The 144,179-nt window shown below is 40.5% G+C and overlaps 3 protein-coding genes across 6 annotated transcripts; 2 read left to right on the top strand and 1 right to left on the bottom strand.

Moving 5' to 3' along the window:
- The first annotated feature begins 341 nt into the window (after nucleotides 1-341).
- CUNH9orf57 (chromosome unknown C9orf57 homolog) lies at nucleotides 342-9,437 on the top strand. The gene is made up of 4 exons (XM_035441571.1): nucleotides 342-410; nucleotides 3,031-3,139; nucleotides 5,742-5,864; nucleotides 9,313-9,437. The coding sequence occupies exons 1-4, from the start codon at nucleotides 342-344 to the stop codon at nucleotides 9,435-9,437; spliced, it is 426 nt and encodes a 141-aa protein (XP_035297462.1).
- A 36,371-nt stretch (nucleotides 9,438-45,808) lies between these two features.
- Nucleotides 45,809-104,499, bottom strand: C3H9orf85 (chromosome 3 C9orf85 homolog). 4 transcript variants are annotated; one of them, XM_027406536.2, is made up of 4 exons: nucleotides 104,283-104,491; nucleotides 70,452-70,558; nucleotides 48,149-48,262; nucleotides 45,809-47,202 (listed from the first exon to the last, which is right to left on the bottom strand). In XM_027406536.2, the coding sequence occupies exons 1-4, from the start codon at nucleotides 104,382-104,384 to the stop codon at nucleotides 47,064-47,066; spliced, it is 462 nt and encodes a 153-aa protein (XP_027262337.1). In that variant the 5' UTR covers nucleotides 104,385-104,491; the 3' UTR covers nucleotides 45,809-47,063. The 4 variants fall into 4 exon arrangements, 3 of the variants coding, with proteins under 3 accessions (XP_027262337.1, XP_027262335.1, XP_027262338.1); XM_027406534.2 differs by lacking the exon at nucleotides 104,283-104,491 and adding an exon at nucleotides 103,902-104,102; XR_004769020.1 differs by lacking the exon at nucleotides 45,809-47,202 and adding an exon at nucleotides 55,599-55,703 and having other exon boundaries at nucleotides 104,283-104,499.
- A 682-nt stretch (nucleotides 104,500-105,181) lies between these two features.
- Abhd17b (abhydrolase domain containing 17B, depalmitoylase) lies at nucleotides 105,182-134,950 on the top strand. The gene is made up of 4 exons (XM_027406533.2): nucleotides 105,182-105,307; nucleotides 127,388-127,857; nucleotides 130,843-131,022; nucleotides 133,424-134,950. The coding sequence occupies exons 2-4, from the start codon at nucleotides 127,391-127,393 to the stop codon at nucleotides 133,641-133,643; spliced, it is 867 nt and encodes a 288-aa protein (XP_027262334.1). The 5' UTR covers nucleotides 105,182-105,307; nucleotides 127,388-127,390; the 3' UTR covers nucleotides 133,644-134,950.
- The last annotated feature ends 9,229 nt before the right edge of the window (nucleotides 134,951-144,179 follow it).

The raw sequence follows: 144,179 nt of genomic DNA, 5'->3' as shown, positions 1-144,179 counted from the left end.
TCCACAGACCGCCAGAGTGAAGATAGGGAGCCCTCCGTCCTTGGGGAGGCTTTGGTTCTCTCAGTTGTTGCCTCTTTGCCATCCTTTCTGCTTCTTCCCTCTTCGAGCCTTCATCAGTTCTTGACTGACCTACTGCAAAATTTTCAACCAACTGTGGGAACTCGCTATCAGTCACTTGAAGTTTATTTGGGCTGTTGTACTGTGAGAGGCCAGACTGACCCAAGACTTTCTCGGAGGCTCTGACCAAAAGAACAAAGGGAACTTTAGTTCTGCGTCCTTGTCCAGGAATGGACTTGGCAAGGCCAGGCTGAGGCTGGAGCCAGTGCCTCACAAGCGTCAAGATGGCGGCTTCTGAGGACCCAATTCTTCCTCCTGAGCTTTGTGTCAGTCCTAGGGCAGCTGTGTCTGAGGTATCCCATGTTCTCTTTGCCAACACTATCTAATTTAGTTCTCTGGCAACCTCTCACTGCTGCCTCTGACCACTGAAAATAGTAAATATGATGCTGTACTTTTTAATAAACTTGATGGCATCAGTCATCAGTTTATGCAAGACTTCCTTGTCCCAGATACTCCTTTAGTCTTCTTTATTTATTTTATTCTTTACTTTATTTTCTTTATTTCTCCCCAGGCCTTCCATCCAATACCTCACCCAGCGGGCACTGTGTGGAGAGAGCTCTTTGCCCCAGGTCATTCTTTTTTTATCTTCACAAGATCTGCATGAGGTTCATTTTACTGTTATCCCTAATTCTGACTCAAGATCCTTATTAATATATATTGCACACACACACACACACACACACACACACGCACACACACACACACACAGTTTTTAGTGGAAGCAAGAAAAACATTATAGAGTATTAGACCTCTAAAAGTGACCACTGTGTGTCTTGGAATTTAGGAATGGGCATTGTTATCAGATGAATTAGGAATGACAGCTAGATACAAAATAGTGATGCACAAGTCGATAGCAGTGTCTACTGTATGAACCTATAAATTTCAGGATCAGGTACCATTAACCAATAATATTTAAAAAAAAGGGGGGGGAAGTTATTTTTCTGGGGAAGAAGGGACAACTAGAAACGGAGTGTGAGCAGACCTCTGAGACAGAAGACAACATGGCATGTTTGATCTGGGTGGTGACCATCCTCATCCATGCAAAGGTGACTCATATTCATTCAGCCATACCCCTAATATTTGTGTGTTTATGAACTCTTCAGTATCATATATCTTTTCATTCCCTGGATTCTGTGATTCAAATCAGTGGGAAATTTGAAGTAGATTTTAAAATTTACATAAGAAGATTGTCATTATATTTTTGAATGAAATACAAAGGAAAAGTAAGTAGAAGGTATTATTTTTGCCAAGATAACACAAGAAGCAACATGGCACATAGTTCCATGCCACAAGTAAACAATGCAGATGTGCAGAAAAGGAGTCCATCTGGATAAACCATGGGATATAATTTGTTAAGAAACACCCAGCATCCTAATAATGGGGTTACTTACATATGAGGATAGCATGGGGCTTGATGACAGTGTTCTCAAAGAGACTCTGGTGTTCTTAAATTTTTCATTTGTTTCAAGAAGAAATCTACTGATTCAGACCTGTTAAGAATAAACATTATTTTTAAAACTCAAAAATGCTTCTATAATTTGATCTAAGTTTTGGATCTAAGGATTCCCTGGTATTTTTTCAGAGACATCAAAATCAGGAATTCTCAGTGTAGCTGAGGTGGGTGGGTACATGATAAGTGTGTGTGTGTTCAAATGATAAGTCCTGGGTTCAAACCCCAGCAAGCAAACCAAAAAAAGGAAAGTGCTTTGTCCACTGAGCTGAGTACTTTGTATACTAAATGGTGAGTCCATGTAGCTGTGTGTCCAAGCTGTACAACCTATAGAAAATGTGAGGCCGCTTTACAATGAGTAGGCTGACTTAGCCAACACGGTTCCTGAGTAAGGAGAACTCACTCGGTACAGATGCGGATGCTCACATGGGCAGTTCTCTGTATTCTTGAGTGGGCATCTGTTACTGTTTCAACTGTTCAGAATCTAGACGATCAGGCTGTTGGTTGCAGTTACAGCACACCTCACTCACCAGAAACTACCTGTGATCAGTCTTTTTAAGAAGCTTAGCCAAGGAAAATTGCCACAAGAGAGGTAGGTGGATGACTACTGATATTTTAGCAATTCTGATGACTTAATGAGCATGGCTGCTAACTATCAGCGGCATTCTTCTCATGCCTGTGACCAGTTGCCATGAGCTTCAGTCTGTGATGCTGAAATGAACTTTTCCCTTTGAGCAACAGAAGGATTTTTGAAGACATTAACCTAAAAGCATCGATTACCTCACTTCATATTTGAGCTGAAGCAACTGTAGTTAAAAGGGAAGTGAAAAGAGACTGAGACATTGATTAAAACAACAACAAAAAAGATATCTAAACTCTAGAACTAGGAATGGTTTTACGGTTATTTTTATAAAAAAGGATGCTTTGAATTATTGCTCCTTCACAAAACAAATGTATGTATACTTTCTTAATGAAAAGAAAATGGAGCTAAACCAGTATCTCCCCTTTAAATGGCTACCATGTGCTCATTTGTCTTCCTCAGGAAGAGGAGAGATGGCTCAACCTGCCTGTCCTTCTCCCTTTCTTTGGCCTGCAAATCTAAGAATGAGAACTGCCATTGCTGGGGTTTTTATCTTATCCTGCCTCTTAAGTGGTAAGTTAAAAGAAGAATCAAATAGAGGACAGTTGGTTAAGAAAATGAAGAGTTACAATATGCTTGAGTGGAGTGGACTTAAACGAGGTGACTGGGGAAGTGTGCTTGTAGAAGCTGCCGGTCTCTTGCTTCCTCTAAACCTTCTCTTGGGTTAATTATCTTCTCTCTATGAGACACTGTGAGGCTCTGGATACTGAGAACAAGACCTAATCTCTGAACATTTAGTGGTCAGATTCCATCCTAAAGGTTCATGTGTATTGATTCATTTAGTCCTCCATACACGTGAGGTGTTTTTTCTCATTTTGTACAGGAAGAAACTGCATCAGTAAACAGCGCGTGGAAGAGATGTGTCAGTAGAAAACGCAGCACAGACCTTCTGGTTCCTACACTTCTCTCATTAGATGCAGGAGGCAGCTCAGGTCTGTGCCGCATTCTCTACTTATACATCATCTCTTCCATAAAGGGGAGGAGCACGTGAAAGGTGAAATAGCACAAGAAAATATCTTCAGTGACTTGGATATCTGGAAAAAGTAATTCAGTAAAGGACAACGGTGCTAGAGATTTTCATGTAAAAAAATAAATAAATAAATAAGCCAGACCCACAACAAACAGCTTATTTTTTTCCTCATATTTGTGTTCTAGATTTTTACACCCTGTGTGTGTGAGAGAGAGACAGAGAGAGAGAGAGAGAGAGAGAGAGAGAGAGAGAGAGAGAGACAGAGCGGGAGGGAGACAGACAGAGACAGAGACAGAGAGAGATAGGAAGACCATTTGTGAAGAGGACCAATTAGGAGGGGTGGGGAGAGGGGAGGGGAGGGGAAGAGGGAGGAAATGCAGAGGTGACTATGAACAGGGTACATGGATATACATAGATGAAAATGTCATAGTGAAACCTATATCTTTGTGTGCTAATTAAGTATTAATAACAGAAATCTCATTTTAAATAATTCAGAGGACTGCATTACTTTTTCTGCTCACAAAGGGAGATGTGAATAAAAGCTGGCGTGAATCAAAGGAAGTGTTCTTGGTGGTCACAGAGCCCCTGCCTCAGTCCTCCTATGCTTTAAAAGAAGGTCTGAGTAAGCAGCTGGAGCTCTAAGAGCTGCCTGGAAGACTGGCTCAGGATAAACCCGAGAGGAAAACTCCATCATGGAGTCGCTGAAAAACAGTTGGCCCAATAATCCAGCCAGATCTTTAGCAGGAGGAGGGGAGGAGAGGCCTGGGATACATGAAAGGCTGGCAGCTATGGGGAGGCAGAATTACTGCCAAGAACAAGGGCTCAGGTAGCATCTCTTCCACTTATGAAAGCTATTAAGACTTGTTTTGGGGAGATATTGGCAAATACAATCCCTGGCTGAAACATACTTTTTTAAATAATTGGGCTAATGCATGTAAATTACTTAGCAGATTCCTAGGCATAAAATCCATTTTTTGCTACTGTTTATTTTTGAGACTGTATTTTAATTACAACATTTTTCATTTCCCTTTTTTCCCTCCAAACCCTCCTATATACCCATCCCCATTTCTTCCTGAAATTCATGGCTTCAGTCATTATTGCATGCATATCCACACAAAAATATATTTGTTAATTGATCTGACTAAAGGGTCTATTCCCCAGACTGTCTTCTATTGAAAGTCACCTTGGTTGTAGCAAAGGAAGATTTGAAAAAAAAAAAAATACATTGTACCATATGTCTAGTAAGTTCTTATATGAGTTATTAGTAAATAAAAGTAACATGACAGTGGTAATTATGTATTGAAAGGGGAAATGCCAGGTATGGTGGTGCACACCTAAAAATCCCAGCACTCAAGGGGCAGAGGCAACAAGGTTTCTGTGAGTTCAAGGCCACCCTGATCTACAGAGAACACATTCCAGACCAGCCAAAGCTACAGGCTACATAGTAAGACCCTAGCCAAAAAAAAAAAAAAAAAAAAAAAAAAAAAAAAAAAAAGGAAGGAAGGAGGGAGGGAGGGAGGGAGGGAGGGAGGGAAGGAAAAAAGGAAGGAGGGAAGGAAGGGAGGGAGAAGTATGAACACTAGGCCAAACTTTGGCCCAGTTACCAAAGTCTTTGAACCATCTAGGTTACTCATTTTTTTGTTTGTTTGTTTTTGGTTTTTTTGTTTGTTTGTTTTTCGAGACAGGGTTTCTCTGTGTAGCTTTGGAGCCTATCGTGGCACTTGCTCTGGAGACCAGGCTGGCCTTGAACTCACAGAGATCCACCTGCCTCTGCCTCTACCTCCCCAGTGCTGGGATTAAACGCCTGCACCACCAATGCCCGGCCTGGGTTACTCTTAACAGTAACAAGCTTTCTCTCATTGGCCAGGGTCCCTGTAGAAACTGAGCTGAGAGACCTTATTCTCCAGCACCAGTCCAGACATCTGTGTCCCCGCTCTATCCAAGCTAGCACTGCACATCTGAAAGGCAGATTCATGGACTCATCTTCCCATGCATTCTAATTCAAGTCTTCCGGGCACACAGAAATCTATTTCAGTCACTCATCTATATCTGATGCACTCATAAACTGGGAACTAATATTCTAGACACTGCCTAAATCCAAAAATCTGTGAGCTAGTTGTACATAATCAAATAAGCAACATTATTGAACAAATGAATTTGAGTACGAAGGATAACCAATAAGTAAGTGTTAATGAATGAATATTCAGGTCTATAGTATACTGCCCTAGGCTTGGAAATGAAGACCTAGCTGTGGGTTTGTGCCTGGTGAAATTGATGTTTTAATTAGGCACCCAGAAAGTGTCCTCGTTTTTGATTCCTGTCAATTCAGGGTGCTTCTGATCCATTAATGTAGCAATGCTTTGAAATTTCCCTCATTAAATTCTCAAAATGAAATAATCTTAATTTATGTGGATTTTTATAATAAATTTTTTAAGCATTGCTTACTGTTTATAGCTGAAAATCACTGATATTCTTGAATCCCTCTCTCCTTCTTGCTCTCCCTTGGCTCTGCTCACTCTCTCTGGTCTCCATCACAATTGCCTCTTTCTTTGCTGTACTTGGAGGTGTCGGAGGTGTGATTTGCAGGTCATGCAATCTCTCCATCCCATTCCATGGATGTCTGTTAGACCTTGGAACCTGCAGAACAAAGCCTGGTCAGTTTTGTATAAGAGAGACCTTCACTAAAGGTAAGTCTTGATGCTTAGAAGTGCAGAGATAATCCTTTTTATCATTTGCTAACACCTGCCACATGCCCAGTGTTATAATGAGGGCTTGACCAGGACCACATTACTCCAGTCATACAACCATATGACCTGGATGGATCCCATCACTAATCCCCCTATCCAAAACATCTCACTTTTCTTCTTATTTTTCGATTGCTGGAAATTGAAACCAAGGCTATACACATGACAAGTGCTCGACGTCTAAGCTATGTCCATAGCTCTTTATCCCCATTTTGAAGATGTATCTATACATTATTCATACATATATATGTGTGTGCATGTATAGGTTTATATACATTACATGCTTACAGGAGCTTCTGAAAGCCAGAAGAGGGCATTGAATCCTCTAGAACTGAAGTTACAGGCTGTGGGCTACTATGTGAACACTAGGGATGCAACCTGGGTCTTCTGCAAGACCTCTGGGTCATCTCTCTACTGTCTCCATTCTCCATTTTTTTAAATGAAAAATTGGAGGCACATAAAGATTAAATAATTTTTAAAGCTATTGATAAATGAGTGTGGTAGCCAAAATTCAAATACAAGCACTTTGACCCCCAAAATATTAATAAAGCTACATGTAGCCTCATTTACAACATTCACATCTCAGAAAATAATTAGTAGATTATTTGCAGAGTTTCCTAAATGCAGACTCCTGGAACTGCCCAGATTTCATGTTCAACACAAAAACCAATTGCTGACAAAATTAGAAGTAAAGGCTGGTGAACACATTTCAAGTTTGAAAGAGAGGAGACACCTTAGCATTCAAAACCCAAAAGTCATAAAGAACACAATTGATTTGAATGTGTCCATATTATAATCTGTAAAATAAATGATAATGTTAAATAATAAGTCAATGTAAAAGACAAAGAACTAAGATAATAAAAAGAAATAAATTATAGAAAAACATACTATTACCTATCCAGGAAAATAATTTCAAAATTTTTCTTTTTAAAAGATGAGCTAGGGAGTGGGTAGACTGTTCAGTCAAGTGCATGGAGAGACAAATTCAGATCCCAGGAAACCAAGTAAAAAAGATAGACTTGGTAGTGTGTGCATGTATTCCACTGGGGCCAAAGCCAAGCAGACAAATTGGCCAGCCTGGCTGAATCAACGAACATCAAGCCCAGAAAGAGACCCAGCATCCCAAACTAAGACAGTAATGGAGGAAAGATACCTGCTAATAACCTCTGACCTTTACACTGCATGTACATGCACAGACACAAACACACACACCAGCAAGAACACATACCATACACTAACAGATACACAAAACCAACTATCAGGAAAAAATAAAACATGAAGGCAATCCTTGGCACAGTGAATAGCAATATGAAAACAAACCAAAAAGCAATTTAACCTTGCTAGTAAAAATTAAGGCAATGTGAGGTATAGAAAAAAAATATGACATGTTTAGTCCATAAGATCAATAACAAATATGTCTTACTATATGAAGGATAATTGCACACACACACTAAATAAATAGAGGCAAAATACTCTTTTAATAAATGGCCTCAATGCTCACATATAGGAAGCAGTTGGACTATGTTGTATCCAAACCTTGCAATGCTGTCTGCTATGTAGCATGTACTAGATCTACTTGTTAATACAGGTAAATATCTTAACTATTGTCAAGTGGGATGAAGTCAATTACAAATTAATACACATAGTGGTCTACATAGAAACAGAAATCAGCAAAGCCAAACGTCGTGGAATTGGGAGGAAAGAACAAAAATCAGAGGGCATCAAAGTTATGCAAGAGAGAGGAAGAGCCACAATTCCCACCTCAACGGGATTGGTATTAAGAAGCAACAGGGCTCTGTCAATCTTCATAGCCTACCTGCCCTGTAACTTTGAACTTTGCTATTCAAAGTCTTTCTTACACTGATGGAGAAACATCCCAAAGCCCCTCAGAGCCAAGGACATTGGTTCTCTGACACCGCTCTTCCACTCTTGATTGTGGGCATTCATACTTAATCCTCATAAGAATTAAGGGATTCTGTGCATAGATTAGAGCCTGAAAGCTTGCCTGGAAAACTGCTAACAACTGCCTGTGATGGATCAATGACCTGGAATGGCTCTGCTATGTGAGAAGAGTTCAGTATCTTGGAAATTTTGCCATTTCTCACTGATAGGGGTTAAACAGAATTGAAGTTACATTTTAATGTGGCTTTACCAGTAGCTTTTCAGCATTGCCAACAGGGGCAGTTGTGGAAGATTAATGCTTTGGTGGTATGGATCTCCAATGTCCCCCAAAGGCTCGTGTCTTTTAGGCCTGGTCTCCAGCCTTTAGCACGTTAGGAGGCAGGGCCTAGAGGAAGGAAGTTACACCCCAGGGCACATGCTATTGAAGGGAATAGTAAGTTCCCCACCTTCTCTTTCTGTTTCCTGGACACCATGAGGTGTATGGCTTCCTTAGCCATGCTCTCCCACTATGGTTATATTTCTGACCATAGGCCAAAAAAGCAACATGGCCAAGAAACCACGGACTGAGCCAAAACAAACCATTGTGGTTTTTGTTTGTTTGTTTGTTTGTTTGGGGGGGTTTTTTTGGTGTTTTGTTTTGTTTTCCAACTCACCTCAGGTGTTTTGTCACAGGTCAGGATGATGAGCAACACAGGAGTGACTTTCATTATGGCGCTTACAGCAACATCCCTAGTCTTTTGTTCCTAAATGCCCAGAAAGATGTCCCCTGATGCCCTACCCAACTGTGATAGCAGAAGTCTCTGAGTGGCAGCTTACATCCTGGGGTTGGGGAAGCAAAAGCATCTCTGGCTGAGGAAGCACTTTTTGTGTTTGTTGCTCTAGGGTGCTCGTCAGTCCTCCCAGCATATCTGAAGCTGGGGGCACTGCTGGAGCTTGTTTTTCACTTTGTCCATTTACACAGGTTCTACAGTGATTGAACCCATGGGGTAAAGGCCAGGAATGGTGGCACACACTGGCAACCCCAGAACCCAAAAGGTTGAAACAGGAGGCTTGAGAACTGAAGGGCAGCCTACATTACATAGCGAGGCCTTGTTTCAAAGCAAAACAAATAAACAGAAAACTAGTGGAGTTGCATAGAAGACTCCATCTCTAGGAAGCACTTACTGGAATACCATTGTGCAGATTCGGCCTTTTGGTTAAGTTACAAACCTGAGTGATGCAGGGTTAGTTCTGAGCAAGCTCCCCCACAGCTAACGCAGCCAAAATGTCTCGTAGAAAGCTGTGGTTGTTTTGCAATTCTGAAGCATGTGTACCACAAAGTCCTCAGCTCAGATAGTTTACCTGGGAGTTCTAAGGGGATAGGGAGCCACTCCTCACAGGAGGAAGTCTAGATTCCTATCTCTGGAGATTTCACTTGGGCTTTTATTTCCACCTGGAGGGTGGCACCATCTTACACACCCACCCATCTCAGCATCTTTTCTTTCTCCAGGCGGAATCCAGTGGTTTTCAGTTAAAGGCTGCACGGAGGACAAATCAGAGTGCTTCAAGAGAATCATGAAGAATTACGAAATCCGCTCTAGTCACTGCTGCCACCGGCCCCTGTGCAACTTCTGAGGAAGCAAGTGGCCCATATCCTTGTCACTAGACTAGCCAGGCAGATCTGAAGCCTGGCCTGGCCTTCACATGATGGCAGCTTCTGTCATGTAGGTGCTCAGGGCCTTTTCATAAGTTGACTTTGGCATTCACTATATCCATATCCCCCTCCACCCCCATCCCACAGTCTCCAATGTACCTTACAAGAGCTCTGTGTTACACGAGCTTTGTTTCTGTTGCTATGATAAAATATTCTGATAAGGAGTATCTCGGGGAGGAAGGGGTTTACTCGGCTTATACTTCCAAGTCACCGTCCATCACTGAGGAAAATCCAGGCGGGAACTCAAGGCCAGAACCTGGAGGCAGGAATTGAAGCAGAGGCCACAGAGGAACAATGCTTACTGGTTTGTTCCTCATAGCTGGCTCCTTTTGTGTGTGTATATATATATATCCCAGATGCCCCCAGGGACAGCACCACTAATCTTCAATCGAGAAAATGCCCCCACACATCTGCCCTCATCCAATGGAGACATTACCTGCGGCTCCCTCTTGCCAAGTGACTCCAGCTTGGGTCACATTGACCCCAGCTCCCCAAAATAATCCTTTCAGCATCATATCTCCCCTGCTCCTGCTTCTTTCCCCACTTGGGGTGTTAGCAAGGCAACAGAGAAGCAAAATGACCACGGTTCTCCAAGCCAAACCAGACACATAATCTCTAATTAGTTTGACTCCCTAAACATTTCCACACTAAAAGGTATACTGACAAGTAAATTACATCACCCGACCCAAAGCAATGCATACCCTGATGTGGTTTATGGGAGGAACTAGCAGATCCCATTTAAAAAAAAAAAAAAATGTTAAGCCACAAATCAGCAAACCAGGCCTTCGGGAGTGGGGAACCCCAACAGCAAAGGCCTGAGGCAGGCAGGGAGACCACCACCTTCTATGTCAGGACTGGCCCAGATGCTGGGTTTCCATAGATAACCCAGGCCCAAGTGTTTGTCTACTGTGGGTCAATGAAACAATCCCAGACGAGTGGGGCTGGGTGGTCACCCTCAGGGAAACCAAGGGACTTGTTTGACATTGGGTCTCTGTTCTGCCCATTCTGTGCCCTCCTTCTGCACCCTGAGCACACTCTTACTTTACAACCCACCTTGGATTTCTCTGCACTTTTAGGGGTTTGAAAAATAACAAAATCTTCTGGGCCTTTTCTAAGGACTTAGGATATCTAGTGTCCTGCAATCTATGCTTCTCTAAAAACTTTGAAGAAAAAAAGTTTTTAAATGCAATCCTAGGCAGGAATGATGGTAAATGCTTGTTCCTCCCAACACACAGGAAGCAGGGGCTGGGCAATCAGAAATCAGGCCATGCATCACAACCTTGTCTCAAAACAAAACAAAAATTAAACTAAAGCCTAGGACAGATTTTCCCCCACACTTCAGCTCTATTCCTTAGATCATGTTTCTGAGTCTAAGACAACAATGTCTTCATCTTTAATCACCCCATTCTGTCATTTTTAAAAACTCATCAGTAAACAGCTGTTGCCACAGATCAGCAAACTACAGAAACCTTTTTTTTTTTCCCCTTGTGCTTTTTGAAAATGTCCCATCATCAACCCAATGTCATGGTGGCAAATGCCAAACTTATACAGCCAGTGGCCCCTGACAGAGGCTTCCACAACACAGTCACAGTCCCTGGAATGCTGCAAGAAAAGAATTAGTAAATGAGTGCTCATCTGCTTGGCTGGCCATGTGAGCTTCTCCTCCACACAGAACTACTCCATGCAGAGGCCTCTCTGTCTTCTCTCCACACTGGCCCCTCAGAACCTCATTCTCTTCACACATAAAATGAAAAGATGACTCAATCTCTTAAGATACCCTCATGTCCAAAGAGTCCTGACACTCTATCTCTTTGTTTCCTTAGATACAAACACGACAGTGTGCTGACCACAATCCCTAGGGTAGACCCAGGTCTGACAATGTTCATCCAACTCTGCATAATCCAGGAACCTGGGCAGAGAAAGGCAAGCCCTGAGAAAAGCAAATGCCATTGATGTAGTTGACTGGTGCAACAATACCACCCCCAAAGTCACCATGGCAACAAAAATAAGCCATACAACACTGGTGTGTAAAGCAGAATGCAATCCCTTAAAGATGTCAATGTTCTAGTCCCTATGTGTTTCCTTGACAAAATGGGCTTTGTGCCAATGTGTTTAAACCAGGGACTGTAGGATCAGTTACTCAGTGGAATCACAAAAGTCTAAGAGGAGGGTCAGAGTGAGGGGACGTGTGATGAGGAATGCTTAGGTCACAGGGTGGTGGATGCTTCATTGCTGGTTTGAAGGGCGAAGGAAGGTCACAAGCCAAGGAATGAATTTTGGCAGCCTGTACAAGCTGAGAAAAGGACACATCTTCTCCACTAAGCTTCCATCAGAACGCAGCTTGAAGGACACAGGACATAGTCTTAAGTTTCCTCCCTCTGGGTCTGTGAGAGAGTAAATTTATTTGTGTGTGTGTGTGTGTGTGTGTGTGTGTGTGAGAGCCTTAGCATGTGTCTACAAGTCAGTTGTCAACATTGAAGTGGGTTCTCACTAGCTGATTGTTTCTGTCACCCTCTACTCCGGGACAGCTGGGCTGCAAGCTCGGCCTCCCATCTGAATTTGGGGGGCCCTGGGATTAGAGCGGTATGCCATGCGTCCAGTCTTGCACTTGGGTTCTGAGGACTGGCCTCAAGGTTGCCAGGCTTGTGTGTCAACAAGCCCTTTTCTCTGTAAGACATCTCCCCAGCCATGCCTTTTATTTTTAGTATGGCCATTCATTACAACCACGGGAAAAATAAGAACCCTTGAACATACGTACGGAGCATGATCTAGCATTTCCTCTCCCAAGGGAGACAGACCCGATGCTTAGGTGACAACATGGGGGTCTGATGCCTGGAGTAGCAGTGCATTGTTGTATCTTCCATCTTTCCATGTAGCTTCTCAGTCACAATTTCTCCAGAAACACACAGATGGACTGCAGACATGCAGTCACACCTTTTTAGCTGACACCTCCCACTCAAGTGTTCATCCATTCAGGAATTCTTCAGTTAATAAGCTGACTCACACTTAAAGGGAAAGCCATACCAAATTCGCCTGAATGTCACCTGTGAAACACCAGCCTGGGGGCTAATGGTGCAAAGATCTCCCTAGAGCCTCTGAACATCAGGTTGGGCTCCTTGTCTAATACTGTAACATGAAAAATAAATGACCCAGAGACTGATACTGGGGCTCAAACTTCAAGCTGAAGATCAGAAAAGCAAAGCAGCTGGCCACCAGCTTCTTACCTCTACCTCAGGCTGAATGGGCCGATCCTGCCTCCATGAGCTCTCAGCCTCAGACTGTAAACTCTCCTCTCTGAGACTTTGCTTCTGTCTTATATACTTTCATAATGATATTAAAGATGTGAGGTATAATTCTCTTTTAGAGTGATTCACTCTTGTGCATATCTGGGTGGCCTTGAACTCACAAAGACCCATCTATCTCTTAATACCAAATTTTAGGATTAAAGGTGTGTACCACCACCTCCTAGCTTCTGGCAGCTGGGATTAAAGGTGTGTGCCTGGCTTCTATGGCTTGTGGCTGACTTGGCTTTCTGAATCCTCAGACAAGCCTTAATAAAACATAAATAATATATCACTACATAATGCACCCCCTCTGATACTGAAATAGAAATCTCAGTGGCTAAAACTTCTCATTTCTTTAAAAGGAAAGTCTTGGGGCTGGGGATTAGACCCAGGGGGTGATGCTTGCCACCAAGCATGAGGAGCTGAGTTCAGATCCTCAGCATCCATGTAAACAGTTCGAAGCAATGGCACACACCTGTGGCCCTAGAATGTGGGAGGTAGAGAGAGACGGACCCCTGGGCCTCACTGGCTAGCCAATCCAGCTAAATCTGTATGCTAGATCAGTGAGAGAACCTACCTCAAAAAAATAAGGTAGAGACCCATTAAGGATGTCTTAAGACCCATTAAGGAGACCCATTAAGCATTTTACTCATAGCTTCCTGCTCAAGCACCTTTCATCTTCACATGCCCACACCTAGAGTTAATAGCTCTGCCACCATGAGTGCTATATATGGGGGCTGGAGAGTGGCTCAGCAGTTAAGAGTGCATCCCACCTTTGCAGAAAAGAGTTCAGTTCCCAGTGCCCACACAGCAGAGCTCACAAACACTGTTAAGTACTGTTCCAAGGACTGAATGCCCTCTTCTAGCCTCTACAGGCACCTGCACTCATGTGCAAATACCCTCCACACACACACACACACACACACACACACACACACACACAAGACAAATTTTTTTGCTAAAATTCTTTCCGAAGAGAGATGTAAACAACGTCCATCCCTCTTTCTAAGGCCCCAGTGACAAACTGGGGTGCAACTTTACCAAAGTTCACCCAGAAACCCAGATTGCTAGGCTTCCTTGCAGAGCAATGGGGGGGGGCGGCGGTTATGGGGAGGCACACAGATGACCATAAGGCAGCCACACTGGAAGGTCTGCACCCAGCAGGAATGATGGCTTCCGTCCATGGCTGGGTAACAAACTCGTTCCCTCAATACCTGCAACATAAATCCTTTGGCCCCTCTTGCAGGACCACGAGCAGTTAGGGAAGAATTACGTAGGACTGGTTGAGAGGAGTGGCTGGATACTCGGGTTAGGGTCCCATGACCGTCTCCTCCCGGTGTCTACAAAGGAAGGTCAACAGTCAAGAGTTCCTGCAGAACTCCTGAGGACCGTGGGAGTTTGGCTCGGAGGATAGCCCTTCCTGTACTACAAAAGGACTATCTATACTAGAATCCAAAACTAGCAACTCCGGTATCATTTTCTAATTATGCATCTGCCTGAACAATTGGTCCTCCCTGCTGAGAACCGCTGTCAACCAATCTTGTGCCTCTGTTCTCAGGCCTGTGATTTCAAACCTTATCTGTAAACAGGCCTTGTGCTCATGCTTTGACTCCTTGCTGCCTGAGCTGGTTGGCTCTGCCATCTGGCGGCCAATAGTGGTAAATGCATGCCCCATCAATCTAGGGGTACTCGATTAGATTTCCTTGTAGATCCCAAAGTTGTGCATACCGAGTTGTTTTTGTGGCATGATTCGTGTGAACATGAACCAGAGTCTGTAATAGCGACCATGGAAAAGCTTTTAAGTCCGACAAAAGAGGCAAAATTTAAACTTAATGATGCGGTGGAGGGAGAAAGCTTCTTGGGGCCCTAGTAAATTCACTTGGCAGAGTAGATTGTGTAGCCCTGAAGTTCATAAAACAGCTCTCACTGTTGCAGACCACAGCTGTATTCTGTCCTAAACACACAACTGGCCAGCTGGGGCAAGGAACCTAACTGGTCTTCTTGTCATCGTTGTAACATACAGTCTATGTTGTTGTTCTGAAAAATTAAAATATTTTATGAAGCACATTCATCCATCCTAATCTCCAAAGTAGTGCATGCCAATAGGCCCAGCACATGCAAGGCACAGGCAGAAGGATTGTGAGTTCCAGGACGGCCTGAGTTACACAGTAAGTCTGAGAATATCCTAGATTACATGTCTCAAACAATCAGAAAGAAAAGAAAAACACCCATCCTAGTGTCTCATAGGCCACAAGTGCTCAGGTATTGGTAGCTTCATTTGACACTATAGAATCAATGACTAGATGCCACACCATGTATCTAAGGTAATAATGTAGCAGGCCTAGAGATACATAAGGACCTGTGGGGCAGTTGGGTTCTATGACTTTTTATTCATGGAGAACCCATTTACATTTTGTAAGCCTGATAGCTTGTATCACAGAGAATGAAAACAGGTCACTCTCATATTCTGTCTCAGGGTTTCTGTTGCTATGATAAAACACCATAGCCAAAAGCAATTTGGGGAGAAAAGGGCTCATTTTTGCTTACAGTTCCACACCACAGTCTATCACTGAGGTGGGTCGGGGCAGGAACCAGGAATCAGGAGCTATGCAGAAGCTGTGGAGGAGTGCTGCTTATGGCTTGCTCCTCCTGGCATGCTCAGTTGGATTCTAGCTCACCTAGTAATAGTGGATAAAGTATATCTTTTTAGCTGCCATGTAAGAAAGTATTCCAGGGCTGCACCAGAAACACTCTGCACAGACCACCCATGTATGTTGTCTGCACAAATCACAGCAAAATATTATGAGGTTGGAAGTGTAGATGTTAGCCTTCTTAACACTTGCTAGTTTAGTGGTCTTTGGGGAAGTTTTGAACCTCCAAAAGTTTCTATTTCCTTGCCTGTAAACCTGACAGACAAAACTTAAGGGGTAATCATGATTACATGACAGACCACATGGCAAGCACTGATGGAAATGTCTGCAAAGCAGCTAACTGACAAGTAAAACTGTCCCTGAAAGAACCTGAAAAGCCTCAGAAAGGGCAATGTTTCTGAAATAGGAATAAGGCTGGGGTGTTTGATGTACTTTTGGAAAGAGGTCAATGTATTTAGAACAGGACAGTATCATCATCTGTCAGATTACAGACAAGGGGCAGACACTCAGGTGTACAGAATAGACACATACACATACGTGCACAGAAAAGCTGGGGTTAAGTGTGCTATTGAAACTCTGATAGAGCTGCACCAACTTTGGCAACAACCTGGAACCACAGAATGCTAATTATGCACAGCACACAGAGGAGGGTGTGGCTGGTCTCATGTGGTCTCTGTAGGCAGCAGTCTCCAACTATAAACACCCAGGAGGAGGAAGCCGCAGTTACTACTTTTTTTACACTAGTTAGTTGTTGGCACTGGCCTCTTTTTATTTATGAAACACACCAAATTAACTCAGGAACTCTGCCTTTGTGGCTCTATGCTTGTAATACTTTCACATTGGTGACTTTCTGGCCAGTGGGCTGGCTGGCTGCTTAGCCTGTTGTTTGGTTGATGGCTGGTTGGCTAAGTTTGATTGAATCGTTAGCTGTTTTGTTGGGTAGTCACTTGTCAGCTGGGCACTGAGGTCTCTGGTTAAGCATCCATCTTCAAAAAGGTTTCTGTCACATGCCTGAAGTGGTGTCATCTCCAGTTGCACTCTATCACACTACACTGTCTTATTTCCCTCACTACACTTATTACTATCTAAAATTATTTCTCCTATTTTTCTCTGGGTTTAGAGATAATGTCTGTTCAGTTCATTCCTCTCCTGCCCAAGTATGCTGTTGGTGCCTGGACTATGAGAATTATCCACTAAACATTGTATTAATGTGCTTTTTTTTTTCCTGCAGTAAATGTGCTTGAATAAAAAGGCAGGTGAAAGGGCCAGTATCAGCACAAGACCCTCCAAAAGCACGTTTTTTAGAACAAAGGAGATTTATCTGCCCCAGAGGGACAGAGGTCAGGAAATAAAAACAAAGACAGGAGGTAGAAGATGAGGGAAAAGAGGAATGGAACAAGGAAGAGGGGGAAGGAATATTTGCCCCCGAGGGACAAAGGACTGCTTCTGGATGGAGAGGAGACAGATACAGCACATATGCAAATGGCAATTTATAAAGGTACAAGGGGAAAAACCGTGTTAGGATGAGGTGTTTAATTTTGATTGGGAATGTTAATTAGGGTAGCCACAAGATGGATTTTGATTGTTGGACTTCAATACTTTGATAACTAGACAGACTTTGGCAGTCATCCTTAGTGAGGAGGAAGTGGCCAAATGATGAAATAGACCTTGCTGACTAGCTTTAGGAATGTAACCTAAAAAGTTTTTAGGAGAAGGGAAGGCCTGCCAGAGCCATGCTTGCCATGCTCAGGACTAGGAGAGCCCTTCAGCAGTACCCTGGACAACAAAAATAAGTGACTTGATGTGGCCAAGAGAGCTGAAGAGTTCTACAAATACAGAGACCTTCTTTCACAAGGATGTTCAAAAGGAAGTAGCAGTATAGGTGTCTTAGTTAGGGTTTTTATTGCTGTGAAGAAATACCTTTTAAGGCAACTCATAGAAGGAAAAACATTTAGGTTGGGGTGGCTTGCTTATAATTTCAGAGGTTTGGTCCATTATGATCACAGCAGGAAGCATGGCAGCCTTCAGGAAGACCTGGTGCTGGCTACATCTTGATTGGAAAGCAACAGGAAGTCAACTGAGACACTGGGTGGTATCCTGAGCATAGGAAACCTCAAAGCCCACCCCTACAAGGACACACTTCCTGCAACAAGGCCATATCTCACCTCCAACAAAGCCACACCCTCTTATAGTACCACTACCTATAAGACTATGGGACCCAATTACATTCAAACTACCACAGTAGATAAAGAAGGTGGGTGGGAGGCTGTGGGAAAGACTACCTGTAAAGGGAAGAGCTGTGAACCCCAAAATAAGAAAAGGGGTTCTTCACAGCATCCATTAAAAGTAGCAGCCCCTGGAGAGAGAAGCCAGGGAGACCATGTGGAATGTCATATTTTGAGCAAAGAAAAGGCAAAAAGGTGTCACAAACTGAATCCAAAATTGTGACAGTAACATGGCAACCTTGGAGGCAGCTATAGAAAAGGTCAGCCTCCAAAGGAAGGTGCATTTTGTCACTGACCTGGTTTCTAGTTATAAGTACATTGTGATAACAAAAAGCAGACTGACTTTTAATCAGCCTTGTTTGATTTCTACAGACAAGGTAACTCCTTCCTGCCTGCATCTAGGCAAGATCACAAGACTGGAAACAATGTTCTCTGGTGTGTGGTTACCAACAGACTTAGTCCCCCACTTAGGGCTCTGCTGATGCTCTGCATATCCACAAAGACCTGGGAACTGGATCCTGCCTCTGTGAGTGGAACACAGGATGTAGCTCTAACAAATTCAACTGTGAAAAGGCAGGAATATGAGAGACCCTGGTGTGTGGGCTCCTGACAATAATAATGTGTTCAGAAAGGAGGCCCTTAAGATTGCAGTCATGTATGCCCACCTTTAATCCCGTTCTCAAAAGGCAGAAGCAGGTGGATCTCTGAGTTCAAGGCTAATTTAGTCTACAGAGCAAGTTCCAGGACAGCCAGGGCTATACAGAGAAACCAGGTCTTGGGGGAAAAGAAAGAGAAGGAAGGAAGGAAGGGAGGAAGGGAGGAAGGGAGGGAGGGAGGAAGGGAGGAAGGGAGGAAGGAAGGAAGGAAGGAAGGAAGGAAGGAAGGAAGGAAGGAAGGAAGGAAAGAAGTCCTTCCTGGACTAACCTACCACTTTATTGACTGTGTGTGTACGTGTGTATGACTCTGTGTGTGTGTGAGACTCTGACTTTCTGTGTGTATGTATGTATGTGACTGTGTGTGACTCTGACTCTGTGTGTTTATGTGTGTGAGACTCTGTCTGATTCTGTGTGTGTGTGACTCTGTTTGACTCTGTGTGTGTGTGTGTGTGTGTGTGTGTGTGTGTGTGTGTGTGTGTGTGTGTAACACTGCTTGAGTTTGTCCCAACATCTGATTTATTTTCAGGCACTGGGGACAGTGTCGTGGCACAGGCAAAAGCAATCTGATTTCAACTAAGGTCTCCCTCCTAGATGTGGCTATGGTCTAACTGTTCTGTGACAGCCCGGACTGGGTTCCTTCTTTTACAGAACATGTTCCAAGACAACTTGACCAGGATCAGTCCTCCTTGGGTGGGAGGCATACTTCTGTTCTTTGGTTCCCTTTGATCTTAGCATCAGGGCCTCTGCTTCCCTTTTTGTGGCCAGACAAACTCTTCCATCAAATCTTCCCAAACAGAAAATAATTCTTAAAGATCAGGAACCTGACAATCTTATTTACACCCTGTATTTTCCTGCTCATAGAGCAATTCCTAACTGCCTGAACATCAAGGTATTTGTATTCACCAACTGGCATATCAATTACAATTTCCAGTGAATGGTAGTGGGTGTCTATAATCCCAGAAGGAAAACTGAGATACACATTAACTTGGGCTGTGGAGTGAGACCCCCCCAAAAAAAATAAAGGAAGAAAAGAAAAACATAACAAAATACAAGTTCAGACTTCTAGTGGTTTATATATATTCATAATTCTTGATTTTGAATAACTTGAATACCTTCACTTTTTCTATTACCTACCTAGACTTAACTTAAGGGCACTCATTCGCCTTAAGAGTAGATCAAAGCCGGGTTTCAATACTAGCTTTTACACTTTCCACAGTCTGCAGTTCACTTTGAAGGAGAACAACAGGTGGGATTTAGAAAACCTAGAGATGGACATGTCAGGGCATTTCACACTGAGAACTGCTTGATGGAACACAGAACGGATAATGCATGCTGACTACTGGCTGTCTTAATCGATGTATTCGTTTGAAAGTATCTTCACGTGGCCTCCCATCAAGGACACAGTGTCCTAGCAGGGATCAAAGGTATTCAACCGTGGCCCCTGCCCTCCAGGACCTCCTCCTTGCAAAGGGCACAGTTGCAGGAGGCATGTACCTGCTCCTGCTGTTGCCTGAACAGCGTAAACATAGAAAAAAACAAACAGCCTTTCTCCATGTGGGAGGCCAGCAAGAGCTGAGAATGCGACCAGGAGCCTGCTGCAGAGGTCTGAGACAAAGCTGAGAAACTGCTCAATGGAGAGCCAAGTACCAGAAATGAAAGAGAGAAACTGATCAGTAAATACTAGTTTTCTAATACTCCCATAGTCACCCATCTTCAAAATGGCAGCATCTCTTAGTTAAATCAAGCCGGAGCTCTGAAGTTGCTGGCAACAGTCTGTACAGAGAGGAGCAGTAGGACTTGCCAGGCCTCTCTGGGTATATGCAACTACTTCTGGTGGCTGTGGTCATAAAGCCTCCAGGGGGCGCTATTTCCTTTCGTTCTCCTGGTGGAACTGTGGTTCTCAAGCCAACATCAGAATTTCCCAGAAGGCTCGTTAACTTAGCGTCACTGGGTCCCATTCCCACAGTTCCTGGTACAGTAAGGTCGGGAGGGTGGACCAAAGAATGTGCATTCGTGATACGTCCCCAGGGTATGCTGGCTCTGCTGACCCAGAAGGACCTAAGACCCTTCTTAAAAACGGGTAAAATGGAAGAGTTTTGGAAGGGTACCTTTCTAAAGTGCACAATATTACATGAAATTTAAAAGTTAGGTTGGGGACTGAGGGTGCAGTTCCCTGGGATGGTGTGTGCTTCGCACGCTTGGCACGCCTGGGCTCAATTCCTATACCAAATCAAGCAAAAGCAACAGACCTAGAGCCAAGCTACAATGTAGCTCACACGTTGTGGCAGTGACTCCCGGGTGCTGGCTATCCTCGCCCCAGTTCTTCTTCAGCTGCCATGATGATAAGAAGGCTTTTACATCATGGCCATACCAAGAGCCGACAGAAACATAACACAGAATGTAAGAACGGCACTAACAAATAAGCAATGTAGTTGTAAAATAGAAGACCGTTTTTATTTCCCTAACAGGCTCTTGTTTATGTACCCAAGAGTGGGGCTTCACTTTGTGCCTTGCGAATGCCTAAGGAATGTCAAAAGTAAAACTGAATCTCAGCACTCAGGATCCCCTGGCTGGGAGCACAGCCCACGGTACCGACGTTACTCATTTGTTCCCGGCTAGCTATATTTATCCTGTGAACTTCAAATCACATGTTATTTTTAACATAGCTACAGCTTCCCCGATAGCACCCAGTCTAATAAATACAGATGTCTTCTTTCTTATCTCTGCACTGTGTCTTCCTTGGACATTGTATCTTGCCAAAGATGTTGAGATACCTCTTAGAAACTGGCGTTTAATGGCCAGACTGGTATTTGTATCAGTGCCAGGGCTTGCCATGACTGTTTATCATTCTTGAACGGAAAAATCTGCATAAAGTGTCTCCCTTGAAGAAAGATCATCTCTAGTTGTCTGCTCCCGAGGATAGAGGACCAGAAAAGCTCTTTCATATTCCCAAACACCCGAAGACAATGCAAGGACAGTAGAAGAGGAGGATAGTGGGGGGGGGGGGGATGGATGACGGCTGTGTCTAGGCCCATGGTCAAGCTCCTTTAACTTCCATTTAGATTCCCATACACAGAACATGGTGGATAGACAATGCCAAAGGAGCAAAAGGGATCCAGACAAGTTCCAGGGGTGTAGCTGAGGGTACACATTCCATCCTCTCCCCAGCCTGCCACACCTCACCTAATAAGGAGATGTGAGAAAGAAATTGGAACTAACAGTTCTAGAGAGCATATGGGGAGCAAATGGGATGGATGGAAGGGTGGGGTCCCCAGCCTACACACACACACACACACACACACACTCCCCCAAACACCTCCATAAGTTCCTCATGCTTGAACCACTCTGGATTGACTCTCACCACCTGAACCCCAAATAAACTGTTTGACCTAGTTCTGAAGTGGACTAATTACTATCGCCTTAGCCTCTCGTTTATAAGACCAGGGGCTATGAATTCTATCCTCCCCAGGTGGCTAAAGTAATTTTTATATTTTAAAACTTTTTTTTCATTTTTGAGAGTATAATATAATCGCATCATTTCTCCATTACCTTTCCCTCCTCCAAATCTTGCCATATATTCCTGCTTGTACTTTTTCAATTCCATGACCTCCTTTTCCCTTAATTTTTGTCATGCACATATGTGTATATGCATACACACATATATATTCTTAAATACATAAATACAACCTGCTCAGTCTGTACAATGTTACTTATCTGTATATTTTCAGGGCTGACCTTTGGTGAAAAAACAGTTGGTGTGCTCTTCCCTGTAAAAGATTATTCTTCCCCACAGTCTTTTTTCCCCATTATATTTCTCTCTCTCTCTCTCTCTCTCTCTCTCTCTCTCTCTCTCTCTCTCTCTCTGTGTGTGTGTGTGTGTGTGTGTGTGTGTGTGTATGTGTGTGTGTGTATACATGTGCCACAGTATGCATGAAGAGATCAATGGACAACTTGCCTGAGTAGGTTCTTTCCTTCCATCATATGGGATCCAGGAATTGAATTCAGGTCATCTGGGTTAGTAGCAGTCACCTTTACCCACTAAGCCATCTTACTGGCCATTTTTCTTGATTAAAAAGATATGCTAACAACCTCATGCAGCCACATTTGTGTTTAAAAGGCTACTCAGAGGCTGGATTTGATAGGATGTAGCCCTGGGATTCTTATCCAGAAACCAAACATTGCCAGTGATCGCTCACCTTGGACAGGGGTAGAGATGGAGACCAGCAAGTCAGGGATGACGATGCAGCATTATTGCAAGCACCAAAGCCATTCTTCCTATAGCTCTATATGCTAAAGGCTGGATAGATGGCTCAATTGCTAAAAGTACTGGCTGCTCCTTCAAGGGACCCAAGTTTGAGTTCCAGCACCCATAGGGCAGCTCACAACCACCTATAACTCCAATTGCAAAGGATCTGGTGACCTCTTCTAGCCTATGCTGGCACCAGGCACACATGTGGTACACAGATATCCATGCAGACAAGATACCCATACACACACAAAAAAATGAAAATTACTGTTAAAAATATGTTAAGGAGCTAGTATCTTGCTTGGCAGAAGTGAAATGAAGGACTTAAGAGCTATCAAACTGACAGTTTATGGGTGAAAAAACTCACTAGTTTTTCATGTCTAGAGAGGAGAACTGGTTTGATTGACATGGGAAGTCTGAAGATCAGAAAGGGAGGGTCAGGGTCAGATCTGTGATCACATGGTGAGAAGAGACTAGCCCTTAAAAGCCTCAGGAACAAAATGTTGGTCTTTGGAAAACTAAAGACAGAAATAGTTTCTATGGCTGGGTGTGCCAAATTTACATTCCCTTATGGAAAACAAACTGTTATTATAAAAAGATTAAGGGTGCTTAGATTTTCTTTTCTACAAAGACAGTATGTCTTAGTTTGGATTTTTTTCTGTTACTGCAATGAAACACCATGGCCAAAAGGCAAGTTGGGGAGGAAAGAGTATATTTGGTTTACACTTCAGCATTGTTGTTCATTACTGAAGGGAGTCAGGACAGGAACCCAAACAGGGCAGGATCCTGGGAGGCAGTAGCTCATGAAGAGGTCATGGAGGGAAGCTGCTTACTGGCTTTCTAACAGTTGCAGAGGTTCAGTCCCTTATCATCATGGTGGGGAGCATGGCAGCAGAAGTGATGCTGGAGCTGAGAGCCCTACATCTTGACTTAGAGGCAACAGGAAGTCCACTGACTCACTGGACAGTATCCTGGGCATAAGAAACCCCAATGTCTTCCCCCACAGTGACACACTTCCTCTCATAAGGCCATACCCAGGCCAACAAAGCCTCATCTCCTAATAGTGCCACTCCTTTTGGGAGCCATTTTCACTCAAATCACCACACAATAACATAAGAATCTGAAAGGAAAATGGCACTCATAAATTTCATGCTTAGCTCAAAAACATGTCCAATTTTTTTTTATATATATTCTCAATCCTGTTATTTTCCCTTCCTTGAAGGTTGTGTTTGTTAAAAATCAGTGACAGCCAGATATGCTGGAAGGCTTCAAGAAGAGCATGTGTGTGTGCATGCACACATGTACACACCCAGGAGCACAGAAGAAAGAGCTATAATGCAGAATAAACTATTCTTTTTTATCTTTTTGCATATATATATGTTGTGCACGCTAAAGTGTATAGTATTCATGTGTGTGCTCGTACATGTGCAAGCATGTAAGCTCATGCGTGTGAGTATACATGTACATATGTAAGCCCACAGTTGAAGCATTGCTCTCCATCTTATATATTGAGGCAGGATATGTTACTTGAACCTGGAGCCTGCTTCTTTGGCTAGTCTACTTATCCAGCTTGCTGTGAGGATACCTCTCACACTCTAAGGTTATAGGAAGCCCACCATGCCAGGATGGCATTTCCATGAGCGCTGGGGATCTGAACTCTGGTCTGCATGCTGGTCCAGCTAGAGCATCACCCACTGAACCATCTCTTCAGATACAGATGCAGGCAAAACACCCACACACATAAAATAAAAATAAATCTTAAAAAAAAAAAAAGTAAAACCTGGGGCTGGAGTAATGTCTCAGAGGCTAATGGCTGTTCTTCTAGAGGTCCTGAGTTCAATCCCCAGCAACAACCTGGTGGCTCACAACCATCTATATTAAGATCTTGTGCCCTCTTCTGGTGTGCAAGCATATATGCAGGCAGAACGCTGTATACATAATAAATAAATCTTTTTTTGTTTTGTTTTTTTGTTTGTTTGTTTTTTGTTTTTTGTTTTTCGAGACAGGGTTTCTCTGTGGCTTTGGAGACTGTCCTGGAACTAGCTCTTATAGACTAGACCAGGCTGGTCTCAAACTCACAGAGATCGCCTCCTGCCAGATCGCCTCCTGCCTACCGAGTGCTGGGATTAAAGGCGTGTGCCACCACAGCCCGGCTTAAATAAATCTTTTTTAAAAATCTTAAAACCTAATCACAAGCTCACAGCACTGATGGGATCAGTGGGCTCTGGTGTGCCTTCCAAAAAATCTCATTGAATATATCTATTGTACAAGGTACTGTGTTTCGTAAGGACAGTTTCACAGAAGGGTACATGTTGAACACATTCCTACCCATGTACCTATCTTCCCTTTTTCAACCCCCCTCCCAAATTCTCTTTGTCTGCCCAGACAGTTTTATTTTTACCATCATGTCATATATACAGACATGGTCTTATGTACCTAAATAAAATCTAGGAACCACAAACGAGAAAAAGCATATCTTATTTGTCTAAGTCTGAGTTAGTCTGGAATTGTAGTCTATTACAGAAGTGTGATGCTTGCAGGCCTCTGTAGAGCATCTCACAAATATTACTGTTCAGGTAGCAGTGAGCTGAAGTCATCTCTGTCATTAGAGATGAAATCATTTTAGATGCTGTTTATCCAACAGCTTTCCTGCAGTTGTTCATTTTTGTCAGCTTTACTTGTACTTATGAAACAAGTTTCAAAATTCAGTTGCCAGTTTGTTTTGAAAATGTGGATATTCCCAGGGGGGTAAGGGGGATGCCCCAGTGATGCTTGCTTTGCTGGTCCTGACCTCATCTCTGTACAGTGAGGACTCCAGTAAAACTGCATCCGCAAACAGGATGCCAGTAGGAATTCTGGGTGTGGTGCAATGATAGGAAGGAAGAAACAGATATATATCTCAAAATTTCCACAGCTGTGTCATTAATAATTAATATTTCTAATTTTTCATATTTTTATTCTGTGAAAATTATTAGACTTGCATCCAAGCTTTATTTCCAAGCCACTTCATCATCTGTCCTCATGATTAACAAACACACTTTTCTTTCATTACAATACTAAGTTTGATACATAAATTGCTTTGCTTTGCTTTGTTAAACAAGAGTGGATGTGCACATTCTCTCTGTTCAGTATATCGAACATCAGCACTAATAAATGGTAGACTTTCTTCAGCAGTGAAGGAAGAGAAGGAAAAGCAGCAGCTGCTGCTGGGTAAGCAAAGATCTGGGGACCAGCATTGCTGGGAGCATCCTAAAGCAGGGATGAAGTTAGTGTTTGAGAGGAAGGCTGGTGTATATACAACAAGTAAAAGAAGGGGCTCATCAGACAAGTTGGGAAGGTAGACCACAGATCACGTGGCCCAGAGGGCAGTGGTGTGGAGTCTGCATTCTATTCCAAGGACAATAAAAATTCAAAGAAGTGGGATGAGCAGGTAAGTCTTGCTTACAGTCCCTGTCAATCATCCACCTGCTAGACCAGGCTAAGGCCCGTCAGAGTAAGATGTTAGGACCCTTTAACAAGATTCATAGCTTGCAGCATCTTGGCTACAAAATCCCCAGGGAGATTGCAATCCTAGTAAGATGACAAATTCCAGAATTTGTTTCTCCTCTTGCTATGTGTTGCTCTGTTTACTCAAAAATACACAGCAATCTACCAAATAACTCATTACAACATTTGCAACGTAGATAAAGCAGTGTTATTAGCATGCAAACTTCAAGAAAAGATGAACAACAACAAAAAAATAGAAGAAGGACTTGAAGATAACAACCTAAAGAATGAGGGGATAGAGAGATGGGCCCAGCAGTTAAGAGCACTTATTGCTCTTATAGAGGACCCTGGCTCCATGCTCGAATAAGTCTTCTAATCTCCAGGAGCACCAGGCACACACATGGTGTGCTTATATCCATGCAAGTAAAAACACTCATACACATAAAATGAAACAATGTAAAGAAGGAGAATTCTGAGGTAATGTGGGACAAACTCCTGTAATTTGAGTACTCAGGAAGCATGAGGTATGAGAAGACAGCTTGAAACCACCCTGAGTTTAAGTAGGGAAACCCTGTTTCAAAAAACAGAGGCAAGCAAACAAAAAGAACTGTGCTCCCTTGTATTCCCAGGGAGGGGACTGTTAGGATGAGAGCCAGCTGTTTGGGGAACACACTGCTCCCCACTGACCAGTGGAAGGTGACAGTATGGAGAGGTCTTCTCACTTTTCTCTGATTGTGACAACTGGGAGACAGAGGGCAGGGGAATGTCAAGCATTTATTTCGCAGCCCTTCCCCTCTCTCCGTAGGTTGGCAATGGCCATGTTTCTCCTTATCGGCCAAATGTTCCTGCAACTTCTTAGCTTCCACAACTGCTTCTTCCTTTTGCACCTCCCCCAGCAACTGTGCATTTCCCACAGTGCTGCTCTTGCAGGCTCTAGCATGCTCAGCTGTCCCCACCCCACCCCCAGCCATTCACAACCCTTGTGACCAACAGTCCCCATTACACTCTGCCTAGACCCTCCTCCAGAACTTACCATCTACTTTCTGTGGGGTGGTCCCTGACCATGCACACATTAAGCTGACAGATTTTCTGGCTACAACTGAAATTATTTTCAAAGTATACTGCCTTATACATTTCAGCTTCTAAATCTTGTGAATCTATTGCATATCCAAAATATCTGACACATGTATCCATTATTATCCATTTAAAATGATCAGAATCACAGGAAGTCGGAAAACATAAATTTAAAATCATACAGACTGGGATCCTGTAGCCTTCAACCAGTCTTGTGTGATGAACACTTCTTAGGTAACTGCGTGTAGTGTAATATCAAGATAAGGAAATCGACACTCTGTCCTCTCTGTCTCTCTCTCTCTGTCTCTCTCTGTCTCTCTCTCTGTCTCTCTCTCTCTGTCTCTGTCTCTCTCTCTCTCTGTCTCTCTCTCTCTCTCTCTCTCTCTCTCTCTCCGTGTGTGTGTGTGTGTGTGTGTGTGTGTGTGTGTGTGTGTGTGTGTGTGTGTGGCCATTCGACAATAGCTCCAAATCACAATACAATGAGTATAAGACTTACCACAAAGACCTCCTTTGTGCTGTCCCTTTTGCAGTCACACCTATCCTTTCCTTCACCATGTAACCCTTGGCTAGGACCCATTGATTTCACTTGGAAATGTTAAATCAATGGAATAACGCAATATGTGGCCTTCTATGACTGCTTCCCCACTCCTTGACTCAGTGCAATGCCCTTATACTATCTAAGTTGCAGCATGTACCAACCATCTCCAGCCAAACCTTTTGGTTAGTGAGTGGTATTTTACATGTTACCATAGCCATGGGAATGTGGCTTGCTTTGTATATAGTAGATACTATTAACAAAATTTCTAAGTCTATTTATATACAGCTTTTTAGGTAGACATAAAATTTCATTTGATGGAGAAGAGCCCAGCAATAAGCCTGTAAGTCATGACAAGTGTGTTATTTCTTTACAAACACTGACCAAGTGTTCTCTCAGAGTGGCTGTTTTCGTTTGCAGTCTCGTGAGCAGTGACACACCAGAGATCCAGTTTTTCCTCATACTTGTCATCCACCTGTGACTGTAGGAAGAGCCCTCACCCTTCAGTCAGGTTTTCTGATTCTACTTACAGTCCCAACTAGAAACCAAGAGCTCACTCCTTTTCTCTCCATTAACTAAGACTATCTAAGGAACCAGGTAGTGTCATGAGCCGTACAACTGTCATGATCATCAGGCACAGTGTCACAATTTTGTCCTTTGATATCATGTGGGCTTCTATCTTCCATATCATGCACACAGAACATTTTAAGTCATGATGGTGCCATATTTCAAGCATTGTGTGTACCCAAATGACTTACCTCTAAGTTCTATGTTTTTCAAATACATGGCCATCCAAACCCAGAGTTCAATGCTGAATATCTTTCTCCTAAAGCCGTTTATGGAAGTGAGTTCTATGTCGGTGAAGATCCAGAAAGAAACAAATGTCACACTCCAACTGAACAGTCTAAAGAAAATAAAGGCATATTTAGAAGGATCTGAATAGAATGCTAGCAATCCACAAAGCATAGTACATAAGAGCAGTATGCAATAACAGCCTAATGCCATTCCTCCCACGAGACCCGAGGGAGCAATAGCAAAGCTTTCCCAGAGATGGAAGATAGAGAAGTCTCTGTAGTGAGGGCCATTAAACCACCTGTCTTAGTTAGGGATTCTATTGTTCTGACAAAACACCACAGCCAAAAAGCAAGTTGGGGAAGGAAGGGTTTATTTGACTTACAGTTCCACATTGGAGTCAATTGTGGAAGGAAGTCAGGACCCTGGAGGCAGGAGCTGATACGAACGAAGGCCATAGAGAGGCTTGTTCAGCCTACTTTCCTATAGAGACCAGAACTACCAGCCCAGGGATGGAACCACCCACTGTGGGCTGGGCCCTCCCACATTGATCACTGGTGGAGAAAATGTCTTTAAAGCAGTATCTCATGGGGGCATTTTCTCAACTAAGGCTCCTCTCTCTCTGATTACTCTATCTTACATCAAGCTACCACACAAAACCAGCCAGTACACCACCCAAGAACTTAGGGAGGGGATGCTGCTTGCAGGAATCCCATTGACTATAGCCAAATAAAAGCCAAAAGGGCAATGGCATCCATTGGTATAAGCATTTAGGACAGCTCCTGGGTGCACAGCAGGTAGTGCTAGTGCAGAGAAACAAATGGAAGATGTGTTTGTAGCTTTCGTCTAGGAGAAGATCTAGAAGAGTGATTTCACATCAGCATGCAGAGCTTTTGTTTTCCATTCTGAAGATTTAAACCTGAGGCTTGGCACATGACACATAACTAAGGTTCACATCCTAACCCTCAAAGAGCTTGCTGCTTTTATTTAAATTCTCTTTTATTTAATTCCATTCCATCTTGATGGAAAGGAATCACTCCCAATGTGTGACTGTTATGAGCACTGGGAATTGATGTTGGTACCTGTGCTGCTCCTGCAGCAGTAAAGCAAGGAGCAGGAAGAATGGAGGTGTCAGTGAGTCCTGAGGCAGAGATGACATGGACTCCAGAGAAAGCACAGCGGCTCAGGCTACAAGAGCAGAGGTTTCCTAGGTAACAAGTAACCGAACACCTCATGCACCCTTCCCAGCTAACTGTAAACTCTGAGGGAGGACAGACTGTTTTATTTTTCTATGGATCCTCCTAGAGCATCAGGGACAGACTTCTGTGACTGAGGGGATGAAGTTCCTTTTACGTTCAGCATTATTCTGCAACATGTCCATAGAGATAGCTACAAAATGTAATTAAAGAATATCTGAAATAAACCACCACTGTCCTATATATTCTATTCAGTTCCTACAGAATGACATCAAAGTTATTGGGACACAATGGCACAAAGGGACTGGATAGGGTAAAACTGACAGCATTTAATATACTTGCAGTTGATCAAAGACTTTGGCTGTCCTCAAAAGCTTTTCTAGGTCTGCCTCAGACATCTCCCCCTGCTTTTGATGTTCTTAAGATGCGTTCCCTAAAATCAACCCCCATCCCCACCCCAGTCTGTGGCTTGGAAGCCATAGCTGAGCCATCTCCTATCTCTTCTGATCAGGATTCTTTCCAAGAGCTTTCTGCATTCTGTTGTGCGATTCTGGTTTTCCTTTCCTTAACACTTCCTCTTCCTCCTCCTTCTCTCCTTCTCCTTCTCCTTCTTCTATGCCCTTCACATAAGCCTTTATTTTGACGGTCAGTAGCTTGGCACAATTTTCCGGATTCCTCTGCTATACACGGATTCCTCTTATCTCACTCACTGTGATGGGATGCATTTGACCTCCTGCCACTGACAGTAGAAGGACGAGGTCTTCCCCTGCAGATAAAATAGAGCAGACAGTTTCATTCCTTAGATTAATTACAAGATCGGAGGAGCAAGGAAGAGATAGCAGAGGGTTGCTATGTTAATTCGGTCTCTTGAATGAATTGCTGCAGCAATCGGGCCTTGTACACAGGCAAATATTCAAAATAAACCAAAGCTTTGATAGAGACCACAGTGCTGAGGGTATATGTGGCTTAGTGATGGGGTGCTTGCCTTGTGTTCAGGAGGACCCTGGGATGCTCCTCTATACTACCCAAAACAAAACACCTCATTATTCTCACTTTGGGACCAAAGGCATTAACACATATGCTTTAAATTAATATGAAATTAAAGTGCTGTGTTCATTTCTTAGTGACATAGGTGTTATACATAAGATAATCATCTACCAAGTAGGAGAGGGCCACTGAGACAATTATCCCCCCTGAGGGCTACATTTCTACTTCTATAGTTATTAAGGAAGAGAAACATAAATAGAGCAAAGTATTCAAAAATTTGGTCAGTTTCTTAAAGATTAATATTTTTATATGTGTATAATTGTTTGCCTGCATGTATGCCTGTGTATAAGTGTGTCTGATGCCCTCAGAGGCCAGAGAGAATATCAGATCCTTTATAACTGGAGTTCCAGAAGGTTGTGAGGCACGGTGTGGGTGCTGGGACTCATCCTGAGTCCTCTGAAAGAATAGCGTGTACTCTTGACCACTGAGCCATCTCTCCAGCCCCAAGGTATTCAAATGTGAGAGAATAAATTAGTGAGTATGTGCCTTGTATATATGCAGATGCATATTTTTATATCACCAGGAAAAATGGAACATTTTGAAGGGGTTCCCTGGTGTTATCTTCTAATCATTAGCTGTATATTGCCTTCATTACCATGGGTTAGCTTTACCCGTTTTTTTATTTTCTTTTGAAAGCAACTATATCATATATGTGCACCTTTTTTTTTTCATTTTTTTTTCTCCTGTGGGGCTAGGGATCAAAGTATGCTAAGCAAACATTCTACCACCGACACCAATAGCCTATGTTCAGACTTGCAGTTCCTCAGTCTATTGTGAGACTCAGCCATATTTTTGGTAGCAGTTTATTTGTTATAATGACTGGTTGTTTACTGTATTCATATGTCAACATTTATTCCTTTTATCATTTAAATTTATTTGAATAAAATGTAACAAACTAAAAGTGAACACTTTTCAAATTGCACTCAGATATAAATCACAGAATATCCTCTTATCAAAGATATTCCTCTTCTCTGTGTATCTCCTTGAAATGCCTTTTTGTCTCTATTATAGCAACACCTAGTGGTGTCTGCAGAATACAGGTCTGGAAGTGTGCTGTCACAGTCCAACACTGACTGAGCTTTGGGAGCCTTCGGCTACAGCAATGACTATACCCAACTTGAGGCCATTTCAATTAGTCTTTGGTCTAAGACTGATAGTTAGGTAAGTCATCCAAAGACATTCAGCAAAGGCTAAGAACTACTAACTAGGCTAGCATTCTTTGTTGTTGTTGTTGTTGTTTGAGACAGGGTTTCTTTGTGTAGCTCTGGAGTCTATCCTGGCACTCACTCTGTAGACCAGGCTGGCCTCAAACTCACAGAGATCCGCCTGCCTCTGCCTCCTGAGTTCGGGGATTAAAGTTGTGCACCACCAACGCCCAGCCCTAGGCTAGTATTCTTAACCTTTAGCTGTAACAGCAGGATCACCTACAAGGCTCCTTCAACTGCAGGCGGATTGTCCCCACTCCTAGAGTGGGCTTCAGTAGACTGGAGGCAGAATCCAAGAATCTGCATGTTTAACAAATTTTCCATCAGGCTGATGCTGCTACAGGAACCATAGCAGAAGAGGCATAGAGACAGCCATCTCTAGAAATTTTGTACAGGAAAGAACTTCAATTCTGACAGCATAGGGGATTTATTGGAGTCACAGAGGAAGTTACCAACAAAATTACCACTCTAACAGAAGCCTCACAATCTTTCCTCTCACCTGATAGTGTCACAGATATTGATGAAAGTCAGGCTATCTGGGACTATGATTAAGAGACTACATTTCTGAAACAAAATTCAAAGGTTTGAAGGGGTGGGTTGTCTGGGCTCTGTTCCATATTGACTTAAGGTCAGATTTCAAACCTATCCTTGCTCTTTCAAGGTTAAAGGCCTAAGACCTAAAGGTTCAAGGTGTAGCTACTGAAGGATGTTTAGTCTAATGTTTGGCCATTGGATGTCTTGCCTAGATAACAGAATATCCTATCTAAGATGTGGTCACTAAATGTCCTGACCCTCAAGACCAGATAACTGGAGGAGGTTTGATCTAAGGTGTGGTTACTACATGCTTTGAGAATTAAGGAAGCAATTATATCTGTTTGTTCCTTGTACCATTGGTAAGGAAGTCCTTTTGTCCCCCCCCCCTTTTGGTAGGGGTACATAAGAACTTTGAGCAACAAATTTAAGGTGGATCTCAGTATTGACTGGATGCCCTCCTGACCTGTCTCTATCCTGTTTTTTCTCAAACCTCACTCCCCTTCTCAGGTCTGAACCATTCTAGTCAGCTGGACTGAACAGTGGATAGAATAACTCTTCTCCATAAACCTACTTGCAAAAACATAAGCATCCAGAGGATGTAGAAGCTGATACCACACCTGAATTCTAATCCATGCTCGGGAAGGGGCACATAGGCCTTCTTGGACCCCTTTGTCTCCATTAACCGCCTTTTAAAGACTTAGTTTCTACAACCTGCAGACACACTCACTAGGAGAGGAAATACATTGGTTAATTGTTATGTTACTCCCAAGCTCTCTTATACCATCAGATTTACTCTGTTGTTTCCTTTGGACTTTCAATATCACTCTCATTTGCTCCTTAAGGTAGGATTTCACTAAAAGTAGATGCCCTATTGCCACCCTGATATTTAGACAGTGCTGTGCCTAAGAGTCTGCGGTGACACACTGTTGGGTTGGGTGTAAGCCAGCCACGGGACACAGTGCACTGGCAGCAGGGATGTCTTTCAGAGCCACTGAAACCTGCCGTCATGGCTCCTGGAACTTCATTGGCATGATTTCCGTGGTGGTGTAGTTTTGCTTAGGGGACTGGGGAAGCTGGTAATTTATACTCACACCATAGGTGAGTCTCCTGTAGATCCAGGTGTGAGGACCTCTGGCAATATTGGGTGTTTAATGAGTAATCTTTAACCTCATTAAGTTGTCACATGTTTTGTTTTGCTTTTTTCTTTTGGAGGGTCTTGTTTAATGACAGAATTTTTATAATGTCTATTCTTTTGAGTAGTATGGAAAACATTTTTAGCTTAAGATTAAAGCAGGAACTGATTCTATCACACAAAAATAGAGAAGAGAAATGAAACTGCATATCTAGAGCAGGTGTGAGCATTCACATGTATCTTAAAATCTATTTCTACAGAAACAAAATTAAAACCTGCAGTTTTGATTGACCCAAGGAAAGACTTATGGACTCCTGACTACTGAACAAAACGAAATCAAGTTCATTGATGACAACAGCAATGTAGGGGAACACACACAAAAAGGGGTCTAAAATGAACCCAAACAAGCCCTGGCACTATGCTGGCCACACAACCATTGTCTTAGGCTACTGTCAGAATTCAAATTTTGTCTTGATTGCTGTCTAGAGCTTCTATATTTGAAGTAGGTGCAATTACTGTCTTTGTCTCATTGTCTTTAGTTGGGTCACTCCTTCTAAGCATTTTCAGTTACCTACATCCACACAGATGTGTATACATAGCTTCAACAGGTGCCAGTCAAACTTAACTAACAGATCATTAAAGTCATCTCTTCACCTTACCACAGAGAGTCATTCCCTTTCTTTACTGGTCATGATGGACATACCCACAATATATAGATGACAGTAGAAAAAGAAAACGTAACCAGCATACAAATACATTTTTTTTGAGATAGTGTGCTCAATTACATGGTCTCTCTGTTTTCCAATTCTAAACACTTTAAACAATCAAAACTGGTTGCTCTAATATTTTCACAAGCCATAGTATGTTACAAAGATATGCAGTGGGTAGTCTGCAAGCTTTAGGACTCAAATTCTATCACTGACCACATGATTACTTCTCCTGTAAAGGATTTCTTAGCTATTAAATAATAAGTCACTGACTAGAGGAAACAATTTCCAAGTCACATCTGATAAGGACCTATCTAGGATATATGCAAACAATCCATATAAAATAATAATAATAAGCCGGGTGTTGGTGGCGCACGCCTTTAATCCCAGCACTCGGGAGGCAGAGGCAGGCGGATCTCTGTAAGTTCGAGGCCAGCCTGGTCTCCAAAGTGAATGCCAGGATAGGCTCCAAAGCTACACAGAGAAACCCTGTCTCAAAAAACCAATAATAATAATAATAATAATAATAATAATAATAATAATAGCAATAGTAATAAACCAAATTTTATAAGTGGACAACAAGTCTGAACACATATACCAAAGAAGATAGATACATGTCTGACTTAATCACTTGTAAATATGCTGAGTCAACAAGTCCTTAGAAATATACAAATTAAAACCACAGTGATATTTCACAAACCCACCAGAATGGCAATAATAAAAATGCACTGGCATTTACAACTGAAGATGAGAACGTGGAACCTCTTCATGGGGGGGACCCTGTTGAACTTTTCCTGAGGAGATGTAAACAAACCTATTTCTAGTAGATAGAGCACAGATTCCATCCAACACTAGCTTGGTGAATCGATGAATTTATTGGGTTTACTTCCAGGACTACTTGTAAACAATTACTTAAAGAACATGGATGACCCCCAAATAGTCATATCAAACAAAAGGTCTCATCTCAGGGGAGAAACACATCCTCATGGCTTCATATCTGGAATCTCTCCGTATCACCCATCCTCCCAAATAAACTTCTACCTGCTATATACTCTAGCACAGAGGTTGTCAACCTGTGAGTCATGATCCATTTGGGAGTTCAAATGATCCTTCCATAGGGCTCATCTAAGATGATTAGAAAACAGAGATTTATATTAAGATTCAGAACAGCAGCACAATTATAGTTATGAAGTAGCAATGAAAATAATTTTATGGTTGGGGTTCACCACAGCATGAGGAACTGTATTAAAGGGTCACAGCATTAGGAAGGTTGAGAACTGCTCTAGCACTTCCTGTCTCCTGACCCCCTTCTTAGGAGGTGATGTCTATTGGCCCAATTGCAAGGGTGGCTTACAGCAACCGTAGCTGCCCTGATTAACGTAGTGGTAGCTGTTATGCTTGGAGGCCAGGGTTCCATAATTACGTTCTGCTGCTCTCCCATCCTTTCAGCCCCCTCTTGCATGGTGTTTCCTTAGCCTTGGATGTATGGCTATTTTCCTCCATTTGTGGTTGAACCCTGGACTGCAGCCACAGTCACCTGTTTGACTAAATATGTCTCTATAGTAACTACTCTTCACTGCAAAAAGAGTCTTTCCTCTGACAAAGGCTGACATTAGCAGCAATGTATAGGTGTAAATATAAATTCTTAGAAGGCAATGGGTGGACACATCACGTCCATTTAGCAGAGCAGCAACAGTAGCTTCCCTGCTAGGTCCTATGACTTCACTAGCTATGGTCTTTTGACTAGACACTTACAATACCAAATGTGAATTCCCTCTTGTAACATGAGCCTCAAATCTAGTAGGAAAGTAGTTGTTGTTTTTGTAACAATCATGTCACTGGTGCATTGGTGGGTACACCTAGCCTAGCATATTGGTGATAGAGCAAGCAGCACCCCCTCCCCCAAACTAGGTAGAACAGCTGATGGTATTTTCCTCCAGCAGTTTGAACAGTATCTTCTGCTGCCATGAAAGCTAGCCAGGAGGGAGAAGCTTACAGTTCATCCCAGCTGTATTTCTCCATGTCCTATAATAAAGACTATATTACCATCAGTAGTAGGGACTTACCATCTAGTTCTTGTGGGCCATCAACAGCAGTTTTAATTACTCGTATTGTTTGGGGGACTTCAGAGACCTCTACAGAGTATGGGCAGATCTCTGGATGTTCACCACCTCCCAGCCTGAGTATCAGTTGTTCTCAGGAGTCAGCAGCTAAGGGACTACTAAAGAAAGATGTTAGAAAGTCCAATCACTCAAATCAACTGTTTCCTCAAAAGAGCAATGCATGGATGGCAAGCACTATTTGGTTTAGCCCTTTGTAAGACAAAATTCATAGAAAAAATCATAAAAAAATGTATAGACACAGAACAATGATTAGTTCCTTGGGGCTGGAGTTAGGAAATGGGACTGACTATATGGGGTGATGTTCTAAAGCTGGATTGTGTGATAATTACACAGCATTGTAAATTTACCACATCAGTAGATTATATACTTTTTAAAAATAGGTAAATTTATGTTGTATAAATTGTACCTCAAAAAAATTTAATGTAGACAGAATTATTACTCCATTATGGAAAAAGCTTTTGCAGCAGTTTATAGAATTTACAGAATAATGAAGAACAATATTTTTACCTGTGGTTCTCAACTATTCCAAGGCTCCTAAATACCTTTTGAAAGGGAAAGCAGTTGTAGCCTTCAATAGCTGAATTGGACTTTAAGTATAAATTAAGAAAACATAGAACTTAAGGTAAACTCAGGGAAATAATGTTAATTGAATTTGCATTTAATGAATTACAACTATCACATATACACACACTAGATATCTAAGACACATTTAGTCAGGCTACTGACCATATGAGTTTCACACATGGGGTCTTCAGCTCTGTGATCTCAGTGGAGATGCTGAAAGGATGGTTGTCCTCAGCTGAAACTCCCCTAAGACTATTTGCCTCCTTGATACAATATTGAACACGGGAGGGCAAAAGGACTCAGTTCAATTCCATGATGTGTTCAGTCCTCTCTGCAGCTTAAGGGGAGAAGGTTGTTCCCTTTGTGGCCTGCAGAACATCCAGTGAATGGGCAAACTAATATGACCACAGAACAAGGGAAACTTCACAACTGGACAAATATAGAAAGGTTGACCAGTAGAATGCCTATCGGAACACATTATTGAACATTTATGGGTTTCTTTTTGATCTCTGTCTTGTCCACAAGGGTCCACTGCAGTAATACTTGGTGGTATCACTACAGGTCGACAAAGCAGGTCTTTCATGACATGTTCATCATCCCCTGAAGATAGGCTACCTCAAACAAAGGCTTCCTTGCTACAGGACTTTTATTTTTGTAGGGTTTTCTCCATGATTTCCAGGCAGGAACTGGCATCGAGAATGTCCAGCCCTCCAACTGAGGCCTTCCCGCATATAAATCAGTTACTTGACAGGACCTGAAATGTCCTTGTCTACTGCCAAGAAATGAATTCCAAACCCTTCCCTAAATTGTATACAGGAAACACTTGCCAGTTTCAGCAAGTTGTTGTTTCTGTCCACTGGCAGCTGCTCACACTGCACCTGCCTCATGACAGCTGGCAACCATAGTCCTGGGAAGGGAAGAAATGGGTGAATCTTAGTTTTTAACTGTGGAACAGCTCTTACACTTCCACATAGTTTGCCCAGTATGTTCTTGGGTGAAATAAAATAAATTCCCTCTTCTCACTGTTTCCAGACTTTCTGAGAGTGGCACAGAATACTAAATTTTTCCCTCCAGAGGAACAATAAGACCTATTGTCAGAGTATATCACCAAAAAACATACTGAATGGAAATTATAGTTAAAAACTCTGTTTCATGTGGGCTGAAGAAATGGCTCAATGGTTAAGAGAACTAGCTACTCTTCCAGAGGTCTGTAGTTCAAGTCTCAGCACCCTGTAACTCAAGTCCTAGGGGATTTAATACCCTCTTATGGTCTCCTTGGGCACCAAGCATGAGTGTGGCACAAAGACATATGTTCAGAAAAAAATTCATATACACATAAAAAGTAAAAATATAAACAAGCTATTCCACTTTATGTTTCCTGACTTTGCAAACACAGGGTAACATTCTGGGCTGAGGGATTTCAGGGCTGTTCTTCAGAGTGTCTAACATCAAATCCTGGTAGTTCCAAAGGGCTGATTCATTTCCTGTATCATTGAGAATAATTGTCCTATGTTACCATGATTTTTCTTGATAATTGTGAAATAAAAAACAACAGGTTAACTAAAATATACTCAACAAATAGATTTATGATTAGTCAAGAAAAATAAATTGTGGATTGGATAAGATCACCCACAACTGTGCAAACATTTGTTACTTCAATAGGCCAATGTATGTTTGAAATGAGAGTTCATTGTAAAGGACTATGTCTTTTTCAATTCACTTTGCATTCTTAGTTAACTGTTATTTTAAAAATAAACCCCTCCATCAATTGATTTATTCAGCTTCCTGTGTATGTGCATGTGATAACAATTAGTGTTATAGAAATAGGTTCCAGTTTGACAAAGAAACCAAGATAAATTGTAACATTATTACTGCTGGAAACATACTTTCTAGAACTTGCTGCTGCACCAAATTTGCAAATCCTGTTATTGAAGGGTTCACTTCTCACAAGTATTAAAAATAGCTTAAGGCAAGCCTAACTCTTCTGGTTGAAGCATTTTCACTGGTGGTGTCTGCTTCCTCCTTTAGTGGAGAGGGATTCATGTCAAGCTTGTTTCTTTCTTTTTTCCAAGAATATTGGTAGATATTCTTTGCAGGCCCACAAGCCTCTTAGAATAAATCGAAATAAAATGTCTACGGCAAAAATGACAAAGGAACATTTCCTCTGTAGAATACAAAAAGCTGTTATTGGCTCAATGGGTAAAGGCACTTGCCACCAAGTGGGAAGATGTGAGTTCAATTCCCTGAACACACATGAGGGAAGGAAATAACTGTTTTGAGTTGTCTCCTGACCTCCATTCACTCTCTGTAGCACGCATAAAAGCATGGAGACATGCATTGTACTGGCTAGTTGGGCATCAACTTGACATAAACTAGAGTCATTTGAGAGGAGGGAACCTCAATTAAGAAAATGAATCCATAAGATCAGGCTGTGCACAAGCCTGTAGAGCATTTTCCTAATTAGTGATGGGGGAAGGGCCCAGCCCATTGTGGGTGGTGCCATCCCTGGACTGATGGCTCTAGATTCTATAAGAAAGCAGGCTGAGCAAACCATGGGGAGCAAGTCAGTAAGCAGCAGTCCTCCGTGGCCTCTGTATCAGCTCCTACCTCCAGGTTACTGGCCTGAGTTCCTGTGTTGAACAGTGCTGTGGAAACGTAAGCCAGATAAACCCTTTCTTTCCTGTTGCTTTGGTCATGGTGTTTGATCATAGCAATAGAAAACTTATGTAAGACATGCACATGCCAAAAATAAATAAATGAATTTTTAAAGTTGATGGTATGGAAGCCAAGGTCTCTGGATGCTGGGAAGAACAGGTAGGTGTAAGACGCATGAGGAAAGGTGGACTGGTGGGTTCTAAGTTACAGCTTCATAGGAGGGGGAAGGTGGGCTATGGAGGGTGCCCATGGAGAGAGATAATTACTGCGTATTTCAAAAAGCTAGATATTCAGTGTTTTCATGATTAAAAAAAAATGCCAAATGTTTGAGATGTTTAACCTGATTTACACATTACACAAAGCATACATTTATCAAAACATCACACAATATTCCACAAATATTTACATTTTTGTTTTTATTAGTCAACTTAAAAACAAATTTTATGTAAATTTAAAAGATTGAAAACAGCTACAAGATGAATTTCTTGACAAAAGCAGCTGTTATATATCAGGCATTTCCTGTGTTTATATTCACTTTACGTTTACAGTGGCAATCACATACTTGTTAGACAAAGGGATGGACAGGAACTGTCACAGAGGAGAGGGGCTCAGGGCCACAATGGTCAGAGGCAGGGGCAGGATTCAAACAGTTCTTTTTTTTCTTCTCTTTTTGGTTTTTCGAGACAGGGTTTCTCTGTGTAACAGTCCTGGTATCCTGGAACTCGATTTGTAGACCTGGCTGGCCTGGAACTCACTTGATATCAGTCTGCCTCTGCCTCCCTAGTGCTGGGATTAAAGGTGTGCACCACCACTGCCCAGCTTCAAACAGTTCTTTCTCCCTCAGAATCACTTTGTTGCTTGCTCTTCCTTAAGAGCTATGCCATCTGTCCAAGGCCTGGATTTGACAGAAGTATACCTTATTTTGTAATATTACTTTCAATTGAAGTGACCTTTACATACAATAAAGTCGAATCACAAGTGTCAAGTATTGTACTTCTGTACCTGTGCAAACACCTGAATCGAGATGCATCTCTTGTGTCTGGTTTCCTTCACCCACTGTGTCTGTGAAGTGATCAGTGAACAAGACGAAATTTTATTTTAACTTAATGTTAATTCCAAGGATATTTGAAAAAAATTTAAATGGAAAAGTTGATTTTAAAGTAGCATTTAAATTATTTAATGTACAACTTAATATTAAAACTTTAATTTATGTACTTAAAATTGATACTGGTATTGTAACTAGGATTTGATGAAATACTGGTGTCCCCCGGTTGGCTCCTGTCAAAGTTAAGTTTTTTTGTTTGTTTGTTTTGTTTTTGTTGTTGTTGTTGTTGTTTGAGACAGGCATGCTCTGGCCTCTGGGCTCAGTCCTTCTACTTTAACTTTTGTAGACTATAGCCAGAAGTCATCTGTATTAGTTGGTTTTGTTTGTTTGATTTTCTTGTTATAGTGATAAAATACAAAAACAACTCAAGGAAGAAAGGGTTTATTCAGCTCATAGTTCCAGGATAAACATCATGGCAGGGAATTCCTATCACAAAGAGGTTTGAAGCAATTGGGCACCGTCAGAAGTGAATGATGGACACTTTGTGCTGTTTGGTCTCTGACAAGGGCGCCATGGCAGAAAATGTGGTACTGCCAATCAATCATGTGGCTTCAGGCAGACAGATACATGAAGACAAGAGGGGACAACAGAGGCCCAGACACATGATGATACATTCCCACGAGAACTGATATGTCCTCAGGAGAAACAGTCCAGCCTCACTGGATATTATCAGCTCTCTTTAAAGCCTTACACCTCAACATAGCTACAACACCAGCCACATTTCAACACCAGCTTCAGTAAGAGATGATTCCATCCAAACAATAGTGCACAGAAGTAAAAGATGCAAGCACCTGTGTAATTGTGGTGTTCGTTTGGATTCTTTAAGAGATGTATGTGTGAGATTTTTGGGGGGAGGCGAATGCTTTCCTGTATATGTGATGGTTGACAGAATTGTGGGAATCACTGGGATGAGCCTGACCAATGAGAATTTGTGGAAAATGGTCCTGTGATTTTCCGGACTACTGACAATTAACCAAATGAGCGATAGAAATTCCAAGGCAAGATGAGAGAAGAGGGTATCTCTGTTCTATTTGAATGGCTTTTGAATAGGACAGTCATCCAAGACAGAAAAGAAACAATGTGATGAAGAAAAAGGGAGAGCCACAGAGGACAAAGAGAGAGCTGTGCTAATGTCACATATACATTTAATTAGGAAAACAAGTTTCTAAGAGTGCAATAATTACTTCTCATAAGCACAACTGAAATACAGGCTTTAGAGATACAGACCCCATTTATATCTCTATGTCCCTGGTATCTTATCTTTTTCTTTGACCACTCTGCAGGTAGCATGAAAACAGGGCACTCATTAGAAACTGCCATTTATTCATTTTATATTATTTTTAAACGGTAGTATAGGTGCCAGCTACACAGCACACACACACACACACACACACACACACACACACACACACACACACACACACACATACACACACACAACTCCTTCGTACATGCCTGTAATAACTCTCATTTCCTCCTGATAGTCATCACTGTGCTAAATGGTCATCAGTTACAGCTAAGCACCTACATGCTATCCAGTAGCCTGGGACTCAAGCGGGATCTTTAGAAAAAAAGTTACAATTGTCCAAAATGAGGAAGAGGGGAGAATGGTCAAGAAGCTCATACAAGAGCCCTAGAGTACTAGTGAGGGAAATAACAGGCTTGTCTAATCAGTAATGTATGGTATTTCACAGGCTCTAACCCTAGTAATTTACATGCATGGTTCTGGAGTCAGATGGCCAAGCAAGCTCAAACTCTGAAGCTAAAGCTTATTGTTTGTTTGTGAAATTACTGACACTTTCCCAATTGTATGATACTTATTTTTCTTATTACTATGACACAGCACCTGAAAATAAAGCAACATTAAAAAATAATATATCACCCATGAGTTCTTTCTTTTTTTTTTTGTTTTTTTGTTTTTTTTTTTTTTTGTTTGTTTTTTGAGACAGGGTTTCTCTGTGTAGCTTTGGAGCCTATCCTGGCACCGCTCTGGAGACCAGGCTGGCCCCAAACTCACAGAGATCCGCCTGCCTCTGCCTCCCGAGTGCTGGGATTAAAGGTGTGTGCCACCAACGCCCAGCTCTCACCCATGGTTTCTAAGACAAAATTAAAATCATTCAATAATGCAGAGTTTGAAAGGTGACTGATAATCAAAGGATGAAGCAGGTCAGAAAAAAGTGAGCAGCAATGATTCTGTTGGTGTATTTTGTGTTGCTGTAACGTAAAGTACTTTATAAAATAGTAACATTTATCTGGCTCACAATTCTGGTAATGAAAGGGTCAAAGACCATGGTAAATGGCTTCTTTTGAGTCCCTTCTGGCAAGAACTCACTCAATTCCTTGCAAGGGTGGTTCTTTCATGACCTAATTAGCTTATGCTGAGCCCCTCTTCTTAGGAGTGTCTCCCACTTCAAGGCCACAACACTAGGGCCAATGCTTCCAGTATATAATCCAGGAGGCTCATGCCATATCCTAACTACAACAGACAGCAATCAACTATTATTGCATCACAGAAAACAGAAAAACCTGCATAAAATAGGCACGATAGAAATTTCAATAGTTGTAATCTACTAAAAAATCAGGCATTTTAGAATTGTACATTCACTGCCTTGAGATTAGTGATTTGCCAAGGTTTAAAAGCACGTTGAATACATTAATTTACCCTTCTCTAGAAGACTCGTGAATGCAAAAAACAGCAAACAGGAAACAGCTGCTGAAGTACAAAGGAAGAGGCAAATAAAACCAGCAAGGGAGCCAGAGCATATGGCCCGAAGGATCCACTCGTGTGCAGCATTACACTTTCAGAAAAGGAACAGAGACACTATTTGCAGAAATAATGGATGGCAGTTTTCTGAGTCTCATGTTAAAGATACCATCAGATTTCAGGGGCTCAGAAAATTTCACATAGAACAAAGTACATTCACGGTGGTGAAATCAGTTAAAGGGCTGAAACAAAATAGAAAAAAAAAAAAAAAAAAAAAAGGTCGTTTTGTGAGATAAGTCTTACGTAGCCCAGGTTAGACTCAAACTTGCCATGTAGCAGAGGCTAACTCCTGATCTTTCTGCCACCACTTCATTGCTGGTATCAGAGTGTGCCACTATGGTCAGCAGGTTCTGACCTTCTGTCACTCACTGGTATCATCCCTTAAGGGCTCTAAGGTAACTAGTTCTTCCTTGCAGCACCTTGAACAGACCAACAAGTCTTCCTCTCAAGGCTTCCCAATGTTTTTCCTGCCTGAAACATTGTCTTAGGTAGGATTTCTATTGCTGTGAGGAAACACCAAGACCATGACAAAGAAAAATATTTAATTGGGGTGTTCTACATTTTCAGAGGTTCAGTCCATTAACATCATGGTGCAACATGGTGGTATGCAGGCAGATATGGTGCTGGAGAAGTAGCTGAGAGTTCTGCATCTTCACACAGGCAACAGGAAGTGGTCTGAGACACTGGGAATGGCTTGAGCATATATGAGAACCCAAAGCCTGACTCCACAGTGACACGTCCTCCAACAATGCTGTATCTACTCCAAAAAAGTCACACCTCTTAATAGTGCTCCTCCCTTTAGGGGCCATTTTCTTTCAAACCAACACAAACATTCTTCTCATGTTTCCTACCCCTCTTTGCAATGAGAAGCTTTAAAAATAATTTCTCATTCCTCACCTACTTGAGCATCTCACCTCTAGCCCACTGGGCTCTGACTTCTGACCCTGCTACTCCCCCAAGCTTTATTTTGTCTCATAGAGTATTGCTTACTGTCCATTCTGTTTATTAACAGTTCATCACTACAAGGGCAATTTTAATTAAATGTGTTAATATATACAAATGCCTAGAATCTATTGCTATGATTAGTAGCTATTTAATCTATAATTCTTTTGTAGAATGATAACAAGCAGTCAGATTGACAAGCTTTCACTGCCAATCAATCATACTTAATACATTAATTTATTTCTTGCTGCCACAGCTGGCAAATGCTATAGGATAGGTGTTGTAAAACTGTTGCTGTAACAGCTAGGAATGCTTCTGGCTGCACATAACTGGATTTTTGATTGGCAGTAGCTTTTGAGATAATATTTATTTATTTTACAAGTGCCCTGGAATCTAGCTGAAGCCTTTGACAGCAGCAAAGCAAGGATTCCAGCACAATCAACAACTGTTTAAGGCCTTTGTCCTTCCCAATCACAAACCTGGCATTTTCTAGTTTCAGCAGAAACTATACAGGAAGGGCATATACTTATCCCTTTATGGAGTAGATTTTTCTTTTACATGATCAGATTATGATTCTATTCATGGCAGAGTCACCTCACCAAAAGAGAGCAGAAAGAGGAAAAAAAGATTTTTTTTGCTTTACTGTAGTGATTTGAATGAGTACATAGACTCAGACATTTCAACCCTTGGTCCCCAGTTGGAGGCACTTGGGGAAGTTTGGAGGGTGTGTTCTTGTTGGAAGAAATGTGTCACTAGAGGCAGGCTATGTGAGTTTAAAGCTCGCTCCATTTCCAGTTTGCTTTCAGCTTCCTGTTCCAGCTGCCATGTCTGCCTGTTGCCATGCCTCCCACCAGGACGGACTCTCACCTCCCTGAGACTATAAATCCAAATAAACTCTTCTATAAGTTGCTTAGGCCATGGTATTTTATCATAGCAACTGAAAGTAATACACTTAGGAAACTTGATATGCAACCCATGAGTACATATATATAGCTAATGCCAAGACACATACCTACTCCCTCTCCCTTGAAAAGCCCATATGCACACTTGGCTACACCCTACTTAAAAAGAGTAGCTTTCTTTTTTTTTTGAGAGGTCCACGCTCATACTCTTGAGTCTTACTTTTCTCTGAGTCAGTATCTCTTAAGCTTTGAGTTTAAGCCTAAATTAAAATATCTTCAATAAAATTTCTAATCCCGCTTCACTTTACATGGGCATTGTGTGTATCAGGAAAATCAGTCAAATGCAAAAATGCCTTTCAACATTAGAACAATGCACAATAATGTCAGATGAACAAATCACAGCTTCTACAAGAACACGTGTCAATTTCCAAATTTTTATAACAACAAAAGAGCCACAAGTCCAAAAGTAAGGCTTCACGTTTATTTCAATGGTTCAGAAAATATATACATACATATATACATGTACATATACGTCATATAATACATACATACACACATACATACATACATATATATATATATTATATATATATATATATATATATTACACATAGAGATTAAGGCACAAAGAAAATATAGTAAAATACGGAAATTAGGAATCTAAGTACAGCCGAGTGTTGGTGGCATACCCCTTTAATCCCAGCACTTGGGAGGCAGAGGCAGGCAGATCTCTTTGAGTTCAAGGCCAGCCTATTCTACAGAAAGAGTGCCAGGATAGACTCCAAAACTACACAGAGAAACCCTGTCTCGAAAAACAAAAACAAAAACAAAAGGAATCTAAGTACAGAGAGTGGAAAGTTCATTGCATTACCTAGCTACTTTTCTGTAGCTATATGATTTTAAACATAAGGACACATACTTCGGTAATCACACAAAGCTAATTTATACTGCCTACAAGTTGAAACCCTGGCAGAAAAGTGATAATTCAGAACAATGGAATTCTGGGAAGGATAAGCTTATAAGGGAGAATGTAGGGGACACCCTAAACATGCCTGCTGGGGGCTGGTTACAGGTGTGCCTGTATCACAGGAGCTTCTGATACTGCAAGTATCTCTACTCAAGTATGAATGTTGGATTTTCCTTTCTAGTTATTAATTATATAGTGCACACATTTTTCTGAGTATGTATTTCTAAACTGGGAAAAGGTAAAAACAATGGAATGACATATATAAAAGTATTTCTGAAAGAAAATCACTACGTGTGTGTGTCTGTGTGTGTGTGTGTGTGTGTGTGTGTGTGTGTATGTGTGTGTGTGTGTAAAAATAAATGGTTTTGCTTTATAAGATATAAGAAAGTTTTGTTAAGGAAGTCGCACACTTGAGTCAGGCTATGGAAATGTACTCGCTGTGAGCTAATCATCTTAATTTTTCAAGTTCTGATACAATCACTAATTCTCAACTGTGACAATAGATAGTATGTTTTTCTAAATAATTTCCATAGATTGTACAACATGCCACAGTAAGCTTCCACACATACTCTGTATAAGCAGCTTAAGTTTTATTGTGAAAACCTGAAAGTTTCTGTTGTTCAAAAGTTATAAAAAAAACTTATAATGCTCATGTGTCAGTTCTCCCTATTTTGAAGAGCCTTTTCTGACTGCCTCATTAGGACATCAGTGTGTTCACTGAGCCCTCTGCAGCTGAGTCTGTGCTGACAGGTCACCTAAGAGTCTCCATCGTCGTCATCCGAGTCAGTGCCAGCATCTAGATCCTCATCACTGTCCTCCTTCCCTCTGCAGCTTCTTCTGCGGTTAGAACCTTGATTTTCAGTATTTACTGAAGTTTCAGGTTCTTTATTAAACCTAAACAGAAGAAAAAGAAGAAAAGTTTATAATTATTACCTAGGCTTTCACTATTTAGTGGTAGAGGTTTAAAAAGCCTTTACTAGTTTCTTCCTATCAGGCACCTACAGAACAAAACAGAGAACCTCTTTTAAGACTAGATTCACTCAAGCCAGCAGATTCTAACACTGCTGTGGGAGGAGTGGGCTCAGGGTTAGTAAACGGAGTCCACGAAGGAAGACTGCTATGAAATAAGTCATTCTTCATAATGAATATGAAGCTAAAGAGTTGATGTTCCCAAACACAAATGTCATTTTATACTCTAATAGAAAAATTTAGTAAAAATGTGACCCTTTTCCTGTCATGTAGAAAAAATGCTTGTATTAGTGAGAGATATACAAGTTTAAACTGAGTTAGTGCTGTGATGGGGTAAGTACTTCTGTGTATGTTTATCTTATCGATTGTTAAATAAAATACTGTTTGGCCAATGAGACAGCAAGTTAGACGAGACTAGGAGTCAAAGAGGATTCTGGGAAATGTAGTAGAGAAGTGCTGATCCAGGCAGGAAGTGACATAGCAAGGAGACTCATATTTAAGTGAAGGAGAAACAGGAAGGGCCTCTTTTTCCCCTCCACTCCTGCTCCAACGGCACAATGTGATCCACCAACAAGGAGGGACGCCAATAAGGCATCCGATAAGATAAGTCTTATAAAATATATAGATTTATGATAATTAAGACTGAGCTAACAGATGAGGAATCCTAGTCATTGGCCAAGCAGCTTTGAACCTAATACAATTTCTGTGTATTCATTTGGGCCTAACTCGGGCGGGCGGCTGGGTAGAGCACACATGTGGCGGCGGGGCTCGGTGGCTTATGGTGGAAAGATTTATCGTAACAGTGCTGCCTAAGAGAAAGCTCATAGATGAATTACTAAAAACAAACCCCAAAATAGAAGGAAATACTCACGGAATAATGATGTCTTCTTTCTTCCCACATTTTGCACAAACTTCAAGTTCACAGGCACATGGCCTACACATAATGTGGTAAGAGTCCTTCACTGTCTTTTGCAAACATTTAACACTGAAAGAGGAAGGGAAAATTAAATACTGATTTTTACTACTTAAGATCTCTTTGTGGTAAGAGAAGCTGTGGCTGATGTATTGATTAAAGGCTTAAAAACTGAAAACTAGACTTAAAGCTCAAATATTTATCTATTGTATGTGTGTATGCTTGTGTGTACATGTGTGTACAGGCCAGAGATCAACCTGAAGTATCATTTCTCAGACACCAAGACCTTGTTCTTTCAGACAGAGTCTTTCACTGCCTTGGAGCTTGCACTGTAGGCCAGGCTGGCTGGCCAGCAAACTTCAGGGATGTGCCTGGCTACTTCCCCAACACTGAGAATGACAAGCACTGCATCTGGCTTTTCATGTGTGTTCTGGTGACTAAACTCAGGTACTCAAGCTTACACAGCAAGCATTTCACTGATTGATCTGTCTCCCCAGTTCCTAATGTTAAGCTCAGATATTTATCTTATGCCATGTTAAGTAACAGCATTTCTGGATCAAAACTCACAACAGCAAAATAGCACCTGATGGTTGTCTACCTCCTTAAAAGTTTTTAAGTGTCATCAAAAACTTGTTTAAATAATATCTATATGCAAAAACTAACTGCACATACCACCAACATACAATCCACAAAAAGAATAAAGCATGTAACAAAACTTCTGTAAATCCAATACATAGAACTTAAAACATTACTAAAAAAGACTGAACACCTACACTGGCTCTATCAACCACATCCAGGGCAGGTCCCATGCTAAGAGTACTTACTCAACATAAAATGAACTCAATGGTATTTTAATAGACTTTTTATTAGGGCATTCTTTGTTTTGATTTTCATTTTTGTCGGCTTTTTTGTTGTTTTTTTTCTTGTTTTATGCTATTGTTAATTTTATTTTTGTTTCCTGATTGTTTATTTGTTGGGGGGCATAAAAATGAGTGGGTAAAAGCTGGGAGGAGTTGGGAAAGGGGAAACATGAGCAAACTACATGAAGAAATTTAAAAAAAAATTGTTGGACATGGGTGGTGCAAGCCTTTAATCCCAGCACTTGGGACACAGGGGCAGCCTGGTCTACAGAGCGAGTGCCAGGATAGGCTCCAAAGCTACACAGAGAAACCTTGTATTGAAACCCCCCCCCCAAAAAAAAAGAAAAGAAAGAAAGAAAAAGAAAAAGAAAAAGAAAGAAAAAAAAGAAAAAGAAAAAGAAAGAAAATTGAAGACCTAACTATATGGGAAAATGCCCCATGTTTTTGGACTGGGGTAATCAATAAAGTGGCAATACTCCAACAAACCTACAGTACAGATACAATGAAATGTCTATTAAAATTCTGTCTGCTTTAATATTTCAAATTTTTATTATTATGTCTATTGTGATAATGTGATTGGTAACCTGTGTGTTGTTGCTATACATGCTTCAGAACACCAATAACTGTGATATTTAACACAGCAAAACAACTGGTGTCACGTGGGCTCTGACTATTCTGCTTACCAGACACCACCAGGACTCTTCCTTTCCCCCCTCCTCCTTTCCTACCTGTGTTCACAATACTGAAATTAGGCCACTCATTGTTCTACATGGCCCTGAATTGTTCAAGTGAATGGAAATCACTTATCTCTCTCTCATTTTAAATCAAAAGCCAGAAACAATTACACACAATGTGAGGAAGGTATGCAGAAAGCTAGAACTAAATGGGTAGCCAGATTGTAAAGGGAAAGATAAGTTCTTAAAGGGAATTAAAAGTGCTACTCTAGTGAACACAGGGATAACCAGACAGGAGAGGGGGGGGGATAGAGAAAGAGAGACAAAGAGAGACAGAGAGAGACAGAGACAGAGAGAGACAGAGAGAGAACACTGGTAAAGATAGAAGTTCCAACCTGCCACATTCTCACAACCAAAGCCTAGTCCAGAATAAGCCCCTAACTTGTTTTAATTCTACAGTGACCAAGGAAGGTGAGGAAAGTCTGAAGCTGGCTGGTGTTGGTCCATGAAGTTTTAAGGGAAGAGGCCATCTTTAAAACGTGTAAGTTCAAGGTCTCATCTAGGACCACAGCAGTGTAGACGATCTAGTTAACATGATGGTGGCTACATTGCAGATTCCCAGTGTAAACACAGTAGTGAAGAAGATGAATCCCAAGCCTTTTACTGATAGGGAGAAGTCAGTTCTGGGTTTCAAAGCTTGCCCAGAATGGCTGCTGTCTTGTTAGGGTCAGTGTAGATGCTGACTTTAAACAAAAAGCCAGTACTCACCTACAGTTTAGAAAATCCTGGGGTTCTTTAAACTATACTAAATGTGCTCTGGCTGTGCTCCACAAATGGACAACAAAGTCAGAATGATGGTACAATTGTTTATAAGGTCATTTAGGGAATATTTAAGCCCTCTCATCAGGAATGCCCCTAATCACCAGACTACTTTACACTTCATTGTCTCAATGTAGCACAAGTCTTGTATGGTAAAAATAAAGAAATGGTCAAGAAACCATGAACAGAAGCAAGTGGTGTATTTTATTTGATATTAAGAAACAATAAATCACTTAGAAAGATATACAATTTTAATTACTGTGAGCAATAAATTATTATTTTCTCTTAAAAAATACAACAAAGCTGTTAACAAACCAAATCTTGAGATTCATATATCTTGAACAGAGGGGTTTGCCCTCCCTGAGAACAAAGGCTGATTCAGCCCTAAAACCTAGTAAGATTCATAAAAGAATGTTCTAAGGAAAAATTATGGCCATTTCAGGTTTAACTAGAATTATCCTGTGTGAGGTAACCTAGACACAGAAAGACAAAATATATTATGTAGTCACTTACATATGTATTTAATCTGTTAAGTCAGTGATAGCCAAGCTGCAAACCATAGAACCACAGAGTTAGGTAGAGAATAAGGGACTGGGGGAAGAGGCTGTAGGATATTTGATCACTCTGTGAACCCTGAGTTCGAGTTAATTAAATAAAATTGATCTTGAGTAAGGAGGCAGAGCCAACAACTAGTTGAAAGAAAGTAATCATAGAGAGTCAGGAGTTTGGGAGATGGATAGAGATGCACAGGAAGCAGTAGGAGGGACTTGGAGTGTGGCAGTCTTTTTTTGGTTTCACAGAACAGAAGGATGCTCTTTCTGAGACACTGGGGAAGAGGGAAGGTCAGCTAGTGGCTCTTCTGTCTCTCTGAGCTAGATTTTCACCCCAGCCTCTGACTCCTGAGTCTTATTGATAAGTAGAACAATAGAGATTTAGTTAAAACTGCAGAGCTACAATTACTGGCTGAAATAGCATTAGATTCAGGTGCAGCCACTGACTTGGGGGGTGGGGGGTCATAGATCTCATTGAGAAAGGTAAATAGAATAGACTGTTATGGGTAGATGGAGATGCATGAATGGGATGATCAGATGGGGAGGGGGAGGGAGAGCAGGATGAGGGAAGGCATATGAGAGAGACAGCTAAAATTAAGGGCCATTTGAAGGGTAATATGGAAAACAAACACAATAGAAACTTCTCAAAGTATATACATATATGAAGGCAATATAAATGGAATCACCAAATAATCAGGAGACAGAGGCCCAACTAGCCATCTCTGGTCACCAAATGAAGCTTCCAGTACTAGCATTGGGCTACATCTAGTTGAAGTGTTAAGAAAAGGGGTCCTGTAGGGCACACCTATAGCCAGCCCCTAAGCAGGCGTGGCTACAGCATCCCCTACAGGGTCCCATAGGAGTCCCCAAATAACCTAGGCTGTTGCCAACCTACAGGTTTCTCTCCACAAATTGACACCAAGGCTCTGTTGATGAAGACAACACTTACACAACTCACTGAACATGGGGAAATAAAGCTAGTGCCTATATAGAGACTTCACCCCTATGTGCTAATTAATGTCTTTGGTACAGGAAGATACTCTGTATACTACCAAAGGAGAAACAAACACACCCAGCCACAAGACCTTTGATCTACAATGACGTCCTGCCTATAGGATATGCTAAGGCAATGGAAGCACAAAATTTGTGGGAGCAACAAACCAATATCTGATTTGACTTAATGCCCACTCCACAAGATGGAACCCATACTAGACACTGATTAGGTAACCAAGAACCAGAGACTAGATAGTGCAGGGACCTAGGTAAACCAAATACTACTACTGTTCTACTAAAAGAACATAGGAATAAAATGACTTCTAATGACATTCTGCTCTACTCATAGATCAGTGCCTTGATCAGCCATCATCAGCAAAATATCCCCCTGCAATAAATAAATAAATAAATAAATAAATAAATAAATAAGAGAAGACAATTGATTGGACAATGTGCAGAGAAAGAAAGACCTTGAGACACTCGATCCTAAATGACATGTCTCCATGAAATCCCTCCCCTCAGAGCTCAAGGAACTCTGCAGAGACAGAAAGACTGTAAGAGGCAGTGAGGGTAGGCAATACCAAGGAAACAAGGCCTTCTAAACACAGAAGGCCTGCCTGAAGCACATATAAACTCACAGAGACTGAGGCAGCATGCAAGGGTCTGTACCAGATGGGTTCTAGAGCTGAAGGGAGAAGTGGACACATGACTTCAGAACTAACATAGAAGCTACCTCTAATTGATAACCACAGGAGTCTCATTAGGGAAGCAAACTATTCTTAAGGATAGACCACATGCCCAGGTAGATGGCCAACAGCAAATAAACTCAAGGGCATCTTTGGAAATTCCTTGTCTCAAAATGTCATGTCAGGGCTTTTAATTTTTTATTTTATTTATATATTTAATTTTTTTTCTTGTTTTTTAACCCAACAAATCCTTTATGGCATCCAGTTTAGTGTTTTTTTGTTTTGTTTTGTTTTTTAAAGATTTTATTTATTATGTATACAACACTCTGCTTCCATGTATATCTGCACACCAGAAGAAGGCACCAGATCTCATAGTGGATGGTTGTGAGCCACCATGTGGTTGCTGGGAATTGAACTCAGGACCTCTGGAAGAGCAGTCAGTGCTCTTAACCTCTGAGCCATCTCTCCAGCCCCCAGTTTAGTGTTTTTAAGGGATTCCTGAGCATTTGAACAAATTGTGTCTGTATCTGTTCCTTGTGCTTTTTCTTGGGCTCTTTTCTTTCTATTTGCTTTGTCCTATTCTGATGTGTTTGTTTTTGTTTTATCTCATTATATTTTATTGTATTACTGTCCCATAGGTGCCTGTTTATTTTCTAATGAAAGACAAAAGGGGGTGGATCCAGATGGGAGAGAGGTAGGGAAAAACTGAGAAAAGTAGAAAAACTATAATCAGAAAAAATCTATTTTCAATAAAAGGCAAAAAAAAAAGGCATAATAATCCAACTACTTATTCACACATGTATCTATCTGTTCAGTAGGTTGGAATCCCTAGAAGACATAGACTACTTTTTAAAACTTACCTTTGTATGTACAATATTCTAGCATGTTGCCAAGCTCAAAAAAAAAAAAATCAAGAAAATTAATTAAAATGCACTGAAAATGTAAGGAGAACAGGAAGTTAGCAGTAAACATTTACAAACCACATATTTTACAAATATTCATAAAGAGACAATGGATATAGGGACGGTAGATTGAAAGTGACATAGGAAGTGTGATGGTCAAGAACTACAGGTCAGTTAAAATCTGCTATGCAAGTTGCCTCTACAGATAAGTCATTTAATACACAGGCTTTTAAAATAAGACTGTTGTAATAGCACACCAAACAAAAAGTACACAGAAAAGCATGGAATCGGTTTTGTGGTTGGGGCCTGTGTTGGAGTGTAGATGAAATATTTTTCTCTATTGGAGAAAATGATTTTTCCCTTTCCCAGCAGGTATCAATCACAAATAGCTTCTCAGTGGGAGGAACTGAGAGGAGTTGGAGGAAATAAAAGAATATGATCAAAATATATTGTATGTAAACCTTTTAATAAAAAAGAACATTAAAATAGCAATGAATAGTACTTAAAGCCTAAGCCCTTCACTTTCCAGTTGTAGATCTGCTTTTACACAACTTTCACAAGGCAAGAACCTCTCCATTTACAGTTAACAAAACAAACAAAAAAGTCCCTTTTTTTTTTTGAGTTTAAAAAACAATAAACCCTTATGACCCTACTTTTGCCTTATGGGACTGTAAGGAGGTCAAGGTACCTTCAGAGCCACGGTACCATCTCACTTATGGAAAAGGGGAGAAGAGATGGGGAGAGTTTTCAGAAGCCCTTTAAGCAAAGCCCTTCCAAAAGCCTCGAAAGTACTGTACAGACAGTACTGCTCAGTTATGTAGCACCAGCTCGCCTCACTCTTTCCCGAGCACCTCTAACAATCCTGTGCTTAAATCTACAAACCTTCTTCCTATTACAAATCAGCTTTGCCTTATCCTCACGCACCACCACCCCCAGAAGAGTCCCAGTCCCAGCATCACCTGAATGGAGACCTCTAAAAAGAACCCCCCTCCCCAGTCTGTGTCAGGTGGCAGTGTGGGGCTGACTCCCGGCTTCTTCCCACTGCTACTAAGTGATACATGAAGAAATTAAGAATTCAGTACTATCAAAACACTTGGGGAAAACATGAGCTTCACATCTGTTAAGATCGTAACAAAGGCTTCAACAAATGAGAAATAAAAATGCAAATGAGCATATGAAGATGCGTGGCATTACTGGTCACCAGAGAAATGGTAATTAAAATCACAGTGAGATGCAACCACTCACTGAGGACTCCAGTAGAATAAAACAAAAACTTCAGTGGTAATGATAATGCAGGGCTCCTATACATTGCTATACATTGTAGGCAAGCACACAAAGTATGGCAAGTTTAGAAAGTAACTTGCAATCTCTCTGTCCCCGCCCCCCAGTGTGTGTGAGTGTGAGTGTGTGTGTGTGTGTGTGTGTGTGTGTGTGTGTGTGTGTGTATGTATGTATTTAGGTGCACATGCCTGTGTGCACACTCCCTGAGGCCAAGAGAACATTGGTGTCCTGATCTATCACCCTCTTCCTTCCTCCTTTTTGACAGGGTCTCTCACTGAACCTGGGCCAATACCCATCTTTTTAATGTGAATGTTAGGATCAGAGCAGAGGTCCTCATGCTTGCACATCAAGTGATATTCTCCACTGAGTCAACTCTCTAGACCCTGCAGCCCACATATTTTCAACACATATATCCTTAACTTACAACCCAATAATCTCACTATGCAATTTTTACTCAAGAAAAATGAAAACTATTTTTCATACAAAACCCTGTCTGAATATTAACAATGGCTTAACTTTAAAGTGGTAAAATATAGTACACCCTAAATGTTTCTCAGCTGGCCAGAGCATAAAACTCTGCTGTACTAGATATACAAAATGGATGAACTTCAAACATCATTTAGCTTCAGAAGTGCTACTCACATCTCCATTGTAAGATTCCCCACATCTGGTATTCAGGAAAGGCAAAGTACAGGGAAGGAAAACAGACCAGTGCTTGCCAGCAGTTGGCAAAGGGTAGGACTGACTCTAAAGTGACAAGAAGAAAGTTGTGGGTGATTACAATTTCTTATCTTCCACGTGATGCTGATTTCACAACTGTATAGGTTAAAACTTCAACTGCACATGGCAAAGGGAGAATTTCAGAGTTAACAAATTACATTCCAAGAGCCTCAACTGTGAGAAATTAGAAAGTAAGCAAAACTTAAGATAATAAAAACCTTTGACATAGAAACTAAATGAAAACAGTTATTAAAATTGCTGTGGTAAATTGTTTTTGTATACTTGGATTCTAGCATTTCAAAAAGCTTTACTAAATTATCCTGTACTTAAAAATAGACTTAAAAATCACACTATTAGGATCATGACGGAAAAATCCCAATCATTCCAATGGCTTATGAAAGTTTCCATAACACTCTTGGCTTTAATTTCTTAAAGTCCTAAAATAATGTTAAGTCTCTTGATTTGAGTCATCTGATAATTCAAGGAAATGACAGCGTGTTTTCTTCTTGATAATTATTTGTCTGATGCTAGAGACCTCAAGAAACAACAAATTTTTAAGTATTTAAATTGCTAATGCAGGGCTAAAATGGTATTCATGGGAACTCTCAGTGTTAAGATTTACATGAAAATCTTTAAAGCGGCTCTTTGTTTTGCAATTTGCAGCCAAAAGGGTCCTGATCCTTTAGCTGTGCAGAAAGGGTGACTCTCAGGAATCACACACCAGCATGGTAAACATCAGTTGTTAAATGCAGATCCCTAGGCCCCATGAATCTGCTAAACTCTTATGCCTACAAACATTTGAGAACTTTTGACACCCAGCATAATAAAAAGACCTCCAATCCTAAGTGGGGGGTTCCCCGACCTGGTGGAGATTACAATGACTGATTCTGAGAACAGAATGAAATCTGAAAGCAATTATGTATGATCTTTTAAAAGTTAAATTCCAGCTGAAAACAAAGTTTTCTTAGGATAGTATACCTGAATGAAAATAGGAAAGAGCCTCACTTAAAATGGCTTTTCACTTTCTCTAAAGGTGATGTCTGTTGTTGGCCATTGGAATGACAACATTCTTTACAGATTCCATTTTCTGTCTCCCAAGAGGAATGCTAGTGTGCCCTTTCTTTTAAAACATAATCCAGGCTTTGTGCATGTGCAGTGAGTACAGGAGAGGAGTTTCCTAGCTAACAGAGGTCTGAATTGTTTTTTAAACTCAATACAACACTTAGTTGTAAACCCATAGGAGTTTGATAGTTGTAAAGTATGAGGGTAGTTTACATAGCACTGTATTAGGCATCCCTTCCAAGTTGCACAAAACTCATAAAGTATTTTAAGACATCTTGAACTACCTTTAAATCTCTAACCACTCCTAAGTACTTTTTCTTATAAAGTTTGTGGTATGGAATAACTTTAAATTCACCTAAATATTTATTTTTCCTAATTTTCCTTGAAAAATTGCTGCATTTATAGCAATTTATTAAGAAAACATCACAGGTGTTACCTTAGTTTTTCCTCCTTTTCATATTGTGTGTGTGTGAGAGAGAGACAGAGACAGAGAGAGACAGAGACAGAGAGAGACAGAGAAATTGTCAGAAACAATCACTCAAGGTATTTTTGGCTATGTATATATTACAACCAACCAGTTTAAATGGGAAATCTGGCTAACTTAAAACACAATTTGCTCTTATAAACCATATTTACTGATAAAGGATTCAGTTACATCTTTAAAAACAGCATAGCTTGTTTACAATGCAAAACAAAAGAAAAAATAAGGGTTGACTACTTGACATCAGGAACAAACTGGGGAGTTTTTTTTATGTATCATACTAAGCTCTAGAAAATATTTTGGAAATAAAACAGAAGAAAAGAACATGATTTGAGATGGGAGACTAGCCCAGCTTTAACAAGTTCCTGTTACATCATCTTTAAAAATCACCATAACTACTGTTGAGTCTCACTCTTCATAATGAGTACCCAAACTGCTGGCACTCGAGCATGACAAGTCAGTGATACCGGGTTCTGTGACATCTGAATTACATGTGTTCACTTTTTCTGCAACCTCAGAGTTAAACAAAGACCTCAGGAGGTTTCCTTGTTGTTGTTTTGATAGTAAAAGGAAGATTTAAGAAGGGACATAAACATAAAATAGATTAGTAGTTGACAGAAACTAACTTCCCTCTGCTGCTTTCACAATTCTGCCTTAGTTTCCTGGTTGCTATGTTCTGAGCTTGGCCATCATTAGCCCCTGTGGTATGTGCACACAGAATGACTATGCACCTTGGTAAACAGAGACTGTCAGCACCTCACCCTTTGATATGCAAATGAAAGAAGCTCAATATTGACAGAGGCACTTCCTCCCAAGGCAATAAGCAACCGATGTTGTTTACAATAAGGAGAGTCTAAAACCAAACTATAGGATTAGCTCCTACTATAGTTTTTAGTGCTTTTTAAGAAAAAACACCTCCTACCCTCATTCTAAATAACTTATATAGTAATTACAACTCATTTCCTGGTGTCTCCAGATTAAACAGACAGGTAATAAATACTACCTCCCCTTACTGCAATAATAGCCTAGACTAGGGTGTTTTATCATCACCTTCACCACCATCACCGTCACCATTATTTTGAGACAGGGTCTCTCTACATGACCCTGGCTGTCCTGAAACTCACTATGTACATCAAACTAGCCTTGAACTCAGAGAGATCCAAGGTACCACCAGGCTCCACTCCTTTGACACAGTTTTGAAAGGATACTAAATTCAATATAAGGATATTAATGAACTCTGTAAAGGGTAGTTTTATATCAACTTGATACTGAGAGGGTACCTCAATTAAGAATATGCTTCCATAAGAATAGGCTGAAGGCCAGCCTGAAGGGCATTTTCTTAATCAGTGATAGATGGGGAGGGTCCAACGCATTGTGAGTGGTGCATCCCTGGGCTGGTGGTCTTGGGCTCTATAAGAAACCAGGTTGAGCAAACCATGATGACAAAGTCACTGAGTAGCACTACTCCATAGCCTCTGCATCAGCTCCTGCCTCCAGGTTCTTGGCCTGTCTGACTTACTGCCTTGACTTCCTTTGATGATGAACTGTGATGTGGAAGCGTAAACTGAATAAACCCTTCCTCAAGTTGTTTTCTTCATCGTGTTTGATAACAGCAATAGAGTGCTAAGACAACCTCTTTAGGCAGCTAGCCCCATTTGAGATCTTTTCATTTCTCTTTTCCCTCCTTCTCCAACCTGTATCAGTTTCCTGACAATTTTCTACAAAGAATTATTGAAATAATTTTTATGATTACTCATTAATAGAAAATAATTTCTAATTTTAGAGGCTACATCATTTTCCAAGCCTAAATAGCAAAAGCATTTTGAAAATATGAGAAATGGGAAGTGTTCTATAATAACAAAGCCGTTTGTGAGTGAGCCCAGAAGATGAATCCTTCCTAAAAGTTCTTTATTGATCTGCAGTGTCAACCCTAATCCTGGTTCATTAAGTCACATTGTATTACAGGAGTTGGAGGAAGTACCCAACAGCAGGGGTGAACTATTTACAGTATCTTTACCATGCTTATGGAGGAGGAAGTGGGGTTGGGGGAGGGAGTGACAGGGAAGGAGATGGAAAACAACAACTACAATTCAGGCCTTTACTATCCTTAAATTCTGGATTCTGCCAGATGGCATATCCTACTCAACAATCTTCATTCATTAACCTCTGCCATTGAAGGAACCGGCTTCCCTTTTGGCAGCCATAACAGCCGAACACGTGCTTGCCATAAACCTGCCTTGGTCACGTAGAGGTCAGATGCCTGTCTCGTGACAAGGAACCAATCAGAAGTTAGCTGGTGGCGCTATGCTTTATGGCTCTGGGTGTGCTTTACGGACAAGCGCACAGCAATGACGTAGAGAGCATAGCAACCACCCTGGGAGGGCCTATGAGCCATAACAACCAGTTGACCAATCAACACAGGGCAAGCCCTCCAAGCCTGGAAGCACACCAATCCTGAGCCTGTGTGTACCCCTAGACACTCCCCTTATGCTGCCCTATAAGATCTTTGGGGAGACCTTAGGAGCCGTCTTTTCTAGCTGTCCGCCATGGCGGGTGGGTAAAAGACCTGAGCTAACATGGGGTTAGTTCGTTAAACTACAATAAAGCCTCATGCAGTTTGCATCAAGCTTTCGCCTCCATTCTGTGTTTGGGGTGGCCGTCGTCCTGGGCTAAGATTCTGGAAGCCTCAGCTTTCTGAGGGTCTTACACCATCACACACTAACCTGGATTTTTCATATAAACTACATAAAGGCAATTCCTGCAACTATATAGAGCAGTGCTTCTCAACCTCTCAACCTTCCTAATGCTGTGACCCCCAACAATTAATACAGTTCCCTCATGTTGTTGTGACCCCAACCATAAAATTATTTCATTGCTACTTCGTAACTCTAATTTTGCTACTGTTGTGAATCGAAATACAAATATAAAAAGCATGTAAGACATCATGACCCACAGAGAACCTCTCATATAGAGAGAAGAGGTCACAAATGAAGGGTTGTTAAACATCCCTTAGGGAGCTAGTGATGGCTCAGTGCTTCTGTTCCAGAGGACTTGAGCGTGGTTCCCAGCGCTCACAACAGCCTGTAACTCCAGTTCCAGGGACTCCAACACCTCTGGCCTCTGTGGACACTAGCTGACATACACCTACACATAATTAAAAATCCCTCAATGAAAGCTCAATTATTAAATATCCCTTCAGTGAAGGCTTAATTATTAGATACCCTTTCTCCTGATGTATTTCAGAATGATTCCTCTTCCTGATATATATGTGGGAAGTCATCAAAATTTTCACTGATCTAGTAGGAATATGCTTAAGAACAGGTTTATTTTTTGTTAATGTATTTATTTCAGTGAAATTCATAATATCACTTAAGCTTCACACTGGTAAACTTAGTGAATTATAATTCAACATTTAAACATGCCAATCTTTTTCTGAGTCCATAAATTTTGTGAAATATAATGAATATATTGTTTTTCCCACTTGGTCTAAGACTCTAATGTAAAAACCCGAAATTAAAAACTGCACAAATGAGCCGGGCATTGGTGGCACACGCCTTTAGTCCCAGCTCTCGGGAGGCAGAGGCAGGTGGATCTCTGTGAGTTCAAGACCAGCCTGGTCTACAAGAGCTAGTTCCAGGACAGCCTCCAAAGCCACCGAGAAACCCTGTCTCGAAGAAGAAAAAAAAAAAAAAAAACCTGCATAAATAACCCAAGTGCTACATTTAATTGGTAAAAATAAAACAATCTATAGAAAGCCAATCTTAAGGCCACAAGCACATACACATCTAATTTTTACCACTTGAATTATGAACTTTATAATTTTATGGAGAATGAGGGGTAGCTTGCACTAGTCAGTGGCACACATCATTCATCCAGCTCTAAGAACAGAAGGGAAAATACCTTGGGTGTCATAGAAGTTACCTATCTGTGAGGGTTATAATGTCAGAAAGACTGGTATTGCAGTAGTGTCTGCTCAGCCAACGCATACAATTAGTGAATGCCAATGGGCTATTATTGAATACAGTACCAGAGCCACACAAGCAAGGGACTGGCACAAATTACCATGTTCTCTGTGAACCAATGGCATGTTTCCTCTGAAAAATGAGGCAGTGGTACTCTTTTGTGGTTTTAGACCAGGCTGTCCTGAACTCCTGGGCTCAAACTATCTTCCTCCATCAGCCTTCCCTGAAAAGGCAGGCTCACATTTAGAATTAGGGCATTATTAAGAAGTTCAGGGATACAGAACTTCTGCATGAATGATTTCCCTGAAAAAGCCACACCCACATTGAAGAGTCTACAGACCAGAGTGGTGACTAATTAAAACTTACTCGATTGTGGAGAGTTGGGTTAACAGACAGAGCTAAAATTACCTGGCCATACCTAGTCAACAGCCATTGCCAATAATGTCCCTTGACTGCCAGGTAATCTTTGGAATGTATTAACTTGAGAGCACTAATTTCTACCACCCAGAAGGCTAGGAAAGTGCTCAGCTAGCATGAGACCTATAGAAAGGACTCCTGCTTCAAGGCAGCTGCCCACCCACTGTCATCACCAGTGTATATGGAAGTGTCTTGATTTCTCTTACACTTTCAACACTGCCATGGGGGAACATGCCATTCAGGGTAACTCAACTCTATGTCCTTGGCTACAGGAACTCATACTTAGCTCAGAAAAAGATTAACTCTTACTCCTGTTCAAGTAAGAGCTGTGTTCTGCATCAACATCCTTTTAAAAGCATAACTGACTTAGGCTGTGGGAGAAGGATCATATATTTTAGACCAGTCTGGGATATATAAGAATTCCAAGCTACCCTGAGCTATACAGTAAGATCCTATTTCAGAAAAAACCCAAACTGATTGACTGATCAGAAGAAACAAAGGGATTAGTCTATCAAGACTAAGAAAAGATGAGCTCCTGGAGTGGAACCCCACCTTTGTGACCCCAACACCTAGGGGGTGGTGAGGGGATCAGAGACTCAAGGCAAGTCTGTCTCAAATGACTAAAAGAAAAAGGGAAGGCACAGGCCCCATAAATACGGACACAACATATGGTGGCATGAGGTCCTTGGCAGCAACTCAAGCCCTCTCTCAATGTCTTCCAAACATGACTTGTTTTGGCTTCTCCTGCCTGATAGACGCCTCCCCCTCCCTCCATCCCCTGCTCCAACAGTGCAGCATGTAGGTCAAACAATCCAACTCCCTACTGAACTCTTTAAAACAACTAAGAGAATTAGACCTTTACTCTTTTTCTTTTTCACTTTTCATTTATGTGTAACATGTGTGAACTGGCATGATGAATTGCTGTCCACCGTGTGGGTGCAGGAGCCCACAGAGCCTCCAAGAGGCTGTCACATCCCAGCACAACTGGAATCACAGGCACGTGCGCCACCATATGAGGGCTGAGAATGGAACGGAGGTTCTAGGCAAGAGCAGTAAAGACTCTTAACCATGAAGCCATCTCTCCAGCCCCTTTCTATTTGTTAAACTACAGGATTATTATCTATGGACCAACAGAGATGTCTGAGAACAGGTGAGATGAGGTGCAACAATAACTTTGAAAGGAATAGTAAAATTTATTCAATGCAATTAAATATGAAGGGTAAGAGATCTTATAAAATAATTGTTCTAAAGGGTGTCAACAAATTTTGACACCTTTTCATTTACATTAATGGTTAAAAGATTTTTGCCCCTTTCTTAAGAGGTACAAGAAGGGCAGAAATGAAATAAATTCTGGGTTTTTTTAAATGCCCTGGGTCAGGGGGATTATATGTTTAACTCAAAACAAAGCAAAGCACAGGGAGTTTAGATTCAAATGCAAATTCAACTAATCCCAAAGCCCCATTCTCCTGTTCTCTCACAGTCAGTATTAATCATTCCAAAGGTCCTTTCCTTCCACTCAACAAAAGCTGGGTGCTACACTAAATATTAGAAATGTCATCAATCTTGTTTATTGGAATGGTCTGGAGCTGTGAGCTGCATGGACTCTAGTTTAACATATTCTGCTTAGAAACCACCCTGTGCATTTCTTTTTAAACATGTGTACTTATAGAAAGACAAATAGGCTTTACTTTTAAGTTCTGCAATGCCTTTGTTTCAGGTAATCAAGCAACATTCTTTTAAAATTAAAAGAAATATTTATTTGCTTATTTATTTATTTATTGAGAGAGAGACACAGAGAGAACACCTGTGTACATGTTCATGAGCATGTCACAGCACCCAGATGGAGGCCTGAAATGTCTCACCACCCCCCAAGCAACCTTTTCCTGCCATCACTTTAGACACGTTACAAAGCAAATACCCATATTTCTCCTTTCATCCCTTAAACAAAGTTACCAATAATAATGTAATAGCCTGTATCTAACTTTGTCCTAGTACTGCAGGAGAGGCTGACATAGAATAACCCACCAGCCACAGACTGGGGCCTGCACTGAGAGAGTCGGATGCATTCAACTACTGACTTAAGATATCCCATACCAATTATGATTTAGTTTGTGCTAGGTGATTTTGCCCTACTATAGGCTAGGGGTGCAGAGCATTTTAAGGTAGATAAAGTGAAAATATGATACAATGATATACTCAGCGTATTTTTCAAACTGAGGTACTTTCATTTATATGATGAGTTAATTGGGATGTAAACTGTTCTAAATTGAGGAGCATCTGTATATTTGGAATATAAATCTTAACAAAGGATAATTCTTCTGGGTGGTTGGCTTGAATAAAGTGCTTAACATTTTAAATTAAGTTTTACTGTCAGCATCATCAACAGAGTCAAGATATATCTTAATACACAGTGAAGTAAAACAGATACAGGTGAAGTATATTCCTCCAACACTGCAGTCATGGACTGGACCGTAAAATCCCAGCATGCCTCATGTGCCACGTGTCACGATAATCAGAAAGTCATGGTGTTCTAAGACTAGACAGTTGACTCCATGAGTAACATTTTTAGATTATAGGAATTTATAACATTCTAACCAAAAAGGTGCCTTGGATTAAGGACCATCTTAAGCTTCCAGAATCCAAGATAGAACAGGTACTGGAAGGCCCTTATGTGAGTGTTGTGCCCAAATTCTGAAACCCCCAAATCACCAAGAGGGCCATTTCGATGCAAAAAAAGCAAAGGGTCTTTTATTGCTGTTTTTTAATGAGCTAATAACTCCATTAGCTCAGGTCCTTCATCCATTCACCATGGCAGATGGATAGAGAAAAGACCCTCGAGAAACCACAAGGCAGGGATCTTATAGGGCAGCGTAAGGGGAGTATCTAGGGGTACACACAGGCTCAGGATTGGTGTGCCTCCAGGCATGGACGACCCACCTTGTGTTGACTGGTCAACTGGTTGTTATGGCCCATAGGCCCTCCCAGGGCAGTTGCTATGCTCTGCACGTCACTGTTGTGCACTTGTCCATAAAGCACACCCAGAGCCATAGAGCACAGCCCTGCCAGCTAACTTTCCTTGCCATGAGAAGGGCATCTGACCTCCTAGTGACCAAGGTCAGGTGAGCACATTTTAACCTGTCACAGTCGCTAAATCTGGGGGTGGGGGAAGTAGGGGTTCGCTGGTCCCTTCAAGAGGAATCCTGCTGACTCCTAAAAGGCAGAAGCATCCTATGTCCAAGGACAGAGACAGGAGAAACGGGACACATTAAGCCATACAACACCCCCACCCACTGCCTTATGACTCACTATGGCACTGCTTTGTTCTATTACAATCCCCCATGGCTTCCCACATTTCAGCACACCTGGCGTGAAAACACTAGGGTTTAATCCTCTCTTCATCCTTTCCTTTCCTGGTTTCTTGAGAGAGGACTGAACTATGTATCACAAGCTGGCCTGCAACTCCTTATATATTTTAGGTTGGCCTTGAACTTGAGTTCCTCCTGCCTCAGCTTCCCAAGTGCAGGGTTTACAAGTGTAAGCCTAGCAGGTTTGGGTTTTGCTTCGATTTAGATACTGAATCCCAGTTACGATCCAGAAGGGCAGATGAAAAAGGCTTTTCCTCTCTTCTCTCCCTAGAGCTTTGCTTTGATTAGTATTTCTCAGGCTCCTGGGAGCCATGCTTTGCTTTGTATTTGCTTGGACTTCCTTATTCTTGGTGATTTCCCTTAATGACTGTCTTAGTCAGGGTTTCTATTACTATGAAGAGACACAATGACCACAGTAACTTCTTTTCTTTCTCTCTCCTTTTTTTTTTTTTTTGGTTTTTCGAGACAGAGTTTCTCTGTGTAGCTTTGGAGCCTATCCTGGCACTCACTCTGTAGACCAGGCTGGCCTTGAACTCATGGAGATCCTCTTGTTTTTGCTTCCTGAGTGCTGGAATTAAAGGCATGCACCACCACCACCGGGCCAACCATGGCAACTATTATAAAGGAACACATTTAATTGGGTAGCTTACAGTTTCAGACTTAGTTCATTATTATCATGTGGGACATGGCAGCATATGGGCAGACATGGTGCTGGAGAAGATGCTGAGAGTTCTACATCTTGCTCAGTAGGCAACAGGAAGTGAAGTGTCCAACTGGGTGTGGCTTGAGCATATATAAGACCTCAAAGCCCATCCCCACAGTGACACACTTCCTCCAACAAGGCCAAACCTACTCCAACAAAGCCAAACCTCTAACAGTGACACTCCCGATGAGCCTATGGGGGTCAACTACATTCAAACTACCACAATGACTTATCTGTATTTTGTATTTATATAATACGTCACTTACTTCATTCTGACGTTGTGACATGACCTTCAGTGTAATAGACAGCAGGCCTTTAGTCCCCTTTAGCTCTCATCTCCCTTGATAAAACAGTAGATCACATGAGACAGACAAGAAATAACCATTTCTAGCAAAGTCTGCTAGTGATCTTTTACACAGTGACATCCTCATAACAAAGATAAGCACACAGGACTCAGCAGACTACCTAGATAAGAACAAGTAATAGACATGGAAGAAATATAGTTAAGTGACTTCATTTGTTACAATGTCTGCTAAAAGGCTCTGTAATGTCTACTGTATATACTTTAAATGGCTTTGGGAGAAAAGCTGCCAGGGGGAAATGGAACAGTGGTGAAACCTTCCACACTTTAGAGGAAGAGCGCCGTATAGGAAATGCTCTGAAACCACTTATCATGTGTTTGGCTTATTAACTACAAGTACATGGCTTAATGCACAGCTAGTTTTTAATTGCTACCTAGAAAACAATTATTCATTCATGGAAAGCTAAAGTTGGATGCCCTAACCACCTTTCCTCCAGCTTAATTTCCTTGCTGCCAATTTGGGTGACTTAGCATAAGATTCAACAGGCTTGTTTATAAGCCATGGTTTGCTGGCTTTAAATTCTGGGAATCGGATTCAGGGTGTCAGCATACTAAGCACAACTCTACCCCTGTGCTGCACCTTCAGCCACTGAATGGATTTTCTTTAAGAAAGATGCTATAGAGCAGGAAGAAAACACTGAAAAAATAATCAAGACATATATAACACTATCTAAAAGAAAACTCAGCAATACCCCCAATAGAAAAAAATAGTGAGAAATACTCCTAAATAGCTAATTTAGTGTTGATGCTTTCTTGAGACTTTTTAATATCAAGAAACACCTACCCATGCAAAATAAGTAGCCAAAATTAAAATACTGACAGCTATTAAAAATCCCCTCCCTCCTCTTTTTTTGAGATGGGTTAGCCTTGACTGTCTGGGAACTTGCTATAGAGATCAGGTTGGCCTTGAAGTCACAGAGATCCACTTGCCTTCCCAGTGAGTGCTGGAATTAAATGCTCCAAACCTGGAGTGTTAGATCTGTAAGAAGGCTAAAATAGTTTTCACTAAAAATTAACACCATGTGATAATCTCTACTGTAGTTAGAAGGCTATCCAAACTCCTAAAAGGCTAAATTAACCTGCCATGTCAGAAACAGTCCTATGGGTTGGTTGTGGAGGGCAAGGAAGCCTGGCCCAGGAAAGAAGGGCACAGAGAAAAGCACTCCTGCTCTCCCAAGTCCTGGACCAGTTTTTATCAACTGAATGTAACCCAGCTGGAGAGCTGGAAGCCCACAGGAATATCTGACACATACCTGCAGGGTGATGGTGCTTTAAAAGGCTTAAAGAACATGACTTTGTGTACAGCCTTCAGGGCTGTGCTTGCTTCCCCACTCCTGATGTTCTAGTGAGATGTTCCCTAGCTAAAACATAAGCTACCTTGGGCATGATCACTGAAGTCTCAGGAGGGCGAGAGAAAGCTGCCTGGCCCACAGACTGCAGAGTCCAATGTGTTAACATAGGCTCCTGATACAGAAAGATGGTATACTTCTGTCTTAATTAGGGTTCCTACTGCTGTGAAGAGACACCATGACCTCAGCAACTCTTATAAAGAAAAACATTTAATTGGGGTGGCTCACTTACAGTTCAGAGGTTCAGTCCATCAACACCATGGTGGGACACAGTGGCATGCCCACAGACATGGTGCTGGAGGAGCTGAGAGTCCCGAGTCTTGCAGGCAACAGGAAGTAGGCGAGTGTCACATGGAGTGAAGCTTGAACAAAAGATACCTCAAAGCCTGTCCCCGCAGTGACACACTTCCTCCTAAAAGGCCATACCTACTTCAACAAGGGCACCCCTCCTTGTGTCTGTCACTCCTTTGGGGGACCATTTTCTTTCAAACTACTACAACTACTCAAGTGAAGACAATGCCGGAGGCCACTGAACACTTGTGCCACAAAGGTTCAATATCAGTATAAAGCACAGGAAAGATGAGTCTACAATGCAGTCAGCTCCCACCCTTGTACACAGACCTGGAAGCCTCTGAATCATATGGCTAACTGAGATCTCAAGAGGAAACTAATCAATAAGATCCTCAAATACAACAAAAAGGGACATCCCAGCAGATGATCAAATCCCAAAAAAGAAATGTAGGAAACATGAGAAACCTACATAGCACAACTGTTCAGAGACACCAGACTGGGCACAATGCCAGGAGATCCAAAGTTTACTATGAGAAATGAACAACCTGTCAGGAAGTGGTGGCAAACCCCTTTAATCTCAGCACTCGGAAGGCAGAGACAGTTGGATCTCTATGAATTCAAAGCCTGCCTGGTCTACACAGTGAGTTTCTACACAGGGAGTTCCAGGACAGCTATAGCTACATAGTGAGACCTTGTCTCAAACAAACAAACAAAAGAAATGAACACATGCAAAACAGATACCAATACCAGACTAATTCAACCCAGAACCTAGGGAAAAAAGTCAGCAATATAAAACAATAATCGGGATCTCGGAAGACGGCTCGGTTAGGAAAGTGCCTGCACAGAAGCATGGGGATCTGAGTTCAGATCCCAGCACATACATAAAAAGGCTGTTTATGGCAGTTATGACCTGTAATCCCAGTGCTAGGGAGGTAGAAATGGGGGGATACATCTTACCCAGATCAGAATGGCTATCATCAAGAAAACAAATGAGGGGCTGGGAATACACATCAACGAGTCAAGGGTGTGAGGAAAGAACGCTTACAAACTCCTGATACGAATGGAAATTTGTGCAGCCACTATAGAAATCAGTTGGGAGGTTCCTCAAAACGGAAACAAACAAGCATACACACCTAACAAGTGGGGACCCAACTACATCAACCCTAGGTATATTCCAGAAGGACTAAGTCAACATTCCACAGAGATACCTGCACATCCACATTCATTGCTGCTCTATTTATGATAGCTAGAAAGTACACTACACAACCCTCAATAGATGAATAGGTATAAAGAACATGGATGGTTCATATATATGATGAAAAGTTAGTCACACAGAAAAACAAATGACATTTGAACAAAAATGGATGGAACTGGGAATTACTACAAACAACAATCTTGCCTGTCTTCTCTCCCATGTAGATCTAGGTTGTTGTGTGTGCCATGCAATTAGAAAGGGAACCATGAAAGTGGAAGACAAAACCTTAAGGGATGAAGGAAGGAGATAAGTGAGGGTAATAGAACATTTGTGGCGTGAAAGCAGAAGTAGGGACTATTTGGAAGGAGGAAGAGGATGGGCAAAAAGGGGGCAGCCAAAGGGGAAAACACTGTATTAGAAAAATGTATAAAGATACAGTATATGCAAATGCCATAAAGAGACCAGTTACTTTGCAGGTAACTTGAATGGTTTAATCAAATAGTTAGATTAGATAAACAGACAAATAGATACGTAAGTATCAAGTAAAAAGAAGTGTATGTTCAAGAAAGACTACTACTAAATAGTTTTAGTATTTTTACTCTCTCTCTCTCTCTATATATATATATATATAAAGCAACAATGACCAACTTTGTTCTAAATAACTACTACACAGAACACCAAATTAAATAATATAAAAAGAATACACTGGCTGGGCGTTGGTGGTGCACACCTTTAATCCCAGCACTCGGGAGGCAGAGGCAGGTGGATCTCTGTGAGTTCGAGGCCAGCCTCGTCTCCAGAGCGAGTACCAGGATAGGCTCCAAAGCTACACAGAGAAACCCTGTCTCGAAAAACCAAAAAAAAAAAAAAAGAATTACTAATATTTATAGTAATTACAGTCGTGTTCTTTGACACACCTATTATTTAACTGTCCTTACTCAGCTGAAAAAAAGGATGTATATAAGGATGACGCAAAAGTGACCCATAATTATAGAAAGGTTAGGGGCAGACAGATGAGAAACTAAGCTGAGTATCTTTTCATCTTGACCCAATGAATGAAACTGCAAATTATAAACAGTAATTCACATAAGACAGTCAACCCAGGTCATTTTAGTAATCTTCATGGTTTGAATTAAGATGTCAGACTCCTTTTAAGAATTGTCATGTCTGTATATGGTGGCACAGGCCAATAAATCCCAGCATTCTGGAGGCTGAGGTGTGAGGGTCATTAGTTGGAGGCTGGTCTAGGTCATCCTCTCTAAAACAAAAATCATAAACAACGCTCTATAGTAAATACTATTACTTAGTCAGTGGAAAACAAGATTTTGTAATACCGAGGCCTTTTCCACTCTTAGAAAAAGTTTCTATAAAAATTGTACAAAATCATGAGTCAGGATTGATCAATCTATTTTTCCATCTGCTGCTTTCATAAACTAAGACTCAGTATTCAAGATGAAATTCTACACTAGAGGCAAAGATTTCTTTTTATTTTCTTTCAAGTTTATCTAGACAAATTTGAGAATCAGGAAATGGACTAAGACACTATGACACACGCATCACTGGGAAGGAATTTAAGAAACTTGACTCACCACTTCTTAGGTTTTGACAGTGGTTTGTACTTGCTGTATTTTACACGCCACTCAAGAACTTCTTTGCAGCGCTGACATACTCCATCATGAACTTTGGCATTAATTTTCTAAAAACAAATAAAAATACATAAATTAAGAATCTCATTCAAGCCTGGCAGTGGTAATACACATCTTTCATCCCAGCACTCGAGAGGCAGAGGCAGGGAGATCTCTGTGAGTTCAAGACTAGCCTGGTCTACAAGAACTAGTTCTAAGACAGCCTCCAAAGCCACAGAGAAACCCTGTCTTGACAAACCAAAAAATAAAAAAATTAAAAAGATAAAAAAAAAAAAGAATCTCATCCAAAAGCCAATATGACAAGCACCATTAAAAGGTTCATGGGAATGTTTTAAAAATAATCTTGGGTGGGTTGGAGAGATGGCTCAGAGGTTAAGAACACTGACTGCTCTTCTAGAGGTCCTGAGTTCAATTCCCAGTAACCACATGGTGGCTCACAACCATCTGTAATGAGATCTGGTGCCCTCTTCTGGTGTGCAGATATACATGGAAGCAGAATGTTGTATATATAATAAAAATAAAATCTTAAAAAAAAAATAACCTTGGGTGGGCAAATGCCTCAGTAGGTAAAGGTTCTTGCCACTAAGCCTGAGGACCTGAGTTCAATCCCCTGGACCTACGTGGTGGAAGGAGAACCAACTCCTGTAAGTTGTTTTCTGATCTCCAAGTACATGCTATGGAACACACACCCACACATGCACACAAAATAACTAAAAACAATTACAAAGTTAAATTCATTAACTAACTTTTTCTGTGTGAGATTCCATGACATATCATGAGCTTTATGTATATAACTCAATTTGGTTCTTTAAAAGGCAATAGTTCCAAACTGCCAACATGTTAAAGAGTTTCCAAGGTGACTTTGAGAAAGTAGTCCTCACTGACCCGGATATAGTAGATCAATACGAATATTGGACAATTAAGACACATGGATTTTACTGTTTGTAAACTAAACCTATATAAAAATCTAATAAGAGAAACACAAGATTACTTTAACAATTCAAATTCTACCAGTGACTCTGAATGAAACTAAATAATGAGAATTAACAGAGTTTATCTAGGATAGCAGTAACTGAAAGTTAAAATGGGCCAGTGAGAAGCAAGCCAGAAGCAAAAGGGCATTTTGTTTCATTTTTGTGCTCCTATGTAAGGAAAATGTTTTACAAACACTCCTTAGCGGCCCAGCCTTAAACAAACAAAACTCCTCTAGTTCTCTTGGTTTTATGAGAATACAACATGAATGTAAACATGATGTGAACATGGACATCTGGTGAAGAAAGAACTTTAGGGGAAAGAAAACATTTAAGATTTTACTCTCAAATTGTGTTTGCATAAACAAGTAAGAGTTTAAATGTGCCCTAGGTCCTCTGTAATAGTTTCAGATCTTACACATGACACGTTCACATGCTACAGGATTTAGGTTCTTGGAGTCCTCCCATTTCTTTTGAGGAAAGAAGAAGGCTGGTCTTTGCCCATTATTGGAAAGGATATTTGCCATTGCAAAAGACATTTTCTTTTTTTCTCTTTTATTTCTCCAAAGGGGGAAAAACACATCACACAAGATGCAGATTCTTTAGACGGCTATTTGAGCTAAAACACAGTGTTTTGACTAGGTCAGCTGAAGTTAACTGGAAAGGCCCTTTTAGCTGCAAAAGCTGACAAAGTGAAATAATCTGACAAAACTGTATTGGAAAACAATAAATATATTTCAAGGGCATTTTTTATTCTTTTTATGAGGCACTCATATTTACATATCCATCCTCCCATTCTTCCATGTACCTCACCAAGACCCCCCAACCCACCCCTACCTCCTCCCCAGGGACAGTGAGGCCTTTCCCAGGGGACCTTCAAAGTCTGTCATATCATTTGGCGGCTGGCCCCCCTTGCTGTATCTGGGCTGCAATAGTATCCCTCCATAGGGAATGGACTCCCAAAGTCCATTTGTGCTCTAGGGATAAAGACTGGCTCCACTGTTAGAGGTCCCATGGACTGTCTTGGCCTCCTAGCTGGCACCCACATTCAGAGGGCTTGGTTCAGTCCAATACTGGATCCCCAGCTTTATGACTAGGATCTCCGTGCTCTCACTAGGTCAGGTCAACTGTTTCTCCAGCACTGTCTTGGCTCCTTTGCTCATCCCTCCCCCCTCTCCACAACTGGATTTCAGGGGTATGGTTCCGTGCTTAGCTGTGGGTGCCTGTTTCTGCTTTGATCAAGCTCCTGGATGAAGGCTCTAGAATTGGTAACCAAAGTACTCATTAGTCTCATTATAGGAAAAGGGCACCAAAGGCAGCCTCTCCACCACTGCTTGGACTCTTAGTTGGGGTCATCCCTGTGGATCCCCTAACATTTCCCCTGTGTCAGACCTCTCTCTAAACCTGTACTGCTTCGCTCTATCAAGGCATCTCCTTTCTCGCCCTTCTCTATTCCTCCCCTGTCTCAGTCCTCTTGTTCTCCTCCTCCCTCCCCTTCTCCCCTTCCCACCTTTCTTCTCTCTCCACCCCATGCTTCCAATTTGCTCAGGTGTTCTTGTCCCCCTCCCCTTCTTTGAGGAACTATGCAATCTTCTCTTGGGGTTCTCCTTGTTCCCTAGCTCCTCTGGAGGTGTGGATTGTAGGCTGGTAATTCCTTGCTCTATGTCTAAAAATCAAGGGCATTTTTAATGTCCATAATGCTTTGAATACCTATATCTCAGCTAAACTCTCACAATATACTGTTATTTATGAATTACGTATGGGTCTATTCCTTACTTTCTGACATAGCAATGGACTGTCCCAGGGAAAGCAAGCTCAACATGCCTCTGTGTTCATTGTCATTATGCTATACTATAGAGGAGCTCCAAGCCCGCAGACCAAACCCCTCTTCCTCTGCACCCTGGCATTTAGTTACCACATGCTGGGATGGCTAAGAAACATAGACTTCAAATTCATAATTCATCAACTGTCTTATATCATCTCTTGCCTGAAGTATCTTTCAACTTGTATTCTTGTTATTTAACGAATACAAGAATAGTTAATGGCTTCGAACCAAAGTTACAATGTGAAACAAGCTTTCTAATTAGAGTATTCTTAGAATGCAGGAAATTTCATTACCTGATATTGCAGTACATTAACACACACTGCTTGCCAACCAGGAAGCATTAGCTGGCTTCTTGTTTGTTTCTCTATACAATTTCTGACCAGTTCATCTTGATTTATAAAGCCCTGCATAATTTGGAAACTGGTTTTGTTAGGGTGGACCAACTGCAGAACAAAACAGGTCTTTGTGGGAACTTGTTCTGAGTGATCCATGAGGCGGTATAAATGGAAATTTTGTACAGGGTTCACGTGATCAATTGGAGCTACTACAAAATTAACTTGGTGTTTTATATATTAAGAAATGAATGAGGATGGCAGCAAAAAGTATGTGTATTTAAAATACATACATACAGAAAGGGGACAATTCCAGAGAGGTGAGCAAAGACAGACAGACCCTACTTCCAGGAATTGTTCCATTTTGGGCAAAGGAGATGCAATCTTACCTTACACACTCCTATTTGCATCCAAACCTCCTTCAGCAATTTGTTTAGTATACCCCTCAAGGTAGAAGGTCACAGGCTACTGTGCATATATAGATTAAAACTTAGTTTATGCTGGGTGATGCATGCCTTCAATCCCAGCACTGGGGAGGCAGAGGCAGGTGGATCTCTGGGTTTGAGGCCAGGACAACCAAAGCCACACTTAGAAACCTTGTCTTAAGAAACCAAGAGAGAGCCGGGTGTTGATGGCACACGCCTTTAATCCCAGCACTCGGGAGGCAGAGGCAGGTGGATCTCTGTGAGTTTGAGGCCAGCCTGGTCTACAGAGAGAGTGCCAGGATAGGCTCCAAAGCTACACAGAGAAACCTTGTCTCAAAAAACAGAAAAACAAAAACAAAACAAAAGAAACCAAGGGGAGGGGTTAGTTTATAAAAAAGATCAATCCATTCAACAGACTGCTTTCCATGATCTTTCATTTGTTTTGCTGTTTTGAGACAAGTTTACAAGTTTTGCTATGTAGTAGTCTTGGCTGTTCTGGAACTTGGTGGGTAGTCCAGTTTGGCTTGAAACTCATGGCAATCCCCCTGTCTCAATGTCCTAAGTGTAGAGATCACGGGTATACCCCAGCACACATAACTGCCAGATATTTTTTTTTTTTTTTTTGGTTTTTCGAGAAGGGTTTCTCTGTGGCTTTGGAGGCTGTCCTGGAACTTGCTCTTATAGACCAGGCCGGTCTCGAACTCACAGAGATACGCCTGCCTCTGCCTCCCAAGTGCTGGGATTAAAGGTGTGCGCCACCGCTGCTGCCACCGCTGCTGCCGCCGCCACCGCCTGGATAACTTCCAGATTTTTAAAAGAGTAAAATTGCACATACTTAGGAATCAGCTACAGAGAATCAGTTACAGAAAAATTAAATAGTTCTTAAAAGTCAAAATAAATTTAACACATCAAAAGATACTCCTGATAAACATAGAGATAATGTCTTAAAAATACCTATGCTTATCAATCCATACCAGGATATTACAGTGTAATTAACCCAGCTATGAAGATTCTATTGTCATACAAGAAATCTTCCATAATGGAATAACACAACCACAAACAGGAACTGGGTGAGAATTTAGAGTCTTGGAAGGTAGCAACACAAAGTAACTACAACATGTCTCAACATGTAGATGAGCATTTCATTACAAAGTGTCACTTAACAGAAAGAAGATACCATTTGGAAGAGTAAAGAAATTTAAAACAACTAGTAATTTTTCTTTAGGATTTTTTTGCTATGAGGAAATTTTTTTCAGCAATGCTAAAACCAAAACAACTGCAGATGGCGTATTTTATTTCTCTTAATTGAAAAAAAAATCTTAAAGGAAAATGTCTATTCCAACTGCTGCCGACAAGGATCACCACAGATGGGCTTGGCGATCTTGTTTCAGGTAAGTAAGGAGTTTTACTGAGATAGCTACATTACTGCTACTCTGGAAACAGGAACCTTCTGTGTTAATTATATTTAAAATGCTCAGTGTGTGTGCGCATGGGTGAGTACATACATTCCTGTGTGTGTGTGTGTGTGTGTGTGTGTGAGAGAGAGAGAGAGAGAGAGAGAGAGAGAGAGAATGGCAGAGACAGAAATGGAGGGAGAAAGGGAGAAGAAGGAGGGGGAGGGGGATGAATGTGTGTGTTTGCTCAGGTATACGGGAGGGGAGTGACATCCTGAGTGCATGTGTTATTCATATAGGCATGGCCTCAGGCCCATGGAGAAATGGCAGGGCCTTCTCCCTTGGGTGAGGATGAAGCATGAGAAGAAGGCTTTCCTCTGGTCCAAGTGTGGAGGCTGACACTGAAGAGAATGTCAGCCTTTCTTTCTTCCCCTGCATGTTCCCGGCCTGCAGACTGCTCTTCTGCAGAAACTGCTCCTACAGAGTTAGCTGAGTCTTGTCTCCTTGATCCAGCTGTACTTCCCAAACCCTGACTCCTTGTTTAACTCTATATACTAAACATACTGAGCTCCCAGGGTGCTGTGGCTTCTCCGGCAGACAGTCTAGACCACCCAAGCCCAGTTTGCTTTCTTCTGTCCATCCATGTCTGTCTGTCCTTCATTCCCTTGCCACCTCACTCAGGCCCAAGTCCCTGAAGCCTATGCAAGGACTCAGCACTGCTAGCACAGTCTTGGTCTTCAATTCCCAATCCTCTAGTCTCAGCCTTAACTTTCAGAGACACTCTCTTACTCAAAACTTGACTAGAGGATAAACAACTCACAAGCACTTACCCAACAACTATAATGTGGAACTAGGTCATTAGGTTATGACCTAAAAATCATTAACTTTCATCTACTTTTTCTTGTGCATGGGAAGCCACTAAACTTCACCCCCGCCCCACCAACAAAATTATTTTAAACCGTTTTACTCCAGATAGATTACCACAGGACATAGTCTCTCACAAAATAAATATAGCCCCACCACCAAAAAAAAAAAAAAAAAAAAAAAAAAAAAGCACCAGCTGGAGGAATGAGGCAGGGATACAAGTAAGGTAGGAGAAGCCCAGTACCAGGAGCACAGCTGGAGCAGACCTGCTGGAGATGGAGATGGGCCACAGGTGAGTACTGAGAGCTCCAGCAGTTAGCAGCACGCTGTTGGTAACAAGCCAAGTCCAGTTTCTCAGAAGCACTATGCCTATTCTTGTTACTGAAACCCAGTTCTCTTTCCCCAAAAGAGAATTGTGTGATAAGTAAGCAAAATTTCAAAGCATTCTGCTATGCAAAGCACTTCAGAGAAATGGGTTCTTTCAGTGTTCAATGTAAACCTGAGTTATTCTGCACACACTAAAAAGGTATTCTTAGATCAGATCCCAGATGGCCAGAGGTCTGGAAAGAAGGCCCTGGACATCACAAGACCATCTTGAAGAAATATTATTATCATCAACTGAGCCCTTCTATCATAAAAAGTGTCAAATCTGCACAAAGTTAAAACAATTTGGTGTGGTGGCTCATGCCTGTGATCTAACACTTGGGACACTGAGGCACAAAAAAAGCCCTAAGTTTAAAGCCAGCTAGACTACAAATTGAGACTGTCTCAAAACCATGTGTGTATATATGCATGTAGCTGAATATGTATGTGTCTGTACATAGGTATATTTACACATCTAGCTACAGGCATGATGCCTAAAGACAATCACAAGCTTGTTGTTTCCCTTCTAATTTGTGTATATACTTGCAGTAAGTTGCAGACACGAAAGCATTTCCTCTCTTAATATTCATCATATTCTAGAAACAAAGGCTCTAATACTATATGCTACTACCATACTAAAGAAATCAAGAAAAACAGCTCCCTGATATTATGAATGTGGACAACCTAGAATGAAATTTCCTCAACTGCTCCCTGCCTTTCAGACCTGCCTCTCCAACACGGGTCAAGATTAAACATATTTTGGAAAACTGTGGAACATTCTACATTTATGATTTGTCTGATGGCCTCCTCATGTTGTAATTTAACATCCCATCCTTCCCAGGAACACTAACATCAATTTTTAACCTGTGGATTTTCCAGAATATAGTACAAATGGAATGACACAGCCATTTGAAGGGCTTACTTCGTGTACTGTAGTTTACTCATCATTGAAAGACACCTTCAGTTTTGTGTTATTTGGGGTGTTGATGACTTTTGTATAAGGTTTTATTTGGACGTTTTTACTTCTCTTGGGCATCTATTTTTTCTTTCTTTCTTTTCTTTTCTTTTCTTTTTTCTTTTCTTTTCTTTTCTTTTCTTTTTTTTTGGTTTTCCAAGACAGGGTTTCTCTGTGTAGCTTTGGAGGCTGTCCTGGAACTCACAATGTAGACCAGGCTGGCCTCAAACTCACAAAGATCCGCCTGCCTCTGCCACCCGAGTGCTGGGATTAAAGACATGCGCCACCACCGCCCGGCTTCTATTTTTTCTTTATATGATAATTTGTTAACTAACAATTTTTCAAAGTAGCCATACACTTTGTATTCCCAATAGTCTAAAGACCCAGTTTTTCCAAATGCCTTTCAGAACTTGGAAGCTGGAAAACCTGTTTCATCTGCAAAGGCATGAAGCGCTCTCACTGTGGCTTCAATTTGCATTTCCCTCACATCACAGTGCTGTGCATCTTCTCTGTGATGCATTCTCTTCGTTGAAGCATCTGTTTAAAGTCTTTTGCCCAGTTTTCTTCTATCAGACTCTTCATTTTCTGTACTTATTCTGACTATCAGCCCTTTGTCAGACAGACGCTTTGAAAATATATTCTCCACGACCTGTGCTTTTACTTTTATTACTTCCATTTTCTTAGCAGCTGATGTTTTTAAATTTTAATGAAGAGCAAGACATCAAGTTTTTCTCATGAATTATACTTTCCAACTAAAATCTAAGAGTTTTTGTTGGAGAATAACTAAAATTTCCACTTGTTTTTTTTTTTCTAGAAGTTTAGCAATTTTTTAACTTTTACGTTTACTCTATAACTAATTTTGAGTTAATTTTGTATCCAGTACAGGATACTAAGAGCGGTTCTTTTCCAATTATACATAACGTCCAATTGTTTCAGCACTCCTGAATTGCCTCTGTATTTGAATTAAAAAATTAAGTACATGCAGGCTTTCTCTGCACTCAACAAACATTCTGTCATTAATATATGTAGCCATTCTTTCTCCAGTACCTCAATGGGATTATGGCAGATTTCTGTAAGTTGTGAAATCAGTACCCTGAGCTCTCCAATTTTGTTCTTTGTCCAAACTGTTCAACTATTACAATTTCTTTTAATTTTCTGTTTAAATTTGAGAATTTGTTTATTGATTTCAACAATAAAAAAGTCTTCCTGAAAACATAGTCAATTTCAAGGAGAATTGACATCTTAACAACAGTGAATCTTCTTCTAAAACAATTTTTTACACTCACTTATTTATTTTGTGTAGTGAGTGAGGACAGGATGGGTGTTTGCCATGGCACGCATTTGGAGGTGAGAGAACAACTCTTGGGAGTCACTTCTCTTCATTCACCATCTGGGTCCCAGAGATTGCATTCACGTTACCACACTTAGGGACAGACACCTTTGCTTGTCAAACCATCTCATCAGTCCAGTACTGGATTTTATAATACATGATACTGCATACCTGGGATAAACCACAGTTTGTTATGATATGTTATCCTTTTAATTCACCTGTTTCACCATGCTAACATTTGTGGGATAATTCTGTTATGTCATAAAGGATAGCCATAGTTAAATGACTTTTCTTTTAATAACAATTTTGCCTGGTTCTGGTGTCTACTTAAGTTACTAGGAAATTCATATACAATAGCTGGAAGGACTTAAAACAGGTTTGATAAACCTCAAGATACTACATTAAAAAATCTTATTAAGAATACATTCAATTCCATAATTTTAAGTGTTTATAAATACAAAATGGTTTAGCCGTACTTCCACCACCCTCAATAATTTGTACTAACTAAAGAAACTCCATGTTATATAGCTTGCCCTAGCTTGATTATACTTGGATACATTCAGGATTCAACTTTTTTGTTTTGAGACAGGGTTTCTCTGTGTAGCCCTGGCTGTCCTGGAACTCACTCTGTAGACCAGGCTGACCTCAAACTCACTGAGATCTGTCTGTCCCTGCCTCCCAAGTGCTGGGATTAAAGGCATGTGCCTAGGCTATGAACATGGTTGAACACATTTCCTTGTATGAATGTGCATCTTTTGGGTCTAGGCCCTGCTCCAAACGATATGACAGACTTTGAAAATCTCCCATGGAAGCAGACAGGTGATCTTAGGGTCTTGCTGGTTAGACATTTTAGTTCCAAGTTCAGTGACAAACACTGTCTCAATAATATAATAATAATGTGAAAAATGACAGAGGAAGAAGACGTATGGTTTTGACCTCTAACCTTCACATGTGTACACCCACAAGTACAAAGCATACTCACATGTACACGTGCATACTCACATACATGTCATATGCATATATACACAGGTACAAATTTTCAAACATTTTTGTTTCTTTGCTTGAGATAGGGATGTATACGTAGCCCAGGCTAGCCTGGACTCAGTAAGAAACCCAGTACTCTTGTGATTCTCCTGCCTCATTCTCCCAGATACTGGATTATGGGAAGTTTGCTACCAGATCACAGTTTTAATGTGATAATGGGAAACGTGGCTACTGAGTGAGTTACTGAGTCTTACTAAGTTTATATTTTACAATTCCAGAAAATGAGTTAGTAATATAATTAAACCAGAAATATTTCTCAAGTAAGTTCTAGTAATGAATTATCAACAAAGACACATAATACAGGTAACTACCAGTTTCCATTTTTTAAAGAAAATGATTATTTTTGAACATTATTAGAGATTAGCTATAAACATTCTGAAACTCCTGTTTCTGCAACAGTATTAATTAGAGATCAGCTATAAATATTTTTAAATATTTTTAAAAAGGCAGCCCAGTCTCCCATGAATAAAATACAATCTAGTATTCTAAAATATCTAATTTGCAGGTATATACCAAATACATAAATGTATTTTCCCAAAGTCCATCTTTCTTTCATTTACTCTAAATTTATCACAAGTCTAAAACACCAATAGGAAAGAAGCAAAATGTACACTACTTCTCAGAATGCTCCTCTTGGACAGTGAACCTAGAACCTAGAACCAGAGTCTTTTCTTAGAAGCCAAGAAAGAATGTTGATTCTTCTCCCACTTTCCTTGTTTATTCAACATCATCTGCAATAATTAACAATCACATTTTCACCAGGAAACTGAATTTAAAATGAGTTTGGGTCATTCCAAACAATGGACTATTCTCTCACTAAGTTGGCAGATTTATTGTCGATTGCAATTAAACAGAGAGGGCCTGTGCATAAACTGGCTTATTTTGGCAGCCAAGCACACAACTTGGATTTTTACTGAGGAGCTTCATATACACACTCATTTAAAAGGCACACCACTGGCCTGCAGGTGGGAAAATGTGCTGGTAAGCTTCTTCTGCAGTACAGGGAACCACTAGAGCCACTTTATTTATTTTTGTTAAGATTTTATTTATTATATATACAACATCCTGTCTGCATGTATCCCTGCACTCCTGAAGAGGGCACCGGATCTCATTATAGATGGTTGTAAGCCACCATGTGGTTGCTGGGAATTGAACTCAGCACCTCTGGAAGAGCAGTCAGTTCTCTTAAACTCTGAGCCATCTCTCCAGCCCCAGAAAGCACTTTTTTAATAAAGAAGGAACAATGAGACACTAAACACAAGAACACAGACTGTTACTGCTTGAAATAGGAAAATCTCCCGTAAAATGGCTAGAACAGGGTGACTTCGTGTTTGAAAACAATGTTTTTCAGTTGTTCCCAAGCTACCTTCACTACTGACTCTGGACATTTTCAGCAAGAAAACAACCCAAGAAAGTTGTTCTGGGTAGAAACAAACAGTTGAAGTTCTGGCCTCATAGGACACAAGTCTTTTCTCCATTAGATTTCACTGTAAAAGTTGGCAGTGTCCATAGTTCCACTTGGGGATGATCCTTTTGCCTTTCTTGAAAGTAAGGTTCATCTCAGAAGGAAGGGCCTCAAAGATCTTCAACCCATCTCTCCTCTCAGGATCCCTGGCTGACACATCCTGGTTTAGTCATCAACTTCCTCTTTCTCAGGACAGGTGCCTGTTCAGTCATCCTTTGTTCTGACTGTTTACTAGATGTTAAGTGAATGCATAACTTCAGCATTAGCAATGAGATGCCAGTTCTAACTAATGTGATATGATCTGATGTGGCCAACTGCACAGAAGGTAGCACATTTCCTGCAGAAACCCTTGCTCTTTCTCTGTCCCAAATGTCATCTTAGGAAAGATTCCTCTGTGGCTCCAACAAACAAATTCCAGGCCCTATGCTGTGAATTTATTGCTATTCAATAAATTCTGATTTCATAAAAATACAAAGCATATTCCTCTATGTTTCTGACACAGCATGGTTATAGCACCTAACAAATGCAAGGCTCTAAATTTGATCCTCATTACTTTAAAACAAAACGAACACTTTTTGTCTGGAGATCTACAAGGATGTCAGGAGATCTACAAGGATGACACCAACTTACAATCTAAGCAACAGTGGAGAGGCTACCTTAAATGCCCTTCCCCTATAATGAGATTGATGACTAACTTATACGCCATCCTAGAGCCTTCATCCAGCAGCTGATGGAAGTAGAAGCAGACACCCACAGCTAAACACTGAACTGAATTGAAATCCAGTTGCAGAGAGGGAGGAGTGATGAGCAAAGGGGTCAAGACCAGGCTGGTAAAACCCACAGAAACAGCTGACCTGAACAAGGGGGAGCTCATGGTCCCCAGACTGATAGCTGGGAAACCAGCATGGGACTGATCCAGACCCCATAAATGTGGGTGTCAATGAGGAGGCCTCAGAAATCTATGGGGCCTCTAGTAGTGGATCAGTATTTACTCATAGTGTAATGAATGGACTTTGTGAGCCCATTCCACATAGAGGGATACTCCCTCAGCCTAGACACACAGGAGAGGGCCTAGGCCATATCCCATAGGATATGACAGACTCTGAAGATTCCCAATGGAAGGCCTCACTCTCCCTGGGGAGCAGAAATGGTATGGGATAGGTAGGATGTTAGTAGGGGGCACGGGAGGACGGGAGGAAGAGGGAACTGTGATTTACATGTAAAAGAAGCTTGTTTCTAATTTAAATAAAAAATGGAAGAAAAAAAAGGCAAAGCAAGTGAACAACAACAAAACACAGGAGGCAAAGAACTTGAAGAAAGGAAAACCCAATTACCAAAAATTATCTGTTTTTCTGTGAGCTCTTCTTTTTCGTTCTTTTTCAAGACTGCTTTGGTTATTTGGGATCACTTGGGATTTTTTTTAATGAGTTTTAGACTTTTTCAATGTCTGTACAGAAGTCCCCGGACCGCCAAATTAGACTGAACTGAATTTGTAGATAACCTCAGTAGCACTGACATCTTAATATTAAATCTTTCAATCCATGAACACGAGGTGTTTTTCATTTACCTAATGCCTTCTATTACTTTTAATTCCAACAATGGCTCACAATTTTCACTGTGAATCTTTTATATCTTTAGTTAATTCTAAGTTTCCATTCTTCACCAAACTATTATGAACAAATTATTTAATTCCCTTTTCAGAGTATGATTTTTAGTGGACAGAAATGTAACTCATGTTTGTGTATGGACTTGTTTCCTGCTACTGATGGAGTCTTGGGAATTTTTGACATAAAAGGTCGTAACAGCTACTAATAGAGTTACTTTTACCTCTTTTTAATTTGTGTGCATTTTATGTCTCTTTTCCTACATAACTGTCCAGGCTGCAACTTCCAATACTAACTGACAAAAGCAGACAAGCAGCAACACTTTTAAGAGCCAGGTTTAGGCTGGGTATGTTGGTGCAAATCTGTAATGTCAGCACATGGAAGGCTAAGGCAGGAAGATCCTGAGTTCAAGGACACACACACACACACACACACACACACACACACACACACACACACACACACACACACACACACACACACACAGCCAGACTCAGAACAAGCAAGCAAGAAAACAAAACCAAACCAAACCAAGAACCATTTTATACTTTCATAGCTAAGTATGCTGCTCATTGTGGAATTTCTACAAGTGACTTTTTTTATTCTGAGGCAGCCTTCCTATACCTAGTGGTTTATTGTGAGTACTGACTTTTACCAACTTCTTTTAATAACTTCAGTTCCAATGGTCACACAGATTTTTCTTTCATAAACTCTGTTCAAGTACAAGTGTTGAATTATTCTTACATTCTAGGAATGAATCCTACTGGACTTTAATGTTTAATCCTCTATTATTTATTTATTTATTTATGTTTTATTTTTATTTATATGTGTATGTGTGTGGGTCTGTGTAAACGTATGCTGTGGACGTGAGGATTATCTACAGAGACCAGAAGAGGGCGTCAGATCCCCTGGAGCTGGAGTTTCAGGCAGTTTTGAGCTACTTGATGTGCATGCTACCATTTTCTTTTGCCTGGGGATTTTTTGCATTGGTGCTTATAACTATCATATTGTCATTGTCATGAAAAAGTGTTGGTAATAACAACTGCAAGTGGGAAGGACTTAGCTTAGTCCATAGTTCTCAGCTATGTTGATTCAGTTTCCACGATGAGGCAGTAGCATGTGATAGAGGGCATTCACTTTATGGAGAACAGGAAGCAGAGGAAAAAAAAAAAAAAGACATGGTATGACCCCCTAGAGACCTACTTCCTTCACCTACATACCACCTCCTAAAATTTACAGACCTCACTAAAAAACACCACCATTAGAGGCCTAGACTTTAACACAGCCTGGGGCAGAATCCATCAGACTCCAGCAATGCTTGGTTATTCTTCTCTTGCTGTGATAAAACACCATGACCAGATGACTTATAAAAGAAAGCATTTCAATGGAAGCTTGCCTACAATTTCAGAGGGTTAGTCCATGATCATCAGGGCAAGGGTGTGGCAGTAGGCATGGTGCTGGAAAAGTAACTGAGAGCTCACATCTGATCTACAAGTTGCAGCAGAGAGAGAGGGACTGGTCTTGCTGTGGGCTTTTGAACCTCAAGGCCCACTCCAGTGGCACACCTCTTTCAACAAGGCCATATCTCTTAATCCTTCCTAAACAGGTCCACCAACTGGGGAACAAACATTTAAACACATGGCCCTATGGGGGCCATCTCATCCAAACCACCATAGGCAGTAACAGTGCTCCAAAGTGAGATTACTCTGTGGTTTTCTTGTAGTGTCTTCATTTTGCTAGGGATCAGGGTACAGCTACCATAGAGTGAAGTTAAGATGTGTCTCCTGGAGTCTTGGGGAGATCAGTGAGTTTTCCTTTAAATGCCTGGTGGACTACCCCAGAGAAATTATCAGTCCAGGGCTGAAGAGATGGCTCAGCAGTTAAGAACACTGGCTGTTCTTCCAGAGGTTGAGTTCAATTCCCAGCACCCACAAGGTGGCTCACAACCATCTGTAATGAGATCTGGTGCCCTCTTCTGACATGCAGGCATACATGCAAGCAGAACACTATACACATAATAAATAAATCTGTAAAAAAAAAAAAAAAAAATAGGAAGGAAGAGAGAGAGAGAGGGAGAGGGAGAGAGGGAGGAAAAGAGGGAGGGACAGAGGAAGGAAGGAAGGAAGGAAAGAAGGAAGGAAGGAAGGAAGGAAGGAAGGAAGGAAGGAAGGAAAGAAAGAGAGAAAGAAAGAAGAGTCCAGAGTGCTTTTCTATTGGGGATTTTTGTTATTTCTGATTCAATCTTATCAACTATAAATTGATTCATTTCCATTTCTTCATGATTCGGTCTAGGTTTTGTACTTCTAGGATCCTGCCCATTTCAAGTAGGTTACTTTGAAAACATCATTTTTAATTAGGTAGAATTGACATGAATTTGCCAGTTTTCATTTTGGTTACTGTTATTTGAGTTTTCTTTTCTTGCTGTTAGTTCACCTATGTAAAAGTTGGCCAATTATATGTATTTTTTTAATAATTTCTTTTTTGAGATTAATATAATTATATCATTTCCCCTTTCCTTTCTCCAAACCCTCTCATATACTTCTCCTTGTTCTATTTCAAAATCAAAACCTCTTCTTTTATTAGTTGTGTTACATACATGTGTGTATGTGTTGCTAAACACATAAATATAACCTGAAAATTTTTCCGGTGTCATTGATTTTTCTGTTTTTTTCCCCTTTCCACTTTATTTATCTCTGTGCTAATCTATTTCCTTCCTTTGATGGCTTCTGCTATGGTTTCTGGTTTTCTGGTTCCTCGCCAGCTGCAGTGATGACGTGGGATGCTTCTGATTTCTAAGATTTGTTTCCGGCAGAGTACTGCTTCAGTGCGTCCATGGTGTGTTCTGTATGTTAGAGTACTGCTTCAGTGCGTCCATGGTGTGTTCTGTATGTTAGAGTACTGCTTCAGTGTGTCCATGGTGTGTTCTGTATGTTAGAGAACTGCTTCAGTGCGTCCATGGTGTGTTCTGTATGTTAGAGAACTGCTTCAGTGCGTCCATGGTGTGTTCTGTATGTTAGAGAACTGCTTCGTGCGTCCATGGTGTGTTCTGTATGTTAGAGTACTGCTTCAGTGTGTCCATGGTGTGTTCTGTTTGATAGAATACTGCTTCAGTGCATCTGTGTTGTGTTATGTTGCTTTCATTGTCATCTAAATATTTTATTTTTCCTTGTGACTTGACTAATGTATTTGATACAATCTTTAATTTCTACAAATTCGTGACTATTTTTAGTTTTTCTTCCTCTATTACTAATTTCTGACTTCACCTATTATAGTTAGAGAAATTTCACTGAGTAGTATGATTTTTATCATTTAATCCATTACATTAAGACTTAAGAAGAAGGTGTATTTGTATTTTTGTGCTGTTGGGTAGCATTCCTTATGAGTTCGCAGGCTGACTGTGCATTTATGGCCTCTGTTTCTGCTTATGCTCTGTCTAGTTGGACCCTTTACTCAAGGTCTTCATCACGTCCACCTGTTGCTAAGCTACTTCTCCCATTCAGTCTCTACATTTTCACTTCTTGCAGTTTTAGTCATCTGCTATTAGATACACGAAATATTTTAATTATTATATCTTGTCATATTAGTTTTTAATGTAATGTCTTTTGTCTCTTGTAATTTCCTTTATTTAAAAAGTCTATTTTGTCTGACATTTGCAAAATCACCCTACTCTCTTTTGGTTAATATTTGCATCAACTACTATTTCCATCCTTTAACTTTGAATCTATTTATGACTTTGAATCTCAAGTTAGTTTCTTATAGACACTATACATTTGCATCATATTGTTAAATCCATTTCAACAATCTCTGCCATTTGATTGGTCAGGGAAAGGCTACAGTTTTTCACTACTGAAAATTGAACCTAGAGCCTGCTAAGTAGTGTTGCACCGCAGATTATCAATCAGCTCATTTGAATTTTATTTTCAAACAGGATTTCACTAAATAGACTTGAATTCACTCTGTAACCTAGGCTGGCCATAAATTTTACAATCTTCCTTACCCATTCTGCCAAGTAGCTTGGATCATAGGTCTACACCATCAGTATTCTTTGCCTTGCAGCAAACATTGCTGCACACTGGAGTATCTTAATGTAGTTATTTGCACAGGTAACTACTGCACTGGTTATTTTTCTTGTTGTGACCTGAAAAGAACCAATTTAAGTAAGGAAGGTTTTACTTTGGCTCATGCTTAGAGGGACTACAGACCAACATGGAGGGGAAAGCATGGAGACAGTCAGCTCCACAGCTGCAGGAATGTGCAAGTAGGTCTCTTAACCTCCCATCTTGACAGACAAGAAGCAGAGGGTGGACAAGTATTAGTACAGTCAGACAGAAATCCTCCAGGCTTACCACAAGTGACCCACTTCCTCCAATGACACTCTATTTCCTAAAGGTCCCAAAGGTTCCAATAGCAAAACTGGGTGCCAAGTGTTCAAACACACAGCCTATGGTGGGCATTTCATACTCAAACCACAGCAACTATGAAACCAATGTTCTTAATTTGTATCAAAAGAATACTAGTGAACTAAATAAACTGAATACAAAAGATTGTTACCATAAATTCATACACCACATGCCTAATCCTTTATAAAAATTCTCCCTGCTACTTTTACAACATGCCTGTGGTTAGGGGTAGGTATTAATTACCCTCATTTTGCAGATGAGAAACCTGAAGCTCAGAGAATTAAGAGATTTACTCGAGGTCACAAAACTAATCAGGAACATCAGAGACTAAACTCATAAAATGATGACTTGAGCTTAAAGCGTGGAATTGAATTAAAAGTAGAAAATGTCCCCTATAGCTCCTAAGGCCTTGTATGTGTTAAGAAAACTCTGTACCCAATTTTGCAGAGCATACACATTTCCACATGTAAGGTATTATAACTTGATCCTAAAACTGGTATGCTAGCTGCTTTTCTAATAGGGCCAAACCTAAGGTAACCTTTGCAGTATACAGTAAATGATTTGTTTAAAGAACATTCAGAAATTAAAAAAGTTAATTCAGAGAAGAAAATATTATCTTTAATAAGCAATGTTCTAAAAGAGGAGGACTTATACCTGTTCACCATGCTGTTCATAGATCAATCCCCAAGACAGCTAAACAATGTAGGGTCAGGAACAGTGAGCAACATGGACTAGTCTGTGTACAATTCAATAGGAATGCAGAGTCCAACTCAAACAGCAACATGGAAGTGTCACAAGGCAACACACGTGTTTTTATAACCACTCATTAGAACTTAGTCACAATCTGAGATCTTGTCCAACCAGTAAAGTATGCCCCAAGTTAGTGATCTTTAAAGAGACAAACTAGTGACCATTTGTTAGACAGGTTTTAAACAGACTGGAATACCCTTTCTTTCCTAAAGACATCTATTAAGAATGTGTGAATTTAACTCTTTCACAACAAACAAGCAAGCCACAAACCAAATGACTTATCTTTAAAGATAAATCTATGCATTAAGTCATACACTTGGAGGCAAAAATAAGTGAGCAATTACCACCTGGAAGCCAGCAACATCTCCCAAGATAATTGCCTTATTCTGATCACATTTATCACTGACAATGGATTGAAGAGTTAAGTCACCTGAGTGGGAAAAACTAGGTTTATTCTGTGATTCATTTGGTTTAAAGCTCAGTTTTCACTTCCCTAATTAATGTTCAGTTGAGAACATTTTCTCGTTGTTAAAAAAAAAAAAAAAAAAAAAAAAAAACAGTACAAGGATATTTTTGAGGAAATGAATATGTAAGGTCAAGAAATAAAAGTAGATTTGAATAAAGACTGAAGATTATCTACAATAACTACAGTACTACCATTTTGTACCAGGAGCTTTTCTATACTTCCAGTTTATACTATAATCCTTTTCACTGTCTTCTCAAATCATCCGTGTATAGAGTGAAGAAAGTGGTGTTGCTATTTAGTGTTATTCTAACTCACAGAGTTGATGTAACTCATCTAGGGCTGTATTAAAGGGTGACTCAAGTACCCACACTAGCAGACTTCTGGGTTTTTTGGTGACTCCAAATTTAAGACTCTTTCCAACATATCGACCTATAAATATGTCACAGATTAGAATTAAAGATAGCATGTACTTTGACCATCTCTCCTGTTCATGGGAACAACTCAAAAAAGTAAAAGCTAGTGTTTCTGGCACTGCACATGGTACCTCAAAGATTCCAAAGATTTATCATGCCCAGTCCTTCCCTAATGGTGCTTAAAATCCCACTGGGAAACTACAGCAATGCATATGAGATCGCTCTGAAGAGCAAGCAGTGTCTGTAGAGTTAATATAGTGTTTAAAATATGAGGTTGGCTGGCTGGCTTCTTCAAACTGGGTTTTCAGGAGGGCTTAGACAACAGATCCAGGCTAATTCACAGCCTTCAAGACTCAAAAACTACCATCTCATTGGCACTCAACTCTCCAGGAATAAAGCATCTCTACTGCTGCAACAAATCTGTAAGGCATTAATTACAGGTTGGAAAAGGCATTTTATGCTTTCTGTGACCACTGTTCAGCTGTCTTCTTCAAAAGGTTTCGGATGGAAGTCTACAGAGATGCACAGACTTTATTTACAACACCAGCTCCTTTCTAGTATTCCTTATACTGCTACGGTCAAGAGTAAAACTAGAAATAAAGCTCAAACACAAACAGAACCAGGAAAGATAACCTAGAAGCCATGATGTTTCAGCCTTTCCTGAAAGATACGTGACTTGATAAAGACAAATGAGACGATTCAGAGAGTTGCTTTAACAAGATAAATTCTTGATTTAAATGCTAAAATTGGGGCTAGACAGATGGATCAACGATTAAGAGCACATACTGTTTTTGCAGAGAACCTGAGCTTGGTTGCCAGCCCTCTCCCTGGATTGCTCCAAAGCACCTATAACTCCAACTCCAAAGGGTCTGACCCCCTCTAGCTTCAGCAGACACCGTCATACATGTGCACATACCCAGAGAAAGAAATAGGCACATGCATGGAACTAAAAACTAATAAAAAGAAATGCTAGGATACAGGAGCAATATTGTACTTCAACTCTTTCTTTCTTGTAGTGCTACAGTTCATACCTAGGACCTTAAGTAGACTAGGTAAGCACCCTGTTACTGAGGATATAACCCCACCCCAGCATTTTAACTCTATACTAACTCAACAGAAATTTCATTTCTAATCATCAATTCAGCTCCTTAATTTAAAAGCAAAGACAACAACAAAAGTCTGGAAACTTTTGCCATGGGAAGTCTTTGGGGAGCTGGAGATGGCTCAGCAGTTAAAAGTGTATACTGCTCCTGCAGAGGACCTAGCACCTATGTCAGACAGCTCACAGCCAGCTATAACTCCAGCTCTAGGGAATCCAAAACCCTCTTCCAGCCTCCACAGGCACCCACACTCACATGCATATATACACACAGAGACACTAGTGCAAAATTCAAAACTAAAATACATTTTAAAAAAGAAGAATCTGCCACTCTTGGGCCAGCAAGAAGGCTCAGCTGATAAAGGTACATGCCATCAAGCCTGACAACTTGAGTAAGAGCCCCATGGCATGCATGATGGAAGGAGATTACTGACTCCCAAGTTGTCTTTTGACATCCACACATATGCTATGGCACAGACACAAAATACATACATAAACAATAAAGAAATAAAATAAAAAAGAGCTCTGGTGAAATTGCTTACTCCTGTTTCTTATACAGTGACCTACCACCCAGGCAACCCATCAGTTCTTATCTTCCTCTCCACCTTGCTAACACAGACACAAAGCTACAGCAGACAGTAAGACCTAAAAAGTACCTTGGCAACACCAATGGGTCTTCCTTGTGGCATCTGTACTCCCCTAAAACAGACCCAATCTTCTGGAGCCATTTAGTTTTTAGAGTGAGCTGAAATCTGGAACTAGACATTTTACTAACAATTTTGCCTCCTTTGTATGACTCAATACAACACAAATAATATACTTCACAATTGATACAAGGTCTTGTTATTTTTACCAAACTGGCCTCGAACTCACTCGCCTCAGTCTCCAGTATATCACAGACATACATCATTATGCCTTACTCCTGGTGATCTTTAACCCTGACATCTAAGTCACAGTTTAGCATTACAGAGAATTCAAAATTAAAAAGACTCCCTCTATAATGTTCTGTGTACACCAACCCATTGGCCATGTTGAGAACCTGAAGCCTTGAAATCTAGAAGATTCTGTGTGTTTTTTAGGTGTCTTCACCGCCACCTCTGGGGAGCTGATGGGAATTTTTATCAAGAGCTCAAACCTCACTCCCAATGACATCTTCGCCACAATATTCTTGTAAAGCTCTTGACAGATCTGTCTATTTGAAATCTAGGCCATTGTCAGTGTTTGAGGAAACCTTCATTCTCACCGTTCTTGCCTTCTGGGGTTAGTTCTTTACACAAACTGGTTGCTTAGCTGGGTCCTGCACATCTCACTTTCATTACTTTGGACTTTGCTGTTTTAAACAATCTATCAGTGTAATCCCCCAAATCACAAATTCGGTCATTCTTCAGTTCTGACCACAGCTGCTGCAACCAACATGAAGGCACCTGATTTATAGAAGTCTGTCCTTGTTTTAAGAAGTTTTTAGTCATTGACAATATCAAAATCTTTCGTGGAGTACTGCATAGCTCCTTTACCTGGGCACGAGAGATAAAGTCCTCAGTTGTGCAATTCCCAGCTGGAGTTTTCCTAAAATGCTTAGAGCTGATGAGTAATCTGCCCAGTCTATGTATGCAAGTCTAGATCTGCACTATGCAATACAGTAGCCACCAACTACTTTAAATGAAGTTAAAGTTCAAGTCCTCAGCTGTACTGAGAACAGTTCAGGTTCTTAGAAGATACACATGGTGACCACACAGGATGGTGCTGGAAAGGTCAACCTGCGATACTACAGACAGGTCTATTGGGTAGTGCTGCACAGATGAATCAGATCTGAAATCACTACTGCCCTGGAAATGAATTCACTTCCTATAATCCCTGCCTTTGATTGGGAGGTCAAAGCTTAGCTTTACTTTGTACAGGCTTCACGCTGCTTTCAGGTACAGGCACTTCATGGACTTACATTTCTGTTGTGGCATTCTCCCACATTAGACAACTGTTCTTCTGACTTTGTCTCTGCATTATTCTGAAATTTGACTAGAAAAATCTTGACTTCCAAATATATTATATTACAAAGTTATAAGTTTAGGAGTTGTCTGTCTATGCCTTATAAATTTTCTTAATTTTTTATTATAAAGACAGGACTTTATTTTTGCTTATTGTGTATTACAAAGGTCTCTACATTTAAACTAAATAAAAGCACTTGTTCTCTTTCTATTAATGATGTAAGCTTTGTTAAAAGCCACCATCTCTGTGAAGAGTCTCAGTCAAGCATATGCTCAGTTTTCCAGCATTCGGCTTCCTCTTTAGTTCTCACCAGTCAGAGGACACACTGCCTCTGGCTTCATGACAGTTCCTGTCCTTGTGGTGCTCTCTATAACGTTCTTTGCTAGAAGCATCTTTTCCAATTGTCTGAGATCATAGTTTTCTTCCGTCATTTTACTGAAATTTCAGGTGGGGGTGTTTTCACTCAGCCATTTTGAATTAGAAACATCAATAATTTTTTTCTGGACAGCAAAAAGCAAGCCTTAATAAACACACCCCTAGGGAAACCTTAAATTAGAGTTAGAAACCACAGTAAGCCATGACTCTGTTTAAACATCCTAGGAACAGCTGACCATATGAGGATCAAATGACCGTGCATTCCATACATAAAAATAACCACAATGTTCTCTTTTAAACAGATAACAGATGCTAACTTATCCCATATGACTCTCATAACTTTATAAAAGAAATCAGTGCCATCATGTCATCCAGTTAGTAAGAAACTTGAGATAATATTACTACAGAATCGTGTGATAAAGGCTCATGATGGTATACTGAACATTCACTACACAAGTATATACCATGATGTCAATCATATTACTCAAATTGATGACTTCAGTGACATGAGTAACTTCAAGACAAACAAGTCAGCCACCTGGTAGGAAAGGGCTGAGCACTTAATAACATATAAATCTTCACAGAATAACAAAGCATTTAAAGTAATCCCTAGCTTAGCTTGGAATTTCAGACCCATGATGTTGCAAATGACCTACAACAGCAAATGACCTTCAAAATGAGGTTTGAGTAATATAAAGGTATAATAGAATACTAATGATGAACCATCACTTAAAATACACAAAGAGCTCCATCATCTACAAGAGATTTTCCTATTAACAGCAAATAACTCCATCCAAACAAAAATAAAAATACATCAACTTTGTTAAAAAAAAAAAAAACCTGAATACTGAACATTAAATTTACAGTGTGAACCTAACTATTCCAACTAAAATAAACTTGATATTAAAGAACTATCTACCATAGTGTTTTGAATTGTCATTTTACATCCTGAAGATACAGGTAAATCACAAGAGTTGGGACTTTAATTATTTATTCACCTCCTATGGGAAAGTCCAGGTTTAAAAAGGGACAATTGTCACTGTTGGAAAATTAAGCCACACACATTCCTTTTGGGCAAAGGAGGATTATTTGAAGCTCTAATGTACACATGAACAGTGAAGATGCATCACGATGCTGTTCCACATCCACTGAATGCTATTTCTGATGCTTCCCAAGTTATGACTCAAGGTTCATTAAAAACAGTTCATACAGCCGGGCATTGGTGGCACACGCCTTTAATCCCAGCACTCGGGAGGCAGAGGCAGGCAGATCTCTGTGAGTTCGAGGCCAGCCTGGACTCCAGAGCGAGTGCCAGGATAGGCTCCAAAGCTACACAGAGAAACCCTGTCTCGAAAAAACAAAATAAATAAATAAATAAATAAATAAATAAATAAATAAAAATAAAAGTTCATACTTCCTTAATAGACACATTCGAGAAAGTGGGCTGATGCTGACTGGGAGAAATGGGTTCTAGAAAGTTACATGATGTCATTTGTGAAAATTCACTAAACTGCCACATGATCTATATATTTTTCCTATATATAAGTTATACTTCATTAGAAGCTTATTAAGTGAAAACATTGCACATATAATTTTTCTACTTTCAAATTTGGTTACTAGACTGAGATTAGAATGGAGGATATACATCCTACTCATTGTTGTAGGTGTTTAGCACACAATAGTGGCTAGACACACAAGTGGATTTACATAGACCAGTAAACAATGATGATTAAGCTCATGATCCCATTCTTCCACGCCACCTCACAGGACTGCTTCTACAGCATATATTATATACAATGAACTATTTTTTTAATGCTGGACTCTCTGTCAGTGGGCAATAGATAGCATTTGTGTATGTGTAAGGAAGAGAAAGAAGCCAAGATAGGTGCACTAGTAACTAGTAAGACATGCATGCTGAGGGCAATACATGTGACAGGGAAGGAGAGCTATTCCAAGCACAATGAGCCAGGAAAAGCATAACTGAGTAAGTAGCAAATGGACATGGGAAGCTCTTAGTTAAGACGAAGGACTGGAATACCACTTATGAAAGCTTAAGACCAGGTCAGGTTTGAGATGGGCATTTTCACAAACCTACCAAGCACTTACAGTACAGATGAGCCCAACAAGACCACGAGAGGCCAAGCAATTTGGTCACGTTATCACACCCTTAGTAAATATACCCAAATACACCCTGGAGAGCCACTAAAGCAACAGAGATCTTCATTCCTTTGCTTTTGTCACAAGACAATGGACTGTCTTCACTTTGGCAGTAATCATAAATATCTGCTTGTATTCTTGTTTTGGAATTACTAGGAAAAAGAAAAAAAAAAAAACTTTCACATACTCTCCATCAGTGGGCAATAGATAGCATTTGTGTATTTGTCATTTATTTGAGTATTTCTGAGTCAGGAACTCTTCCCCAAAGGTAATAAGGAAATCCTGTTTTCAAAACATTGCATGGAGTAATAGTCTTAGCTGATCCTTCTAATTTGTTTCATCTCCAACCTTCAGCATGATGCCATTTATAAACTTCATGCTCTGGGACCACACAATTAAGTCACACACACAAAAATCAAACAAAAAATGAATTCTGTTTTAAGTAAGTTTGCAATTTTGTGTTGGGTCACATTCATATATTTCCTTGGCCACATGTGACTTCCTGATCTGGGCATACCTGAAATACATTCAATTCTTTGACCCAGAACTCATATTCACCAGTTACAGTTTGAATCTGAAATGTCCCCACAGGCTAAACTGTGTTTGGTCTCAAGTTCGTAGCACTTTTTTTGAAGGCTGTGGAGATATGACATATGGTAAAGCAGTCATTAGGAGTGAGATCTTCAAAGTTAAATTCTTCCCTGGTGTCTTGGTTAGGGTTTCTATTACTGTGAAGAGACACCATGACCACCACAACTCTTAAAAAGGAAAAAAATTTAATTGGGGCTGGCTTACAATTGAGAAGTTTAATCCATTATAATCAATGGTTTCATGCAAGCAGACATCATTCTGGGGAGGTAGCTGAGAGTTCTACATCTTGATCCACAAGCAGCAGGAAAAGATAGTCACACTAGGCTGGGCTTGAGCATTTGAGACCTCAAAGCCCACCCCCAATGGCACACTTCCTTCAACAAGACCATACTTACTCCAACAAGGCCACACCTCCTAATAGTGCCACTCCCTATGACCAAGAATTCAAACACAGTCCATGGAGGCCATTCCTATCCACCACAGCTAGTTCTGGCTACTCTCTATGTTCCTGGTCTACTGAGGAGCCTCCACCACACACGCCAGCTGTCATGAATAAACCAATCTGTTCTGCTCATTCCTTTCCTGCCACAGTGTAATGAAATCCCAGTGAAACTGAGTCAAAGTGAATCCTTCATCCCTTCAATAGTTTCTGTTGGGAAATTTTGTCACAACAATGCAAAACTAACTAATACAGCATAGATTCTTCCCTCTAATTCTACTCAATTCCTTAACCCTCTAATCTCCAAGATCTACTTTCTCTCTGAGGATTACAATTTATCAGTTATTCCTTTTCCCCTTTTATGTTTGAATTATAATGGTACTATCTTTGTCAAAGCATTTGACACAGTCAAATATAGGATATTTAGTGAATACATCTGTGCACATGTCCTAGCCTTGGTATTGAGGACAAAACAAAAACCCTGGTCTGGGAGATGGCTCAGTCACAAAGGATTTTGGAAGTGAATTCTGACCCTCGGCACCCATGCAAAAAGCCAGGTGAGGCAGAGTATGCCTGTGAGCCAGCACAGGGATTCCCGAAGCTGGGCAACAAGTCTAATCAAAATGGTGAGCTTTAGGCTCAGTAAGAAACACTTTTAAAAAATGATGAATGCAGGCTGAAGAAGATGGCTCGGTGGTTAAGAATACTGGCTGCTCTTCCAAAGGATCTGGGTTCAATTCCCAGCACCCACATGGTGACCCATAACTGTCTGTAATTCCAAGATCTGACACCCTTACGCAGACATACATGCAGGTGAAACACCAATGCACATAAAATTAAATAAATTTTTAAAATTATGTAAAAAGTGGCAGATGAAGATATTCCATACATATGTATTCACAACAAGCATCTGCATGCACATGCACACAACCACCCTTGGTTTTGTGTCTATTATATCCTAAGGTAGGCTATAAATTAAAAAGTATTAAGTCGGCAATTATGAAAAGTAAAGAGTTCAGTTTTGTTGTCAACTGAAACAGGATATTAGAACAAGCCTGAGTTAAAGCAATTCTTATAGTTTTGGTTTAGGAACTGCACAATGGTGGAGGCATTAACGAAGGGAGAGAACACTCACTGTTGTGTAAAGGCCCTCGGTAGAAGAAAAACAGTTATTTCTTTGTTACCATATGCTTCACTCAAGAGGAGAGGTCAAGCAGGTCATCAGACACTTAATCCTGCAGCTCAACAGAAAGGCTGAGCTGGAGGCTGGGGCCCAGGAGTTAGACGCACAAAGATGGTACAGAGAATGGTTTTTAAATTTTAAGTGGCAGTTACTCCTGGGTGATAAACATGAAGAGTGTATACTGTTAACTTTTTGTAAATAGCCTTCAGATGTTAGGACAGTCTCAGGTTCACAGCAAAACTGAGAGTTACAGAGCTCTCTCTGATTTATCACACAAAGCACATCCACTCCATTACCAACACCCTCAAAGTGGTACATTTCTTTATTATTGATGAAACTATGCTGACATACACGGAACACTCAGACTTGCTTTACATTTATTATTATTGTGTATATGATAGTGTGCCAATGTGAGCACACTCATTCCAAAAAGAGCTGGTTCTTTCCTTCCACCATAGATCCCAGGAATTGAATTCAGGCCATCAGATTTTTGCAGCAAACACCCATTGAACCATTTCACCAGCACCAAAATAACTATTTTTAACCAACAATTTCACAAAGACCAATGGCCTGGTAAAGTGCAGTTTTTGCCAGCTAGTCTATACAGCCAAGGATGTGCCTAAACTTCAGCTCCTTCTGCCTTTACCTCCCAAGTGCTAGAATGACAGGTATATGCCACAATACTGTTTAGTGGTGCTGGAGACCAAACCTAGGACTTTGTACTAGGCAGGCACTCCAGAAACTGTGCCATATCGCCAGCCTCTCAGGGAGATCTTTAAAGAAACTAGACTAATCCATCAATAATAGAAAAGCTATTATTGGGTGGAACTATTCAGGGGGGATGGGTCATTAAGGAGTCTTGTGCTTTCAAGTTACTAGACAGGCGAGAGGGTGAGCTATGGTATAAAAGAAGGGGCTGACCTTAGGGAATGTTACTTGGCAGAACTTAGGTCACCTGAGGAGGAAGTGTCAATTGAGTAATTATTATCCAGCTTAGACTGGCTTGTGAGTATGTCTGTTGGGGGTTGACTTGATTGGTAATAGATATAGGAGAGCCTAGTCCACTATGACTGGTACCAATCCCTGGGCAAGTAAGTAGTATTGTGTTATAGAAGAAAGCTAGCTAAGCATGTGTGGGAGCAAGCCAGAAAGCAGCATTCCTTTATGGTTTCTGCTTCAAGTTCTGCTTAAGTACATGCCCTAACTTCTCTAAATGATGAACTTGGACCTGGAAGCCAAATAAATCCTTTTCTCCTTAAATTCCCTTTTGTTGTTGTTGTTTGTTGTCTAAGTAGTATAGGGAGAGACAGGCATTTCATCTTTGCAGTAAGAAAGTACAATATGTAGGGACGGACACGGGTAGTTTGTTAGTGGTGGGAACATAGGAAGCTGGACCTGAGCAAGGTTAAGGAGTCTGTCAAGGGAGTGCCCCAGGGAGAAAGAAGGCCAAGGGAGCAGTTATATCCTCACCAAGGTTTAGGAGTCTGTCAAGGGAGTGCCCTGGGGAGAAAGAAGGCCAAAGGAGCAGAGTTAGATCCTGACCAAGGTTTAGGAGTCTGTCAAGAGAGTGCCCCAGGGAGAAAGAAGGCCAAGGGAGCAGAGTTATATCCTGACCAAGGTTTAGGAGTCTGTCAAGGGAGTGCCCCAGGGAGAAAGAAGGCCAAGAGAGCAGAGTTATATCCTGACTCACAGATTGGTAAAGAGAATACAAAGTACAGTGAAAAGTGAAGGACTGACAGATAACAACAACCATCAAGATAAACAAACAAACAAACAAACAAAAAATGTGTGCTTTCGGGAAAAGAAAAAGGCAGCAGGTAAATAAATGGTAGTCACTTTTTTTTTTTAAGTTTCTGAATAAACTGGGTGTGTTAGGGTACGCCTTTAATCCCAGCATTTGGGAGTCAGAGGCAGGCAGATCTCTGAATTTATGTCTGTTGGGGGTTGGGGGCTAGCCTAGTACATAATGAGTTCCAGGACATAAAGAGACCCTGCCTAAAAAAAATAAAATAAAAAAAAAATAAATAAAAAAAAGTTTGTGAGTAGAACAGTTAACAGCCATGGTAAAGGCTAGAGGCTAACCCCAGAGTAGACTTCTGAGGGGTGGAGTCTAAGATCTGAACGGTCAGATGCTAGAAGGATTACCCATTACTAAGCATGACAGGAACTGTGACATGGAGTAAGCCAGACACTGGTGAATAGCTTTAAGGAGGAGGTTAGTGCACCTGGAGGGACACTAGTCCAACAGCATGTGTTTTTCTAGAACTAGAGTTTAGATGGGGGAAGAACTGACTGAAGCAGCAAATGAGAGAAAGGTGAAGATGTGGGGCAAGAAAAATGTCTTCACTTGTGAGGTCCATGCTCCATGAAGTCGAGTAGGGCAAGAAATTTAAGAATACTTATTTCAGCGAAGTCTCCACTGATTGATACTGAACTATATATTCTGGAAGGCAAAGAGGAAGGGCTATGGCAGGGCACCCTCAGGTCAGAGGACCATATATGGTTAGGATGTGTACCAAATCAACCAAAACGTGATGATTTCCCAGTGATTTCTGCACAGTCAGCAAACAAGTCACACACAAGCTCAGGGCCTTCTGATTACAGCAGAGGTCAAAGTGAAGCACACAGAGAACTCACTCTCAGAAATGAATACTAGTTTCACCTAGGCACAGCATCTGCCTGGTGGCCCCATCAAATTCCACCAGGCCCCATCTTTTCAAATCCCCACCATATCTCACCCTCACAGTGAAGGACTGAGGCTCCTGCATGTGGACCTCTGTGGAACAAAACACACCTTAGCCGAAATAGGCCATAACGATAGGGCGCATACACCTAGACTCTGATGGTAATCTCAGGGTCGCACTGCTTCTAGTACAGATGAAAACATAAAAGAAAAGCTGGTTCTGGTGGTTATTCAGGTTACATAGCAGGCTGAGGCAGAAGGAGCCAAAGTTCATGGTTTCTCTATCGATGGACATATCTGCAAGACTCTGTCTCACAATTTTAAAAAACCAGAGCTGAGGCGATAAGAATCCCCAGTACTGAGGGAGAAGCTCCACATTCAAAAAGGAACTTTGAAATGACTTGTCCCGAGTCTCATCATACAGCTCTCTAATTAATGGATAGCCACATGCTAATTATGTAATTTAGGGGACACCATTCACTCCCCTAAGCCCTAATTTCCCAGTTTGTAAAATGAAATAATTATAGCATTTAAGCCAGGGTCCTTCTGAAGATTAGATAATGTGTACCAAGATGGCATAACACATAACACACTGAAGTATATAACTATCAGCCATTATTAGTACAAGTATATTTCCAAAATTACACAGACTTCCATTTTTCATCTCCATATCAAGATGGCAATCAGTTTCCAAAAGTGAGTGTGTTCCATAATAAATCAGTTCACTGGACATTTTATAAACCAAACAGTTCCAAGGAAATTTTGATTAAATAATTATCTTTTTGAGTTGCAAAACATCCCAGTGTTTTTTGGACTTCTTTTCTTTTCTTTCACAGCATATTAATATACATCTCTGGATGGTTTGGTACATAGTCCAGCCTAGCTTAGAATTCATGGCAATCCCCCTGCCTCACTGAGGCCAGAAGTGCTCATCTCAGTGCTAGAGAAATTTACCCTTTACCCTCACTGCAAAGTCAAATCCAGCGCACAGTATTTCCAAAGCAACTTGACCATAAAATGCAATGAAGATCTAAAAATACCACTTTGGGAAATGCAACAAAAATGCAGATTGCACATATAAAATGAACAGCAGTTTCTAGAGAATGGCACATGCTCTTCCCATTTCATTTAGTTCTAATTACCCACCCATCAGATTTCATTGGAGCCTTCCTTTACTCTCCAAACTCAAGGGTCTCAGTTAAGTACTCTTGGGCCTCTTCAAACTTTTCTTTCATAGATATTATAGTCACAGGTGCTGACAAATTTGAAAGGCTATTTGATTAATTTCTGTCACTTCTCACAGCAAATTTTAAAGTGAGTACACACACACACACACACACACACACACACACACACACACCACAATGTTTGGTACAAGACACTAAGTGTGGCCTCACATTATGTAGTTCAGGCTGGCCTTAAACTTGCAGTCCTCTTGCCTCAGCCTCCAGAGTGCTGGGATAATAGGCATGTACCACAACTCCTACTTCAGGGTTTTGGTTTTGTTTTTTATTTACAGTAAATAACTGTGAAGAACTCAATGTTTATTAATAGGAAACTGGTTAAATAAGTCACTCTATATTTGTATTATACAATGTTTTATAATGATTAAAACCCATCAACTTAGCTGAGTATGGTGGTCCAAGTCTGTAATCCCAGCAACTGGGAAACTGAGGCAGAACTGCCTAGATAACAGTGAGGTCTAGGCTAGGACACACACTATCCTGAAAGAACATTTTTTTAAAAGGGAATTGTATTTTATTACATGCATGCTATATCACACATAGATGTCTGCAAGCATACATATAACTGTTAACGATGACTACACCTGACCCCAGAAAAGTAATCATTATGATCTATAAACTTGTTACAATGCTTTTCAAAAGTATACACTTCTTTTCTAGTTAATTTTCTTAGGTTTTGAGCAACTTCGAATCTACACAGATTATCACATAATTATGCTTGGCTCATCCATCCCTCCCCCCCCCACCCCTACCCCCTTACCCGCCACCTCTCTCTCTTTTGGTTTTTTGAGACAGGGTCTCTTTACATACCCCTGGCTGTCCTGGAACTCATTATGTAGATCAGACTGGCAACCAACTCACAAAGATCTGACTGCCTCTGCTTATTACAGCCGAGTACAGGGATGAAAGGTGTATGCCAACAATGCCCAGTGGTATTAGCAATTCTTCACAATCACTTCCTAATACCATTTCAGAAAGACACGTGTCTAATTGGCACAGCTATGCTCAAGAGTTCCATTCACTCTATTCTCTTAATTAAAAGAAAAAATCTGAACAGCCCTTTGTGCCCTGTAATGGTCTCTAGAACTCTCTCCACTCATCCATTTCCTCACACCTTCTCATCCATCACAGCGCCCTCTAGGAAAGCCATCATGATCTGCACAACCATCTTGACAGAAAGTTAAGAGCAGACATAATGCTAACACAGTATCATAGAGTAAAAAATGACAGAACCGGTGTGAAGTCTCTCTTCTGCTACGCCAGCAGCATGAACTTCTGGGGAGATGAAGAAACTACGGGACAAGAACAGACCAAAGAAACAATTCCACCTAGGTTGAGCTCAGTGAATCAGTGAGTTTAATTTTAATTTTAATTATGGTCTCACAAAAACATGGGCTTTTTACAGGAGCAAAGACAAATGGTGTAGGCTACCCCACAAAGAAAATGTCTCTCAGCATCAATCAACCAACCGTGGATAGCTTATATACACTCAGGGACAGGTGATGCCTCATAAGTCCCTCCCTACTCCATGACAGACCACTAATGGGCCCAACCCTGTGCAAATGTCTCACAGGTAATCACAGGTACCCAGGGTTCAAGAGGTCACTGGCCATGTCACTCCCAGAAGACCATGTTCCACAATACCAGTGTTATTACACACCATCTCCTCTCCAGTAAAGGAAGCAAAGCTATCTAGTCAGAATCAACAATGCCATCAATTGAATAAAATTTGAGCTTCTTTTGATCTCCACCTTTTCCAAACCTGTAAGTGGCCAGATGGCATTGATGATCAGTGACCATTAAAATGGGCCTCTTTCAAATAAGCTCAGAAAATGACCTATTGGCCATTTGAAAGACTAGAGCAAGCTTCTTTCCTCTTCTAGAATATATTCAAATACAGGAGTAGACACTTATCTAAATAAACATCCTAATAAAGCATCTAGCATGGCTATGAATGGTGGTAGACACCTCAGGAGACTGAGGCAGGAGGATCACTGCAAGTTCAAGACCAGTAGAGGCAGTGTAGGAGTAGGGGGAAGGTTCACTTTCATCTGACCAGTCTTGAATTTAAAAACTGTCTTTACAATAGAGAACTGAGACAACCTGATGTCCCACCTTCCTTCCTCTCAGGGGAAGGACTAATTAGCGTATCTCCCAATTCTATTCAAGTCTGGTCTAGTCTTCCTTTTGAGGCTCTCTACAGATTTTGAGATAGCTACAGGGACAGTGGGAGGAAATTACACTCCACTACTCCCAGCACTGTTTGGGGCAAATTGTGGACTGATCCATTTTTCTTTACCAACTTCTACTCTATAATTTCTTCTAAAATAAAGCAGGTGGCAGGTTTATAGACCCAGGGCCTGCTAACCTAATGTGTGCTCCGGGGGCCTAACTTGAAATATCCTTTTTACTCTTCTTCGATGAACTGCCTTTCCCGTTAGCAAGTTCTATTGAAATTTGTAATTACAGACCGATTTGCTTAACTACTGTCCATAACACTCAAAGAACTACAGGCTCCATAAGTAGAGTCAATGTTTCTGAGCACTGCCCCCCCCCCCAGGGTAAGCCATACACGAAAGCCACTTACTAAACATATGAGAATCAAAGAAAGACAAAAAGAGTACAAGTTACTATAAACAGGTTGCTTTCTTAATGTTTTAAAATTCATCACCCACTATGTCCCAGACTATTCACTCTTTTATTTTGTTAGTTTCAAAATAATCCTACCAGATTTCTCATTTGAGGCTAAAGCTCACAGAAATTATTAAATTACTTCAAGAAACAAGCTTAGGAAATTTGAACTCTTGTTCATGTAAATATTAACTTTATCTGATGTAAAGATGGCCTCCAACCGATTATCCGTTCTCCATACAGTTATGGGGAAGGGGATATCTATGCACAGAAAAAAAATTCTTCCAATTTACACGTCACGCTAGATAAAACAACTGTATAAACAGCAAGAACCGTTTTTACACAAGCCAAACGTTTGCTCTTACAACAGCAGAGTGATGCTAAGATCGTACGCCCTACAAACCTACGTATGGGCTTGGAGTTTTCGAAAAACAGTAGCTGCACAGGCAAAGAGAAGAACTGTAAAGAGACATTCGCGTGGTAATCTTCAGTTTCCTGCTGCAGGGTCGTGATCCAGATGGGCACATCCAAGGACTCAATTGCCCACCGGTACCTTAGGTTGGATGAAGGCTGCCCTGTCCAATCTTGGCTGACCATAGGATGTATTCACGGAACACAGCCAAGTGAAGGAAAGGGCGTGGGAAGAATATTTTACACAGGATTGCATCACAGCCAAGACTAACTGGGCTGCAAGCCACGCTCGCCCTCGCCAACTGCTCTCATTTCCTCTCTCCCCTTCCAATCACTTTTTCCTGGACTCGCATTCAGTACAACAGGCAGGAGCCTACCTTGGTCTGAACACTCTTATCGAACTTGTCATTTTTGAAGGTGAACGTATTCTGGTGCTTCTGAGGCCTGGACCGAGCCACGTTGCCTTTCTGGGAACTCATCACCAAATCACAAGCACCTCAAGTCGGTGCAGCCCGTGTGTTTCAGGGAAGAGCAAAGAAGTTCCCGCCCCAGGTTGAGCCTATTGACAGTGACCCGGAAGAAGTTCTTCTACTCTTTCCTTCCCATACCCTCCCCCCCACCGTCGGCCCACGTGACTCATCGCGTAGGTCACGCTCCGCCCTCGGCGCTAGGCATCCTCGACCACCCCCGTCGCGGAAAGCCTTCCCCAGACCCACCGAGCAAGTCCGGCATTCTTCGAATCTAGAATTCCCCCATTGGCCAGAATGCGGCTGTCCATCACGGCGGAGGGGCGGGGATCCTCCGTTCCTATTGGCTCTCCTTTTCCGCAATCCCCGCCTCCTGCCGAACGCTCCCAGCCTGTCCGCGGCTCGGTAGCGTAGCGACTCTGCTGCGCGGCTTGTGATTGGTGGAGGGTGGGCGAGGCCGGGAGGCTGCCCGCCTGCAGCCGGGAGCCCGGGTCAGCTTCGGCTCCCTCCTCCTCCAGTCCGTGACCAGCTCCGGCCGGGCCGCGCGCCGCTCGCCCCTCCCGCCCTCCCCCCGGCTTCCCTCCCAGCTCCCTCCCGCCGCGGCCGCGCGCTCCGCCGCCTGGCGGGCTTCAGAGGCGCCGAAGAAGGCGGGCTGCGGACAAGCCAACGCCGGCCCTGCGGTGAGGACGGCGACCACGGCCGCGCGGGACCTCAGGCCGGAGAGCCCCGGCGGCGACCGCCCCTCGCGCCGGGGCCGTTAGTCAGCAGAACGCGAACGCGCGTGGAGGGGGCCACACGAAGCGCGCCCGGCCACCGCAGCGCTCGTTCGCGTCCTCGCCGGGCCGGGCGGGCCGGGCCGGGGCCGCGCGCGCAGAGTCGGCGGGCGGCGCCCCGCGGAGGACACCGCGTCGGCGGCCGCGGCCGCCCAGCTGCAGGTGCGTGGGGCCGGGCTGCTGGGCCACCGAGGGGTCGCCGCTCCGCGCCGGGGGACAGGCCGAGAGGCTCCGGAGTGGGGCTGCCGAGCGGAGACCGGCGCGTCCCGGGCCTCCTCTCCCGCAGGGAGGACCGCAAGATGGGATCGGGCGCCGCTCCCCTCCCTGGATCTGGGCCACTCGTGGGCCCTCGCTCTCGGATCGATGTCCGGGTCCAGCCAACCTCGATCTTACTAGATGGAGTCCTCCGGGAGCTTGAGCGGGTTATCCCGCTCCGCCTGTCGCGGGCGCTGCTTTCGATGGCTTGAACTTGTATCATCTTTGATTGAGAACTCTAGGAGGTTGGGTTTGAATTAGAAGTTGGAGAGTCCTGTTTGAAATTGTATTTAATACCGGACCAAAAAAAAAAAGTTGTGTGGTAGATGTTCGGAGAGTTTAACCTCGGCTTCTTGTTGTTTTTTTTTTGTTTTTTTTTTTTTAAGGTTCAGAACATTAATCGAGATGAGCTTTCTGTCAAAGGCAGAACATTTAATTCCAGTGGTACTCTGATTTAAGACAATGAAGCAGATTTGGTGAGAAAAGATTAGAATAACGGGGCGCGGAAAGGGTGACCTTTAAATTTTGCCTAGTTTATGAAAGGTATTCCTAGTGCAGTCCGTAGTGCTTGATTCCTAAGATGATTCATTTACATTTTTCAAGCCTTCGGTGTATTAAAAGAATTTTGGATATCTTGGGGCAACATTGGAAACTACTAAGTCTTTAGTAGAACATCAAGTGCGGTTTGTGATGGCATTCATTTGCTTATATTGACGGGAATTTTCTGTAAACGAACACTTATTTTGTCGAGCATTTGTGTCCATACGTTTGTCGCATGAATTCAATTGGGTGAAATACCTACTTGTAGCCAGTGCAGTATTTTGAACATCACCGTTACTGTCGGCGTCCATGCTTGTTACTGAATTTTATTTTGGGAGAAGGGGCATGGTGAAAGGAAAACGGTGAGGTCGTTTTGGAAGTTGAAAATGGATAAAAATCTCTGTCTGCTCTTACTCCTTAAGATCTAGGAGGAAAGAGGTAGCAATCACACCCATATTTTGACCTCTCTTTTCTCCTACTCCGGTATTAATAAGGTTAATTGGCAAGGATAGGATTAGATTTTCAGCAAGCTAGGCAGCTTTAAATTTGTCCCCTGGTGTACAATACCCTGATTGATATGTGGCTGGTTTCCCTGGGTGCCATCACCCATTTTGTATGTGAATGAAATGACAACTGAAAAAGCAGGGTCTCCCCCCACCCCCAACACATACAGTCACCATGACGTACTAGGACAAGATAATAAACCCAGTAGAATGAAGCAATTGGTGTTCTATTCTGTCACCAAATTGGTCTACAACTCCAGGCAGGCTGTTCTAGTCTGAATCAGTTTCTACATCAGTAATCTAAAACTAATAAAATGTGCCACCTGCTAAGGAGGAGCACTTGCTGCTCTTGCAGAGGGCCCGTGTTCCCTTCCCAGGACCCACATGGTGGCTCATAACCATTGCTAACTCCAGTTCCAGGGAATCTGTCACCCTCTTCTGATCTCCGTGGACATGGGGCCTATACATGCATATGCGTGCATGCAGACAAAAACATTGATACACATAACAAAATTTAAATTTCTTTTAAATTTAAAGATGTTCCACCTGCTCAGTTTTTAAGAGTACTAATTGGCAAACTTGAACTTTTGTGTGTTTGTGTTGGTGTTCTAACAAGTGTTAACAATGAACTGTAGGGTTTATTAACTTTGTTGATTTATTTACTGGTAGATTTTGCTTCTATACTAACTTCGATTTTTCCTGTAATTCTCAAAAAAAAATGTCTCCTTTTCTTACCGTTAGGAGTCTCTCATATACATTGCCTTGTCTGTCCCAGCCTTGTAAACTTTTACAGATTAAGTAAAGACTGAAGAAATTAATCATTTAAATTGCCTAAAGTTAGTGAGAACTGAGACTTGAACCCAAATCTTTTGACTTATCTTCAGTCCTTGGTGTTGAAGCAGTCTTTCATACAAGTCTATACCCATACCATGTCTTTAGTCTCTGTAAAGTCACAATATAGCAGTATCAGTGTGGTGACATAAGATGTAATGAGGAAACACAACTGCAAATCAAAAGGATACTTTCCTTATACCTTTTAAATATCACAAGTAATATTTTTCTCCCAGGCCAACCATTAACCTTAAATTGTAATGCCTCCTTCTGTCGGTGTTCATATGAACACCATCTAGATCCCTGAACATACACACATATACATAAATATATTTAATTTTGATGACCCTAAGTTTATTTAAGCACAATGTTTATATCTTTCTTGTTTTCTCAATTTGGCCAAGACTCATCCATATTTTTCCAAATATTTCTGTTCCATTTTCACCGAACGATATCATAACAAATGTTCTATGGCCAACTTGTATGGAGATAATGCTGTAGAGCTAGACTTAGTGAGCAGATCAAGTAGTTCAAAGCCAGCAGAGGATACACAATGAGTCCCTGACTCTACACCACTCCAATGAATCCAAGTCCCATGAGTTTTAACGGCTCTACTGAACAATCACTGAGAGAAGAGGGAGGAAAAACAAAACCAACTCCAATGTCATATATTTCTGAAAATGTACTCAATGTTTAGTTGTATTGTTTTAGCACAGATGATGACATTAATGTTATATTGTGTGAAAAGGGAAGACTGTATTTAGTTTTGCCCGAACTTTAAGGAGAGTGTGGTAGTTTGAAAGTAATTGACCCCCATAAGCTCATAGGTAACAGCACTATTGGGAGGTATGGCTTTGTTGGAGTAGCTGTGGCCTTGGAGGAAGGGTGTCACTGTGGAGGCCTGCTTTGAGGTCTCATATGAATGCTTAAGCCATGCCCAGAATCTCGGTTCACTTCCTGCATATCAAGATGTAAATCTCTCAGCTCTTTCTCCAACTCCATGTCTGCCTGCACGCCACCATGTCCCACCATGATAATGGACTGAGCCTCTGAACTGTAAGCCACCCAATTACATGTTCTGCCCTGGCTTAGGGTTAGTGGTGCCTTCCTTATTCATTATACAGGGAAGGCCATCAGTAAGAAAGATTACTCTCCTCCATAAATCTAGTAGTAGATTAATGAGCTTCTCTTTAGTAGGTAATTGACATTTTTTTGTCTGGAGTGGTTGTGCCAGTAATGGATTTGATAGGTTTTTTTCCACCTTATTAATACTCTAGACTTACTAGTTTTTGCCATTCTGAGGAGGATGGAATGGTACTTTGATTCCAGTTTCATTCACATCTCCCAGTTATTTGTATTATTGGTGATAGTTTGATTTGTTTGTTGGACATATGTATTCTTTTTGTATGATTTTTCTTTTTGCTTAGTTTTACTTTATTTTCTGCATAACAGATTGGGGTTTTAAAAATACCTTCTTCCACTTTTTTTTCTTGGTTTTTTGAGACAGGGGTTTCTCTGTAACAACCCTAGCTTTTCCAGAACTAGCTCTAAAACCATTCTGGCCTCAAACTCACAGAGACTTTCCTGCCTCTGCCTCCTGAGTTCTGGGACCAAAGGATGTGTGCCACTAACACCCGGCCCTTCTTCCACTCTTTAGATTGGCTTTTACTTTGAATATCATTTTACTAACAATTTTTAATTCAATAATTTCATTTATTTAATGATTGAAACAGAGTCTTACTCTGAAGCCTGGGCTGGCCTCACACTGATAGCAGTCTTCAAGTTAGCCCACCAAGTGCTAGGATTGTCACCACACCTGGTTTAGAATTTTTTATTTTAATATCAAATTTATCATACTTCGGTGTTTTCACATTTAGCTCTTGTGATGGTTAGTGTCAGTTTAACAGAATCTAACTCATTGGAAGATGGGCCTCTGGGCATGCCTGTAGGTGATCAGCTTGGTTGTGTTGATAGTGGAGCACCCATCCTACTTGCAAGTGGGACCACTCCCTGGGCAGGGTCTTGGGCTGTTAAGATGAACATACTGAGGGAACTAAGCACCCGTGGGTGTTTACCGCTCTGCTTTCTGATTATGAATGAATGCAGTGTAACAGCTGCTTTAAGCTCTTGACACCTTGAACTGTGGGCCTGAATTAACTTTCTCCTTTAGCTGCTTTGGCCAGTAGTACTTTATCACAGAAAAGTGTCTTAAGATCTGAAATCTGTGAGAATTTTTTTCTGCACTAAAAGGCTTATGAATATATATGTATTCTTTGAAAGTAGCTACCTTTTTATTGAAATTCAGTTTTTTAATATTAATGTTCTTTGTTGATATAATGATGGTCATTGTATTTAGATAGTATCCCTGTATCAAAATTAAAATTTAGCAACTCTTGGGCTGGAGGTGGATCCAAACACTCACATTGTGTGGCTAACAACTACTTGTAACTACAGCTTCAGGGGATCTGACATCCTTTTCTGGTTTCCACAGGCACCATGTGCATGCAGGCTTGAGCATGCACACATACAAAATGAAAAATAAAACTTGAAGATAACTATTGTCATTCAGTATTTCTTTAAGAGAAGGAGAGAGAGATTCTTGGAATCTGCAACCATTCCTTTAGAGTACACATTGAACATCTCTAATGTGAAAATATGAACTCTGAAATGCACAACTTTCTTGAGTACTGGCATAATGGTCAAAAGTTTCAGATTTTTTGAGTGTTTTAGGATGTCTGACTTTCAGATTAGGAATGCTCATCTAATAAAAATCTAAGAAAAATGTTTCAAAATAGATTTCTGGTCCTACTCATTTTACATGGTATGCTCAAGCTGTACGTCAAATCTTATGTTCCAGCTGTGGCTCACATTCAGCTTCTAGATGCATAGAACATGGCAGGCACTTTTGTCGCCTATCAGTATCTGAATCCTTCTCATTTCATACTCAGCTTTACAATTTTTTTTATCTTTTTTCATTTAGTTAGGTTTTTTAATAATCATAATTCTAGTCTCTGCTTCTTTAGCAGAGTAAAATGTCACAGTAAATTAAAATATTTAAATGTAAGTTGGCTCAGATATAGGGCCTGTTTTGTTTCCTTGGGAATTATAAATAAAAAAACCATTTAGACAAGTTTTTCTGGGCAGCTAAAGAGGAAAAGTGGAAGCGTGTCCACTGCATATGCACCGTTCACTATTGTAGGTTGATTTGGTGGTGGAGGGAAGCTCATGGCAAAGTAAATAAAGGTACCTAACTTATTTCTAGAACACATCTAGCAGATGATCACTGTTAATATGTATAACAAATGAAATGTCTCAGAATGTTAGAATGTGATAGATATTTCAGAATGAGTAGAGAGAGTCCAGGAGAGCAAAGGAAGCAATTTGACCTACTTAAATAGGGTAGTTATAGTAGGTTTCATTAAACAGGGGAGAATGAGCAAAGTTGTGCCCTCAGTGAAGGCATCAGCTATGCAGTTATTAGCAGAATCCAGTAAGAGTTGACAGAGTAGTCTTGATAATAGGCCTGTGTGCCAGGCTCCTTGAAATTGTGTGAGCTTAGAAAAGTTAACTTAAAACTTACAGTCTTGGTTTCCTTGTATAAAGTATAGCCGTGTAGGGAAAGTATTGTTAAGTAAGGTTGAGAGGGAAGTAGAGAGACCCACCCCTCACTTTATTCTCATGTGGAACTCTGTACTTTGTTTTCATAGTACATGTCACAGCTTATAATTATCTGCGTTATGGTTTGATAAAGTTTATCTCAGCCCTTCTGAAATATTGATGGGAAGAACCAGTCAGTACAGTCCCGAATATTTGATCAACTTACAATCACAGACAACCTTTAAACCTTTTTGTATTTGGAAGTTAACCTCTTAGAGATTGTTGAGTGTTTTGTGTTTATACAGTTTCTTTGAATTAGAGCTGTATACTGTATTGCAGGCATTAGCTCATTAATCACCATACATCCCTGTGATGAAAGCAGTAGGTATGTTTCACACTGCACTTTAAAAGTATGAGGCTGCTGAATCATATACTGACATAAAATCTAAGCAAATTTGGATCACATTGGATCATTTTTCTAGGGTTCCCCCACTACAGTATTTGCTAAAATTCACTTTAAAGTAAAAATTCGTAAGCCATAAATTATAAGATTTAGCCTTTGGAAAAACATTAGAAAACAAGAGATTATTATTCTAGTTATGACTTTTTTTTTTCAATTTTTCCCTCATAGAGCTCCTCAACATATTTGAGAAGTGATAGAATAACAAGCCTTTGTCCTTAAAAATATAGTGTCTCTGGGGCTAAAGAATTCTTTTTGGTATGGCTTTGTTGGGGAGTTCTATTTTGAGGATGTTTAGTGACATGAAATGGTAGGGATTAAAAAAAACAGGGTTGAGGTTATTAACTCATTGAAAGAGGTCTTGACTAGTGGTGACAGGGCCCTAGGTACAATCCCTTAGCACTAGGGAAAATGAGTGTGGTGTGTATTGACTGTAGATCAGGATAAAGAATTAAAGAATTGAAGCAGCCTCCTTGGTTTGTTGTGAGCAATCCTCTAGGACAAAACAAAGTATATGCCTCCAGGAACAAATATGGAAGGCAGTTGCAATAAACTTGCTTGGCTGATGAGGAGTGTAGGGTGTCCTTAAGTATGCTTTGAAAACTGAGATAATTTGACACAGTTTATGTAATAACCTCCAAAGAATTCTGTCCCCAGATTGTGACCTAGATTTTGTTTCTGATGAGTGTCTTACACAGTATACAGATACAACACCCCCACACACACAGGCTGGAGTGTGTATGTGTGTGTGTGATTTGGTAGCTTGTGTCTGAATAACAATATATCTTTAAAGTGGGGGTGGGGTTCTGTGTGTATGTGTGTGATTTGGTAGCTTGTGTCTGAATAATAACAATATATCTTTAAAGTGGGGGTGGGGTTCTGCCTGTTTATCTCAAGTTTGCCTTGAGTCTTCCTGTCTCAGATACCTGGTTACATTTTGTTCACCCAGTTACAGGTTACATTTTGCTTAGAGCTTTTGAAGAGACTTCAGAGTGTCAGACATTACTTAAATGTTTAGAGCAAGAAGGTAGTATTAGTGAGGACTTCTTGTTCATAAAGGGCATTCCAGTATAAAGTGCTAGGGTAATAGCTTTATCATTTTATCTCTTAGGAACCATAGAACATTTTGTTTCATATCATGGAAACAGAAAAATCAAAGTGAAACTCTGAAGAGTGTAACTCAGCCAAACAGCATGGGCATAGCACAGTTCAGGGGAGATTTTTATTTTCCCTTGAGAAAGAAGTAAACTGTAAGCTTTGATGTGGGGAGAGGGGTGGAGTTTTCATTTGGAGGGGAATGATAGGGAATATTTTATCAATAGATTATGCAAATGCACAGAAACAAAACAGAGCATGTCTGTTTTCCAAGGTCAGTATGTTCAGGAGAATAAATGAGTAAAGAAACAAGAGTAGCGGCCAGGATGCAAGGGTACTCCTATAGGGCATCCTAAAGAGTTTCGGCTTATTCATGAGGGCCTACAGGCCTATTGAAAAATGTAAACAGGAAAGCACCATCACCTGGTGGGCATGCAGAGCATTAATTAGACAGGTATGTGTTAGAAATTGCATAGTGATGTTAGAATGCTTGGTGGAAAATAGTTAAGGCATGGCTGAGAGGATTGATAGAAGACACAAGGGAAAGAGGGGTTGGTTGGTTTAATGTGGCAAAAAGTACAAGGAGGCAAATACAGACTGAAATATTTAGAGTGTAAAGTTTAATGGAAAGATTTAAAAAACATAAGATTTAGATAGATTTTTGGTATTCTTAGTATGTTAAGTGGCTGCTAGAGCCAAGGCAGCATCATGCCTTGGCTAAGCATGATGGCTAATTCCTGTAACCCTAGCAGAATTGGTTGAAGCTAGCCTTGTTTGGGTAGTACAAGGTTGGAGTATAGCTTCTGTGGGGAGGGGAATTGAGAGTTTGAGTGAAATAAAAAAACAGAAGACAAAAGACCAATCTATCTGAAAAATAAGATCTTGAAGACTGCAGAAACTAAGATTGAATTAGCTTTAAGAAGGAAGGAAAGAAAAATAGCTATATGCTCAAAACTAATACATTAAAGTTGAATAAAAACTCATTGTACCTTGATAATAAGAGGTTAATAGAAGAGATACTAGATCACAATTCATTTTAGGCCTGAGAGGTAGGGAATCTGATTCTGTAAAAAACTCATATATGGTAGTCTGTCTCTCTATTGGGTGTGTGCATGCAGAAAGCCTTTGTTTATAAACAGAAGAGGAAGACAACAGATACAGATTGTATGACTGATCATTGGGGATCTCCGAGTAACCATTATGAGTGAAATTTTCTCAGGTGAAAGGCAGTCATGGTTTGATTAATTTCTAATGTTTAGACTTTAATCTTCACAGCAGAGTTGTAGTTCACAGTTGAGAAAACTGAGGCACTAAGAAGCCGATTGCCTAAGGTCATACACACACAATCACTAAGGTATGATTTGAATGCATATGTGTGTAGTTCCAGAAGCTAGGCCCCAGGTTATAAAACTTGATGTATTAGGACCAGTTTCTCTCTCTCTCTCCCTCCCTCCCTTCCTCCCTCCCTCCTCCCTCCCTCCCTCCCTCCCTCCCTCCCCCTCCCTCCCTCCCTCCTTTCTTTCTTTCTTTCTTTCTTTCTTTCTTTTCTCTATCTGACTGGCCTCGAACTCAGAGATCTACCTGCCTCTGCCTCCCCAGTGCTGGGATTAAAGGTGTGTGCCATCACCACCACCCTGCAAGACCACTTTCTTTGCAAAAAGTGTGTCAAACCTGATCACTGGACTTGCATTCTGGGACTTCGCATGTTCACACAAATACACAAATGTGCAAACACATAATTGAGTGTCATTTAAAATGTTTTTTAATTGCACAAAAGAAAAGGCTGTTTATTCAAGGAAATAAAAACCACCTATTGGCATTGTTTAATTTTTATAAAATGTTTTGGTCTTCTCAAGTAACATTTTTTTGAAGATTTATTTATTTTATGCCCATTGGTGTTTTGCCTGCATATATGCCTGTGTGAGGTTGTTGGGTCATCTGGAACTGGAGTTATAGACAGATGTGAGCTGTCATGTTGGTGCTGGGAATTAAAGCAGGGTCCTCTGGAAGAACAGCCATTGCTCTTAACCGCTGAGCCATCTCTCCAGCCCCCATCAATAAGGTTTAACATTATAAAAGTGGAAAAACAACCTCAGAATAGAAGGCACCTCTTAAAATAAAAACGTGTTGGCTTAAAATTGATACACTCCCCACTTCGAAACCTTACTGGCTCTAAAAAGATTGGTGATCATGCCCATAACCCCAGCACTGAAAAGGCTTAGGTCAAAGATCATGAGCTAAGATCTGGGCTACATTAGCAAGACTCTGACCAAATAAGTAAATAAATCATATTAATACTAAATTTTTTGGCATATCTAATTTGTCTATAACTGTTTCTGTTTTGCCAAGGAAAGATGAAAACTATCACAAACTAGCATTATCTTCAAACCTCCACAACCTAGAAATAATTCTGAAACATCAACTCTCTATGCAAAAGCATAGTATATTACTGCTTCAAAACAAAATCCATTATGACAGAGGATTAGATTGTGTTCATAAAAAACTTGTATTTCTGTGTTTTTATTTATTTATGAGGGGGTGGGTGGCCCTGGCTGTCCTGGAACTCAACTGTGAAGACCAGGGTGGCCTGAACTCAAGAGATAAACCTCCTGAGTGCCGGAATTAAAGGTGTGTGCCACCACACCCGACTCTCCTGTTAATTCTGTTCATTGTTAAACTGCAAAATAATAATACTAATAATAAAAATAATAATAATAATAGTAACAAACTGAAATAACTGAAAAAAACAACTCTTAACTGTTCCTTCTGATTCCATCTTCGGGGGAGAACTTGGATTCTTGCCAACAGACATTTTTTCATTAGGCTATTCCAGTTGAGGTCTCCAATAGCTAAAGCTGACCACCTTGAATAAATGACCAAGGAAGACACTTCCAACATTAAATTTATAGCTATTGTGATGTTTGGGGCATCAGTTAATAGTGCATCAAATAAGGGATGTGCTATCCCTAGTGCTGGATGAACAAATTACTCGGGTTTTTCAAGTGCCCCCAGCCATTTAAAAATGAATACTTCAGGGAACTCAATCTTGCCTGCTAGCACATTTCAAAGTTACTACATCATCTTAAACATACAGGAATGTGTAATTTTGCCAACTCAAAGCTTTAAATTATCTCTTCAAAGACCAAGCTAACAAATGCCCCCCACACACACACACACCAACACACACACAAACAGACCAGCTGGAAGCATGTCCTCTCTTAGAAAGAAGAGAATTTGTCTGGGACCTTCTTATATAGCCCAAGATGACCTGAAATTCAAGATCCACATGTTTCTGTTTACCGAATGCTAAAAACAGGCTTTGAACACCACACTTAGAACACTTGACCCCCCCATCCAAATGGCATTTTTCTATTATTTTTTTTTTATGTGTGTGTGTATACATACAATGTTGGGGAAAGAGGTGCCATAGCATGCTTCTTGAAATCAGACGAGAACTTTGTGGAGATGATTCTCTCCTTCCACCTTTAGATGAGTCCCAGGCATTGAACTCTGTTCATCAAGCTTGTGCAGCAAACCCTTTACCCACCGAGCCATCTTGTTGCCACCACCCTCCCATAGCACATTGTTTGTGTAAAGATTTATTTTTATAAACTGTATGTAAATGTGAAGGGGATATGTGCATGTGAGTGTCAGGTGCCCATGAAGGACAGACAATACCAATTCTCCCTGGAGCAGAAGTTACAGGCAATTATGAACTTCCCAGTATGAATCCACTGACTAGAACTCAGGTCCTCTTATAAGTGCATTATGTGCTTTTAAACCGTGGAGCCATCTCTCCAGACCCTTATCCCCATGACACTTTTTTGATAAGTTTTATTGTATTTTAAATTGTGCTTTTATATGCTGGTATCTGTGAGTGCATACAGGTCCCCATGGAAGTCAGAGACTAACTGGAGTTAAAAGCAGTTGGGAGCCACTGGACCTGAGTGCTGAAAACTCAACTCAGGGCTTCTGCAAGGGCAATCCAAGCTCTTAACTATTAAGCCACATCTCCAGCCCCTCAAATGAAACTTTTTAAGGACTTTACAGCCTTATGAGGGAACACTCAGTATAGTTTTATGGATAACATATATAGTAAGTAGTGTTACGACAAAAATTGATGAATTAGTATAGAATTGGTATTTATATGCTGTAGTTAATGGACTTAATCAGATAATATATGTCTCTGTTTAACAATGTAATACATTATCCTAATAGTAATTCTCACCTCAGTGGTCTGTTCACTTGATTGTCCTCTGGATTTTAAGCATTCAGAAAGTGGGTTTCTGTAATACACAGACAGAATGCAATGTAGATAAAAACAAAGCACAGTGGTACCAGTTTGCAGAAAAGATTTAAGCCACAAATATGTATATATTAGTGCTTAGAACTCTGAATCAGAACAACAAAATAACCTCCTTCCTGAAAACCTACTTGGCATTATCTCAACTTATACTATGTATAGTCTTTGTAATATGGTGACTGACTTCATGGAATAAACACACTCAAAGACAATAGACAACAGGCTAGAGAGATGACTCAGCCATTAAGAGCATATAATGCCCTTGGAGGGGACCAGAGTTTAGTTCTGAGCACCCAGTATCAGGTACCTCATCCCTGCCTGTAAGTCCATGTCCAGGGGGTTTTGATGCCTCTGGCCTCTGTGAGCATCTGCACTCATGTACACATACCAATACGCAAACACATAATTAAAAAAACCAATTATAAATATACAGACATTAATGAACCCCATGAGTGAATGTGTGTCGGGAATCACAATGTTCAGCTATGAAAGCATATGTGAACCCTATAAACTACAGCAGTGAATTGAAAGTATCAAGATGTGTTGAGAGGTGAGCTGAGCCATTTGAGGACCTGTAGAGTGTTCAGTTTTATTAGAAGTGTAGAGGGAAGCTATCAAGGTGGGGTTTTTTGTTTTGTTTTTGAGACAGGGTTTCTCTTTGTAGCCCTGGCTGTCCTAGAATTCACTCTGTAGACTAGGCTGGCCTCAAACTCAAAGATCCATAAAGGTCCCACTTAAGGTGTTTTTAAAATATAGAGTTCATTACTTTTAAGCTGTCTAGAAACAAGGTATAGGTTCAGATTCAGAGGACTTGTAAGTAGAAGAAATTCACATTTGCTTTCCAAAAGGTTTTCATTTGAATATATATATATATATATATATATATATATATATATGTATACATATACATATATGTATATGTATACATATATGTATATATATATATATATATATATATATAGAGAGAGAGAGAGAGAGAGAGAGAGATGTTCCTTCTTTTATCTATTACTGTTTTTGTCAAAACCAGGAACTGTTACAAAAGAGTGGAAAAGATAATACCAGTGCAAGTCAAATCTTTCCTTGATGGCTGTAGGAGAGCCATCAATTACAGCTACAGCCTCTCTTTTAGCACATGACTTGCCTGTAACATTAAGATTGTCAATGTTTGTTTCTTCTTCAAAATAACCATGCAACTAGTCAATATTATGCTGTCTTGAAATTTCACTGAGATACTAGTCTATAATAGCCCCAGGCAAGTTTTTAGAACATGGGCAGAATTTTACCAAACTATCACAGAATGTCTCTAGTCCAATTGCCAGTATTCATCCCTTAGAAAACCTCTTGAGGCCTGGAGAGATGGCTCAGAAGTTAAGATTCAATTCCCAGCAACCACATGGTGGCTCACAACCGTCCGTTATGAGAGCTGGTGCCCTCTTCTGGTGGGCAGATATACATGGAAACAGAATGTTGTGTACGTAATAAATAAATAAAATCTTAAAAAAACAGAAAAAGAAAACCTCTTGAGCTGGCCCTCCACAGTCTGTGTAACTCTTAGCACCACTTTCTTCTGAGCTCCTACTATGGTGACCCATTAGACTCTTGCAGCATTTAACCACTTTTCTTGTCCAAAGTTCAAAAGTCTGTCACAGCAGTAACCACTCCCTGGTACCAACTTCTGCATTAATTTTTTTTTCCTCATTGCTGGGATAAAACACATAACTAACACAACTTAACAGAAGATTTACTTGAGCTGACAGGTTCCAGTAGGTTAGAGCCTGTGATAGTGGAGTGAAGGCATAGTAGCAGGAAGCTGAAGGCTCATATCTTGAACCACAAGCACAAAGCAGAAAGAGCAAACTCAAAATGGCTCAAGTCTTTAAGCTCTCAAAGCCTACCTACAGTAGCACACTTCTTTTGACAAGGCTACACCTGCTAAACCTCCCCAAATTGTGCTATCAATGAGAACCAAACATTTAAATCCCCAAGACAAAGGAGTCATCTCATTCAAATCACCTCACCCTTCCCTTGTTGCCATACTTGGCCAACAGTTTAGAACACTTTGTTGGTCTCTGTCAGCTCTGGCTAAAACACTTTTCAGAACATTTACATTTAACATTACATGAGTCTGCATGTTATTGCTCTACTTTAATCTTGAAGTAATACCATATTTAAATACAGAACCAGTTCTATCTAGACAAAATGTGCCTACTGGTGCATTGGTGACAAGTCTGCAAAGGGGGTAACCAAATTCTTTCTAATTTGATTTGAGGTGGTCTCCATCGCAGATTTCTGTGTGGTACTGTAAAGCTTGTGGCTGGAGAGGTCATAGGTGGCCCTACAGGGCTAGCTACTACTTGTGTTTTTCTAATTTAACATGTTGTACCTATCTAAATTGTTATGTTTTTGTTTAAATTAGATATAAAGAAAAAGAGGAAGCCCCAAGATGAGACATACTAACCAGTTTATTATTGGGCCCAGCAGAGTAGAGAGACTAAGAGAGAAGGGAGACAGAGTTAATGGCTGACTGCCATGGCCGGTTGCCATAGAGGCAGAGAAAGCACGTAGGTGGGAGAAGAGACAGCAAAGAAGAAACAGAGAGAGGGTGAAACAGGGAAGTTGGGACTTTTAAAGGGAAGACTTCATATGCACACTGAGGTTCCACGCATGCCCAGAGTCCTCACACAGGACATAATGTGTGGCGGGTGACGTGGTGATGACGTAGCACATTTTCCTGTGCTTGCCCTGACTGTTGTCAGGGGGCGGGGTCTGTCTCTTAAGGAGGTAGAGCCGATCAGCATTAAAGCCTGAACCTTTCATAATTTATATTTGTGCCCATAGATTAGTTAGTGGAACTGCCAGCTTTTTTTTCTTTCTTTCTTTCTTTTTTTTTTTTTTCTTTTTTTTGGTTGGTTGGTTTTGGGGGGAGTGGGGCTTGTTTTTGGTTTTTTGGTTTTGTTTTGTTTTTTCAAAACTGGGTCTCACTATGTAGGACTGGCTGTCCTGGAACTCATTAAGTGGTCTCAGTCTCACAGAGATCTGCCTCCCAAGTGCTGGGTTTAAAGGTATACACCACTATGCCTGGTATGAGGGTTTTCTTTTTGTAATGATCAGCAGTAACTACACAAACTCATAGTAGTCGAAGTGATGAAAATAAGTGACTGTTGAATGCTCGGCCTTAAGTGGGACATCTTATAACTTCTTCCACGGCTAGGGACCATTATGAAACACTTATCTCCCGGGTATGGCATGGCTGTTGGCAAACAGGAAGGAAAGGAAGGAAGGAAGGAAGGAAGGAAGGAAGGAAGGAAGGAAGGAAGGAAGGAAGGAAGATCAGTGGAGTGGAGGTTCTCCATGCTTGTTTTTATAAAAGGCAGAAGACTTGAGAATAAGATTCAATGAATGATAGCTCAGTCCTGAAAGACTGAACTCGTTTGGATGGGACATGAGCCTTAGGCATGTGAGTCTATCAGCCTTTTAAGAGTAAGTCCAGATCTAAGAATACCTCCCTGATGGCAGCCTGTGAAACCCGTAAGTATACTGCTTAAGTTGTGGGCATAAAAAGGCTAAAACTTGTAAGCAGTAGTGTGTAATCATGGGATTGATGTCTACCCAGAGAGCCCTGCATTCACCAAAAGATAATAAAGGGAGGAACATAAATATATGCTGCGCCTCAAGCCTCTCCCACACCTCCAGGCTGGATTTCCTGTGTAACATGTATGTGGTTATCTACTTACTCTTGTTAATGGTAGCTTTTGACAGTGATGTTTCACTCTCACTCTGAGTGTGCCTCTTGCATCAGCTCTACTTCTGTAAAACTTCCCAGTGCTCCAGAGTAAGCCTGCCCATGGCTTACAATGTCTTAAAAGAAGTTATTTTCCTGATATAAAGTGTAACATTAATCATTAAAAAAGAAAGTACCATTTTTAGCTACAAAGCACACAGGTCCCCTGGTGGACCCAGAGATTTTTAGCCTGGTAACTAATCTTTCATCTAACTAGTGTACATAACAGCAAGTAGCCAGTTTGTCTGGGTCTCAGTCTAGTGTCGTCTGTTACTCTGTTGTCTAGGTGTAAAGTCAGGGCAGAGTAGATGGTCTGTGTGCTTTGAGCGTAGATCTGATGTTGATTTACAATTTCAAGCCCCAAACTGAAGGTGGTGTCTTGGTAGAAGACAGACTCACAGAAAGCAACTGAGCAGAATCCAGGAATATTAAACTAGAGCAAGAGGGTTCCAAAAAAGTAAAATGGAGAGTCCTGAGATAAGGCTGTGAGAAGGAGACAGGCTCAAGGGCTAGAAGCTTCGTCAGCTTCAAAGTTGGTTCCTGTTGCTACTGTCACTCAGTCCTCATAATCTCCTAAACATGTGCAGACAGTCTTACAAGCTTCCATAAAAACAAGTCATTTGGCTGATAGAACGTCAGTTAACACTCCTTACTGCAGCAGTTTAGTATAAATTTCAGATATTTGTTAGACCTCACTTAGTGCTCAGGCCAGCTTTGCAAGGTCAGTAGGTTTCCATTCTATACATTATTATTCAAGGCTTGCGGATCTACATTTGTCCTGGAAGTTGAAAGTGAATGTTAAATTTCAAAAATTCAGTGCATATCCAACATTGTGCAATTAATACTCAGTACTTTGTGTCTCTTGAGCAGCTTTGTTTTGTGATTGGCCATTTCTCTGACTTCATTCTCTGCCATTACAATGGTGACAGCAGGATTTTATTGTGGAGGCAGAGGCAGGCAGATCTCTGTGAGTTCGAGGCCAGCCTGGTCTACAGAGTGAGTGCCAGGATAGGCTCCAAAGCTACACAGAGAAACCCTGTCTCGAAAAACAAACAAAAAACGAAAAACAAAAACAAAAGATAGGATGTACTTACATAGCTCAACCTAGTCTCAACTTGGAATCCTTTTGCCTCACCCTCCCCACTATGTCATCACATGGTTACTACGAGAGTTAAAAAACTTCAAAAGAGTGAAAACAGCAAGACATGGCCCCTAAGCTGTAGGGAATAGGATAATCGATAATCAAAATAATAATCAATAATCAAATTATTGATCACAAGAAACTGATTTTAGTGTAGGAACTCCCCAACTAAGTTGTATTAGTTTAATACAATCTTAATACAAAAGTATAATGAGAGAGGTAAGGACACACTTCAGGCACACTTTAGGTCACTCTCAACCATGTATATAAGTACAAAGTCTGAGGCAAATATTAACAAAGCAAGTCTATTGATGTGTAAATATCATATATATATTATCAAAACTATTTCAAAAATAGAAAATTGGTTTTCTGTCATTTACCCAACTAAAACTCATTGGAAACTAAGAAAGGAAAGAAACTCTTAATTTCCTTCTTTTTTAAAATTTATTTATTTCGTTTTATGTGAATGCATGTTTTGTCTGCTTGTATATTTATGTACCACATGTGTGCTTGGTTTTGGTGGAAGCCAGAAAAGGGTGTCCTATCTCCTGGAAATTTAACCCAGCTCCCCTGGAAAAATATATGGTGCTCTCAACCTCTGAGCCATCTCTCCAGCATGTAAGCTTCTTTAATTTATAAAGGATATCTTTTTAAATTCTATGGGAAAATTGTCCTTGAAAAGATTATTGTCCGTTAGATATTGTACATGCTTGCAAACCCCACATTTGCCAGGTGGCAACCAACCTGGACTACAAAGGGAAAGAAAAGGCTATGTCACTGTTTTACATTTCAAACCAGGAGCTTGTTTGGCAGTGCTTGAGATCAGAACCTCTGGTGAAGTAAGAAAATGTAGTGAGTAGATAAGTATCAGCTAATAAACAGATTTGAGAACTAAGGTAAAGTAAAAACTTGTTCTGGAATACAAAGTACTCCAAGATTTTCATTACTACTCCCCAATTGCTTTCTAGGTTCAGTACCATTCATTAGTATTCCAAGAGTCTTACTTGTTTTCATTAAACCATCAAAATTAATCTAAATAATACACATCCCTGGGGTGCTCATGCATGTATCTTTACAAATTGATGACAATATTTTTTCTTCCTGGTTCTTAGACCTTGCAAGTGTTAAGCAAGTACTCTGCCACTGAGCAGCAACCCTTGCCCTTGCTCTATTTCAGGTACATTTTGCAAAACAAATTTAACAGTATTGAATGTGTGTTCAAAGACTTCCTAGGATCTCACACATTTGAAGACTGCCTTCCTCTTTAAAAAAGTCATACCTCAGAATCTTCGAGACAGAAGAGCAACAGAGCTGGGAAATGTAAACACCAAGTCCAGGATTTGCTCGTGTTGCCAATGCCGCCCTTCCTTTCACACACTCAAACCATCATTTTTATAGTCCAGAATTCCAGAAGAGTGGGGGGGGGGTGTGGGTCTTTCATCTTTAATTTTAATTTTCCACAAAACCCATCATGCTTGCACTCCATGTTCACACATAGGGACCTGGATTTAGTTTCCACCCACATGGTGGGTCCAGTTCCTGGGTATCAACACAGTCTTTTGGAAAGCAGCTGTGGGAAATGAGAGGCTCTGTTACCCTACCAGTGACACCTCTGTGTTCTCTGTAGCTCATTACCTACCTCATCCCCACTATCTAAAGTTATAACTCATTAAGTTGTCAAATATAAATTAATGTTCTTGTAGGCTGGTGAGATAATCCGTCAGTAAAGTACTTGTCCCGCAAGCATGAAAACCTGTGTTCAGTTGCTAGCACCTTTACAATGTTTCTAGCACTGTGAAAGATGGAGCTAGATTCTTGGATCTCACTGGTCTATGCAGTGAGAAACCCTGGCTCAAAAGATACGGTGAAAGGATGGAGAAGTGGCTCAGCAGTTAAGAGCACTTGTTGCTGTTTTCAGAGGACCCACGTTTGGTTCCCAGCACCACATGATAAATTGCTGTCACTTTGTTTACTCCACTGTTGGCCTCTTGTTAACAAACATCCATTCTGTTTATCCAGTACTAGATTAGGTAGATTCAAAAATAACTTTTTTTTTTTTCTTGTGTCTTCATCTGCACTTTCAAATTATCAAGCTTTAGTATTTTTGTGGGTATGACAGGAGGTGTATTGAACAAGTGGGTACATGCTCATCTGGATGCCAGGGGTCAACTTCACATGCATTCCTCTGAAGTTCTCTCTCTCTCTCTCTCTCTCTCTCTCTCTCTCTCTCTCTCTCTCTCTCTCTCTCTCCTCTCTCTCCTCTCTCTCCCTCCCTCCCACCCTTCCTCCCTGCCTCTCTCTCCTTCTCCCTCTTCCTCCCTCCTTCTCCTGCTTTCTTCCTCTCTCCCTCTTTTTCCCCTCCAGGGTTTCAGATTTGGCCCTTGCAGGTCTGGTGGGCAAACCCAGGCAGGGATCCTCCTCTCTCCTTCTCCCGAGGCACCAACCACAATCCCGTTTTTACATGACTTCTGGCTCAAGAAGGAATTAAGGTCATGGCAAGTACTTTACTGAGCCAACTCCCCAACCCCAGGCATAAATTTTTGTAACCAAGGTGTCCGTGTGTTCTGGAGATTAGCTTGGTGTTAGAGCACTTACTCCTCGTGCACCTGATTAGAATAGTAAGCATCAAAATGGCAGGCAGGCAGGCATAGCATGCACAAAGACAGCCTAACCTGGGCTGCATTGTTAGACTATATTTTATTTTTATTTGAGATGGGGGTCTCACTATGCAACTCTGTCTGTCCTGGAACTTTGTAGACTAGATTGGCTTTGAATTTAGATCTGTCTTAAGATACCTAAAGATGTTATAACAGAATGTATGCCTATAGGAAGAGAAGTAAGGATGGAGGCTGAGGTGCATTACAGAAGACAGGACAGTCTGCAAGGGAGGAGGAAATTGTAGTCTTGACAAGATCACCTCAAGGTTAAATAGATTGTCCTTAGTTGAGGTTTCTATTGCTGTATAAAACATCCCAACTATTAGAAACTTAGGAAGGACAAGGTTTATTTCATCTTACAACTTAGTCCGTCATCCAAGGAGGGCAGGGCTGGAGCCTGGAGGCAGGAACTGATAGAAGAGTGCTATTTACTGCCTTGTCCCTCGTGGCTTGCTCATTTTCTTTCTTTTTTAGCTGTATCTTAAGGACAGACCTGTATGTATAAGTTTATGTTAATGGCATAAGCAGTTCTTAGTTCCTTATTTTTTGTTCACGCATTACTCAACCTTCACCTAGTAGCACTTTGACCATTATGAATCTGTGCATTAACTGCAGAAAAGAACTTCTGGCCAAAAACCAGAGCAGCACTAATTTATGAGTAGAAGCCAGAAGTTTTCCGGCCAGTTGTACTTGATTTCTGTGTCCTACAACAAAGTATGTTGTGTCTTCAGCAATCAAGTATTACAACTTAGTTATGGTGGACAGCATAGAGCAGTGTTATTTTCGGGGGTTCTGGGGCCTCAGTGACTAGTAACTCATATGAAGGCATCCCCTGCCTGGCACTGGATTTTCATTCAATAACCATGTTTCCTGGAGGGAGCATTGTCTAGCTATGCAGGGTTTCTGTGTCCAAATTCACTTCAATTATATATATATTTTTTCAATTATAATTTTTAATTAGCTTATAAGAGAGTAGGTTTCCAGAATACGATTTTATGCATCTTTAGTTTTGGTTAACCTTTCCTCCACCCTGTCCCCCTGTCCCTTCACCACCACCCCTGCTTAAACTTTTAACCCCTAATATCAATCCCCCTCTACTTGGCTAGCACGTGCATTCTGTCCTCTCACCTGTTAAGGCTTCATCTTCCCCATAATAGGCCCTTTCTAGCTTCTTGGCCACTACACATAAATAAAAACTTCAAAACTAGGAACCACGTGAGAGAATGTATGACATTTGTCTCACTAGTCCTTGGTTGCTTCCCTTAATATGATGTCCTCCATTTATATTCCAAATTTCTGAAACTTTTATAATTTCATTTTTCTTTAGATATAATTAGATTTCCATTGTGTATTTGTACCACATTTTCATTACCAATTCATTTACTGATGGACTTGTAGGCTAGTTCCATTTCCTAGTTAGTGTAAATAGTGGCAATGGTCATGGATGTGCAAAGAGGATTTGAGTCCTTTGAATAGGTATAAATTGATTTTTACTGTAGTTGTATTTAACTTTGTAGAAAAACCTCCACAAGGATTTCCATAGGGACTAGACCAGTTTATATTTTGTGTATAAACATTTCCCTTTCCCTGCCTCCTAACCAACATCCGCTGTCACTTGTTTTCTTGATTATATCCATTCTGACTAGGATGAAAAGAGTTTGAGGCCAGCCTGGTCTACAAAGAGAATTCCAGGACATCAGTGCTACACAGAGAAACCCTATCTTGGGGGTAGAAAAGTTGCTTTGTTTTGAAGGATTCTGCTCATGATCAGTTCACCCTATTTCTTTAAACATATAGCAAGGTAGTAAGTATATCATGTTAAGAGCATATGACAGTAGACCTACTCACCTCATTGCACCAGCAAAAGAGAAAGAAGGGATCCCATAGTCCTCTTTGAGATCACAACCCTAAACACTTTACAGTCATACCACTCTGGGTAACCAGTCTTTGACACATGATCCTCAGACTATAACATTTATTTATTTGCTTCTCTCCTCCTCATCAGTGTTGTTTGGTTATAAAAAAAAGACTCCAAAGTCATTCTGTTACTTATCACTTCCAGAATTTACCCTGTGTGACCGTAGGCAGGTTGTATATGTGTTCCATGCCTCAATTGCAAAGTGGCTCATAGTCTCTATGTCCAAGTGCCTCTGAAAATGCTTAAATGGGTTAATATCTGTGGAGAGAGGTGTTTAAGAATCAGCTTTGGCTCTCTGTTGTTCTGTTCTCTATTTTAGTAGTATCTACATTAATGCTTTCTTCTTTTCTCTCTGTGCTTATTTGTCATTATGATTTTAATTCCCTTGTTTTTTTGTTTTGTTTTTGGATTTTTTGAGACACGATTTCTTTGTGTAGCTTTGTAGATCAGGCTGGCTTGAACTCACAGAGATGCATCTACCTCTGCCTCCCAAGTGCTGGGAATAAAGGCGTGTGCAACCAACGCCAGGCAAGTCTGTTGAATTTTATATGAGCCACAAATTATAAACTAAAATGATAGGTTTGTAATATGAAGGCATTATGTCATTTGGTTAAACTGTTTCAAGAGCTCAAAACCCTTTTTTTGAGTGAATGTAGCTGGGACTAGTGTCTTACCCTGGCTCACTTGTACAAATTTCTTAACTCAAACTGTTGAACAAGGTTGTTTTGAGTATCAAGATATAAATAAATACATACACATAACACACATTGCTAACCAATAGTATCTCCAAATGCTCTTATTTATTTACCCTCCTGTGGGATTAAGGGTTTTTGTGAAGTTACACAGAAATTACCAACTAACCTAAACACACCTTCTATCTTGTTTATAGATAAACTTAAATGTTTTTGTTAAGTGGATAATCACTGCTTTTAGAAATATACAGTATTTAAGTCTGTCTATTTCCAGGGATGTTTGTCTCACTCCAGGATTTAAAGTACTTCTAGAACAATGTCAGCAAATCTATTTGGGAGGATTCTTGATTATAGTTAATAGACATAGAGTACCAATGATACTTATTTGTATCTTTGTTTTAGCCTGTTGTATGAGAGTGCAGAGTCCACGTTAAGTTTTAAAATTTTGTTGTCTCTTTTTCTTTTTCAGAAGATGAATAATCTTTCATTTAGCGAGCTATGTTGCCTCTTCTGCTGTCCACCTTGCCCTGGGAAAATTGCTTCAAAATTAGCATTTTTGCCACCTGATCCAACTTACACACTGATGTGTGATGAAAGTGGAAGCCGCTGGACTTTACACCTGTCAGAAAGAGCGGACTGGCAATACTCTTCCAGAGAAAAAGATGCTATTGAGTGTTTCATGACAAGAACCAGTAAAGGCAATAGAATTGCTTGTATGTTTGTGCGTTGTTCACCCAATGCTAAATATACCTTACTCTTCTCACATGGCAATGCTGTTGATCTTGGTCAGATGAGCAGCTTTTACATAGGTCTGGGGTCCCGGATTAATTGTAATATATTCTCATATGATTACTCTGGATACGGTGCTAGTTCTGGAAAGCCAACAGAGAAGAACCTGTATGCAGATGTTGAAGCTGCCTGGCTGGCTCTTCGGACAAGGTAATCGTTATGGGGATCATTTTTTTATACTTGTGGTGGTTAAGTTATACTGTAGAACAGCAGAATGAAAAGCATTTTTAACATACATGCATTGAACTACAATATGAGGATATTTGCCAGGTTGCATATATTAAACTAACTATATGTATATTACTATATAAACAGCTATATGTGTGTATGTATGCTTACTAAATATGTGTATTAAACTAACAGATTGAATTTTTGTATAATAGCCAAGCAATCTTTAAAAATAGCTCAGATTTGTATGTGGATTGTCAGTGCCGATGTGAATGTATGTTGTTTGTTTGTGTTGTTAGATTTCTTTTTGTTTTTCAGTGCAAGGTTTCTCCATGTAGCCCTTGCTGTCCTGAACTCACTATGTAGATCAGACTGGCCTCAAACTAAGAGATCCTCCTGCTTCTGTCTCCCTAGTGCTGGGATTAAAGGATTGCACTACTATGTCTGGCTTAATCTTTTTAATATACCCAATTTCCAGTATTAGTGAAGAATGGGAGATGAATTAAACCCTTAAGTAATTCCACAGACTAAAATGTATTCAAGGAGTTTTTTATGTTTTCTGTCAATGTTGAACCATGTCTTAGTTTGGGTATCTATTGCTGTAATAAACACTATGATGTAATCTACACCAACTCTTATAAAGGAAAACCTTGAATTGGAGCTGGCTTACAGTGTGAGAAGAGTAGTCCATTATCATCACAGCAAGGCAGCATGCAGACAGACATGGTACTGCAGAAGAAGCTGAGAGTTCTACATATTGATCTGCAGGCAACCGGAAGCAATCTGTCCAGTCTACTGGGCATGGCTTGAGCATATATGAGACCTCAAAGCCCGCCACCATGTGACTTCTTCCCACAAGGCCACAACTCCTAATAGTGCCACTCCCTATGGGCCAAGCATTCAAAAACATGAGCCTTTGGGGGCCATGCCTATTCAGACCACCACAGACCATAAATATAGTGGAAATGCTAGTAGTGTGGATAGTCTTGGGAAATTAACAGGCTTCTAAGCCTGTTTCCTCATATATTTAATGAAGAAGTTGTGGTAAATGGCATCTAAGATCCTGTCCAGTTCTAGAAATTGATTCTCAGAATATGCATGCCTTGAATTTCTTCTAACATTCAGCAAGTTTAACATGTCTTTAGTATATTCTTAAAGTAGTCCAATGCACATGTCTTTATTCTGTTCATATACAGTATAATTTAATCAGGAGAAGAAATAAAATATGAACTTAAATGGTATTTTTAAGAAAATTTAGGATCTCTAATAATAGTAGATTCTGACCTGATAAATCAGCAGGAACAAAAATGGGTGTGGTCGTCTATGCAGTCCTCTTACACAGTCTCTCAGTCTCTATCGTTGTGGTTTCATGAAAAGACTTGGATTGGATTGGAAGTCAGCATACCTGTGTTCTAAATATAGGTTTACTATCAACTTACAGTGATTTTGAATATCTGGTCATTGTGCAGCTTAAGTAGAATGAATGGTCTCTAGAGTTCTTTTTAACTCATTATTCTCAAATTGTTACTGCTTAACTAGAACCTCTGGTTTGTTTTGTTTTTTGTTTGTTTGTTTGTTTGTTTTGGTTTTTCGAGACAGGGTTTCTCTGTGGCTTTGGAGACTGTCCTGGAACTAGCTCTTGTAGACCAGGCTGGTCTCGAACTCACAGAGGATCCGCCTGCCTCTGCCTCCCGAGTGCTGGGAATAAAGGCGTGAGCCACCACCACCCGGCTTAACTAGATAGAACCTCTTGACTCTTGCTCCTTTTGAGTTTTGATATTGCTGACATTAGCCCCAAACCTAGAATTGCTATGTGCAGTGCTTTTAGGCAACTGACAGCAATAGTATGGTCTCAAAAGATGTGCTGATGTTTCAGATGCTCATACTCCGAGCTTCTTGGCTACTGAGAGCTTTTCTGGGTTAAGTAGCATGTCTAGTCAGTTAGGTATAGGTGGAACTCACGTCTGGTGGTACCCTGTATGCTTGTGGAGGACAGATGAAGAAGCTGTGGAAGGCGCGCCGTTGCCTGGATAGTAAAACTGGTTTTGAGTACCTGGATAAGGACATAGGAGGACTGGCTCCTGGTAAATGGTCAGATTCTCAAAAATTCCCCTAACCTCTCCAAAAGATTATACACTGCTGTCCAAACCCTCTTAGCTGCCAGAAATTACCACTCTGCCTTCTTATTGGAACAGCATACTGGCATTCTCTGTAACCTTTAGCCCCTTCACCTTTAGCTCCTGTGGCACCTCACCTACATCTGAAGTAGTTTACAATTGGAATGATTACCCTGTAAACAAGTAGCACTTCCTGGAGCATCTTAGGTAGCCAATCAGTTTTTATGAAGTCAGTGAGTTCACATATATCTGTAGTGCTGTCAAAGGAGATAAAGTGACACTCTTAAGGGTTTTAGCATGAATTCTATTCCTAGTTAACTTAATACCATTTGGAGCTCTGGGTCATTTGATTATATTTGTAAGTTTTGGTCCATCTCTGTGAATAAACCATACAGAGATTTCATGAAATACTCTAATTTGATCTTGTATAGGTTCTGTATTCTTTCCATACCATAGCTTTATTCAGCATCTCATCAGTATACCCAGTTCAGAAAATCATATAACCTACTCTTGATATACAGAGAAATCAAGAACATATGCTCTATTGGGTCAAAAATAATATCTCACACTAAATATTAACTGATAGTCCATTGAAATATACATGGTACAATATATTCCAAACTTAAAATACAATGAATGACTTACATTTTTCTCATAAAATTGAAGTTTTAAAAGACCTTAGAATTAAGCATGGACAGTTCAGATTATAGAGCTTATTGTAACATTAAAAATGATAGCTAAGAAATTTAAATTTTAAATTGGCACTGTCTCATTGTGAGACATTGTGTAGCAAATAATGGAATATTTCCTTCCAGTCCAACTATATCTTTTGAAATTCTGTATTTCTTAGATACGGCATTCGTCCTGAAAATGTGATTATATATGGCCAGAGCATAGGGACAGTACCATCTGTGGATCTTGCTGCTCGGTATGAGAGTGCTGCTGTCATTCTTCATTCTCCTTTGACCTCAGGAATGCGAGTTGCTTTCCCTGATACCAAGAAGACCTACTGCTTTGATGCATTCCCAAAGTAAGTTCAACATTCAAAATCATTTCATTCCAAGAACCGTATAATAAAATATATCATTGAGCTTCTACTTCGTGTAATTGATCACATAGGAATTGTGAGAAACTAGCTTGAATAGAGTGTTAGCACGTGACTGATAAAAAACAAGCTGGAATGTTTGAGGATGAAGTGGGAGCTTAGATCCTAAGCTGCAGCAGGCATGAGCAAGCGCTGGAAACAAGAGAATGAATTTGTGAATGTAAATAAATGGGTTCAGAGCAGTAGGTTGGATGTAGGAATCTACAAAGAACAACTTGACAAAGGCTTTTGCCTTGAGGTACTAAAACAATATGAAATTTAGTGAGATGCACAGCATGGGAAAAGAAGAATGAGTGGAGGGAAGATGAATAATAACACTCAGGCAGTTGTATGTGGCTTGCAAAGAAAGTTGACTCTTAAGTAGCTGGAGAAAGTTTGCTGCCTGCCATAGTAATGGATAGATTCGAAAGGAGGACTTCTTCTTTCCAAGGCGAAGAGTGGTTGCCACCTGCCTTGTTCATATTTAGGGAAAAAAGTTAATGGCCTATTTTTCTCAAGGACAGGGAGAAGGCAAGAAGGGAAAAGCTGGCACTTTTCATTTGGTCTTTCTTCTCTTGGCAGGAATACAAAGGGTATTTTTGTGAATGGGAGACCAGAAGCCAAGTTCATCACTTGGTTCTTTAGCAGAAGAGCAAATGTTATTTCAAAAAGTATTTATTCATTGTTGGGCCAGAGAGTTGTTACAAACATGAGGACCTCGGTTCAATCCCTAGAACCCATTTTTAATTGAAGAAAAAAAAAAAAAAAAAAGGTAGTGGTGCTCACATGTAAATGTTAGTATCAAAACTGGTGAGGGGTCAGAAAGAGAAACTGGTAGATCCTTGGGGCTCCCTGACCACTGAACATAGTCTGTTTAGCTGGGTGATGGCGATATTACAGAGTTGGTTGGGATGATGCACAACCCACTTATTCTGTCCTTTTCATGATTGACATTCCTAGACATTTCCCAGAAATAAGCTAGTTGAAAAAGAAAATATACCATTTTTAAACTTGAATTCCTCTATGGTTACATGTCTGTATTGTTTATTAGGAAATAGAGCCTTGAGAGTCCAGTTTCTCTGAGTAACAAGATTCCATCTTGGAGCTGGAGGGTCAGCGCAGAGATTAAGAGCACTGGCTGCTCTTCCAGAGGACCTGCATTCAATTCCCAGCAACCTCATGGCCACTCTAGTTCCAGGGGATCTGGCACTCTCACACTGCACTAATAAACAATTTTAAAATAGTTTTTAAAATTTAAAAAATAAACCAAGGAAAATTCTAAAAAAAAAGATTCCATCTTTATAATCAAAGTGTTTTCTCTGTGGGGAGGGAAGCATGTACAGAAAACATGTTTGTAAGATGGCCTCTACATAGTTTCTCTTCCCAAGTTGCCTTTCGAAAATTGTTTGCTTTGGTCTCCATCATACATTTGAAGGGTTCTCTTTAGTATCTGATCATTCTTGGCTCTCTATTCTTATGTAAGAGAGGGAAACCAAAGAACCACTCTGGTACACTGTGCAAAGAAAACTGTGGAACTCTGCCTTGGATGAGGAAGCCTGCCAGCCAGCATTCTCAGAAGCCAAACAGGTCCCACAGAGCCAGCCTTTTGTGTGTTGTGTGATATAGTACTTCTCTTCTAAGCTGGAGTCCTGCATTTATAGACCTTCCAAAGTTGAAAGAAGAAAGTTACTCAGCTTTTCCAACAAGTCTGGAAAAGAGGGACCTTAACTGTGTTAAACAGACTTTGAAGGATTCCTTCATGTTTCAATTCCCCCTTCATCTCCATGGCAACCTTGGCCTTCTGGGGTATCCCATGGTAACTTGCTCCTTCACTTTGCCGTCTGTTAACTTTGTGTTTTCATGTATCTTTTTAATCAGTTGTTTTATATATTCATATGCTTTTCAGATTTAAACATTATTTTCCCTGTTTTTTGTTAGTTTATAATCTTAAACCAGAACAAAAACCAAAACATTTTGTTTGAATTTTAGTGACTAATAGAATAAAATGAGCACAGCAGGGAATTAAATGAGTGTTGTCAAGTGTCATCCTTGACTTGTACGTCTTAGAGGCTCGGGGAAACTCAGCATTGTAGAGAGGTGTTTGAGGTAGGTAAGGATGACAGTGAGTGACTGGAGCAGTACAAATGTGCAAAGGTACCTTCCTCCACCCATAGAGCACTAGGAAAGGGTGGGTGGCTTCTGGATCCTACTCGGACCTGAGTGGCTTCTATCCCTAAAGCTGATTTGTAAACTAATGTTTAAATTTTCTGTTCCAACACAGGAACCTTTCTTTCCTATTTTATATAGTTCATTGATTTTTTTTCTTCCTTTCTCTTTTTCTCTCCAGTATTGACAAAATCTCTAAGATAACCTCTCCAGTATTAATAATTCATGGGACTGAAGATGAAGTCATTGACTTTTCGCATGGCCTCGCGTTATTTGAACGTTGCCAAAGACCTGTGGAGCCTCTGTGGGTTGAAGGGGCAGGACACAATGACGTGGAGCTTTACGGACAATACCTTGAGAGGTTAAAACAGTTTGTGTCACAGGAACTGGTAAATTTGTAAACTACTCTGTAAATTTGCATACTGGGTTTTCTTTTCTTGCTGAACTGCACTCCTTGGTAAATAACATAAAACCTGAAGGTTTTGTTTACAAATCATGTATGTTGCCTTCATAACTGTACAGGTAATGATTTGTTAACAGACTTAATGAAGGTTTTAATTACCAGAACTAGAAACTGGAAATAGCAGTATCATGCAGTCAGGCTGTGTAATTTATATTTTTTCTGTGAATTTTTTTTAAACATCAAGATGAGTACTGTATGAAATTTTAATTCTATAAAATCAGATGCTGTAAAAGTATTGCCAAATGCTTTTGCATATCAAAAGCAAATTTATAAATATTTTTAAACATCTCAATGTACTAAATATCCTGGTATACAAATATAATATTCTTTCAAAAAGCTGTATATCTAAAGCAATTCAAGTACTCAGAATAAACTGTAAAAAAACAAAACTATGAAAGCACCCACATTAACTAGAGTGACCTATGCTCTGTTGTACAGGGATAGAGGCTTAAATGGTTATTTTATTGTAAAAATACATTAACTTTTCTGTATTCTCCAATTATAGTACATTATCCTAAAAAAAAAAATGAAGTCTTAATTTTTATGCCATCTGTTAACTTACCAGCCATTCATCGTGTAAATGAGAAGTCCTGATGGCGCTGATTTTTAACTAGTTTTGATTTATGTTTGGTACTGTGAGACAACTACTTAAGATTTTCAGTTATTTAAAAGACATTTAGGGCTTCAAGAATGATTTTGTATGCAATGTTGTTTTAAAATTTTGACTAATTATTAGAATTGTAGTAGTCTTCCTTATATGAATACTTGAAACTCCATTAGTTGTTCTTCAAGACTACAGACAGACTCACTGGTCCCTTTCCACCTTGGCTGTTTTTAAGAGTAGGGCCTGTTCTTTTGGATTACTATCTGATAATGTCATGGGTTCACTCCTGAATTCAGGGGATAAGAAAACATGTCATACATTTTATATTAACCAGTATAGTAAAAATAAATAAAGCTCACACACAAAAACTAAGTTGCCTTTCCTTGAATGAATCTTGCCTGAATAAATGAAAGTAAAATAAAAATTAAACTAATGGTATGTAGTCTAATTTGTAATGAATGAGAATTGAAATAATACACACTGTGGATGTTTTTAAGGCCTTATGTAGTTTTAATTGTTCTGCTTGTTCTGTGGTTATGTCTAAGACACTAGTATATGATTCTTTAAAGTATATCAAGTATTGTGAATGCTTTGGTTCAGATATGTCAAATTAACAGTAAAACAACAAATGTATCACTTGACTGTGCTTGTCTGCCTTCTTCTCAATTCCTTATCCTCACCAAAAGAGTAACAATCAAACACCTTTATGGAACATTTCTAAAATTTTCTGTTACAATTTTTAAAAATTGTAGTAACATACTAATTGTATATTTAAGAAGGTTAGTTTGATATTCCCACTATGTGGATGGCTGGGCTGATCAAGTGCAACCTTCTGTTTTCTACCACCTTCCTGGTCACTAGCAATAACAATCCTGTTTATTTATTTATTTATTTATTTATGGTTTTTTGAGGTAGGGTCTCACTGTGTAACTCTGGCTGTCCTGGAATTCAATATGCAAACCAGGCTGGCTTCAAACTCATGGAAGTGCTCCTGCCTCTGCACCTCTCCCCAGTGCTGAGACTAAAAGCAGGCACTACCATGCTTGGCTCCAGTATTTTACTTTTAGGTCATTTTTTAAACATCTGTATAGAAAAGGAAAATCCCATGTTTATCATTCTATGTCTTATTTGCTTAACATAATGTTCTTTAATTCCATCCATTTTATTGCATATGGCAGGATTTCATTCCTTATAGTTAAGTAATACTCTGTTGTGGGTGTGTGACACATTTTTCTTGTTCACTAATCTGCTTGTTACTATAGTTATTATTTAATGAGTCAGAGCCTGAGCCCTGACACTCCCAATAAGCCAGGTCTTAAATAAGCCAATTAAACAGTAGTAAAAAGTAAGTCTGGGGTGGAGATGTAATCAACATAGCCACATTGAGGAGAGGCAAAGAGATCCAGTGAGAGCCCTTCCTGGCTCTCTAAAAACTTGCCCGAGTTAAGGTCAGAACCTGTTCCCTGGCAGCCCTAACAAGCCAGGCTTGGCATACAATCTTAATAAGCCCATTAAAAGAGCCACATTAACAGTGAACAGCAGATTTATTCAGTGTGGTCACACGTGGGATTCTTACTGTTGTTTCCTGAGTTTTGGGGTCCTATCCAGATAGTCGTTGCTTATACCAGTTTCTGAAATAGTTCATTTCTATTTTCTCTTGTAGTTTGAGAGTGCTGGCTCTTTCTTTTAGAACGTTAATCTACTTTGAGTTGCTTTTTGCGTGGGGTAGAAGACAAGACCCTTTTGACATCCAGCCTCCTGGTACTGTTTATTGAAGAAGCTGCCCTTTGCTCAGCGAGTGTCTGTGGTCCCTTTGTTGTGAATATGCTAGTTGTGAGGTTTATCTCTGGGATCTCTGTCTCCATTGATGGGGGTGTTCTGGGGGGCAATAGCATGTTTTTTTTTCGTTAAGACTCATTATTAGTATGTCTTCTAGGGTACTGTGATGCCCCTTGCTTTGTTTATTTTGCCCAAGATTTTTCTAGTTCTTAGTTCTGTGAATAATACTGTTATTTTGATGAGGATTGCATTGAAATGTAGATGACTAAGTAGTATGGACTTTTTAAAAAATATTTACTGATTCTTCAATCCATAAACATGGAAAGTATCTGCATTTTACTTTTTGTGTCTTTGATTTTTTCATCAGTGTTTTATAATTATTGTAGAAGATTTTCACTCCTTTTTTAAGTTTATTTTTTAAGTTGCAGCTGTTGTGAATGAGATTGTTGTCATAATTTTAGCCAATTTTGTTGCTGTTGTTGTTTTTCAAGACAGTGTTTCTCTGTGTAGCCCTGGCTTTCCTGGAACTCATTTTGTAGACCAGAATGGCCCAGAACTCAGAGATCCACCTGCCTCTGCCTCGCAAATGCTGAGATTAAAGATGTGCCCCGCCAGCACCTGCTGCTTTAGCAAATTTCTTACTGGTATTTGGAAAAGCTATGGATTTTGTTTCCTGCTTTATTGAATTTGTTTATCAATTCCAGCCTTTATGTGGAGTCTTGGGCTTTTCTAAATACAGAATCATCTGCACATGGGAATAATTTTACTTCCTTCCTATTTGTATGCATTTTATATTGTTCTTCTGTGTAATTTTTCTAACTTGCTGCTGATAATGCTTTCAGTTTTTCCCACTCACTGTGACGTTGATTGAGGGTTTGTCATATGTACTTTGTTAGGTTAAGGTGTGTCGGGGACGGTAGAAAAGTTCCATTATGGAATGTCTTAAGGTCCAGTCTCCCGGCTTCAGCAAACAGGAGCACCCAAAAGCTCCAGCCCACTATTGTATTGCTAATGCCAGCAGGTCTACTATTTTTACCATGGCCTCAGGGTAGATTGCCTCCTAGTTTGCATCTCTATGGGCCTAAGCATTTGAATAGGCCTGCACCTAGGCAGAGGTGCTAGGTGTGTAAGTAACATGTGAGGACAGAGAGTTAGGAGCCATCCAGAAGAGAGGAGTCAACAGAAGGACAGAAATGGCCTCCTTGTAGTCATAAAAGCATGGTTAAGAAACAGCCAAAAAGTTGCTAAATAAAGAAGAGACTCTAGTTTTACAGCATGAAACTGAGAGCTCTCTAAAGATGACAAGAAGCCTGTGTTTGGTCTTAATCGATGTTGGGTTTCTAGGAGTTTCCAAGCCCACGATCTCCCACTCAGGCAGAACCTCATGGTTGTCGTGGCTTGGAGCCGAGACCGGCCGTGCTACGACAAAAAAGGTGATCTTTCCAAACTTAATAGGTTTAGGGTTTTTGTCACAATGCATTGTTGAACTATATCAGATCATTTTTTTTTACTGGTTGAGATGATCATATGATCTTTAATCATTTGTTCTAATTAAGTGATTTGCATATGTTGAAGCATGCTCATCCCTATGATTAAACAACTTAATGATTTTTTAAAAAATGTGTTGTTGAATTCAACTTGCTAGCATCTTGGTTTTTGACAACAAAGTTGTATATTCTCTTTTGGAAACCAGATGTCCAAGAGCAGGGTATTGATTGGTTCGTGTTGTGAGGCCTTTCATTGGCTTGCAGATACATCCATGTGACCTGTAGAGCTCCTGAGCAGCCTAAATCTGTGTATGTATATCACTGATTGTCTTACTAGCTTCTTGTGTTGTGTCCTTGTGTAGTGCCAACTGCTTGGAATGGGTTTAGAAAGTGTTACCTGGGCCAAAATACCTGATAAGAAGCAGCCTAAAGGAGAGAGGTTTGTTTTGGCTTGGCATTAGAGGATACATCTTAGCAAGGATGGTAGATTTAGTGGCACCAGGAGAATATGGCTGCTTGGTTACATCACTGATGAACAGTAAGTATGGCCCAGAACTCCGATGGGGTGATAACCCAGAAAGCTCATTCCTTGTGAGGCACTTCCTCCAACTGGGCTATCCTTTATTTACAGATCCCACAGTCTCCATAAACAGCACTTCAGCTAGATGCCAAGTATTCACATATAGGGAGGGGGGTTCCTATTTAAACTGTAATAAATATTACCTCCCCTGTATTCCTTTAGAATGGCTGAAAGAAACTGATGTGAATTCTCTTAAATTTAACAATTCATCCATGAAGCCATCTCATAGAGCTTTGTTTGGAAAATTTAACTGCAGATTCAGTTCTGTTAATTGGTCTGTTCAGGTGGTTTTGTGTTATGGATCTATTTCAGTAGATTGTAGGTGTTGAGAAATTTCCCATTTTCACCTCTTTTATTTGTTGTCACATACACACGTCTTTCCTTGGTTAGTCCAGGTAAAGGTTTGTCAAGTCTTTTCAAAAACTAACTCTGGCCAGGGACAGAGACCTATGCATGTAATCCTAAAACTCATGAGGTTTAAGTAAGTGTGTCTTGGGTTTGAAGTCAGCCTAAACTACATAGTGAGACCCTGTCTCGTACAAATTTAAATATCCAACTATTTCATTGATAGTTTCTATTGTTTGCTTTGGTCTGTTATTTCATTTATCTCAATTGTTGTTTCCTTCTGCTAATTTTTATTTGATTTGTGGTTTGAGAGATGATGTTAAGTTGTATATTTGAAATCTTTATGGGTTGGTTGGTTGGTTTTTATGGAGGTTCATTAGTACTATAAACTTGCCTCTTAGTAGATCTGGAATTTATAGCATAAAGTGGTTTATCAGTGTTGTGCTTTTCTGAACCTGGACCTTTGTTGATTTTTTTTTTTTACCAGTTTCCTGTCCTATGTAAGAGTGTGAGAGAGAGAGAGACAGAGAGAGAGAGAAAGAGAGAGAGAGAGAGAGAGAGAGAGAGAGAGAGAGAGAGTGTGCATTTGTACGTACGTACATACATACAAATATAATGTAGTCATTTTTTTTCCTTAATGGCTTGTATGTATAGCTGTTAAGTTTGAGACCTGAATAAATGAAAATGAAACCTGGAGAGATGGCTCAGCAGTTAAGAGCACTGGCTGCTCTTCCAGAGGACCTGGGTCAACTCCCAGCACCCACATGGCAGCTCACAACTGTCTGTAAGTCCAGTTCCAGTGGATCCGACACTCACACAGACATACATGCAGGCAAAACACAAATGTACATGAAATTTTAAAAAGAAATAAATTGTTAATGAATTTTTGAAATTATAATTGACAGCAATTGTCATATTCTTGGTACATTTTGTATTCTGTATGACCATAACTTAGCTTAAGAGCAGCTTTTCCTGAGCAAGTATTACATTAACGGAAAACCAGTAAACCTGCAAATCTTGAGCTTAGTGATCATACAGCCTGACCCTGAATTTTACAAGTGCAGTAACAAACCCAGATGAGAGAGTTGTTTGCTCTACGGTTAAGTTCATGAGCACTGTTGTGGTAAAGCTTCTAGATCCCATTATCTTTTAAGTAATAGTACTGTAATCATTTTGGGTTCCAGCTACACAGTCCAGGCTGGCTTGACCCTGCAGTCCTCTTGCCTCCGTCTCCTGAGTGCTGGGATTACCCCAATGATCCTTCTGGATATTATAACACAAATGTATTTGCTCTCCAATGCTTAACTCTATATTTTAAATAACTAATTTTTCATTATCAGCTGGTTATTCATTCAATAGCAGTAAGTTGTTCCTTTCATATTTCTCAATGATTTGTGAATTTAATTAATGCTAACATGTTTACTAGGTGAAATAGCATCTTTTTAGATGTCAACACCTAATAAGTATGGCCACATAAATAAAAAAGAGTATCACATTTACTACAAATTATGACATATTGAGAACAATTTATACTTACACTAGAAATTAGACTGAGGTATAGTCTACAGAAATGAGAGGCAACGTTTATCCCATTTCTAAACAGATGATGCCTCTGACTAAATAGGAGATGAGTAATGCTGCAGAAGGAAGCAAACACCACTGGCCTGGAAGTGACCTACTTGACATTTGAGCTTTAAAAACAAAAAGAAAAAACAGGAAGAATAGAGTCTACAAATGTTGTTCAGCTGTTTAATTGGCTTGTGAAAATCCAGATGGACTTGGACTCTATTTCCTCTTGGCTGCCATGACTAAACATGTATAATACAATTAGAACACTCAAACACAAAGAGCTTTAATGGTATGATTTAAGAAAAAGTTCAGCCAGGCAGTAAGGCACACACCTGTGCTTTGAGCACATGGGAGGCAAAAGCAGTAGGAGCAGAAGTTCAAGGCCTGCCAGAAGGGGCTGAGTAGACCTTATCGTAGAAAACAAATTCTTACACTGGAAAAGGGGGGCGAAATGCTGTTTTGCAATATTACTTCAGTAATTCAGAGTTAGATTTTTTTTTTTTCCTAAAATGACTGATAAGCAGTTGAAATGAAAGCTCCATGGAAGAATGCTTGCCATCATGTACAAGCCCCTGCATGATCCCTAGTGCACAAAAATAAAAATTTTAATACATTCCAAAGGAACTGCTTAAGTCAATTTTGAATTGGTGTGGGGGGGCCAACGGGCAGATTTGTGGACATAAGGCAATCAGAATCAGAATTTTATCTTGGGGTTTGGGGGGGGGGGTTGGTTTGTTTTTTGAGACAGGGTTTCTCTGTAGTTTTGTAGACCAGGCTACCTTGAATTAACAGAGATCCACCTGCCTCTACCTCCCAGTGCTGGGATTAAAGGTGTGTGCTACCACCACCCGACCTGAATCAGAATTTTAAAACAAGAGTTTGTAATCCCAGAGTTCTGATTGTCATGGGTTCCCAGCCACACTGGGCTACAGAGCTACACCTTGTTACAAAAAGAACAATATATATGTATGTGTGTATGTATTTATATATATACGATCATATATATATGATCAACTATCATACTAAGTGGATACATAAACTAGAAATCAAAACTTCTAGTTAGCATTCTGTATTACAAAATTTAATCAGGTGAAACATTTGCATTTAAGTACATTGTTTCTTTTGTAAAATCAGAAGCCATCTATAATACTATTAAAGACTTTGTTACTTCAAGCCCTTCTGAGTGTCAGTCAGGTCTCTAAACCTTCTAGGTCCACTGTGAGAAAATAAAAATGCAAGAATAGCTGAGTCATGTGATACTCATCAAGGGTCATCCCTAAGTCTGGGTGGGCCAGGTAGTAGAGTGTCCTGAGCATGGTGTGCCCTAAGCAAACCCTCCACAAACCTGAGGAACTAGAGGAGACATATGAAGTGCTAAGTGTGAGTTGGTTAAGCTTGGCCCTGGGTGGGATATCCAGCTCCATAAGAAAAGTATGATGATTAAAATTCCTGAAAAACCCAGTATAACACAGACTAAAGGAAGAGAAACCTAGGTGTGAAATAACCTGAAATGCAGTGGAGTTCTGAAAGAGTATAAACACAATGAGAAAAAAACTGTTGGGTGATAGCTTTTTTTTTTTCTTGGTTTTTCAGAACAGGGTTTCTTTGTGACTTTGGAGGCTGTCCTGGAACTAGCTCTTGTAAACCAGACTGGTCTCAAACTCACAGAGATGCACTTGCCTCTGCCTACCGAGTGCTGGTATTATAAAGACATGAGCCACCACAAACCGGCTGGAGTGAGCATTTCCTTTTATTTCCTTAGGAAAGTTTTAGTTGCATTTTCTTTTACTCTACCCCCATGTGGCAACACCAAAATATTGTTGGTTGTTTTTTACTCTTTGCTTTTTGGCTTTTTACTTTGGGGGGAATGCCATCCAGCTCCCAAATAAGTCACATGTGGAGGGAGTCTTTTTTTTTTTTTTTTCATGCTGAATATAACATTTTTTACTGCTAATGAGTTTTATTTATTTTGTATTCCAATGCCGGTTCCCCTTCCCTCCTCTTCTCCCCCTCATCCCAACTTCATGGGCTCCTTAAAGAGGGTAAGGCTTCTCCTAGGAAGTCAACTATGTCTCCCATCACCTGGTTGAGACAGGACCAATTTTTTGTCTTTGACCTAGAAGGAGGTTTAAACCTGTCAGTCACTGACTGCTCCTGTCAAACTAAATAGTGACATAGTACCACTGCACATGTTCATTTCTCTGTAGTTTCTCAAATTTGAGTATACTCAATCACTTAGATATTGCTCGAAAACTAGGACAAGACATGTTTTTGCTATTTCTCAAAAATTTATGATTGTTTTTGTTTTCTTCAAAAAGGTCTTGCTATGTAGCCTAGCCTTGTCTCACACTTTTAACGGGTTACAAGAGACTGAACTCAGACCTTGAGCATGCTAAGCACACATCCTATGATTGGGCACACTGCTAGTCCTAGACGTAATGAATACAGTTAGTTATCTTGTTTTCTAAACTATGAGAGCTGCAGGAACTATAATTGGGACTATAACTGTGAAAGGACTGCATGCAAACAGAAGACCCTGAGAAGTCAAGCAGCCTGGGTTCTGCTAACTGAAGAACATGTAATTCACAGAGGGATGGAGAGATGGGTTTCTGGTTAAGAGCTGCCCTTCCAGAGTTCTGTTCCCAGCACCCAGATTGAGTAGCTCACAACTGCCTTTAACTCCAGTCCCAGGGAATTTGATGTCCTTTCTGTTCTCCATGGACACTAGCACACACGTGCACATACATGTAAAATACACCTTAAGAAACTTTCTGTTGTAGAATATTATTTTAAGGTGTGTTGTATTTGTTTATGTTCTGGAACATTTGTTTAATGATGCATAAAGGTATGTTGCATTTGTTTACGCTGCATTTGTTTAACTCTGTGAAGCTTTGTCTAAAACACCAGATGGTCTAATAAAGAGCTGAACGGCCAATGGCAACATGGGAGAGAGGATAGGTGGGGCTGGCAGGAAGAGAGAATAGGAGGAGAAATCTGGGCAAAGAGAAGAAGCAAGAAAAGAACAAGGAGGATGTCAGGGGCCAGTCACCTAGCTACACAGGCAGCCATGGAGTAAGAGTGAACTTAAGATACACAGAAGTAAGAAAAGTAAAAAGCCTAGAGGCAAAAAGGAAAAGCTGCCTAGAAAGAAGCCAATATAAAACGGAAAAAAGAAAGCATCTTCAACAAATGGTGCTGGTGTAACCTGATGTTGACATACAGAAAAATGCAAATAGATCCATAGCTATTGCCTAACACAAAATTCAAGTCCAAATGGCTTAAGGACCTCAACATAAATTCATCCACATTGAACCTCATAGAAAAGAAAGTGAGAAATACATTTGAACATATAGACACTGGAGACCACTTCCTAAATATAACACCAGTAGAACAGACACTGAGAGCAACAATGACTAAATGGGACCTCCTGAAACTGAGAAGCTTCTGTAAAGCAAAGGACACGGTCAACAAGACTAAATGGCTGCCTACAGAATGGGAAAAGATCTTCACCAACCCCACATCTGACAAGAGTGCTGCTCTCCAAAATATACAAAGAACTCAAGAAACTAGACATCAAACTACCAAATAATCCAATTAAAAAATGGGGTATAGATCTAAACAGTTCTCAACAGAACAATCTCAACTGGCCGAAAGACACTTAAAGGAAATGCTCAACATCCTTAGTCGTCAGGGAAATGCAAATCAAAACCACTCTGAGATTCCATCTTACACCAATCAGAATGGCTAAGATCAAAAGCACCAATAACAGCTTATGCTGGAGAGGATGTGGAGAAAGGGGAACACTCCTCCACTGCTGGTAGAGTAACTTTGAATATGAAAGAATGAGTTTATTAATACTAAAAAGAAGCAGCTTGGAAAAACAGTATAAGAATATACCGTAAGTCTAATAAATGTGACCAGAAATTTTCAGAATCCAGAGAAAGTTCAGGTGAGTACTCGAACATCCAGCTAAGAAACATTTTGCTGCTGGTGGGAATCCCTGAGTACGTTGACAGAAAGGAAGTTGGACATGTGGCCCATGCCTGTGATCCCAGCGCTCTGGAAGTAGAAGCAGAAGATCACCACACATTTGCTGCCTATGTGGACTGT

The sequence above is a fragment of the Cricetulus griseus genome, chromosome 3 (assembly GCF_003668045.3).
Source record: "Cricetulus griseus strain 17A/GY chromosome 3, alternate assembly CriGri-PICRH-1.0, whole genome shotgun sequence".
NCBI classification, from domain to species: domain Eukaryota; kingdom Metazoa; phylum Chordata; class Mammalia; order Rodentia; family Cricetidae; genus Cricetulus; species Cricetulus griseus.
The sequence above is the reverse complement of the archived record's forward strand: the minus strand, read 5'-3'. Positions and strand labels throughout refer to the sequence as shown.

Coding starts and splice junctions, on each gene's coding strand:
- CUNH9orf57 (XM_035441571.1), top strand. CDS start 342: ATGGCGGCTTCTGAGGACCCAATTCTTCCTCCTGAGCTTTGTGTCAGT. Junction 3,140..5,741: donor AGATGCAGGAGGCAGCTCAG/GTCTGTGCCGCA, acceptor CTGTACTTGGAG/GTGTCGGAGGTGTGATTTGC. Junction 5,865..9,312: donor AAGAGAGACCTTCACTAAAG/GTAAGTCTTGAT, acceptor TTCTTTCTCCAG/GCGGAATCCAGTGGTTTTCA.
- C3H9orf85 (XM_027406534.2), bottom strand. CDS start 104,021: ATGTGCCCATCTGGATCACGACCCTGCAGCAGGAAACTGAAGATTACC. Junction 48,263..70,451: donor CTGTCAAAACCTAAGAAGTG/GTGAGTCAAGTT, acceptor TTCCTCTTTCAG/TGTTAAATGTTTGCAAAAGA. Junction 47,203..48,148: donor AAAGAAGACATCATTATTCC/GTGAGTATTTCC, acceptor TCTTCTGTTTAG/GTTTAATAAAGAACCTGAAA.
- Abhd17b (XM_027406533.2), top strand. CDS start 127,391: ATGAATAATCTTTCATTTAGCGAGCTATGTTGCCTCTTCTGCTGTCCA. Junction 127,858..130,842: donor TGGCTGGCTCTTCGGACAAG/GTAATCGTTATG, acceptor TGTATTTCTTAG/ATACGGCATTCGTCCTGAAA. Junction 131,023..133,423: donor TGCTTTGATGCATTCCCAAA/GTAAGTTCAACA, acceptor TTTTCTCTCCAG/TATTGACAAAATCTCTAAGA.